The sequence below is a fragment of the Pristis pectinata genome, chromosome 10 (assembly GCF_009764475.1).
Source record: "Pristis pectinata isolate sPriPec2 chromosome 10, sPriPec2.1.pri, whole genome shotgun sequence".
NCBI lineage: Eukaryota > Metazoa > Chordata > Chondrichthyes > Rhinopristiformes > Pristidae > Pristis > Pristis pectinata.
The window spans coordinates 38,092,117-38,236,295 of NC_067414.1; the positions used below are offsets into that span (position 1 = coordinate 38,092,117).

Here is a 144,179-nt window from a genome sequence, read left to right on the forward strand (position 1 = left end):
TGGACAAGGTGCAAATTGAATACAGTGTATGTTGCAACTTTGAAAAAACACTGGTTAGATTGCACCTGGAGTAGTCTGTGCAGTTCTGGTTGTCATGCCATAGCAAGGATGTGCTTGTGCTGGAAAGATTGCAGAGAAGATTCATCAGGATAATACCTTGATTGGAGGACTTTAGTTATGGGAAGGGATTTGATAGGCTGAGTTTGTTTTCCCTGGAGTGAAGGAGACTGAGAGGTGACTTGATAGGTACATGAAATTATAGGAGCCATAGAATCTTTTCCCATAGTAGGGGTATCAAAAACAAGAGGGCAGAGGTTTAAGTTGAGAGGAAGGAGATTTAAAGGCGATCTTGTGGGAAAGGTTTTCTTTTTACACACACACACACACACACACACACACACACAGGTTGATATCTGGAATCGGCTGCCAGATGAGGCGGTGGTCATATGCAATCACTAGTTTTAAGAGCCATTAAGACAGGCACTTAAAAAGGCAAGGCATAGAAGGATATGGACCTAATGCAGGCATATGGGATTAGTGTAGATGAGCAAAAGGTTGGCATAGACATGGTGTACTGAAGAGCCCATTTCTGTGTTGTACAATTCTATGACTTGTTACTTTTGTGGAACACATCCCTCTGGATTTGTGTTGTAATTTTGTCCGAAGAGTTAAGGATATTAATCATGCAAGACTGCGTAACTGTGGTTTATTCCATAATCCTTAAAAATAACCCCAATAATTGGAAATAACAATGACACTAAAGTTTAACAGTTCTCACCCTTTTTGTTATTTTTTTTAAAACATGGACACCAAAGCAAGTTGTACTGAAGTGACCTGGCAGTCGGGCAAACATACACATAAGAATGCACACTGTGTTTTTGTAATTGCAGTGTACAAAGCAGCACTTTTTAAGATGCACAATTCCTAATTTAAAATAGTTATATGCTCTCTGAATGCAGTAAACATTGAAAGCAAAGGAAAACTCTATTTACAAGTGGATTACTGGGAACAAATAGTCACAAGAATAAATTCACAATAATTTGATTTATTGTTGCATGCAGGAATTTGAGATCTGCCTTTGAACTTTTTAAAACAGACACTGAATTTGCACATAACACTATTATGTGCATTAGTTGGTTATCCATCATTGCAGGAACTTCAGTGGAACTGAATTTTGGAGGCAAAATATTAGATGCTGCTGCAAATATCCAATGTATTTAACAGTACCAACATGTAACAACAAATTAAGCTTTTGTGGTCAGATGAAGTTTTCTAGCGCTTTGCATTACTTACTAAATATTATCTATTATCACCAGAGCCCTTTGGAAAGTTAATCCTCTGTTAGCAAGGAGCACAATGTACTATACATCCTATAATTAGTAGTTTATCTATTTACAACCTTGATCTAAGGGAACTTTCTTGTGCCAATTCAATTTGCTTTTATTTATTCATTGGGTGTACCTTCCAAAATTTACAACAGCACTGGACATCTAAATCACTGTGCAAAGGTGAAGGCAGCATTGAACTTCTGACAATTTAGCAAACTAGCACCAAAGAAGATGTCGACCGTTCTCCTACTTCCTTCACAGATTTACTTCTCCACCCCCACAAATGCCTCCCTTTCCTCCACAGATCCTCTGCCCACAGTCCAACAAACCCTTCCATTGTGCCCACACTCTAAGGGCAGGTAACTTGGTAGACTGAGCAACTCAGGTAATTTGTCTCTCTCAGTCTATTAAGTCACAGACTGACAAGGACAGTCAAAGACACAGAGAAATGTGCGAGTTTTTTTCATAACTCTAGAATTCAATTAAATATAAACTTTTGTTTGATGAATTTCATTTTCTTTAATGAAAATATATTTTTGTTGCTGTAGTATTAGGTAACATTTTAACTTCCCTTTACAAAACAGGATTCATAATTTCAGAAGCAATTTGTAGGTTGGTTTTCAGGGAATTTATGCTATGTTGATTCTACAATACACAACTCAAAAATACAGGTAAGTATTAGACAAGTTTATGTGTTAAAAGCAAACCGTTCATGACTTAGAAGCATAAAATGCTGGAAATAGATGCCAGACTGCATCTTTGGAAAGAGAATCAGCATTAATGTTTAAAGTTAATGACTTTATAATTTAACAAGTATTTTTATTCCAGATTTTCAACATCTGCATTTTTGTTTGCTATTTAAGATTATTTATGCAAACTGACACAAATCTTTTAAAAATATCACTGCTTTTTCCTAAATAAAAACAGAAAAGTACTGGAAGTGCTCAACAGGTGAGGCAGCCCCCATGGAGAAATGACTTGTGTTTTATAGTGGCCTATCATCAGAACTGGGAAAAGTTCTTCAGCATTTCAATACTTCTTTCAGCTAGAAAGCTATCACATTTTCTGTTTTTATTTCAAATTTCCAGCATTCACAACATTTTGCTTTTGGACACCTTTTTTCCTACCTACATTGGCTACTAACAGTTTATTTCAGCTTAACATGCATTTACACCATATGGACAAACAAGGACTGCTGGTATCTGACAGGGCGATTGGTAGAATGGTGTGTTTAAAAATTGCAGAGCATCAGACCTTGCATTTTATGAGAAAATCAGCCTGTTTCTGTGCAGGTTCTTGTACAATGGCACAGCAAAGATTTGGCAGCATTATCAGTCCCCATCATAATTATTTTTTGACCCATCATTAGAAATGTTTAACCAAGGTACAAAGCAGTTAGGAATAATTTCTCTTTCTATCTCAAATAAAAAGTCGAGAACATCCAAATAAATATGGCAGTCTGAACAGATTAGCAAGTGTTCATCTGAGCAGATTGGTAAAGTCTTACTCTTTTCTCTGTATCTGAAATATACTAGACAATGAAGAAAAATTACATTCTATCTCCAACCATTAAATGTCGATGTTACAATCCAAAATAGATAGGACTTGTAGGTCCAATAATTTTATTAAACTAATTGTTATTACCTATGTTATGAATTTAATCAAGATGATCTACGGCAGAACGTCAGTTTATCCTGTGACTAATATGCAAATGGTGTTTTTTAAATTTGTAATAATTACCATTCTTTAATGCATAAATTGATTGGTAAATTTAACCATTCCAGAAGATCTCATTTCACTCTTGTGAAATGTAATTTCACTCTTCTGTCACCGAAGTCTTTCTGGCTTTCAGCACAAGATCTTTGACAAACGGTGTTAATTCTTGCAGCTCCTTTCGAACTGCCTCTACATTACATTCTGCCTCTTTCTCAATATTGTTGCATTCTCCAGAGTCCTCATCTTCTTTGCCTTTTCTGTGTTGACCTACAAGTTGTTTCACCACTAGACCTTGATACTTCACTAGGAGTTTGTATTGATCCTGAGGAGAAAAAAAACAAAAGGCCTCACTTTTTTTGTTCCAGCTAATTTTCTGACTAAACCATCAAGGAATCTTATGATGTGTTTAGTGTTGTCAAGAATCTCAATGAACAAACTCTTTCTCATGTAAGAATTGTAACATACAACATTGTGGGGGACTATGAGTGACTGGGAAACACAAGCTTTAAAAAGTTTTTGCTTAAGTGCCAGTGTTCAGCCACCCCAGTGAAGTCCCAAATTTACACAGACCTGCTATAACTCAAATGAAGATATACCCATCCCCGTCCTTCATCAATGGATTCCACCGACTCCAAGAGTGGAGCCCAGTCACGCTGGAATTCCCAGCATTATGTTGGGGAATCCACCTCTCCAATCTTACATCAGCCAGGTGCTTTTTTTTAAAAAGGAATCTCAATAGTTTGTAAATGTCTCTGAATACAAGAAACACTTAAAAGCCTCCTAGATTTTGTGCGAGGTAAGGTGCCAACCTCAGCTTTGCCTCCTGTCAAAAGCTATCATTTCTGTGGTGGTATTGTCCCTCCACATTCAACGTGAATATGTGCAGGCAGGCAGCAAGTTGAATCAGGCTCCATTTATTGAAGGTTATGCCCTGGAAAAAATGATGTGATGTTGAAAACAAAACCTATACATTTTTGAGACAGATTAAGTATTTTTCTTTCTTTCTCTTGGGTGCCAATGGGACACTGTCCAAACCCGCTGCAGACTACAAGGCAAGCAGTCACAATAGAGTAGAATATGGCACAACCAAGGCTTTAATTTTAAGCAGTTATGCCCCAAAAATGAGAACACAAGAGTCATAACAGACCCAAGAAATCACTGAAGATCAATGACGCTCAGGCTTCACCTCCAAGACATTTGGTTATTTTATTTCTGCTGCTTTAACATTAATTCCTTGTCAGATTACAAAACAATTAAATGAGGAAAAAAAAACAAGATGCATGCTCTTTGGACCAGACATGTGAAAGTTACCCTGCTCATTCATTCTCGGGAGGGAAATCCTGCAAACTCACTGATAATTAAAGATTGTCTATTTTTCCAAATGTCTATACCTCCTCACATTGCCAATGTCCAGAGATTTGCACAAGAGCACTTGTGCAGCCCATTCAAGCCTCAAGCCTGATCCTCCATCCAATTCACAGCAAATCTATTTTCCTTAAAGTCCATTTTCTCCATAAATCTTGATTCCCTTATTGATAAGAAATCTATTTTTCTAAGCCTTAAATACAGACAAGGATTCTGATTTCACATCTCTGTGGGAAGGAATACCAAAGACTCAAAATCTTCACAGAAGAAATTCTCCTTTATATAATAGGAGCCCACCTAATCTGAGACAATGCTCTCTGGTTCTGGACTCTCCCATGAGAGAAAAATATCCTCTCAGTGTTTACTTTATCTAGCCTCCTAAGAGTCTTATTTGTTTTCAATAAAAACTGCCTCTCATTATTCCAGTAAGTAGAGTTCCAACCTGCTTAACCTTTCCTCCATACTTGGAGTCATCCTAGTGGGTGGTCTCTGAACGTCTTCCCATGAAATAATATCCTTTCTTAAATAGGGAGACCAAAATTGTTCACAGAACTCTCGGTGTGGTCTCACTTGTGCCTTGTACAGTTGTAATAACTGGCACCTCACTGGTCTCAGGTTGCCAGTCTGTAAATGACCCCTTATCCCTATTCATTGCTTCATGCCTGTTCTTCTATCTATTCCATATGTTATCTCGCAATCCATGGGCTCTTCTCTTGTGAGAAACCTTGTTGAACACCTTCTGGAAGTCCAAATAAATCTTCTAGTTCCCTTCTATCCAATCTGGTCAGGACTTCCTCAAAAAAAATCTCATAAATTTGTCAGACACAATTTCTCTTTCATGAAGCTGTTTGATTAGATTACAATTTTCCAAAAGTGTTGCTGTTATTTCTTTAATAAATGATTCTGACATTTTTTCCAATAATAGACATTAGACTTATTATCCTATCATTACCCACTTCTGCAATTTTCTTATTGAAGAAGGGTGTCACACTGGCAGTTTCTGATCCTCTGGCATACCTCCAGAATCTAATGATTTTTGGAAAATTACAACTAATGCATCCAGTAACTCAAAAGCCACTTCTTTTGGGATCCTAGGGGACTATCAGCCTTTAGCTCGTTTCTTTTTCCACAGCCCGAACTGCTAAGTGTTTCAAGAATTTTCTGTTTCAGCTTAAGGCCTATTAGCTTGGCTAATATTATTTCTTGTGATGTGACAGTATTTAATTCCTTGCTGTCATTAATCAGTTTTAAAATGGGAAATTCGCCTTATACTTAAACAAATTATATTCAACTCCTCTGCCATTTTCTCATTCCTCATAACTATTTCACTGGCCTCATTCTCTGTGGAGCTAATGTTCACGTGGACCCCTTCCTTTTTTCATACTCTTGTTGCATACTCTGATTCTCAAAAATATTACCAACTGAGCAGAAAATACTCTTGCAGCTCGCTGCTAAGAACCATGATAAAAATTAGCACAGGTTTGATGAAACTTGATTTACATTAACAACACTCAGATCCTGAAAATGAATAAATAAAAATAAATTAAATAGTACCATGCAATATGCAACTTTTATATATAATATATATATTCTAAAGCAGAACCAGCAATTTTAAAATATTCAACAGTTATGAGATTACCTCAGGAACCTTGCTGCTGAGGAAACTGATAATCTGTGGTACACATCTGCCAGGTGCATGAAGCATGTGGTGTGTTGAAAGTTGGAACAACAGAACTGACGTCAGATGCAGAACTAGTGCTGGGTCCTCAGTGGCTTTGACTTGTTCAAGTAATGCCTGCCTGTGTTGGAACAGGACTTGCCTAGGACAAGAGGGCATTTTGGATGCAAGTCAACTCAGGTTTCAAAGGTGTGTCAGCAGAGAATTCAGATCTGGAATTATTCTGCATTGATCTGATTTACATGCAACACAGCTCAAATCTAAAACTAAAATACTGTCTACATTTTCGATTTGACAAATTCCCAAAAGAACATTAGGAAATAATATTTGGAATAGCTGAGGAATTAGGAGACAAATAAATTGCCTTCCTGAAATAAATAATCTCAGTCCATTGCAAGGACATTTTTGAGAAGTTGGCTAGAAATTGAATTTTAGATATTTTTAAAATAATTCTGTGTACTGGTGAGAAGGAAGGACAAGGATGGCAAGGTAAGAGAACCTTGGATGTTGAGTGAGGTGGTGAATTGAGTCAAGAAGAACAAGGAAAAGTATGTAAAGCTTAGGAAGCTAGGATCAAACAGAACACTTAAGAATTATAAAGAAGCCAAAAAGGAACTCAAGAAGGGAATTAGAAAAGCCAGGAGGGCCATGAAAAGTCCTTGGCAAGTAGGATTAAAGAGAATCCCAAGGAATTCTATACATACATCGAAAGCAAGAGGATAACTAAGGAGAGGGTAGGACCACTGAAGGATAAAGGAGGGAACATATGCTTGGAAGCAGAGTATGTGGGTGAAGTCCTTAATGAGTACTTTGCATCAGTACTTACCAAAGAGAAGGACATGCAGTACAGAGAGATCAGTGCGGAGCATGCTAATATGCTAGGGCATTTTGAGATAAAGGAGGAGGTAATGTCAGCTCTTTAAGACCATTAAAATGGATGTCCCTAGGGCCTGATGGGATATACCCCAGGTTATTGAGAGAGGCAAGAGATGAGATTGCTGGGGCCTTGACCAATATCTTTGTGTCCTCTCTAGCCACAAGTGAGGTTCCAGAGGACTGGCGAGTAGCTAATGTTGTTCCATATTCAAATAGGGAAACAGGGATAATCCTGGTAACTATAGACCGGTGAGTCTCACGTCAGTGGTAGGGAAGTTACTGGAGAGGATTCTTGGGGATAGGATTTATGAGCATTTGGAAAACCATGGCCTAATTAGGGACAGTCAGCATGGCTTTGTGCAGGGCAAGTTGTGCCTTACTAACTTGATTGAGTTTTTTGATGAGGTGACGACAAGGGTGATTGATGAAGGTTTGATGAAGGATTGATGAAAGAAGATTGATGTTGCCTACATGGATTTTAGTAAGGTATTTGACAAGGTCCCTCATGGGAGGCTCATCCAGAAGATTAAGATGCATGGGATCCACGGTGAATTGGCTGTTTGGATTCAGAACTGGCTTGGCCCGTAGAAGACAGAAGGTAGTGGTCAATGGAACTTATTCTAGCTGGAGGTCTGTGACTAGTGGTGTTCCTCAGGGATCCATACTAGGACCTCTGCTGTTTGTGATGTATATGAATGACCTGGATGAAAATGTACGTGGGTGGGTTAGTAAATTTGCAGATGATACAAAGATTGGTGGTGTTATGAATAGTGCAGGAGACTGGCAAAGGATTAAGCAGGATATAGATCAGTTGCAGATATGGGTGGAGAAACGATAGATGGAGTTCAACCTGCGAAATGTGAAGTGTTGCACCTTGGGAGAGCAAATGTAAAAGAGACAGTACACTGTTAATGGCAAGACCCTTAACAGTGTTGATGAGCAGAGGGATCTTTGGGTCCAAGTTCACAGCTCTCTGAAAGTGGCTACACAGGTTGATAGGGTGGTAAAGGCGACATATGGCATGCTTGCCTTCATTAGTCAAGGCCTTGAGTTCAAGAGTCAGGAAGTTATGCTGCAGCTTTATAAAACCTTAATTAGGCCGCATCTGGAGTATTGCATCGAGTTCTGGTCACCCCATTATAGGAAGGATGTCGAGGCTTTGCAGAAGAGGTTTACCAAGATGCTGCCTGGATTAGAGGGCATGTGTTATGATGAGAGATTGGACAAACTTGGGTTGTTGTCTCTGGAGAGGCAGAGGCTGAGGAGAGATCTGATAGAGGTTTATAGATAGAGTAGACAGTCAGTATCTTTTCCTCAGGGTTGAAATGTCTAATACCAGAGGACATGCATTTAAGGTGATAGGAGGTAAGTTCAAAGGAGATGAGTGGGGCAATTTATTTTTTATACACAGAGAGTGGTGAGTGCCTGGAATGTGCTGCCTGGGGTGGTGGTGGAGGCAAATACAATAGGGGCGTTCAAGAAGCTCTTAGATAGGCACATGAATGTGAAGGGAATGGTAGCATATGGACATTGTGTAGGTCGAAGGGATTAGTTTAGTTGGGCATTTTATTACTAATGTAACAACATTGTGGGCCAAAGGGTCTGTTCCTGTGCTGTACTGTTCTATGTTCTACTGTGTTAGTGCTAAATTGGAAATAATAAAGAAGAAATAGTGAAGTTGGGACAGCCTTAGACTAAGAAATTTTTACTGTAACTTTCTCCCTTGAAGAGTATTAAAACATGACCTGTACCTTTCATTAATAGCAGTTGCTTACATCATCCACACATTGACCCATACAAGTGGCTTTTATAGAGGTCTTTCCATGCAATCCATGGAGATGATTAAAAATTGGTACGGGAGATAGGGAGAAAGTGGGGATGGGAGTGGGTAATTGTGAGCTGATTATAAATGTTGTTGGTTGTGGCCTTTTGACCTAATTTCTGTTGTTAATTTTGAAAGGAACACTGGGCACATTGAGGATATCATCCCGCAAGGGAAACATGAAGGACAAATGAAAGCTATGTCAGGGTGACTGACAGCTGGATGTGCCTGGTCCAATTTCCTGATGGGTGGGACTTTACTACAAATGGATGCAAACAGTTCAATACAGGAGAATATTGTATTTTAGGCACTGTTTACAAATAAAAAAAATGGTGCAAATGGGTTCAATTTCTAGGCAACTAATGTTGTTATTTATTGTTTTCTCTTAAAGGGACTACATTCAGATTTACCCAAGTAAAATTGCTTCAAATCACACTAATTTAACCTCTTTTAACTAGAAATTATATTTTCCAATATACAAATTTTTCTTTGAATTTTACCTTTCTTTCTTTTTCTCTCCCTTTTTCAGCATAATTCCACAAACATCTGTTACACCATCCAAAATGGAAAGAAACTCTTCAATGCACTGAATGGAAATAAAAGAAGTCAGTCAACCAAATGCCCTGATTAACTCAATCAGAAAATTTCCTCTAAAGGAGTTGGTTCTGTTTTAATGCTTCACTAAACCTTTTGATGAGTACTCACTGCTTCTGAATTTTGTTGCTTCACCACTTTCAAGTGCAGGCTAAATAGGATTGCTGAGCTGGAATTAACCGCTTTCTCCAGCTTCAACCTCAAATTTATACAGGTACAATCTTAAAATTAATAGCATTTAGTTTTCTCGATCTGCTATCAAAAGGTACAGAACACCTTTGTCACACCTTATTTTTCTCTATGGTCTAATTAATTCTTCAGTCATGAAAATCTCAATTAGAATAGATCCTGCATGGACAGCCTACAATATTAACATTACTCCCTTAATAAAAGACACTTTGAAATTGAGTACAGAAGTTTAGTTCAGTCTATACCCATCAATTCTCTGAAATAACTCGCTGGTACAACAGTTCTGAAGTAAAAAGCCCTCTGAAAATTTCATAAAATAAAAAAAAGGTCATAGGCAATTTAATTCCAACATCATGAGTAAGCTGATAAAATGTTGATATACATAGATATTCCTGTGTGTTAGACTCAGAATCGAATTGGACAATACCAGTGTCAAATTATGAGGGCAAAACTAGGAAATAAAACAACGCAAGAGTTTCATTATTAAGTAGACAGGCTGCCAGAATCAATAGCACAGCTGATTGCCGGCTTGCCTAATTCTTTTAAGTCAGCTACCACTTGAGTATACCTCTGGGATTGACAAGTGTCAATGAATGTTTTTCACAATTGCAGGCAAAGGATGTTACACAACAGTCCCATTCCCAGCCAAGATTTAGGGTCTACTTTCAAAGCACCGGGAGAGGAAGTCAACAGGATATGGAATGTCCTCTTCTTTTCACACAGGAGGAAGATCTCCAGACAAGTGAATGGCAGAAGGACAGGTGATGGTGAAGGTCAGCAATGGGTAACCTGGTTGTAATTTTGTAAGTACTTTCATGATTTGTCCAGGATTGTGAAGATTACCATCTTGGTCTCTTGATTCCTTCTTCAGTACTTCTACTTCACTCATAAGCTCTCCATTCCCCTACTACCTGGACTTTTGTCTCACTGTCTAGAGCACATCATTCTGTTGTTTACTCAGTCTGTTCTATATGTACCTCCAGACACACCATTATGGTCGACACATAACTGCCCCCTCAGTTAAGAAACAAATAGGGGTGGACAACAAATGCTGGCCTTGTCAGTGTTGTCGACATCTTGTGAATATATATACGAAAGACAACATGCCCCAACATCATCCCCCCCCTTGACAGGGTACATCATCAGAATCATGGAGATAATGCAAGGATGTGCAGGATCCAGGATTCTCGGATTATTTACACTCTTCATTGGAAATGAAATTTCACCCTCACACACTTGATGTGTGAAAGAATGTAACTGCAGTCGATGGACCACAGTCAATGTACAGTCAGTTTTTTCTGCTTACCCCTGACAATAAGTGCTAATTCTTACCCCCCTATTCTAATTGAGGTAAAGTTTAAAAAGAGCAGCAAGAAGACAAAGCACTGATGTAGAGACACTGACATCAGAATGTAACTCAACAAATAACAACTCAGATAACACCATCACACATTACAGGATAGCTAGATGATCTATTCTGGCAGTCACTGAGTGATCATCTGCAGGGGCATAAGCGGGTGAAGACAGGATAGCAATGGAAACAGCCTATTGGAGGGAGAGCTTGCAGGCTTGCCCTGGGAACAGAGGGAGATCTCAAAGGCACAATCTATGCAAAACCCTATATATTGAGACCTTCTAACCTAAGATTACACACAATGACACAGTATATACAGAAACAGCTGTAAAATCAAGGTTGAGGAAAAAGTACTTACTGAACAATAATGGAAGAATTAAAACTTACTTTGCCATTCAAAGAGTTATGAAGCTTCAAGAGAGGACCTCTAGTTTCCTCAGCTAGCTTTGCCAAAATTTTCAATCTGAGCTGGACATTAAAAAGGATACAACTTTAGCCTCAGCACATGCAAAGAGCAAGAATATTCAGATAAATTTCACACAATTGTTGATTTCTCATCACCTCAGAGGTTATTGATGTGTAGGTTTCCACTGCCATCATTAGGTCTCCAGCCACGAAGTTGAAAAGGAGGTTGCAAATGTCAGTGCAAATGGTCTTCAATAAATGCTTTTCTAGTTGAACTTGTGTGTCATCTAAAATATCCAAGAACATGATTAGTTTACATGGCATAACTAACATAGGGAGCACCATTATGGTAAATGAGATTAACAAGCTTATGTTGACTTTCAAATTCTCAATAAATGTCATGGTTGGTAAGCAACCACACTTCCTGGTCACTACAATAGTTCTTAGAAAATGTCTGCTGTACAAAGGATGTTCTAAGAGGTTTTTGATTATTGAAATATCAAATACACATACACGGTGATTACTAAATGCAATCATCCTACATTTAAAAATAATCATACACCACTCCTATTGTTTACTAAGCAAAATACTGTTGACAGCAGAAATCTGAAATTAAAGAAGAAAATGATGGTCGGATAACAACCATCTAGAAAGAAACAAAAATATTTCATGTCAATGACCTAACAGAAATGGATACTGTTGGAGTTGCAATTGGTTTCAGGCAAATACAAAAGACATATGAAAGGGAGAGGGAATTTGATGGAAATAGCAAGAGAGAGTGAATGTCAGAAGGGATGAATGTGCAAGGCAGAAGGGAGTAATTAGGACAATAACGTTTGTTTTCCGGTAATGATTCTGTTAATTGCAAATACACCTTGTCTAAACTTTGTCCAGAGGTTGACAGAGGGGTCAGGGGAAGCACTAGGGGAATGTTGATGGAAGAATTGAATGCGTAATGTTGTTGTAGGAGATTCAATGCTTAGCAGGATAGATGGCGAACAGTAAAGAGAATCCCATATGGTAAATTCCTTTCCTTTTGATAGGCTGAATAGAGTCACAGAGCACTAGAGCACTGAAACAGGTTCTTTGGCCCATCTAGTCCATGCCAACCTGATCTCCTGCCTAGTTGCATCTGCCTGCACCCGAACCATATCCCTCCGAACCCCTCCCATCCATGTACCTATTCAAACCTCTCTTAAATGTGGCAATTGAACCAGCATCTACCACTTCCACTGGCAGCTCATTCCACACTCGCACCACCCTCTGGGTGAAGAAGTTTCCCTTCAGATTCTCCTTATATATTGCACCTTTAACCCTAAACCTATGTCCTCTAGTTCTAGTCTCACCCAACTTGAGGGGAAAAAGTCTGCATGCATTCACCCTATCTATACCCCTCACAATTTTGTATACCTCTATAAGGTCTCCCCTCATTCTCCTGCGCTCCAGGAAATAAAGTCCTAACCTATTCAATCTTTCCCTAGAACTCAGGTCCTCAAGTCCCAGCAATATACTTGTAAGTTTTCTCTGCACTCTTTCAAGCTTACTGATATCTTTCTTGTAGGTAGGTGACCAGAACTGCACACAATGCTCGATAAATTCGGCCTCACCAACATCTTATACATCATCATAACATCCCAACCTCTGTACTCAGTGCCCTGATTTATGAAGACCAAAGTGCCAAAAGCTCTCTTTACAACCCTATCTACCTGTGACGCCACTTTCAAAGAACTATAGACTTGTATTCCCAGGTCACTCTGTTCTAACGTACACCTTAGAGCCTTACCATTCACTGTGTAAGCCCTACCCTGGCTTGTCCTCCCAAAATGTAATGTTAAACTACTTCATAAGATACTGGAAATAGTAAGGAAGGAGTTGAGTGTTGTGATTCATGGTGAAAACAAGAGTTTATACACATCAAAATAACAGGTCCTTTGGCCCAACTCGTCCATGCCAACCAAGGTGCCTTCCTGAGGTAGTCCCATATCCCTCTAAATCTTTCCCATCCATGACCCCGTCCAAATGTCTTTTGAATGCTGTAATTGTACACTCCTCTACTAATTCCTCTGGCAACTTGTCCCACATACCCACCACCTTCTGTGTGAAAAACCTACCCATCAAGTCCCCTTTAAATCTTTCCCCGCTCTGCCTTAAATATATGCCATCTAGTTCTAGAATCCTCTAGCCTGATCATCCACCTTATCTATGTCCCTCATTATTTTATAAACCTCTATAAAGGACAGCCCTCAGCTTCCTTTCCTCCAAGGAAAACAGTCCCAGCTGGTCCAGTCTCTTATAACTCAAACCCCCCAAGTGTCAGCAACATTCTTGTGAAACTTTTCTACACCTTTCCCAGCTTAATCATATCCTTCCTATTCAAGAGGAAAGAGAAAACAAGTGGTTCAGGGAGTATGCCAGGACTAAGAAACTAAGTTTAAAAAATAGACCTCAAGAGCTGTAATCAATAAATTATTACCCAAGATAATTGCTAATTGGTAAAGGGATAATGAGATTAGGAATAAGAGCAGGGGTTCCATTTTTCTGGGTCACTGGCATCAACACAAAAGGTTAAATAAACACAGAAAATGCTGGAGTAATTCAGCAGGTCAGGCAGCATCTGTGGAAAGAGAAAACAGGTTAGTTTTCATTAGTAGTGAAGATTGGGGTGGGATGGCTGGAACAGAGGCAACAGGGTGAGACCAAATGAAACATTACCTTTATTTTTCGAACCTGCTGTGTATTTGTAGCATTTTGAAAAAAAAACCCTGCAAATGCTGGAAATCGAAATAAATTAGAAATTGCTGAGACAATTAGTTGCACTGACTGTCGTCTTCTGAGAATCGATAGATTCTAGAACAGTTCCCACAGGATAGGTGGCGGCAAGTGTAAGCCTATTATTTAAGAAAATAAGGAGAGGGAAAAAGGGCAACTTCAGGCGAGTTAGCCTGACATCATCAGCAGCATGGAAAATGCTAGAATCTATTATTGAGGAACTAGTGCCAGAGAACTTCGAAAATAAACAAAAGGATTGGACATAATCAGCACATGGATGGGAATATCACATTTAACAAAGTTGTTAATTTTTTTGAGTTTGTTACAACAGAATAGATAGGAGGAACTATTTGGACATTCACATAACCTCTGATAAGATGTCACAGAAATATCACACAAACTCAGAGCACATTAAGGGGTTATGAATAATATCTCTGTTGAGGATTAGGTTAAAGGAGAGAACATAGAGAGTAGGAATAAATGGGTAATTTTAAGATTGAGAGGGTAGGACAAGTGGGGTCCAGTAGGGATGGGTGCTGTTCACAATCCATATAATGATTTGGATGTGGGGACCACATACAGTATATCCATGTTGGCTGATGGTACATATTTGGCTGGAGTGTGGGTTATCAGGAAGTGTAGAAATGCTCTGAGGGATAATAGACCAGCGAGGTGAATGGGGTGAGGAGGACACACCAGATGGAATAATGAGTAGCAATGTGAGGATGTTCACTTTGGTGGAAAAAAATAGAAAAATAAAGTATTTTTTAGTTAAGGGCAATTAACAGGTGTTAAGGTTCAGGGAGACCTGCAATGTACTTGTAGACAACTTTATGAGTGTTTAGATACAGCAGCCAATTAAGATGACAAATTATATGTTGACCTTTATTCATCCTTAGTATCCCACTAGTAAATCTCTGAATCCTCTCCAAGAAATTGATAGTGATCCTAAAATGCAGTGCTTTCTCACTCAATGTTGTCTTCATGTAGCCACTGTCCCTCTTCTCCCAGGGGCTTTAATTTTGCCAACTGGTTAATAGCTTGGTACATTGTCAACTATCGAAATTCCATTAACATCAACTGTATGATCTGCATCAACTATATATTGCTTCAAATTTGAAGGACGAAAGTACAGAGGCAGGAGTAATCCATATGGCACCCTGTGTTTACTACCCCATTCAATAAGATTATGGAGAGGATTCAGAGATTTACTAGTGGGATACTAAGGATGAATAAAGGTCAACATATAATTTGTCATCTTAATTGGCTGCTGTATCTAAACACTCATAAAGTTGTCTACAAGTACATCAGCGTCATGTTCCTGATTTAACCACATAGCCCATCCAAAAATTTATCAAGTTTATCAATCACATTACAAATGAGGCTTGCTAATAGCAATTGGGAGAACACCACCAAGAATTTTATGTTCCTTTGGCAGATACAGAGGTCAATTACTGTACCACTCCTATTGCAAGTTATCACTGTACATAAAACAAATGCTTAAAGTTCACTGAGCAAAAGTTTTATCCTCTTGATTTCTGGTTCATTTTTCAACAATGTAAATGTGGCTGATGGTCACCGACACTTCAGCTACTAGCAAGTTTTCTTACTATTTTCTGTTAAATTCACCGAATGTACGTCCACCCATTCCTACAGCTCGTCTATGTCCTCTAGAAGCCTACTGCTATCTTCCTCACTGTTCTCTACATTTCCATACTTTGCCAACTCTGGAAATTTAGAAACTATGGAGACATGGTCCCAATGCAGGGTCTTGACCTGAAATGTTGACCAACCCTTTGCCACCACATATGCTGCTTGACCCGCTAAGTTCTTGCAGTAATTTATTTTTTGCTCCTGAATTTCGAAACTGTGTTCTGTCCCTCCACATCTAAATCACTGGCTATCAAAAGTATTAGCGGTTCTCATACTGAACTTGGGGAACACCACAGTAAGCTGACTTCCCTCTACTCAAAAAATGCAAGGCATCGCTTTCTGTCTTTTAACCAGTTTTGTACCCATGCTGCTTCTGTCCCTAACATCAGTTTACTAACAACAGAGATAGAGACACAAAAAAGAGCTTTGAAGAGATTTGAACACAAGGTGAGATTTTTATATCTGAGACTGAGGTGACCACATACAAAAAAAAATCTGAGATGTAATTTGAAATGTTATCGATACAGTTAACATTCACCTTCCCTCAAGGGAGCTGGGATACAAAAGTGAGGAAATAATGTTTACCTTGTACACCATGAGTCTGACCGCATTTGGAATCTCATGTTTAGTTCTGGGCACTGCGCTACAGGAGTGAAATATTGACCTTGGCAAGTGGCGAGGGCACATGGCACAGTGGAATTATTGTGCAGATTTGCCATAACAATACTGGACCTAAAGGGTCAGTCACACTTTGACAAAAAGTTCTTAAGGAGAGCCTTTATTCCTTTACACTTAGATGTTGAAAGGGAGCTATTCAACATCTTTAAAATTGCAGTTTTGATAGGATAGATAATGGAGCAACTACTTTCTCTTGTGACTGGATCCAAAAAGGGGCATGATCTTAGACTTCAAGCCAGGCAATCTAAGAGTGAAATTAAAAATTATTTCAAAGAGTCACCTAAAAGCCCATGGATATAGGATCAAATGAATGTTTCAAGAATGACTGATAGATTAGTTAGATAATGGCATCATGGGATAGGGATCAATTGTGCAAAAATGGAGTTGATTTACAACATGCCATTCTTCATTGATATATTAGAATTCATTATAATTTTTTAAAAAATTATCTTCATGCTGTGTAGGTAGAAGACAATCCAGTTTTCACAGGCTAATACTGTGCTGGTGCATCATATGTCACTCACAAGACCTCAGTGGATTTTTGTATTATATAAGCCAGTTCAAGTAGATTTCCACAAATCCCTACTGATTCCTCAGGAACATATCATTGATTTCAGGGGAAGTACATTTCCTGCATAAATGCAGTGAGATTTTACCTGCAAAGAGCTTGGCTCCTTTCTCAAACAGCCTTATATTGTTATGGAACTGTGAGACCTCCTCCTGCAGTTCTTTCACAGTCTTTTTCCGACTAGCTCCTGAAGTAGAGGAGGCAGTGGATGTGAACACTGTATGTAACACTTCCTGATAGCTTTTATTTAAAGGTCTGTTAAAAGAAATGGAATGGTAAATCTCAAGTCTGCAAGAACAGAACATCTGTTTTTAAAATACGTATGTATTTTCATAAATAGTGCAATTACATTATTATTTAAACCAATATAGATAACATGTGTAATGAGGTTCTCAATACATTGACCAAAAGGTAGAACCAATGGTTAAAATCACTGATGTGACACTTCTATCATCCAGACATATAAAAACAGGCTCAAAGATCACAGGTAATTCTATGTGAGTAAACTGGAATTCAGTTTTTATTCCTTTATTATTATTATCCTTCTCCATCTCTCTTCTCTTTTAAGATGCTTCTTGAAACCAAGCATTTCACCACCCGTCTTGTCATTTCTTAATGGGGCTCAGTATCAAAGCTTTTCTGGTAACGCTGTGAAGCACTTTTGATGTATGAATCTAGCATCTTTAAATGTCGTAAAGCCAGTTGCAGAGAGAAAATGCAGATCTCCCACCCACTTTGTGACTTGCTGACTGCCTCTGAACATCCAGCTCACATTTGCCTTTGGCCCAGCAACTAGCCTTGGTGGGGCTGGATTTATTTCAAAGTGAGTCACAGAGTATTACAGCATAGAAATAGGTCCTTTCCCTCATTGTATCTCTGCTGGTCATCCTGTACCTATCTTGTAGTTTTATTTTCCACCATTCAGCCTATAGCCTTCCATGCCATGGCACTTCAAGTGCTCATCTAAATACTTCCTAAATGTTGTGAGAGTACTTACCTCTCACCACCCCCTCCAGTAGTATGATTCAGATTCCAACCACTCTCTGGATGAAAAAATCCTCATTAAATTTCCTACCCCTTACCTTAAACCTGTGTCCTCTGGTTTTACATCTATGCCACGAGGAAATGTTGCCCACTATCTGGAAAGCGTGGCGTCTTTGATGCTAAATTGCATTAAATGTTCAACACAAAGGTTAAGTTTTGATAACTATCGAAAGATTGTGAATAGTCTCTCAGCAACTGCCCACAGTCTTTTTATAATTTTGTATACCTCAATTCAGATCCCTGCCTGCTATCCATCCTCTAAGGAAAACAAACCCAGCCTTTCCAGTCTCTCCTGAATGGTTGACATACTTCATCCCAGGCAACACCCTGAGTTGGCCAAAGGCTTGTTATTATAGCCAGGAAGCTAATATCACTTGGACCTTCAAGGATGGCTTACTATTTGTCACCTAGACTGCTTTCCACTGCAGAGTTAAAATACTAACATCTATTTTGTATTTTTTCCACCTTTTTGAAATACATATCAAAATATACATCTTCTACCATGTAGTTCACTGAGAGAGCTGGGAGCAATAGTAAAGCAAGCTAAGGAGAAAATACTACATTGCCTGCAAAAGGACATTAAGGACATCCTAAGGTCATGAAAGGCACTATATCAATGCAGATTCTTTCTTTTAGCTGATACGCCAGGGCATTGGCTCCTTTTTCAGACCATGTTCAAAAAGACTGTGGGCACTTGCTGAGAGACTATACATTGATAGTTACCAAAACTCAACCTTTGTGGGGCAATTAAGCATCAAAGGCACCACAATTTCCATCTCAATTTCCAAGTGACACCAATTTCCTGTTCAGACTCCTAGTCTGTAATTCATTGCAACAATTATTGATCTAGCTTTCAAATTGTTTTTGAGCGTGAGTGGACAGTATGTACAGATTGCACTTCTCCACCTGTTGTGCATTTACCTGATCAAATGTTCTGCAAGTTCACTTATCAGTTCCTCTGGACACTCCGGATTGTGATTCTTCAAGATGCTTTCAATTTCTTCTTTTGGCATGAAAATTACTTCCTTTGGCTTGTGTTTACCTACAAAGTCAAGAACTAAAACATTAGTGCAAAGTTCAACATCTAATCATTGCTGTATTTTCAGTTTCCTTTACATAGTAAGTTAGGTTTCCAGGTCAATAAAAACTGCACTTCTCTGGGCTAAATTGAACTACTGTTACAGAATGCATTAGATTACATGCAGTAATAAAGCAATGCCTGGAAAGCCCTTGATGTTTACTTGGGTGTGCGAGTTCATCCTTACATAGCACTCCAGTGATCTATTTGGACCTGGGCCTGTTGATTAAATATCCAGAAGTGCATGTAGCCTGGCATTGGGCATTACTGAAAGGATATCACATGCTTCCTTTATGTGCTGCACCATGGCAAAGCATGCAAGTCCAAGAGTGCATAGGATCATGAAGAAGAGAAGTCAATCAGACAGGTTATAGACTGAGACCTAAAAGATTAAGAGGGATCGGAGCCTTTGGGCAAGAAAAAGGTGGGGAACAAAGAGGAGTCTAAAGATTAGGAGGGATTGGGTGCTGATGGCAAGGTCTGTGCTGCACTTAAATTACACAAAAAACACAGAAAACACTGAAAAACAGCAGGAACAGGCCACTTGGACCTTTAAGCCTGCTCTGCCATTCAGTACAATTACGGCTGATCCTCTATCTCAATACTTGATTCCCACTCTCCCCCTGCATCCCTTGATTCCTTCCGTGTCTAGAAATCCACTTATCTCCATCATATTCAAAGATTTGGCATTCAAAGCTTTCTGCAATACAGAAATGCATAGGATTCATTGCCCACTGAATGAATTCCTTCTTATCTCAGTCCACAATAGTTTACCCTGCAAGCTGAGATTGTGACCCTTGGTTCAAAACTCCCTCCTGCCAGGAAATACATCCTCCTTGCATCCAGTCCATTGAAACGTCGTATGTTTTAATGAGATCTCTCATTCTTCTAAACTTTAGTGAATACAGGCCTAATTGATTTCTTACTTCATACCACAGTCAACACCAAATAAAATCACCTTCAATCTACAATTTTAAAAGTAAACAATTTTCGTTTTCCATTCTTACCCAACAGGAAATCAACAGAAATTATAATTCTATTATCTTTATTACAGAAACATTTTCAAAATTCAATATGTCCAACTTGCTCCAGAGTCACCTTTGAGTTTCTGTAAAGTGGATTTTCATAAAAAAAAGTACAATAAATACTTGCAAATTAAACCCTAGGAAGCAACTAAAAGGGAACCAAATTACAGCAAACTGAAGTAAATATTAGAGATTTACAGTTTATAATTCACTGGATTAAAAATCGAAGAAGAATTGCAAATAATTAGTCACACATACCCGTGCTTGGCATCTCTTCATCACTATCCTCGTCTCTCTTTCCTTTTTTCTTGCTCTTTCTGGTCTTGATTTCTCTTGCGTTGCCACCACCTCCTGCTCGGGTACTTCCAGTGCCATCTGGTGGAGGACAATTGAAATGTAGACAATAAATCAGGACTGAATGAAGGATTGTTTTTTCTGTTTTATGAATAATATGAATTCAAGTGGCCTCAAACAACTCCTCCTATGTAAAGTTCCATATTATGACAGCATCCCCATGTTGATACAAATTGGAAATCTGTGGGCTGATTACATAGAAAAAGAGAACTTTGCTGCAACTGAACCTATTAGGTTTGAGGGACATGGGGCTGAGCAGGGTATCTAAGAACAAGTCAACACCACTTGTACATTGTCCTTAAATACCTGTGTGGTAGTTTGCTGAAAACAAGAACTGATAACAGTGCAGCACGGAAAACAAATTAAAGCCACCTTCTACTGATTAGCAATTGTAACTTTGAATGGATGAATTCAATGTCACAGAAAGATTAAGAAGAGGGAAAGGGAGATTTGACTAAGTGAAAACAGACAAATGAAAAGATAAACCTGAAACAAAATATTTCTACATTTTAAAAACCTCGAATAGAAAATCTTGAAAAATGAGTTAGTGTCAGAGAGGTGATTGGCAGCAATTGACACTCAGAATTTTAAAAGCGCGGAAAAAACCCATTGAATCTATGCTGGCTCCTAGTAGAGCAACCCTTGTCAGTTGCATTTCCATATTGTAACTCTCTTTGCATAAAGGGAGCTTTTCTCCATATTCCCCTTGTCTTTTTCATCCCAATTTTTTTAAATCTACATCCTTTGGCTTTTGAGTAAATCACTAACTGTAACAACTTCATGCTGTTTACCCAACCTCAACCAATCTTGTACACAATCAGACATCCTTCTTAACCTTCCTTGGTCCAAGAAGCAGCAGCATTTCAAAGCTGAACTCAACATTGCAATGCTTCTTGCATGAAGTTAAAGGTAATATTCTCAACCTCTAGCAGCAGCTTTAGGATAATCTTGTTTAACCACAATTCCGTCCCCTGCTCAAAGTTGCTCTATCACTTATACATAAATACACATCAATCCCCTTCATCTCAAGTATTTTGCCCAGAAAAATCTCTGCCAGTTTGGTAGCATGGGAGAAGTTTTGCATTGTAGCCAACCCTATTCCTGGTCCTCTAGGGATTTCTGATCCCTTCATCACTGCAAAGAATATTGTAATATTGGAAACCAAGGGAAAATTGGTTACCCATTAAAAAAACAAGTTTGTGACCTCCTTTAATATCTACAACAAAAATACTAAATTGCAGGCTTGAAACAAAAATAATTTTAATTTTGTTTTAAATGTCACGATTCAAATTTTGAAAGCCTTTAAGGAGAGTCAGTAAAAATATGTACACAAAATGAAATCTATGAACTTTGTTATTTATAAACCCACCAGATGATTTCTTTTTCCTGTCCTCTCGCTTGTCCCTTTTAACTGAAATCATACTTTCTGCAATAATAGCAGCTTGCTTCAGGTCCTCCTCTGTTAACACATGGGCATGATTGTTCTGCATCTCCTAATAGATGACAAATAGCCAATGATTAATGTAGCACGAGAAATAGGACATTTGAAAAAACACAACATTATGCTGTGTAAAGATTTCCCTCAAACAATGTACAAATTACAAAACCAAGGACATAGATGTCAACTAAATTCAACACCAGAAAAATGTATGAAAAACAGCAATTTCAAACAGCAGGCAATGGAGTTAAAACTGACTGCTTGGAGATATTCTTGAACCCTATTTGCTGCATTGGTGATGAGAATTTTTATTAACATAAAAGTCACTTCCACTTCACAACCCAAGATTCAAAAATTGGTCCTTTGGATCTAAAGAATTAGCTTGAAGGACATGCAGGCTAATGGGCTGGGATTAAACATAACTGGGATTACAGCCTGGTTTTGTACCACAGCTCTGAAATTTTGTCTACAGTCAGAATTTGTAAAAAGCATCTTAATATTTTCAATCCAATTTGTTTTATACACGTCCATGAGTAGGGATGGAGCTAATAAATATAGCTGAGCAATTTCAAATGGCTGAAAATCATCAGTGTGAAGGAGATAATGGTGATGCAAATCATCAGTGTGAAGGAGATAACCAAATTACCAGGAGGTGCTGATGACCTGGGTGGAGCTAAAAGGTCATTTGGCATCTTCAGTGGCCATGACATGTTTGACCTTTGTCTGTGGATTGAGGGATAAAGCTCAGCATATGGAAGAAAGTTTTGTACAGGGTTAAGGACTGCATGGGAAGACTTTAGGAAAGAGAATAGACTGAAGATTACACCAGCTATATCTGAGTGAATCGATAGATCAGGGGCTGTGAGCTACTCATCAACTGACGTCAGTTTTCAGTGTAGAATTTTGTACTTAATAAACAGATAATGTTCAACACAAGCTAACTGGTTGCTGTTCATTGTCCTGTCTCACACACTCTACTCCTACTGGTCAACCAGACTTAACTCCAGGGGCAGAGTACAATTTGCATAAGATACTAGAATTGATGTTTAAAAAAACTGCAAATGCTGGAAATCTGAAACAAAAACTGAATGTGCTGGAAAATTGAGGAGGTCAGATAACATCTGTGGAAAGAGAAACAGAATTAATGTTTCAGATCTAAGACCCTTCATCAGAACTGGAAGTTGGTTCTAAGTTGTAGAGAGGATTTTGGGGGTGGGGTGGGGGGTGCGGCGGAGTGATGGATAGGACAGAAGGAATATCCCTGGTAGGCTGAGGCCAAGGATACTCAGTCCACAGAGCCATCTGGTGAATAGAAATGCCCAGCAGATCAGGTAGTGCCTGTGAAGAGAGATAAAACTGAGTTAATGTTACAGATGGATGATCCTGCAACAACACCGTTCAGTTTGGATACAAACAGGAACATGGAGTTAGCTGAAATCGTTAAGTCCTGAGGTTGCAACATGTCCAGACAGAAGAGATGATGTTCCTCAAACTTATGTTGGGTTTCATTGGAACAGTGCAGGAGGCTACAGACAGATAGGTCAGATTGGGAATGGGATGAAGAATTAGAGTGACAGGAAACTGGAAGGTTAGTGTCACTCGTGAGGACTGCGTGAAGGTATTCAGCAAATTAATTACTCAATCTGGTTTTTCTAATGCAGAGGAGACCATATTGTGAGACAGAATGCAGTAAACAATACTGAAAGAAGTGCAGGTAAATCACTGTTTGGATCCCTGGGTAGTGGGAAGAGATGAGGTTAAAAAAATAGTTGTTTAATCTCCTGCAGTTGCATGGGAAAGCACCATGAGAAGGAGAATGATTGGTGGAAATAAAAGAACGAACTAGGGAACTGTGGAGAGAATGGTTCCTTCTGAAGGTTGAAAGGCAAGAGGAGGGGAAGATGTGTCTGGTGGCAAGATCTTATTGAAGGTGGCAGAAACTGTGAAGATGATCCCAGTGGGATTGAAGGCAAGGATGGAGAACCCAATCTTTGATCTGGGAGGAAGTAGTGGGAGCAAGGGCAGAAGGTACAACATTGCATGCCTGGTGCATACTACTGAGAAGAACACCCCCCCCCCCACCCCAAATTATTTTTTTCATTGCCTATTGAAAATGCAGGCAGGAGATTCCAGGATCAGTGATAGAACATCTCTCAGCATCAGAAAAGCTGAAAAATACCAGTTCAGGTTGAGAAACCAAATGTCTTGTGAGTGATTTTCAAAATGACTTGAGACTTGAGGATACAGGATTGATCCAGGAGTATTTTCTGAATTTTTATTTAGAATAAACTTAGGCGTGGAAACAAGGTTAATTTCAGACACAATTCATAAAAAAGATATTACAAATACACATTCTACTGATTTGGTTAGCAAGGTCTATGGGGGAGGGTTCAGGTATGGAAAGTGTAACTAGTATGGAGTGGGGGTAATTAAGTTGCAGAATGCTGTCAATTTATAGGCTGTGGTTCAAAAATCGTATGTACCAGTGGAAGTATGCAAACAGTTCCTACAATCAGTCCGCCAGTATAATTTGCCATTCATAGTGACAATAATTCTGTATTAACACCAGACAGCTGAACTCTCTGGTTGTAATTTACATTATGTAGAAAAAGATCTTTAGGTGCCTCAGAGGAAATGTGTACTTTGAACAGAAGCAAAAGAATGACATGCAAGTAAAATATGATGAAACAAATCATTCCAAGGAAGTCTTCGAAAGCAGGGAGAAGAAAAGTTGCGGTGGATGGGCTGAGGGTTGAAATTCCAGGCTAGGGGCAAAACCTCTGTTACTAAGTGTGAAATGGAGGGAGGAATGCTAACAATAAACATGTCTTGAGTTTCACTTCAAGTCATCATTGGAAAACAGAACTGGACTTTGTAATCTTTAAATCCACGATGCTGCTTTCTAATTATATTCTGCTGTCTGACAAAGGCCATTTTTAGGTTCTGAAGTTGAATATGATTTTTACCTTTTCAGCCTTGTGTTGCATCATCTGCTCAAAAAGTGCTGCGCAGCTGCTGATGAACTGTTCACTGACCACAATGGTATCAGCAAAGATCCTGGAAGCAGAATGTTTGTTCATTGTCCTCATCAACTGCTGGAGCAAAATGGAGGCATCTTCCACAGAGAACGAACTGGGCAATAAGGGCTGGACACAAAACAGCACACATTCAAACATTGCTGGTGGGGGTTGTAATATTTTTAGTGAGAAAAAAGGTAATAAACATTACATTTAATCTAATAATTTTGTCCTTTGATTATATTTACCTGGTCCACGAATGCAAAATATTGGCAAAGCTTTCTGACAACTGTTACAACAGTATTTCATGTATCATTGCTCTTAATAAACTTATGAACATTTGGAGCAAGAGTACTCTACTCAGCCCTTCAACCTTGCTCTATCATTCACTAAGGTCACCACTGCTCTGATTGTAACCTCAACTCCAAATTCCCACGTATCCCCAGTAATCCTTCACCAAGTATTTATTAAGAATTTAGCTATGTTTTCCTTCTTGGAATAAAGTCCCCTGAACAATCACAGAACCACATTTTTCTGGGAAGTGGAAAGTGAGGGAAACCGATGCTAGATGCCTGCTTGGGTACAAAACCTGGCCTGACCACAGCCAAGCCACACCTAGCCCTGGCCCAACTTCAGCCAATCTGGACCCAGCCTGACTGTGGCCAATCAGGAGCTTCAGTTCAATTATTCATAAAGAGCTACCAACCCAATTCTTCCCGTGCCTGAGTACATATTTTCTTTGATAGTGACCCAACCCTTGTCGAACAGATAGTCAGATCCTTTTGAGTGCAGGTCAGCTTATCTTAGCGTTTAAGATAAGGTTCTAACTTATCTTACCTGATAGAAAGCAGTTAACAACAAGTATTAACCATCTGCACACAATGTCTCTCAAGGAACCCCTCAAACTTAGGTGGTGGTCATTACTACAACAATGATAATTCATCTCAACCCTCAGTAAGGAAAACCCCCACGATTAATTTATTGCATCAGTTTCTTAATTGAAAACTTTAACTGAGACACTTGAAATTTTTCAACTCAGAAGAACAAAAAAAATCCACAACCTTCACTGCTTCAGGTACAATTATGTATGATGGCTTTATCAAGCAGTGGATATTCTGGCTTAACCCAAGAATAATAAATACAGTAAAACTCCGATAATCCAATATCCTATTGTTCAAAGAATTCTAGGTCAATGGAGCTGTGCCAATGTGCTGCCTCACTAAAGTCCTCAAGGATGCCCGAGTATTGGAGTTTTAATTGTTATTCCAAAGTCAGAAGCAGGGAGTAAACTCTCCACACATGAAAGGCTTTGGTATTGTGGAAGTGATGGGAGCCGGGTGGGGATTGGTGAAGGCAACAGTGATTTGAGATCTTGATTCATGTTTCCTACTGGGAACACAACTTCACTATGTCAGTATCAGTTTATGAACAAAGGACCAATAAATAGTAATCAAACACCAAGACTAGTATTTTCTCCAGGGTAAATCTGTTTATGAAAAGGCGAGTTCAAGAAGCTCAATAATTCCTAAAAGATGCTATATTTGCTATAAAATGTTCTTTGTTCCTTCATCTTCAGTTTGGTGGGTTTTAATGCACTATTATATTTTTGTGATCCAATTAGGTTCTCTCAGCTACACCATTTTCCTTGAAGTTTCAATTTCTTTTACCCATTCCTAATTTGGAAGAATGCCTAATGGCAGTGTGTTACAGAAACAGTACCTGTATATCCACCCAGGTACCAGATCGGATAGCCTCCTCCACTGAAGCTTCTACTTGATCCACAATAGTTTGGCCAACACACACTGCTTTCAATGTGGTCATTGATGCAGATTTATATCGCTTCTTTATATAATTTATTGGGTCTGGAATTCCCAGCCTGCACAGAGTATCAAATTCTAGAACAGAAGAGACAAAAAAATGATTTCCTTGAAAGAACAATATTGTATCCAAAAACAAACTCTCAATTTCATTATATGAGTGGGGGTTAACCAACAACAATATTCTCATACTCTAACAATAATTTCTCTGAATAGATATCAAGGTCAGCAGTATCATTCTTGAGAAATTTGGGTCTATCAAACTCAAGAGGGTTGCAACTAAGTATGTATTGACATTTATTGCAGGTTGGTTTTAAAAACCCTAGTCCATTTCAGATAAGCATCCTAGAACAAGAAATAAACCAACAACATGTCCATCGGGTACACTTGTTTTTAATCCACAAACTGGAATGGTTCTCTTCCTAGAAAAAAAATCTTCCACTTTGTCAAATTGAAAAATGCAGCAAAGTAGACCAAAGTGGTATAAAAATGAAATTCCAAAAGTGTTGCAATTTCACTCTCATCAATATCTATAAACATGTCAACAAAGCTACTGATATTGCAACTATTAATATCAAGGTGAATTGTAATTCATTCCAAGTTCAGGTAGTCCCCAGGTTACACAAGGGTTCCATTCCTGCGAACTGTCCATAAACTGATTTTTCCCCAAGTCAGAAACAAACAATTTCAATGAAGGACGATTGACGTGAACATTTATTTATCGTCTTCCTTTGTGTAGTTACAATGGTACAGAATCAAAATGTCCCACACAAGCTGAAATGCATGCAGTATCCAGCCAATGAACAATGTGGCTGGTAAGAACAGAAACATGTTATTTGTGAATCTGATTCCTACACGTGTTTTCAGGTACTTTCCAATGCAGACCTCTCCCCATTCTCTTTAGTGTGACCTTCTTAAAGCTATGCATGTGTATCCAGCATGTAATAATTATATAGTTAGATTTTTAAAACTGATCTTCGTGAATGTAGAGGCCAGCAAAAATTTCCAGCTCAGTATTTTATTAATTTCAAATGACAGATCTTCTGGTTGGAATTCTGCATGTTCAACTTTTTATGTTATCTAATAAAATATCTAGTATAAACGTTGGCAGCCCAACAAGAAACTCTCTACTAAAAACCTGTGAAGGGCCAAGGCAAAGGCAAGAACTTTCTCTTCCTAATAAAATTGCTGCTCACTTTTAACCAAAACAGCTTAACATATTATGGGAAAGTAATGAGGAGACCAAAAACTGTTCATCTCAAATTAATTGCCAGCTACTAATGATAGATTTACATTGGATTCTACAGCAAAGTTTAGTGGATGGTTTCCAGCTACAACTTTGATTAAGTATGCAAAGATATATAGTGTTATGATTTGGTTTATACACATACAATTAATGTTTCTGATTTTACAAAATGATAGGAACATCCTGGGTTTCAGCTGTTAGGGTTTTATTTGCTGACCTTCACAAATACACTGGTATGATTACATAACATAATTAAATGGCATAACTGAAAGATCAGAGTGGGACAATGAAGTGATGAACAGTTGGCAAATAATTTTTTTGAAGGACACAAGTCCCTGTGCATTGAATGCACTTGAAATGCCATCATTAATTGCTTAGCAATTTTGTAACAAATAGAATATAAAAACCTGAAAACTTTTCTTAAGAAATTTTAGAAAAATTCAAAATTTGAAATTAACAAGATTCATCTCTAGATAGGGAAAAACATGGCTAGATTGTCATTTCTGTTAACACTACAGCTCAAGGAGATAATGAGGTAGAAACTCACCATTGGTTGCATGCACTAATTATGTTATAATCCCATTGATTTTAAACAACAATTTTGCAAGGTAGGTTTTTAATGCATGGAATAGAGGGTAAAATTTTACCTTGTTGTGGGTATCTGGAGTTCGTCTTGTCAAATGGAGGAAAAGCACAATTCAGTGCAAGGACCGGAATTATTTAATCACTTCAAGTTTGGACCACTCTGAATCTGGTCCTAATTGATTTGAATTATACATCACAAATGACCATAAATAACTTCACAACCTTAGATATAAAAAGTTAATTAATAATGAAGCATTAAAACAGTTACCCAAATAGCCGTTTTGCTTGTAAAATGAATCCACCCAGTTATTTTGAGTTCTTGAATAGATATCAGGCACATATACAGCCTTATCCTGTCTGCCACCAATAACTGCTCCATTCAAACGACCATTGTTAATAAACTCCTCAAGAAAAGCTGTAAAAATAGTAATCCACACCAAAAGTGACGGAGAAAAATTAATAACGCTCCATGATTTCAGCTTTCAAAAGTATACAGCATACAGATGAACAAAACTGAAACCTCCTGCAATCTGGGTAATAACTTTGGGGTGTGTTTTATATGATGACCTTGTCAGTGGCACATATATTATTACAAATCAATTTAAAAAATTGAACCAATTTGGTCATCAAAATAAATATTTAATAAAACTTGAAATTAAGATAATGCACCAATAATTATATGAATATGTTTACTGCTAGTCAAATAAACATGCAAGATCCTTTTAATCTACATTAACTTTCAGGAACTTCAAACTTCCAGCTCTGGAACTTCCATTAACTTAGAACATTTCCCCATTTTTACACCAATTTGTGGTTAATGATATAAAATATGACTGTGCTACTGTTTCAGTGTTACTCAGATCTTTGTGCTTCCAACAAGGTACTTTGAGAGTTTACAAGGACACTATCCCACAAATTACTGCTCAAGAGCACAATTTAAGCTTAACGCATTCTGCCTGCATTGTGTTGTGTTGCCACAAAGTTGGGACAATTCAACAAATGCCAATGGAGCTCCTGAAAGAAGCCAGAAACTGACACATCTACCTTCTGTCCTCATTTCTGTCCCTGTGACCACAATCCTGGTGATGTTACGGCAATTTTAGGCATATATTTATAAAAAAAACAACTTGCTAAATGATAGTTGTTTAGTATTCTAGCCGTTTATATAAATCTGCTCGATTTTATTTACTTATCTCCGATATGAACAGATTCATATCAGAGAATCTGTTTCAAGCCTTCAGTGAGATTTTATAGACAGTAACAAAAGGAAAAGACTCATTTAATCTTTCTTTGTTCAACACCACAGTTACAAACTATGTATTTTACACTGCACTTAAATCATATGTATTTTACACTGCACTTAAATGATGAACCAGCAAAGTTTAACAAACATTGTGACCACATTACAGCTGCTTGTTCCTTCATATTGTCTCAGTTAAGTATTAATCAACCTTTGGCTTTGTGTGTGGCAGGTCATATTTAACTAATCTCAATAGAGTTTTTCAAGGAGGTTATGAAGAAGGTCAATGAGAGAAAGGCGGTGGACGCTGTCTACGTGGACTTCAGCAAGGCCTTTGACAAAGTCCAGCACGGGAGGCTGGTCCAGAAGGTTAAGTCGCTTGGCATTCAGGATGAAGTAGCCAATTGGGTGCAACATTGGCTTAGTGGAAGTAGCCAGAGAATGGTAGTAGATAGTTGTCTCTCTGACTGGAGGCCTGTGACTAGTGGTGTGCCACAGAGACCGGTGCTGGGGCCGTTGTTGTTTATCATCTATATTAATGATTTAGATGATAATATGGTAAACTGGAAAGTGGATCAGCAAATTTGCAGATGACACCAAGACTGGGGGTGCAGTGGACAGTGAGGAAGGCTATCAAAGCTTGTAGCATGACCTTGACCAGCTAGGAAAATGGGTTGAAAAATGGCAGATGGAATTTAATGCAGACAAGTGTGAGGTGTTGCATCTTGGGAAGACAAACCAGGGTAAGACTTGCACAGTGAATGGTAGGGCTCTGAGGTGTGCAGTAGAACAAAGGGACCTGGGAATATAGATCCATAAATCCTTGAAAGTGGCGTCACAGGTAGACACGGTCATAAGGAGAGCTTTTGGCACTTTGGCCTTCATAAATCAGCGCACTGAAGTTGTACAAGACATTTGTGAGGCCAAATTTAGAGTATTGTGTGTAGTTCTGGTCACCTACCTATAGGAATGATATTAGTAAGCTTGAAAGAGTGTAGAGGAAATGTTCCTGGGACTTGAGGACCTGAGTTATAGGGAAAGGTTGAATAGTTTAGGACTTTATTCCCTGGAGTGCAGGAGAATGAGGAGAGATCTTATTGAGGTATACAAAATTATGAGGGGTATAGATTGAATGAATGCATGATTGAATGAATGCATGCAGGCTTTTTCGCCCCAAGGTTGGGTGAGACTAGAACTAGAGGACATAGGTTTAGAGTGAGAGGTGAAATATATAAGGGGAATCTGAGGGAAAACCTCTTCACTCAGAGGGTGGTGCGAGTGTGGAATGAGCTGCCAGCAGAAGTGGTGGATGTGGGTTCAACTGTAACATTTAAGTGAGGTTTGGATAGGTATGTGGATAGGAGGGGTTTGGAGGGATATGGTCTGGGTAGGTGGGACTAGGCAGAAGATCAGGTTGGCATGGACTAGATGGGCCGAAGGGCCTGTTTCTGTGCTATAGTGCTCTATGACTCAATAAACATTGTAACTACGTTACAGCTTCATATTATCTCACAGTTAAGTTTTAGTTATCCATTTTCAGAAAACAAGGAGCAGAGGGCAGACGACTGAAATAAAAACATGGCTTTTAAAAGTGCCTCCTGGTCTGCTACTGTGTTACCTTTTTTTAAACTATATCATTACAAGTATTTAAAGCGGAGGTATATAAATTTTTGAAAGATCAGCGAATGAGGGCTACGGGGACCTGGCACAGAGGAGGCCTGGGGTAGATCAGCAATGATCATATTGAATGGTGGGCAGGCTTAAGTGGCCGGGTGGCCTACACTTGCTCCTATTTTCTTGTGTTAATTATCATTAATTATTTTTCATTTGTTATTTTTACTTCAGATTAGCAGCCCCTAAAATCTCTCTGAATGTAAGGATTTTAGTTTAGGTCATCAGATATTATTTGCTTAGCAGGAATGGGAATTGAAGTGAAAAGAAAAAGTATGTTCTTTGTCCTAACAGCATAAACTAGCAGCATTTTCAGCGCTGACATGCAGTATACATTTCCTACATGGATTCAAATTCCTACGTTTCCCAGACAAAATATGCTGTGGTTATACTACTTTACATAATGAAGGCTGGGGAGATAATGGGGAAGACAAGAACTGTAAAGCAATTTTTAATGTGTTTTTGTATTTTTAATTGATTGATTCTCTACTAATTTTAATTTTTATTCGATTAAAAACTATTAAAATCAACAACACAGCTGAAAGAAACCACGAGTTATGATGTTCAAGGTCCTGTTACTGGAATCTGAGATAAGGTAGGGCAGCAAGACAAACTCTCCACATCCAGCCCAGGTCAAGTGCAGGGTGCAGGTGGCGAGTGCTGATGAGGTGGGGGGGTGGGTTTGCAGGGCATTAATATGCCATTTGGATGTCAATGAGCAAGTCCAAATACTTCTGTTCCTTAACGCACAATATCCATGGAGAATCCAGAAGGAGAACTGCAGACTTTGCAGTAAGTGCCCAATTGCTGTACGTGATTAGAATTTATTCAGAAAACCATCAAATTTCTGATGAAATTTCAGTCACATGCAGCAACACAGGATTTTGTAATATCCAGAGGCTCTTTGTAAATCTGGGTTTCTAGTGGATTAGAGGTCCCTCTACTGACCAAAATCAGGTAGTGTAGCCTTTCAATTGCTTTCTGTGAAGCAATAATTTTCAGATGCTTCCTAAAGATGAGAGGCAACATGTGCTTTTTTTTTTGCAAAGATGAATTTTGTAGCATGAGGTGTGCAAGATGTCATGTGGAATTGAACATGCTCTGGCTGGTTAACATGTTCAAAGGTTCTTACTCTGCCAATATGGAGGAAAACAAATCTGCTGCCCGTCGGGTGGGAGAGAGGAGCATCAGGATTTCAAACACCGGTCCAGGACTCATGGGATGTTAAAGGAGGGATCGTAATCTATTTCAGGGAGGTGTTGGAGATGGTGGTGTATCACATAAGGGGATGTCTTGCTGACTTGAGAGAGTGTTCTTGAAAATGGTATGTTTTATTTTAGATTGTTTTAAATGTATTTTTAGCTTAAAGCTTGGCCCTAAAAGCTAGGCCTACTCAGACAAAAAAAGTCAATCAGTCACACCTAAACATGTGACAATATAATTATGGAAGTGGCATTCAGCTTGGCATTGCATGCTGTTGGACATCAATGAGTGAGTCCAAATGCTTCTGTTCCTTAACACATAACATGCATGGAGAATCCAGAAAGAAAACTGCAGACCTTGCAGTAGATACCCAATTGCTGTATGATATTAAAATTTCTTCAGAAAACCATCACATTTTACAGACATTGTTTTCTGCACCACAGAAATTCTCTGCACACACTTTACTACATGAAATTATTTTAGTGGAAGTGTCTTAACAGATTATTATACTACAAGTGCGATGTCTTTATCTGCACAGAATTACCCGAATATTACTTTCCAATAATTAAATTGAGCACAGATTTTCTATGCACTAAAGAGTATAATTCCATGGAAGACTTACAGTAAAGAAGATGTTCCTGAAATTTGTACTGAGATATCAAAGAGCTTATTGGTGTTGGCCTATTGAAAAACAGTAAACAATCCCATTTAAAAAAATTACTAAATACAACATTATTACACACCTTGTTCTCAATTTGAGCTTCCCAAAATGATTCAAAAACACTTTCCAGTTAGCATATTTTGCTTTCTAATCCAAAACATATTTTATTATCCCCAAAGTTTGAGCTATTTTACAAATAATTAGTAATAGCTTATAGAATAATCAAAAGAAAGATAGACCAAAATAAGTCTGAAGTGATGATCTTGTAAGTATCAAAGTTGTGAGATTAAGGGTAGAGAAATTATATTTTCAGTAAAATTAGATCTGCAAATGTCTAACGGAATATATTACAATTACAGGAAGAAAGTTTTAGTTTTGATATGGTTTGTAGTAACGTAGTGTATATATTTTTGTACAGTAATGTTACGAAGAGCTTACGAAGAGGAACCAGCAGATTCCTTTTATTATCAATTCTCAAGCCCCACAAAAGTAGCAACAGAAATTTATTTCAAGCCAAAATAAGTGTAAAGCAAACTTGTCACTATACCATCTTTTTCAAATGTAGCATTTTGGATGTACTTGCAGCTTATTCTGATAGCGCAAGAAGGAAATCAGCATAACATAACCCATGCTGATATTACTGGACAAAGTGAGTAACCATCAACTGGAAAGTACAGACTTTATCCACAATGATAGAGTTGGACTCATTGGTATTTAGGCTATGCATGTATATATAGGCACATCATATCCATACAAAAAACATGGGTAAACTAATCTGAAACTGCTGACAATTAAATACATATAGTTATGTCTGTATAGCATCTTACTCTAAGTGTTAACACGACTAACTCATTCCTTTGCAAAAAACAAGCTACTGGAAGAAGTCAGTGGGTCAGGCAGCATCTACGAAGGCAAAGGGACAGTTGACGTTTTGGGTCGAGACCCTTCATCAGGACTCTCTATTTATTTAAACTAACTTGATGGATAAATGAGTGTGATATCTTGATTGATACCTAGTTACTGCACTGAAAAGTCCACGAATCCGGGCCTTGTGTTGAGCAATGAAAGCTTCTGTGAAAATAACACCGCGATCATAGGTGTCCATCTGTCCATTTATAATTCTGCCGAGGCGCCGTGACAATTCCTTTAAAAGTTTAGACAGACAAAAATGAACATGTGCATACAAAAGTGGAAATAAAAGTTTCTATCAAAAATTATGACTTCTTAAAAATATTTGTTGGAAAGTGATAGATTTCAGGACTTAGTTATTTTACTGAATCTGCCTTTAGATTTTATAACAATGAGAACAGTTAAAAGTAAACTGCAGTGAAATTTACTTCATAAAGAGCAAGTGTATGTTCTGTTACCATTTAGTCATTCAGGGGATTTGGCAGGGAATTATTGTTCCTTCTTAACTGCCTTCAAGACTTGATTGCTTGCCAGACTATTTAAGGGGACACACTGACCACATTGTTGAGAGCCGAGGGTCATGTATAGGCCAGATCAAGGAAAGTTGGCAGATTTCCTTCCCTGAAGGACATTAGTCACCATGTGGGCTTTTACGAAGATCTGGTCATGCCACACTCACCATTAGTGATAGTAACATTATGCCTTTTTATCCTTGCCTCATCCTCCAGCTTATTGTATGGCTGTAAAAAAAGGATTCTCATGGTGGTAAGCTTGTGCCACATACAGTAGAATGCAACAAACTTTGACACCCATTCAAAGTACCCTAGTGATCCAGGTAACAAGAGTGTTATTTCAGAACCTCGATGGCCTGTTCTGTCAAAATTTGTTAGCAGTGTGCCATCTTCTGTATGCATTTTGGGCATGTATACATGCATTATGCACCAGAGACAAAAGCCATGTAGTCCACAAGTAGCTCTGGTCACCCAACGGCCATCCTTTAATTTCCTGAGGTGGCTCAGAGGCAGGTGGGACAATGAAGTGTCGCAAAATTAAGGCACATGATTCTGGCTGTTGTCTTTCATTGTTTTCTGAATATACTCACACATCAAATGCACATTAATTAAATAGAATTTCCTTTGGTTGCAAGAACCAACATGCAGTGCATACCAAGTGGCCTGCATACAGCTAAAGGCATCTGCCATTGTGTTGAGAAATAGCCTGTGATGAGAGTAGGAATGAAAGTAATGCATTCAGCTCTCTTTGAATGAGATTTATGCAACTGTAGATAGCAAATTGAAATACTATTTCCAGCTCCAACCTGGAAGAAGCCTGAAGCATATACAGGTGTATATATATAAAAATCAGGGCAATAGTCAGCTTCACTGGTCCTTGCATCGCTCTGCTGATATTGTGGCTGCAGCAAGCGACTATTCAGTGAGTACATCCCTTATACAGGATGGAGACACAAGAGACCGCAAATGATGGAATCTGGAGCAACAAACAGTCTGCTGGAGGATCTCAGCAGTTTGACCAGCATCACGTGTCTCTTATTCAGTTGCAATTCAGATGAAACTGGTCCCCAAATACTCGGGGTGCACAAAGCCTCCTGCTGAGTGCCCTGCTCCCCACTCCTCCTCGGGTATCTTGCCTTGTTTTATGCATCCTTTGTTTGCCCTTCCAACGTGTGCTGTATTTCCAAGAAGAATGTCAACTAATGCAACTTGACTGCTGTTGCTCCGTCCGCCACAACAGCCAGGACCTCCCGGTGGCCACTCACTTCAATTCCACATCCCACTCCCATACCGACATGTCTATCCATGGCCTCCTCTACTGCCATTTTGAGGCCAGATGCAGGTTGGAGGAACAACACCTCATATTCTGCCTTGAAAGTCTCCAACCTGATGGCCTCAACATTGATTTTCCTAATTTCCAGTAACCCCACCTCTTCTTTTTCTTCCCCCCAACTCCTTTGTCTTCCCTTATTCCTGTGGCTCCCTCCCCCCACCTTGATGACCTGCCCATCTCCTCTCCCCCCCCCCCCACATCCTTTATTCCATGGTCCACTGCCCTCTCCTACCGGATTCCTTCTTCTTCAGCCCTTTGTCTCTTCTACCTATCACCTCTCAGCTTATTACATCTTCTCCCCCTCCCCCACCTACCTTCCCCCTCTCACCTAGTCTCACCTTTCCCCTGCCTGTGTGTGCTCCTCCCCCTCCCCCCACCTTCTTATTTCTGGCTTCTACCCTTTCAGGACTGCCTTTCCAGTCCTGATGAAGGGTCTCAGCCGAAAACGTTGACTGTTTATTTCCCTCCATAGATGCTGCCTGACCTGCTGAATTCTTCCAGCACTTTTTTTTGTATTGCTCCAGATTCTGGCATCTGCAGAATTTCCTGTGTCTCTAACTAATGCACGCATGTCTGGAATAACTAGATAGTGCAGAAGCCTTAAATTAGGACAAGGCCCTTCAGTGCCTTCCACACCACACCTTGTGGAGTCGAAATAAAACTCTGAAATCTACACAGTATTGATAGCCAGAAGAAATCAATCAAACCAAAGATGAATCTCTCAAACAGTGGCAGCAAGTGGTTCTTCCTGCTTCTGAACACATATTTAGCTGTGCAAGGCAAGAGAAGTCTGAATGTGACTCTTTGCATGGGCTTTAGGGGCTAAGAGTGCCTTAAGTGTTTCAAAATGACATCTGATGTGTGTGCACACACTTTGCAGTTGCTGCATTGGGCAAATTATGGATAAAGTCATTAACTGAACACTGAGCTCAAAAATGTCACTGCTGGTTTCAATTCAACTGGTCATAATCTGCCTACTCTGCATATTTCTGATCAGTGTTTTTATTTTATTCAGATTACTGTCCTCACCCATAAAGCACATACTGCATCATGTGCTACAAAAGCCCATGCATGCATCAGGTGCCATTTTCTAATTGAATTAGCATCTGTAGTATTTAAAGAAAACATGCTATTGAGCTAGTCTTAAAATCCTATAACAGCACCATCTACAGTCAAACTGGTAGCTCCTGGGAGATGTGAACACTTCCAAAAAAAAGATTTTTCACACCAAAAATAATCGTAACAATAACAGTAAGTAATGTCTATATTCAAAGGTATGGAGACAAGTGAGTACTTGAAAACTAAAAGGTTACCACACTACGCAAAATCAATCTAGTCTTCACATTTTGTATCCTGGTCATGCACAACAGCCACAGGTTTATTACATAATTTCAATTTTATAGAACTAATTATTCCATCATAAGTCTTAGGATTTGCTTGCTTTTATCAAATTAATCTTCTGGCTTTAAAAGGTAGGCCAGATAATTCATTAAGCATTGAATGAGTGACAACAGTGCCAATAATGTAATTTAGTCTCTTTGCCTTTCCATTGTGTCCCTTTTGTTCCCTCTTCCCCTTTCCAGAATCTTAAAACTGGTTTTCTCCTTAAAATCTGATGAAAGGCTGTCAACCTGAAACAAAAATCTTGTTTCTCTCTTTGCAGAGTCAATCTGAATTACTTCCACAGTATTGTGTTTTTATTTTATTCTGTTTTCTTATCGCAGATAACATTTTCCATTTATAACTCAAATAAATTGTTCAGATACTGGAAATCTGAAATAAAAACAGAAAATGCTGAAAATATTCAGCACCTTTTGATGGCCCAGGGCATCATGCAGCAGAGTACAAAGCATGCCAAGCAGACTGATTTCAAGTTTAATGTTCCATTTTCATAATGTTCTTTGATATGTGCTCATGCTAATTTTTGTAGCATTTACTGTTTTTATTCCATTTGTTATTGATTGCTCAAAACTACAGAATCCTTAGTAACACATGCTGTCAGTTTTTTCAGCTAGAAAACCTGGTGGTGTTTCAACCAATTTCACAAGGAACTATCAGTAAATCTTTTACAACCTTACTGCTGTATATCAGCTGTTGTGATGTTTTACCTATCATGGAATATTAACCACTCACCTCTGTTAGAAAGTCAGCTGGAAGGTCATACAATTTACAGAGCTCTGCTATTGTCACATGTCCAGCTTCTTGCAGTCGGTCATTTACCTCTTCTGCCATCTGATCCAGGTAGGCTCTGGTTTAAAAGCAACAATGTTACCTTGTCTTCTAAGATCTTTTAAAATTTAAAATACCCACTTGACTTTAATACAAGTGTAGACATCTGCTGTATTAAGTTACTTTTGAGCAAATACATGTAACATAATAAAATAAAAATTCAAATACTGTTATTATTTGCCTGTTTTCACATTCATAGTTAAAAACTGTTTGCTCATAATGTTTAATTTCTTGAGGTAAAATGTGGGAGGAAACATAAAAACCTATTAGGTTATTTTACTTAGTATGGATGGTAACAGTAGCTATTGAACTGAAGCCAGTTTTGCATCTTGCTTAATTTCCTCTTCCATTGAAGCAAACATTGACAAGAATGATGTTGTCGTCTTTGGGACTTACCACAAACTATAAAACTTTGACTAAGTTTAATCCTCATACTCAACAACTTTAAGGTTAAATTGTTTAATAGCTCTATGTCCAGGCTGTGCTTCTAATCCTAAATTATCTCCATTACGAACATTTACTTGACCTCAGTAACATCACCCATCTCCATCCCTACTGTGACTCATCTGCCATGAAACTGTGAATATGTCTTTGACACCTCCAGACATTTGATTCAGCATTGTCATAGCCTGTCTGCCATCCTTAACACTCAATAAACTTCATTTAACACAAAATTCTACTGGTCTTACCTAATTCTACATTACGCACCATTTTATCATCACACTATCTTTATAACTGACATTAACTCCTTGTAACACAAACTTAAAATTTTTGCCCTTCTGCTTAAATCCTTCTACGGCCTTGCCATAAAACAAAACTCCCTCATTCTGTAAACTCTTCCCTCTGCTTTCTTTGATACTTGCCTTGTGCATGCCTCCCTCCCATGGCCTCCTCCCCTAACATTTGTACACTTTCAATAAGTCCGCCCGTGAACTCAAATCTTCTACTTTCTCTTCAAAATCCACATTATCGACTAAGTATTTGACCTGTGGTTGGAACACCCATCTTTCCCCTAACCCTATGTTGAGGGAGCTATATAAACTAGTTTTCACAGAAATGGACCACGCACGTGTGGAATGATAAACCACTGGGATCGACGTTGGCCAAGATATTCAGGTAGACCCAGGCAGGCGTACCAGATGCATACTGCAGCAGAGCCTGTTGTACCAGACAGGTACTGATGACTTTTTAGTGCAATTGAATGGATGCTGCAAATTTTCCAAACAAAAGAGCATGGCTAGAAGTCTGCTCAAAGGCTGGGCTTAGGAAGAGGAGTTTGAAGAGAGCTTGGGGCTGATGATCAGGAAGGAGGGCTCGGGATTGGGCAGATAGTTGGGGAGTTTTCATGTTCAGATGGTCCAGGGATCAAGATGGAGGCCTGGGCATCGACCCAGGGGTGGGAATGACCGCAGATTCCCTTTCTTGCTCTGCATTGGCAAAACCTTGTTGTCCCAGAAGTGTCCAACAACAAGAGATCAACTTCGTTCAATGCTCCAAAAAGACAGGGGTTGCTATTATATTGTGGACTCTGACACAAAAAAAATCACAACAATGATTCATTCCAGGAAGTGCATGGTTGAATTTCAAGAGCAATACAAAAAGATCTGGCAATAGTTGTTATTGCATTTCATTCCAGAGAAAAATGTTGATTTCCAACTGCAAATGCTGAGGGGGAAAAATATCATTATGCAATTAAATTCTTAGGCCGTGGTACTCTGATGCAACAGATGCAAAAGGAACCAAGGGAATGGTGTCATGCATATGAATGGCAGAGGAGAAAGTGGATGAACCACACTAAAAGTGGCAGTGAGAAGAAATCTGAATGATGTCTACAGTACAAGGACATTGCATGTACGTTTGGAGTACATTGATGGAGTAAGAATTCAAAGTGTACATCAGAGATGCAAATATTTTGGGAGGATACTCGGAGCCAAGATGTTCCAAACCTTCAGAAAGAGAAGGTCAGATACATGGCCATTATTGAGGAAAAGGGTTACCTTGAGGAAAGATTTACAAGGGCAGGAGAGTCAGTGCTGGGGGTAAAGAACAAATTAATGTTGGTAGCAACATTTAATTAGAGTAGAAAAATGCATGGTCAGGAGGCTGTGTACTTGCAGATTTGGAGGGAACAGTGGGCTTGGGGGCAAAATTAAATTTAAAGGCTAAAGGAGGTGATGAGGGGTAAAGTCCCAAGCATGGACTTGGGAAATGGCTAGAGGGGTGGTTTGAGAAGTCATCGAGAGACACAGCACGGAAACAGGCCCTTCAGCCAACGAGTCTGCACTGATCACCAACCACCTACACATGGGTGGCAATCTACAGTGGCCAACTGACTGACCAACCCACACAACTTTGGGATGCAGGAGGAAACTGGAGCACCCGGAGAGAAACCACTTGGTCACAGCGAGAACATGCAAACTTCACAAAGACAGCACCCCAAGGTCAGGCCTGAACACAGGTCTCTGATGATGTGAGACAACAGCTATACTAGTTGTGCCACTGTGCCTGACTAGAGGTGAATGAAGCAGAAGCTAATGTGCTTTTGAAATCCAATTAATTTTAATTCAAGAAAACCTTTGGCTGTTTTTGGTAAATGATAGATGTTAGGACTAAAAAATTGTCAATACTCACTCATCAATCAGCTGACCTAACACAAGTTGAATATCTCGGTTTGATTTAACAATGTCACTTGCTCTGCTTTCGATATATGTTAGATCCACATTAAGAATCTAAGAAAATATTGAAGAAGATAATTTTAACATTGTTTAAGACTACGTAAACTATTAAAATAACATATGGAAAAAATACATAACTTCAGACAGAACCAATCTGAATTTTGAGAGATAAATTGAGAGATAAATAAATAAAACTAACTGACTATGGTGGTGCTAGTGCATGATGGGAAGAAGATGCTAACTGAACTGATGGATACCCTGAAGAACAACGCCAAAGGAATGAACTGAAGTGCAGAGGGGTGCAGATTGAGCATTGGGTAGACGTCTAATCATCACAAGAGCTAATGAAATATGTTTCAACATTAACAGACCCATAAAGATGCGAATCCTAACAAGACAACCTAATCATCCATTAGCAAACTCTCAGTAACTCTTTGGGCAAATAGCCAAGGAAGGTATAAAGTGGGATTGCTCAAGAGTTTTTGTGCATTCACTGCAGAAAATTGTTGAATGAGACAATCAGATGAGATTTTCAAAAAAAATCAACAAGTCAATTTTTATAGAAATTACTCACTTAACTGCAAATTGATTTATCGTTACAAGTCTACACTACATTGTGGGAGACAGTTGTAGCAGTGACTGTTTATATTCAATAAGTACATGTTTTGTCAAAAACAACCCCACAGGGACTTGGCCATTTGTTTTCTCTCCAACACCCATGAGATAGAGGGTATCCATTTCATGCAGAGTTCAAGCATTTCACTGACCAACTTTGGCACTCAAAAACACAGACCTGATTCAATTTATAGAACTAAATAAGCATTATAAAGGGTATGGAAAAAACAGGTATTGAAATTCTATGTAAGGAAATTCCCCTTAACAGGTTACATCAAAATTATATTAGACAGAAAGTGTCCCATCTTAGAAGCAGATTCCTGGATGCAAAGATCCATGTGTAAGCCAGGATAGCAAAAGGCCAAACAGTGACTGAATACAGAAGACAGGATGAAGTACATAAAATGTTGTCAAGGTAAACACAGAGGAGATAAAGAATTTAAAGGGAACAAATGAAGGGAAGGATGCAGTATTACACAGGTTTTTGAAGGAATTGTTAAGGTGAAAGGTGAATGCTAGTAAAAGAGTCGAGAACAGTTGGCAGACTGAGGAATTTTTGGAATGTCTGTGTGTGACTATCCATAATTAATGAAGTATTCAATTATGTGGGGTTCAGGAAAAATGTACTCTTGCAGATGAGGCTGAGAGGGCAAATCTAGACCCAAATGCAACCTATTGCAACCAAATGCACGGTAGTGTAGCGGTTAGTGTAATGCTTTACATCGCCAGTGACCCGGGTTCAATTCCGGCCACTGCCTGTAAGGAGTTTGTACGTTCTCCCCGTGTCTGCGTGGGTTTCCTCCGGGTGCTCCGGTTTCCTCCCGCATTCCAAAGACGTACGGGGTAGGAAGTTGTGGACATGTTATGTTGGCGCCGGAAGTGTGGCAACGCCTGCGGGCTGCCCCCAGAACACTACGCAAAAAGATGCATTTCACTGTGTGTTTCGATGTACATGTGACCAATAAAGAAATCTTATCTTATGTAACTCCAAAAGCAGATTGTGGATGGAGTCATTGCAAAAAGAGAAGTAAAAGGGTTGGAAAATAAATTGCTAGTATGGAAGGGGATAGCATGTGCTATGATGCCTACAGGATACCAGAGGTCAAGTGGATCGGGAAGATAGACTGGGAGTCAACCATAACCCAAAACAGTGGGAAGAATGAAGAGAAGACTGGAAGGAACATTTGAAATCGGAGCAGTGAGAGTTTTTTTGGCACTTCCAATATACTCCATCTTTCATTAAGATCACAGTTGATCCTCTACCTCAATGCTATTTACCTGCACTATCCCCATGTCGCTTGATTTCCTTAATGTACAGAATGTTTTCCATCTCTGCCTAGAATAAACTCAATGACTGAGCCTCCACAGCCCTGGGGGGTACAGAATTTCAAATATTCACCACCCTTTTCATGAAGATATTTCTCCTCTCAGTCTTAAAAGGAACTGAATAATAACACCCCCCCCCAAAAAAAAAATGAAGTGTTACCTCTATTCTTAAGAATATTGATGTGGTCATCCAAGCCACACCAAACCCAGCGCATCTGCTAGCCTCTTCTTTGACTCAGCAAAAGGAAAGCGAGGTGACACAGAAAAAGTTTGTGAGGGACTGATGAGAAGATTTGAAAGCTATCCTAATTTGCCTTTGTAGGACATTGGAATGGACAATATATTCTTAGAACTGTATTATCTTTCGCTTATTGGTATTTGTTCAAGCAATCATTGTATTCTCTCAGCTGATTCAGACATATCAACTCCAGAGATCAGAAGAAACCAAAAGGAGAAAAAGAAAATAAAGCATCTTCCATTGTAAGGATCCTTAGCAGGGAGGATCTACAGTTATAAAGGTAGATGCTGCAAGATGAAGTCAAATGACCTATGCTACCATTAATGCAATGCAGGATAATGATACCAACTTAACTGATGGAATGGTCTGAAGAATAACTATATGAATGAATTGAAGTGCAGAGAGATACATATTTAGCCTTGCATAGATTGCTAAATCATTTCTTAGCATGTCACAAGGGTCTTAAATTTTGTAAAATATGAAACCAACCAAGATAACCTAACCATTTATCACTAAACTTTCAGTAATATGGCAAATATTTCAGTAATAACGCCAATGGCAAAGGCAAAAATAATAAAAAGTTGGAACAGCTTAGGACCTCCAGTATGTTTGCCGTAGATGATTGCTGGATGGGATGATCATTCATACAGAATTATCTCATAGTAAGCTGATCATTTGACTGCAAATTACATTGTGGATGCATCTAATGCAATGTTGCAGGAATTATCATTGTAACACAATTGTTTGAGTTTAATGAATACACACTTTGTCGAAAACAGTGTGGACTCAACTGCTTGATTTCTCTCACTTACACGGGATATAGGGTACCCATTCAGTTAGGAGAATTAATCATTTCATTGCCCCAAGTACAATGTGGACAATTTACAAATTATTACAACCAATGGGCTAAAGTTAGTTTTCTCATAGAGGCTGTCTTGAGCCCTTCATCATACAGCACAAAAGTAGGCGCTTTAGTCCACCATCTCCATGCCAACCATCAAGTATCTATCTTTACTAATCCCATTTATCAGCACTTGGTCTGTAGCCGAGATTTATTAAGCATTTTTAGAATCCTAAATCAATCTTTAGCATTTAAAGTGTACTGTTATTGTGGGAGAGATTTTTTTAACCTTATGATTCTGTCCAAATTAGTTTCTTTCAGGATTTTATATCACAGCCAGGTCCTGTCTGTATAGTCAAATTGGCACCAACAATACCTTTACTGTTTTACTTTGGTCACTGTTAAAAGACTGCATACATCTGTACCTCAAATTAAATTAAAACTAGACATTCAATGTGTATAATTAAAAAAATTAAGATTTTAAATAAAATATTTACTCACATGCTGAAGATCCACAATATTTATCCTGCCTGAAAAGGGAAATATACAAATAGGTAACTTACAATTTGTATAATTATTGAATTAAAAAAAATCATATAAACACTTCAATTCTCTTTAATAAAAAAAGTCATCCAAATATAGTTTTTGAAATTTTTCCTTTCTCTAAATTATTTTTTGAAAATTATCTATACATAAATTGCCAGAAATCTACGGAACAGATCACAAAAACAGGACCGGAGGATTAAACAGTATTAGAATGCACAATGGACAGAAACATCAAGTTCAAGCTTATTCAAGAAAACACAGGCCTTTAAATAAAATTTTTTTAAAAAGCGATTAATACATACAATTACTAATTAAATAGATATATTTAATGTTGTTCCTGTGCAATGTGCAAGGTTTAAATTTATTGCTTCAATCCTAATTTTTGACCACAGAAATTTCAATTACTGTGGAAAAATATGGCATTAAAATTTAGCAGAAATCAACTGGGTAAAGGTAGATACAAGCACACAAAGTCAATCACAGAATAATTTTGTGAATGTTATGTGACATGTACTTTTTACAATAGGCAAAATTGATCTTTAATACTGACGTTCCTATCATCACCAACTACAGATGTGCAGCAAAATATGAGTGCTTTTTACAAAGTAATTTTCTTGAGATGGATTTTGACAACAGTGTTTCAGTGGAATGTATTTAATTCATTATATTGTTTATATCAGTAAAGTCATTAGATACATTTAGCTAGCTATTTAATTTCAATGAATCATAAAAGGCTTAAAATGGGTAATGAACAAGTTTTATAAAGAGAAATGTACCCATGATAACCATAACTCATTAATTCTGGACCGTACCTATCAATATTGCTTAGTTATGGTCTTCACATTAAATTCACATTGCTTTTATTCAGACTCCTTAAAATTTAACCTAGTGATCCAGTAAAGTTGAAACTGATAAATGCTTTAAGGAAAAAAAAGATCAAAGGGATGGAACTAACTGGTTTGTTCTTTGAAAGAAGATAGAAAATCATTGGGCTGAATATCCTACTTCTTTGCTATATTATTCTGATTTAACTGAATTCCAGTTATCAAATTATACACAACTTGCAAACTCACCTCCATGAACATACAGCTCATCCCGTATCTCTTTTGCAACTTGAGCTGGAGTGATATACTCCTTACCATCCAATGTGTGTATCACATCCAATTGTTTGTCTGCTATCAGTTTAGCAACAATTTCAATACAGTTTCGTTCAGACAACCTACATAAATGAGATTGTAAATGCAAGTTTAGATAAATATAATCTAAATTGTTCATTTTTAAAATACATCTTTATGTATGGACAGAAGTTAGCAATTGGAAAATACTATTCTGAGAAAGCATTAGACTTCCAAATAAATCAGAGATTCATGTCACTGCAGTTTATATAATATATTCATATTTCACATGACACAGGAGACCTCTCACTGCCTCAGTAAGCAGCCAGCATAATCAAAGACCCCATATTCTCTCTTCTTCCCTCTCCCATTGGGCAGAAGATACGAAGCACATACCACCAGGCTCAAGGACAGCTTCTATCCTGCTGATATAAGACTATTGAATGGTTCTCTAGTACAATAAAATGGACTCTTGACCTCACAATCTACCTCGTTCTGACCTTGCACCTTATTGTCTACCTGCACTGCACTTTCTCTGTAACTGTCACACCTTATTCTGCATTGTTATTGTTTTACTTTGCACTGCCTCAATGCACTGTGTAATGAATTGATCTGTATGAATGGTATGCAAAACAAGTTTTTCACTGTACCTCAATATGTGACAATGACAAACCGATTTACAATTTACATTCTGCCCATCGAGTCTATGCCAGGTCTCAGAACAATCCCATCAATCCTATTCCCCCAATTATTTTCCAGTAAACTGGTCCCTCTCACTTGCTCATCAACTCCCCTGGATTCTCCTGTGACTCACCTACCATAACGATAATTTACAGTAGCCAATTGACCTGACAATCAACACATCTTTGGGATTGAGGAAAATGGAGCACCTAGGGTAAACCAAAGCAGTCATGTGGAAAATATGCAAACTCCACAAACAGAGCACTCAAGACAGGTCAAACGCAGATCCCTGGAGCTATGAGGCTGCAACTCTAATAGCAAAGCAATCCTCATACATGATGCACAAATGAGACAATTTTAAATACATAGAAACATTTTCTATTCATTGCTGACATTTGTGCCTGGGTTTGTCTTATCTGGAGAAGTTTGCTTTATTGGTTGGATTATTGCAAAACAGTAAAGGAAAAGTGGACAAGAATCTTCAAAAGCAGCATGCCTGCCTGGCAGTATTGAAAACAAAACCTAGATTATCCTCCCAAATTAAGGCTCCATACATTTGTAAATTAGGTCTTTAGATGCCAATGTAGAACACTGTCTTCTTAAATTTACATGGCCCATCTCTCCCCTTCCATTCATTTAAACGGTCACATTCTTTTACAGGTTTGTTTCCTGTTTACTATCTGGGTTTGTTTGTCATCAAATCTGGATGCATTATATTTCAGTCTGTCATTCAAATCATGAATCCTTCATGGTGTCTCACTGGTGTTAGGTATTTGCATGATGATTTAGAGCATCGAAACTTTAAAATTTTCTTAACTACAGACACATACAGTATGGGTTCAGGTATATGCTAATGAGATTGAGTGACTAGAGTACCACAGCACAGAAACATGCCCTTCAGCCCATCTAGTCCATGCTGACCTGATCTTCTGCCTAGTCCCATCTACCTGCACCCGGACTATATCCCTCCAAACCCCTTCCATCCATGTACCTATCCAAACCTCTCTTAAATGTTACAATTGAATCCACATCTACCACTTCCGCTGGCAGCTCATTTCCACACTCGCACCACCCTCTGAGTGAAGAAGTTTGCCCTCAGATTCCCCTTATATATTTCACCTTTCACCCTAAACCTATGTCTTCTAGTTCTAGTCTCAACCAACCTGAGGGGAAAAAGCCTGCATGCATTCACCCCATCTATACCCCTCATAATTTTGTATACCTCTGTAATATCTCCCCTCATTCTCCTGCGCTCCAGGGAATAAAGTCCTAACCTATTCAATCTTTTCTTATAACACAGGTTCTCAAGTCCCAGCAACATCTTTGTAAATTTTCTCTCCACTCTTTCCAGCTTATTGACATAACTCCTGTAGGTAGGTGACCAGAACTGCACACAATACTCTAAATTCGGCCTCACCAACATCTTGTACAACTTCAACATAACATCCCAACTCCTGTACTCAATGCCCTGATTTATGAAGGCCAAAGTGCCAAAAGCTCTCTTTATGACCCTATCTACCTGTGATGCCATTTTCAAGGATTTATGGATCTGTATTCCCAGGTCCCTTTGTTCTACCGCACACCTCAGAGCTCTATCATTCACTGTTTGTCTTACCCTGGTTTGTCCTCCCAAAATGCAACATCTCACATTTGTCCAGATTAAATTCCATCTGCCATTTTTCAACCCATTTTCCTAGCTGGTTAAGATCACACTGCAAGCTTTGATAGCCTTCCTCGCTGACCACTATGCCCCCAATCCCGGTGTCATCCGTAAATTTGCTGATCCAGTTTACCACATCATCATCTAAATCATTAATATAGATGATAAGCAGCAAAAGACCCAGCACCGATCGCTGCGGCACACCACTAGTCACAGGCATCCAGTTAGAGAGATAATCATCTACTACCACTCTTTGGCTTCTCCCACTAGTACAATTTTGAATCCAATTGACTATTGCATCCTGAATGCCAAGCAACTTAACCTTCTGGACCAGCCTCCCATGCATGACTTTGTCAAAGGCCTTGCTAAAGTCCACGTAGACAATGTTCACTGCCTTTTCTTTATCAACTTTCTTGGTAACCTCCTTGAAAATTGGTTAGACAGGACCTACCATGCACAAAGCCATGTTGGCTATCCCTAATACAGGCCCCTGTAGAAAGCAGAGGGTTGTGGTGGATGAAGTGCATTTGCATTGGAGGGCTGTGACTAGTGGTGTCCCACAGAGATCGGTTCTGGGACCTCTACTTTTTGTGATATTTATTAATGACTTAGATGAGGGGGTGCAAGGGTGGGTTAGCAAGTTTGCAGATGACACAAAGATCGGTGGTGTTGTGGATAGTGTGGAGGGCTGTCGAAGCTTACAGAGGGATATTGATAGGATGCAGATCTGGGCTGACAAGTGGCAGATGGAGTTCAATCTGGAGAAGTGTGAGGTGGTACTCTTTGGAATGACACACTCCAAGGCGGAGTACAAGGTAAATGGCAGGATTCTGGGCAGTGTAGAGGAGCAGAGGGATCTGGGGGTTCATATCCACAGATCCCTGAAAGTTGCCACACAGGTGGATAGGGTAGTTAAGAAAGCTTATGGGATGTTAGCTTTCATAAGTCATGGGATCAAGTTTAAGAGCTGCAAAGTAACGATGCAGCTTTACAAACCTCTGGTTAGACCATACTTAGAGTACTGTGTCCAGTTCTGGTCGCCCCATTACAGGAAGGATGTGGAGGCATTGGAGAGGGTGCAGAGGAGATTTATCAGGATGCTGCCTGGATTAGAGAGTATAGATTATGAGGAGAGACTAAGGGAGCTAGGGCTTTACTCATTGGAGAGAAGGAGGATGAGGGGAGACATGATAGAGGTATACAAAATATTAAGAAGAATAGACAGAGTGGACAGCCAGAGCCCCTTTCCCAGGGCACCAATGCTCAATACAAGGGGGTATGGCTTTAAGGTAATGGGTGGGGAGTTCAAGGGAGATGTCAGAGGGAGGTTTTTCACCCAGAGAGTGGTTGGTGCATGGAATGCGCTGCCTGGGGTGGTGGTGGAGGCTGATACGTTGGTCAAGTTCAAGAGATTGTTAGGTAAGCATATGGAGGAATTTAAGATAGAGGGATATGTGGGAGGAAGGGGTTAGATAGTCTTAGGTGTGATTTGAAGGTCGGCACAACATGGTGGGCCTAAGGGCCTGTATTGTGCTGTATTGTTCTATGGTATCCAAATACTTATATATTCTGTCCCTTAGAATACCTTCCACTAATTTACCCACAACTGACATCAGGCTCACTGGCCTATAATTTCCCAGTTTATTCTTAAGAGCCTTTCTTGAACAATGGAACAACATGAGCTATCCTCCAGTCCTCTGGCACCTCACTCGTGGCTAAGGCCGTTTTAAGTAACTCTGCAAGGGGCCCTGCAATTTCTGCACTAGCCTCCCACAAGGTCCGAGGAGACACCTTGTCAGGCTCTGGGGATTTACTCACTTTAATTCACCTTAAGACAGCCAGCACCTCCTCTTCCGTAATCCGGATACGGTCCATGACCTCACTACTCTCTGCCTCAGTTCTATAGTCTCTGTGTCTCTCTCCAGAGTAAACACATGCAAAAAATTCATTTAAGATCTCCCCATCTCGTTCAGCTCCATGCATAGATGAGCACACTGATCTTCAAGAGAACCAATTTTATCCCTTGCTACCCTATTGCTTTTAATATAGCTATAGAAACCTTTGGGATTCTCTTTCACCTTGTCTGCCACAGCAACCTCATATCCTCTTTTTGCCCTCCTGATTTCTCTCTTAAGTGTACTCTTGCATTTCTTATACTCCTCAAGCGCCTCATTTGATCCTAACTGCCTATACCTGATATACGCCACCTTCTTCTTTACCAGGGCCTCAATATCCCTCAATAACCAAGGTTCCCCAAACCTGCTAGCCTTGCCTTTTATTCTAACAGGAACATACAGATTCTGTACTCTCAATATTTCACTTTTGAAAGCCTCCCATTCACTAAGCATCTCTTTGCTGGAAAACAGCCTATACTAATCCATGCCTGCCAGATCCCTTCTGATGCCATCAAAATTGGTCTTATTCCAATTGAGAATCTCCTGGAAGCGTGACGACACTTGCGGGCTGCCACCCAGAACACTATGCAAAAAATGCATTTCACTGTGTGTTTCGATGTACATGTGACTAATAAAGATCTTATCGTATCAACCCAAGGACCAGTCCTATCCTTTTCCATGATTATCTTGAAACTAATGGAATTATAATCTCTAGATCCAAAATATTCCCCTACACACACTTCTGCCACCTGCCCTGTCTCGTTCCCTAAGAGGAGATCCAGTATCGTGCTCTCTCTAATTGAGACCTTTCCATACTGATTAAGGAAACTTTCCTGAACACATTTAACAAACTCTGTCCCATCCAATCCCTTTACAATATGGGAGTTCCAGTCAATATGTGGAAAATTAAAATCACGTACTATCACAACCTTATATCTCTTGCAACTGTGTGTTATCTCTCTACAAATTTGTTCCTCTAAATCCCACTGACTATTGGGAGGTCTATAATATAGTCCCATTAATGTGGTCATCCCTTTTTTATTCCTCAGTTCCACCCATATTGCCTCAGTAGATGAGCCCTCCAGTATGTCCTCTCTGAGCACTGCCGTGACATTTTCCCCGATGAGTAATGCCACCCCTCCCCTTTAATGCCTCCCTCTCTATCATGTCTAAAACATCGGAACCCCGGAACATTGAGCTGCCAGTCCTGCCCCTCCTGCAACCAAGTCTCACTAATGGCTACATCATCATAATTCCACATGCCGATCCATGTTCTAAGTTCACCTGCCTTTCGTACAATACTCCTTGCATTGAAATAGACGCATCTCAGAACATTAGTCCCACCATGCTCATCAACCAGTCGATTTCCGTCCCTGCTTGTAGGCTTAACATCTGCTTTTCCCAAAGCTACTCCACTTGTTGCCCTGTCACTGATTCCTGATTCCCACCCCCTGCAACTCTAGTTTAAACCGCCCACCTGCCCGCAACCCCCCCCCCCCCCATCAGCAGTACTAGCAAACTAGCAAGGATATTGGTCCCCCTCCAGTTCAGGTGCAAACTGTCCCATTTGTACAGGTCTCACCTGCGCTGGAAGAGAGCCCAATGATCCAAAAATCTGAAGCTCTCTCCCTCCTTAGCCGTGCGTTAAACTGCACTATCTTCCTATTTCTTGCCTCACTAGCATTTGTCACGGGTAACAATCCTGAGATCACCACCCTGGAGGTCCTGTCTTTTAACTTAGCACCTAACTCCCTGAACTCACTTTGCAGAACCTCATCAGCCTTCCTGCCTATGTCACTGGCACCAACGTGGACTATGACTTCTGGCTGCTCTCCCTTAAGGATGCTGTGGACTCGATCTGAGACGTCTCTGACCCTGGCACCTGGGAGACAACATACCATCCAGGAGTCTCATTCTCGTCCACAGAATCTCCTGTCTATTCCCTTAACCAATGAATCCCCTATCACTACTGCACTCCTCTTCCCCCCCTTCCCTTCTGAGCCACAGAGCCAGACTCAGTGCCAGAGACCTGGCCGCTGTGGCTTTCCCCTGGTAGGTTGTGCCCCCACAACAGTATCCAAAGCAGTATACTTGATATTGAGGGGCATGTCCACAGGGGCACTCTGCACTGACTGCCTATCACCTTTCCCTCGCCTGACAGTCACCCAGCTACCTGCACCCTGCAACCTGCAACCTAGGTGTGACTGCCTCCCTGTAACTCTTGTCTACGTACCCCTCAGCCTCCTGAATGATCAAGAGTTCATCCAGCTCCAGTTCCCTAACGCAGTCTGTAAGGAGCTGCAGCTGGATGCACTTCTTGCAGGTGTAGTCATCAGGGACCCTGGAGGACTCCCTGACTTCCCACATCTTGCAAGAGCAGCATACTACTGCCCTGTCATTCCCACTGCTCTAACTGTGAAATAACAAAGAAAGAAAGAAAAAGTTACCAGAACCTCACTTTAGAATACTTGGGCAAAACAAATTGACAAAATAGGGACAACATCGGGAGCTATTGGATTTAATTTTCCCAGATGCATTTTAAGTTACTTAAGGACACAATCTGAATAAAACAATTAAATTTACTATTTAAGATAGCTTGGGGAGATTTATATAGAATGTATTTTGGTTCTATAGGTGAAAGTTGGAAATTACAAGTTAAAGGTTTTACGTGAACTTTTACGTGAACGTGCACAAGAACTTTGCATTCCCTAAACATATGGAGGCAACTACAGTCTCCAAATTGAGGTAACGTTTCCAAAATCATTCACTCACTTCGCATATATGTTTTACTTGAGATGGAAAAGTTTAATACAATATCTTATGTTAACGTAGTTGATAATATTGATTTTCAGCGATGCAGTCACGTTCATTTTATTCTTAATGGCCAATAAAGCTACTCAGCGTTAAAGGACAGCGATTAGGGTCCGTCTAAGGCCAATTACCACTAAATAGGAAAAGGGGGTTGACACAAGAGTTGAACTAAACCATCTCCGTCCCTGAAACCACGCACCCTGGTGCTAGTGAGGCCTTCAGTACAGGATGCACGGCTGTTTAGACGCGTTTCAAGACTCCATGGGTGACGTCGCCAGTGAGTGCAGTCCTTACAAAAAGTGACTCCGGGCTGGCGATGGAGTATTTATCCAGGCCTGAGCTGTGAAACAGCTGGCCTAAACAGGAGACCGTCTACAAGGACTCGTACTGTGCACCCCCCATCCCCCCCAATCTCTCTACCTCTGCACAGTGCTGGCAAACTGCGCTCGCTGGAAGTCGGCCGCCAGCCGCCGGATTTCAGCCCAGTCTGCAGCCATTGCCGCCTGCCTGTCAGTCAGTCAGTCCGCTTGTCGTTCGCGCTCCGGGCCACGGCCCAGCGTCGATCGCCCCCGGAATGGACGCGCTGCTCGCTGCCGGCTGACGTCCCTCGCCCTCTGCAAACCACACGTCAACACTCTACACTGGCGGCTACGGGCACACAGCGCACACAAACTCCCTCCTGGGGAAATCGGCAGGCGTTTTTGTGTTGCGACATTCACTCAAGGATATGTTGCGATTTTTTTTTCTTTGAATATTTGAATACTCGAACCAAACTGCACATCAGTCTTTATTTTGGAAATGTGCTTGTGCCCGCTTATCGATGCCGGGTAAAAATCCTGAAACTCCCCGTCTTTCAGTATTGTGGGTGCACGTTCGAAAAGGCAGCTGCCCACCAGTTAGTCATTGAAGTAGTGGCCTTGCCAGTGTTACCCACATCATGCGTAATAGTTTTTAAAAAATCGGGAGACGCATTCAAAGAGGAGCTGACTGCATAAGAAAGTGAGGGAGAAGGATGGAAGATTATATTGATAGGATAAAATAAAAAGGGTGGGAGGATATTTTTGGGAAGGATAAGTGGCGATTTCACAACTGAATGATCTTTCAATGCTGTAGTTTGTTCGTAATAAGTACCCTTCCAATATATAAAAAAACAGTCTGGATTATGCTGCAAATTCCACAGTGAACTGCCAACATTTCTCAACGTGCCACTGAATTTCGGGACTCCTGTGCAGCTACTCGAACTAGCTCTGCTGGTTATTTTGCAGTAGTGCTCCACCGCTGGATTTCCCATTTATGTGGGGGAATATGCTCTGAGATCCCTTGTCAGATTAGACCGGGCACATAAAAGGTATACTGCTGAACTGGTAGGTGATAGATGCAAACATTAGAGAAAAATATAGGCAGGCAGAGCCAGGTGTGGAAGGGAGATGGGGAAGGGTGGAGACAGAGGCTGGTAGGTGAAGGTGGAACCAGATAAAGGAGGAATATTGGGCAGATAGAGCTGGGTGAGGAAGGGGCAAGGAAAGGTGAATTCAAATACATAGGCATGTGGCTGATGGGCAGATGGAACCAGGTGTGGGATGGTGATGAATCCAGGTAACAAGGGGGAGGAGTCAAAAAGGTAAGCAAAGGGACAGATACCATGGTTGAAGTGGAACAGGAACCCAGGGTGAATGGGTTACCTAAAATTGGAAAATTCAATGTACAAAGCATTGGGCTGTAGGTTACCCAAGTGGAATATGAGATGCTTTTCTTCTAGTTTGCATTTGGCCTCACCATGGCAATGGAGAAGGCTGAGGACAGACAGGTCACTATGGGAATGGGAAGGGGAGATGAAGTGACATGCAACCGGAAGCTTGGGATGGCCGTTGTGGACACAGTGTAGGTGTCTACAAAATGGTCGACTAGTCAAGGCTTGATCTCTCTAATGTAGAGGAGGCCATATTGCAAGCACTGAGTGCAATAGACCAGGATGAAGCAGGTGTTAAGATCCACAAACAGGACTGCCCTGTTATCCCACCGAAGTTATCTCTTTATACCTTGACTCTACCCTGTCTCCCCTTGTCCAGCCCCTTCCCACCTCCAGCTGAGACATTTCTCATGCCCTCCACCATTTTGGCAACTATCAATTCCCTGGTCCTGACAGCCTCATCTTTCCCATGGTCGTCCAGTCTCTACACACCGCCATCCCCCATCATGTAGATGTTGGAGCCCTCCACTTCTGTCTGGAACAAAAACATGACCAGTTCCTCTCCACCAACACTCTTATCTGCCTGGCAGAACTTGTTCTTACCCTGAACAACATAGAACATAGAACACTACAGCACAGTACAGGCCCTTTGGCCCACAATGTTGTGCCGACATTTTATCCTGCTCTAAGATCTATCTAACCCTTACCTCCCACATCGCCCCCCCACCCCTCCCATTTCACTATCATTCATTGATAGTTTCTTAAATGTCCCTAATGTATCTGTCCCCACAACCTCTGCAGGCTGTGCATTCCATGCACCCACCACTATCTGTGTAAAAAAACTTACCCCTGACATCCGCCTTATACCTTCCACCAATCACCTTAAAATTATGTCCCCTCGTGTTAGCCATTGTCGCACTGGGAAAAAGTCTCTGACTGTCCACTCGATCTATGCCTCTAATCATCTTCTATACCTCTATCAAGTCACCTCTCATCCTCCTTGTCTCCAAAGAGAAAAGCCCTAGCTCACTCAACCTATCCTCATAAGACATGCTTTCCAATCCAGGCAACGTCCTAGTAAATCCTCTTTGCACCCTCTCTAAAGCTTCCACATCCTTCCTATAATGAGGCGACCAGAATATCTCTTTAGATTCCTCCCATTTTCTACAAATCACAGTTGTAACCACGGGCACTCTCAAATATATGTGGGTTGGTAAGTCAACTGGCCACTGTAAATTGCCCCTGATTTGGGGGTGGGAGTTGATATGAATGTGGGGAAAATAAAGTAGGCAGGGTAGGTTTAGTGTGAAAATGGGTGCTTGATGGTCACCACAGATTCGGTGGACTGAAGGGGCTGTTTCTAGGCTGTATCTCTCTATGCCTCTATGATATCCATGGGGTGATTAGAATATGAAATTCAGTTATTGGTTGTTTCCTATCCCTCTCAAATTTTGAGCTCTATTGATCCCTGGGAAAACCCAGCATGGATCCTCTGCCTTTCTCCTCTCTTGCTATTAAGCCAGGCTTGATTAACCTCATAAATAAGCCTCTCACAATTTTCTTTGCATTCCCTGGAGGATCAGTAAGTCTGCTATAGTTACCTTCAACTTCAACTACTGGAGCAGCCAGCGGGAAGTTAAGAATTTATTTTCCTTGTTGATTTTTGCAGAAATGTCAACCTTTAGCGTGTAAATTGAAATACTTTGTGAAAGAATGATGTCAATTACATGGCCATCCAACACATTGATAGGTAATGGGCACTCAACAAAAGGCAGCTAGGGTCTGGTGTGAGGGAGAAAGCCAATTTGAGAGCAGTAAGCCTTCCCAGAGTGAAGTCATGTCTTCTCACCAGAAAGAAGGGATACAGTCTGCATCTTCTCCTACTGAGTTAGCTTGGCGTTTTTGACTGATTATCAATAGTGATAGCACTAGATTGGACTCTGCTTCTCCAGAATTTGCTTATGATCAAGTTTTTTTTCCAGCCGCCATAAGGGATCTTCCTTAGGACTTGTTTTACTTTGTCAATGGTCAAAGTTTTCTTGAGCATCAATTATAGTTACAATAATAACCTCATTGATTTCAAATAGAAGAATATTGTTCTTAAAAGAGGGTCAGTTAAAGTTTTTACAATAAGTGCATGACAAAAGTTATTAATTGCTAAAAAATCTGATAACAGCACAATAAAGTCTCATTCAATTGGATTGCTGCCTCTAGCTAATATTTATTCATTGTCAGCAGAAAATTACAAAAATGGATCAAAAGAGACAAATTTTGTTTGAATATTGCTACGGGTATAAATATTGCTTGAGTAACTCTTAGAATGTACTGTAAGACCAAGGCTGTGAGCTGTGAATTTCAGTAAGAGAGATATACTTTACCTGTGACTGACAATTGGAACAAAGGCTGCAGATGAAATGCAAAAAACAATTCCACAGACTTTAAAGTGTGAGCTCTGCTTTCATCTACTTGATCAAGGATATTTGGAACTGATGTAGCAGCTTTATTATATAGAATTGATTCTCCCTCTTATTAATGTATTCCAAGAATTATTCTTATATATTCTCTCCACAAGAGCCACTTAGAGTAATAGAGAGTCATAGAGCAACATAGCAGGGACACAGGCCCTGCGGCATAACGAGTCCATGCCGACCACGGTGCCCACCCAGCTAGTCCCAATTTTCTGTGTTTGGCTCATGTCCCTCTGAGCCCCGCCCCTGCATGTACCTATCCAAGTGCTTCTTAAATGATGTTATTGCACCTGCCTCAACCACTTCCTTTGGCAGCTCGTTCCAAATACACACCACCCTCTACATGAAAAAGTTGCCCCTCAGGTTCCTTTTAAATCTTTCCCCTCTGACCCTAAACCTATGCTCCCTAGTCTTGAACTCCCTTGCCCTGGGGATAAGACCGTTACCATCCACCATATCTATGTCTCTCATAATTTTAAACATGTCTATAAGGTCGTCCCTCATTCTCCTACATTCCAAGGAATAAAGACCTAGCCTGGCCAACCTCTCCCTATAACTCAGGCCCTCTAGTCCTGGCAACTCCTTGTAAATCTTTCCTGCACTCTTTCCAGCTTAACCACATCTTTCCTATAACAGGGTCACCTAAACTGTACACAGTACTCCAAGTGCGGCCTCACCAACGATTTATATTGCAACATAATGTCCCAACTTCTATATTCAATGCCCTGATTGATGAAGGCCAGCATGCTAAACAGTGTGCTTTCACCACCCCATCTACCTGTGATGCCGCCTTCAATGAACTATGCACTTGTATTCCTAGGTCCCTCTGTTCCATTACATTCCCTTGTGCCCTACCATTCATATTATAAGTCCTATGCTGGTTTGACTTTCAACAATCTAAGTGGCAACAAAAATCTCTGTAGCTTTAATTGAGCAAACTTAAATTACTCATTGATTTCTATGGTGTCTGATCTACAATGATTAGCTTACAATTGTTTTCGGTGCAGAAAAGGCATTTCACTGAAATATCATTAGAAGCAACAATTTAACAGAAAGTAAACATTTTCAACTTTATATATAGAGTTGCGTTACAAAAATGTGCAAATTTACAAAAAATATGGTGGGCCGAAGGGCCTGTTTTGTGCTGTATGGTTCTAAAAATATAGAACAATACAAGGTAATATTTACATAGGAAGTCATTATCAAAAGTGCATTAAAATCAAGTGATTAGGTTAAAACATTACTCGAGTTTCTATGATCTACAATAAAATGTGATTACTACAAATTATAGCCAGGTATTACTGATTAGTTATATTAGCTAGTAAGTGCAAACAATATAAGTAACATTGTGAAATATAGGAATGGTGTGAGGAATGGATTGAGTCATTGTTCCTAAAAATGGTGATGGTTTGCATCAGAACTACCCAATTATTTTGGTGTAATTTTTTAGTAAATTCTTTGGTAGATCTTTTAAGATACTAGTAAGGATATTGGCTCTATTGACTTCAATGGAATTGAATGAGCAGAGATAAATATAACCAGTAGCTGATGCTTCCAATCATGTTTGTATCTATTTAGAGATGCCCAAAATTATTTTTCATTTTCAGGAAGAAAAGAGCTTTCATATCTGTGTACAAAATCTTGCAGTACACAAAGAAACCAAATCTTTGAAAGGGCCGTCCAATTAGTCCTATACCCAAGTATTTATGCAATTACCTTTTTTTTAAGATAATACTGAACTATTCACCAGAACACAAGAAAATAGGAGCAGGAGTAGGCCACCAGGCCCCACAAATTTATCCCACCATTCAATATGATAGTGGCTGTTCTATGCTGGCCTCAACTCCTCTTCTGTGCCAGTTCCTCATAACTCTCAAATCCTTGATCTTTCAAATATTTATCTATATCCACCTTAAATATATCTAATGATCTGGCCTCTACCACCCTTGGAAGTTGAAAGTTCCAGAGATCCACTACCCTTTGAGAGAAGAAATTTCTACACACCTCAGTTTTAAATGGCCAGCCCCCTTATTTTGCACCATATCCCCTTGTTCATGACTCTACCACTGGTAAAAACATCTCAAAATCTACCCTGTCAAGCTTTTGTATGATCTTATCTGATTGAATAAAGTCACCCCTCATTCTTCTTAACTCCAAGGAATACAGACCCAAACTGTCTAGCCTCTCTTGATAGGTCAACACTCTCATCTCAGGAATTAGCCTGGTGAATCTCTTTTGAACTGCCTCCAGTGCTACTATATTCTTCTTTACGTAAGGGAACCGAAACTGTGCACAGTATTCCATGTGTGGCCTTACTAACACCCTGCACAACTTTAACAAAATCTCTCAATTCTTAAAGACCAATTCTTTCACAATAAAGACCATCATGCTGTTTGCCTTCTTAACTACTTGTTGGACTTGCCTTATAATATTTTGTGATTCATGCACTAGAGCACGTAGATCCCTCTGAACTTCACTCATTTTCAGTCCCTCTCCATGTAAATAATAATCTGTCTTTTGATTTCTCTTACCAAAATGCATGACCTCACACTTCCCTACATTAAACTCCATTTGCCAGGTTTTTGTCCAATCACTCAATCTAGCGGTTAGAGGTTAGCGTAACATTATTACAGTGCCAGTGACCTGGGTTCAATTCTGGCCACTGTCTGTAAGGAGTTTGTACATTCTCCCTGTGTCTGCGTGGGTTTCCTCCGGGTGCTCCGGTTTCTTCCCAAGTTCCAAATATGTATGGGTTAGGAAGTTGTGGGCATGCTATATGGGTGCCAGAAGTGTGGCGACACTTGTGGGCTGACCCCAGAACACTCTACGCAAAAGGTGCATTTCACTGTGTGTCTTGATGTACATGTGACTAATAATGATATCTATATTCTGTTGCAGAATCACAATGTCCTCATTGTAACATGCTCTTCTGCCTATTTTTGTATTATTAGCAAACTTGAAAACCTTATAGTTCATTCAGTCCTCCAGGTTATTAATGTAAATAGCAAACAGTTGATGGCCATGAACCAATCCCTGGGGTAATCCATTAAGTTACATCACTCCAGCCTGAAAAAGACCCAATTCTTTGTTTTCTTTGTGACAGCCAGTTTTCAATCCATGCTAACATACTGTACCTTCTGCAATACCTTGGGCTCTTAATTTATGTACCAGCCTCTTATGTTGCACCTTGTCAAATGCCCTTTGGAAATTTAAATAGGCTATATCTATAGGTTCCCCTCTGTCAACTTCTCATATTTGACAAATTCGCTCAAATTTGTCAAATACGATTTACCTTTCATAAGACCGTGTTGGCTACATTTGATTATGTTCTCTTATCCTAAATGATTAGTTATTTCCTCTTTGATTATTGAATCCAGCATCTTGCCAGCAATAGATGTTAAACTAACTGGCCTATGGTTCCCCACTCTCTGCCTTCCTTTCTTTTTGAACAAGGGAGTCACATTGACTATTTTCCAATTTTCAGGAACCTCCTGGAATTTAATGAGTTTTGTGTGGCGACTCACCGTCTAGTCGGGCGAACCGGCTCGGCAGTCGGGTCGCGCGGCGTCGGAGCGACGAGGCCCAAAATGGCGGCGGGCCTCGTCTTTCCGAGCGACGGGGAGAACCCGCGCGCGGGAAAGTCCTGATGACGTAGGACTTACGTCATTGCCGGTTTTTTGGGCGGGAGTTTCTCTCCCTTAAAGGGCCCGCACAAGGCGGGAAAATAAACCAGTTCTGTTTGGCAATCCTCCGAGTCGAGTCTTGTTTTATTCCGCGGTAGCAACCGCTACATTGGTGACCCCGACGGTCCAAACGGCTTTTGGACCCGCGAAATGGACGACAGCGCAGCAGCCAACGCAGTGGCCCTCAAGCTGCCCGCCTTTTGGACACTTCGGCCCAGCGTCTGGTTTGACCAGGCCGAAGCGCAATTCCACCTTCGGCAGATCACCTCCGACTCCACGAAGTACTACCATGTGGTTAGCTCTGTGGACCAGGAGACAGCCGCCCAGGTTGGAGACTTCATCCAGTCGCCTCCGGAGGAAGATAGGTACCCGGCTTTCAAAGATCTTTTGATCCGGACCTTCGGCCTCTCCCGTCGTGAGCGCGCCGCCCGCCTGCTTCATCTGGATGGCCTGGGGGACAGATCCCCATCCGCCCTAATGAATGAGATGCTGGCATTGGCCGAGGGACACAAGCCATGCCTGATGTTCGAACAGGCCTTCCTCGAACAGCTCCCCACTGACATCCACTTGTTGTTAGCTGATGCCGACCTCAGCAACCCCCGTGAGGTGGCCGCCCGGGCAGATGTCCTGTGGAGGGCCAAGCGCGAGAGCGGTTCGTCCGTCAGTCAAATCACCAGGCCGCGAGCCCAACGCCTGCCTCGCCCGGCCCCAGCAACCGAGCAGCCACGCCCCAGGAACACAGACGACGACACGGGTGACCAGCTGTGCTTCTACCATCAGAGGTGGGGTGCGGAGGCCCGTCGATGCCGCCCACCCTGCAAGTCAGGGAAACGCCAGGGTCAGCCGCCGCTGATGGCTACGGCAGCTGGCCGCCGACAGAGCCTCCTCTTCGTTCAGGACAAGAAATCTGGACGGCGTTTCCTCGTTGATACTGGAGCGGAGGTCAGTATTTTGCCCCCGACAGGCCGCGACACTCGTGACAGGCCACCAGGTCCTCTACTCAATGCCGCCAATGGTACAACGATACGGTCTTTCGGCACCCGTACGCTTCAATTACACTTTGGCGGCAGCCGTTTTACCTGGACCTTTACCCTTGCCACCGTCGCCCGACCACTCCTAGGCGCCGATTTCCTTCGGGCCCACAACCTGTTAGTCGACCTGCGAAGGAAGCGGTTAGTCCACTCTAGCACTCTCCGGACCTATCCCCTGGGAGAAATCAGCCCACCAGCCCCGCGCCTGGACTCCATTACCCTTTCTGGCGACGATTTCGCCAGGCTCCTAGCCGAATTCCCATCGATTTTGGCACCTTCGTTTACAAATTCCCGGCCCACACATGGGGTACGACACCACATCATTACCACAGGGCCACCCCTTCATGCCCGAGCACGACGATTACCTCCAGACAAGCTCCGCCTGGCAAAGGAAGAGTTCCATCACATGGAGGAGCTGGGGATTGTTCGCAGGTCAGACAGCCCCTGGGCCTCCCCCCTGCACATGGTCCCCAAAGCCACCGGAGGGTGGAGGCCCTGCGGCGACTACCGCAGGCTGAATGACGCCACCACCCCGGACCGCTATCCCATCCCTCACATCCAGGACTTCGCAGCGAACTTACACGGGGCCCGCATCTTTTCCAAAGTGGACCTCGTTAGGGGATACCACCAAATCCCGGTCCATCCGGATGACGTCCCCAAAACTGCGATTATCACCCCATTCGGCCTGTTCGAATTCCTTCGGATGCCGTTCGGCCTTAAGAACGCCGCGCAGACCTTCCAGCGGCTGATGGACGCGGTAGGCCGAGGCCTGGACTTCGTGTTCATTTACTTGGACGACATACTGATCGCCAGCCGTAACCGCCAGGAACACCTTTCCCACCTTCCTGCCAGCCCAAGGAACTACGGGACTGTAAGTTTGTTTTCGTTCGCAGGGGCACACCTCGGGCGCCATTGCAACGACCATATGAGGGACCGTTCCGAGTCATACGGAATAACGGATCCACTTTTATTTTGGACATTGGAGGCAGGGAACAGGTTTTCACGGCGGACCGCCTCAAACCGGCCCATTTGGATCTGCAACAGCCTGTCGAGGTTGCCACGCCACGACGCAGAGGCCGCCCCCCTAAGCGGCAGCTGGCACAGCCCACGGACCTTGGGGACTGTCTCGCCGGTTCTGGGGGGGGTTGTGTGGCGACTCACCGTCTAGTCGGGCGAACCGGCTCGGCAGTCGGGTCGCGCGGCGTCGGAGCGACGAGGCCCAAGATGGCGGCGGGCCTCGTCTTTCCGAGCGACGGGGAGAACCCGCGCGCGGGAAAGTCCTGATGACGTAGGACTTACGTCATTGCCGGTTTTTTGGGCGGGAGTTTCTCTCCCTTAAAGGGCCCGCACAAGGCGGGAAAATAAACCAGTTCTGTTTGGCAATCCTCCGAGTCGAGTCTTGTTTTATTCCGCGGTAGCAACCGCTACATTTGAATGATTTCAACCAATGGGTCCGCTACTCTGTGCAGCATGTTCCAGATCATCATAACTTACTGCAACAGCAATGAAGTCTCTTCACATTATCACCAGCTCTTTTGCCAATTATCTTAATGTATATCATCTGTTTAGCAGGACTTCAGTCAGTGAAAATAGTTTTAACTTCCGTATTCTATTTGAGATTTTGACTGCCTCTGTTACATTTCTGTTTAACCTTACCTTTTGAATAACAATTCCACTTTCTCTAATCTGTCAACCTAACTGAAACCCACCATCCATGAAACAATTCTAGTAAATCACCTCTGCTCCTTATGCACCCTGCCATTTCTAAGGCATTGATATCCTTTCTAAAATGTATTGCCCATACCCTACTCCATTTTGGGATTATCAGTGTTTTAGGAAGGTTTCTTGATTTTTACTCTTCCCATTTATGAAGTCCAGGCTCTAAGTATTTCGGCATCTTTGATAACATGTCCAGCCAGCTTTGCAGATTTATACATATATATAAACCTCCAGATTACTGTGTTCTGACACCACCTTAAAATTGCACCATTTAGTTCTCATACCTCTTGTTTTTCCCACAAAATTGCATCACTTTCTGGTTTGTTGTGTTAAATTTCAAGTGTACGAGTTTGCCCATCTTGTCATTTTATCAGTATCTTGCTGAAGTACGCATCTATCTTCATTGTAATTTAATATTCTACCAAGTTTCACGTTATTTGAAAACTTGCAAATGTATGTCCAAGTCCAGCTCCTGAGTATCTTGATAATCCCAAGGGGACAGCACTAACTACCTCCTTATCTGGAAAACAATTATTCCTCATTTCTAGCAGCTTTTGTTCTTCAGCCAATTTCATATCCATGCATCCAGTGCCACTTTTTCCTCTGGGCTTCAATTCATCTAATAATTTTATCACGTGGTTCTAGTGTCTTTTGAAAACAGAAATACCAAATCAACCATTTTACCCTTTTTCAGACCTCAAGATACATAGGAAACCACAATTTTTCTTTACAGTACAAGATCCAGGAGCAGAGCTAGGCCAGTTGGCCTCTCACTTTTGGTAAATTGGTTATTTATTGTCAGATGTACCAAGGTACAGTGAAAAACTTGTCTTGGATACCGTCTACACAGATCAATTTATTACAACAGGACATTGCGGTAGTACAAGGTAAAACAATAACAGAATGCAGAATAAAGTGTTACAGTTACAGAGAAAGTGCAGTGCAGGTAGACAATAAGGTGGGGAACTGTTCTATAGTCTTATAACAGTGGGGTAGGAGGTGTCTTTGACCCTGGTGCTTTCAGGCTTTTGTATCTTCTGCCCGATGGGAGGGGGAAGGAGAGAATGTGTTGGGTGGGTGGGGCCTTTGATTATGCTGGCTGCTTTACTGAGGCAGTGAGAAGTGTAGACAGAGTCCATGGAGAGGAGGTTAGTTTCCTTCATTAAATAACATCATGACTGTCCTGGTCTTTTCCTGCCCCATAGTCCTTCATTCCCCTGTAGGGAAAAAAGTTCTGTGTCCACTTTGTATAAACTTGATAGCTCAACATACACAGCTCTCTGAAGTAGAGAATGCCACAGATTTACAATCATCTGAGAGAAGAAACTACTCTTCATGTTTAAATGGTCAGTCATCTTATGACCCCTGTTTCTATATTCCACCCAGTGGAAACTTACTCTCAGCACTTATCTTGTAAAACTCTCTCAAAACCTATATGCTTCAATGAGATCATTTCCCACTCTTTGAGGCCATGGACCCATTCTCTTCACTTTTTGCTTGTAAGAAAACGGTAGGCAGGTAGCATAGCAGTTAGCAAAACGCTATTACAGCACCATCGATTGGGGTTCAATTCCTGCCGCTGTCTGTAAGGAGTTTGTACGTTCTCCCAGTGACTGCATGGGTTTCCTCTAGGTGCCCTGGTTTCTTCCCACATTTCAAGGACGTACGGGTTAGTAGATTAACATGGGTGTAATTGGGCGGTGTGGGCTCGTTGGGCCAGAAGGGCCTGTTACCATGCTGTATAAATAAAGTTTTAAAAAACCGTCATTCCAAGACACAAATTCATTATGTCTGGCATTGGTTAGTCCATGTTCTTCCAATGCTGATCAATTTCACCGTAGATTATCTCGGGATTGCTGCCAGTGCCACGCGATAGTGAAGGTAGGAATAGGAGGAGATGGCAAATAAATGCGTGGCTGAGAAGTTGGTGCAGGAGGGAAGGTTTTAGATTTTTGGATCATTGGGATCTCTACTGGGGAAGGTGGGACCTCTACAGAGAGGACGGGTTACACCTGACCCTGAGGGGGCCAATATCCTTGCAGCCAGGTTTACTAGGGTGGTTCGGGAGGGTTTAAACTAGTTTGTGAGGGGGATGGGAACCGGAGGAGTAGGTCAGAGGAAGAAGGGGATGGGGAAAAGTCAGATCTAACAGGTAGAGAGGCTTTGAGGAAGGAGAAGCAGAGTACAGGCCATAAAAGTAGCAAGGTGGATGGGCTAAAGTGCATTACTTAAATGCGAGGAGCATCAGGAATAAGGGAGATGAACTGAGAGCTTGGATAAGTACATGGGACTATGATATTGTGGCTATTACAGAGACATGGCTGACATCGGTGCAGGAATGGATATTGGATATTCCTGGTTTTCAGTGTTTTAAAAGGGATAGGGAGGGGGGGAGATACTGGTCAGGGACACTATTGCAGCTGCAGAAAGGGTGGATAATGTAGAAGGATCCTCTCTAGAGTCAATATTGGTGGAAGTTAGGAACAAGAAAGGAGCAGTTACTCTACTGGGAGTATTCTGTAGGCCCCCCGGTAGCAGTAGGGATACTGAGGAGCAGATTGGGAGGCAGATTTTGGAAAGATGCAAAAATAATAGGGTTATTATTGTGAGAGACTTCAACTTCCCAAATATTGATTGGCATCAGCTTAGTGCCAAAGGTTTAGATGGGGTGGAGTTTGTTAAGTGTGTCCAGGGCGTATTTCTGTCACAGAGGGAATGCCATATTAGATCTAGTTTTAGGTAATGAACTGGGTCAGGTGACAGATCTATCGGTGGGTGAGCATTTGGGGGACAGTGACCACCGCTCCCTAACCTTTAGCATTGTCATAGACAAGGATAGGAGCAAAGAGGACCAGAAGATATTTAATTGGGGAAGGGCAAATTATGAAGTTATAAGGCTAGAACTTGCGAGTGTGAATTGGGATGACATTTTTGAAGGGAAATGTACTATGGAGATGCTGTCGTTGTTCAGGGATCTCTTGCAGGAGATAAATTTGTCCCAGTGAGGCAGAGAAGGAATGGCAGGGTGAAGGAACCATGGGTGACAAGAGAGATGGAACAACTAATTAGAAAGAAGGCAGCATCCATAAGGTTTAGGAAGCAAGGATCAGATAGGGCTCGTGAGGAATATAGAGTAGCAAGGAAGGAACTTAAGAAGGGGCTGAGGAGAGCGAGAAGGGGACATGAAAAGGCTTTGGTGAGTAGGGTTAAGGAGAATCCCAAGGCTTTTTTCTCGTACGTGAAGAGCAGAAGGATGGCTAGAGAAAAGGTAGGTCCGATTAAAGACAAAGGTGGGAAGATGTGCCTGGAAGCTGTGGAAGTGGGTGAGGTTCTCAATGAATACTTCTCTTCAGTATTCACCAAGGAGAGAGGTCTTGATGACGCTGAGGACAGTGTTGGTAAGGGTAATGTTCGAGAGTATGTAGGTATCAAGAGAGAGGATGTGTTGGAGCTGTTAGAAAATATTAGGGCAAATAAGTCCCCGGGGCCTGATAGAATATTCCCCAGGCTGCTTTGTGAGGTGAGGGAGGAGATTGCTGAACCATTGGCTAGGATCTTTGAGTCCTCGTTGTCCACGGGAATGGTACCGGAGGATTGGAGGGTGGTGAATGTTGTCCCCTTATTTAAAAAAGATAGTAGGGATAGTCCAGAGAATTACAGACCAGTGAGCCTTACGTCTGTGGTGGGTAAGCTGTTAGAAAAGATACAAAGAGATAGGATCTATGAGCATTTAGAGAATCATGGACTGATTAGGGACAGCCAGCATGGCTTTGTGAGGGGAAGATCCTGCCTCACAAGCCTGATAGGTTCTTTGAGGAGTTGACCGGGAAGATTGACGAGGGTAGTGCAGTAGATGTGGTCCACATGGATTTTAGTAAGGCGTTTGACAAGGTTCTGCATGGTAGGCTTCTTCAGAAGGTCAGAGGCCAAGGGATCCAGGGGGGCTTGGCCATGTGGATTCAGAATTGCCTTGCTTGTAGAAAGCAGAGGGTTGTGGTGGAGGGAGTACATTCGGATTGGAGGGCTGTGACTAGTGGTGTCCCACAGGGATCGGTTCTGGGACCTCTACTTATTGTGATAATTATTAATGACTTAGATGAGGGGGTGGAAGGGTGGGTTAACAAGTTTGCAGATGACACAAAGATCGGTGGTGTTGTGGATAGTGTGGAGGGCTGTCGAAGCTTACAGAGGGATATTGATAGGATGCAGAGCTGGGCTGACAAGTGGCAGATGGAGTACAATCTGGAGAAGTGTGAGGTGGTACACTTTGGAAGGACTAACTCCAAGGCGGAGTACAAGGTAAATGGCAGGATTCTGGGCAGTGTGGAGGAGCAGAGGGATCTGGGGGTTCATATCCACAGATCCCTGAAAGTTGCCTCACAGGTGGATAGGGTAGTTAAGAAATCTTACGGGATGTTAGCTTTCGTAAGTCGTGGGATCGAGTTTAAGAGCCATGAAGTAATGATGCAGCTTTACAAAACTCTGGTTAGACCACACTTAGAGTACTGTGTCCAGTTCTGGTCGCCTCATTATAGGAAGGATGTGGAGGCATTGGAAAGGGTGCAGAGGAGATTTACCAGGATGCTGCCTGGATTACTGAGTATGGATTATGAGGAGAGACTAAAGGAGCTAGGGCTTTACTCATTGGAGTGAAGGACGATGAGGGGAGACATGATAGAGGTATACAAAATATTAAGAGGAATAGATAGAGTGGACAGCCAGCACCTCTTTCCCAGGGCACCAATGCTCAATACAAGAGGGCGTGGCTTTAAGGTAATGGGTGGGAAGTTCAAGGGAGATGTCAGAGGGAGGTTTTTCACCCAGAGAGTGGTTGGTGCATGGAATGCGCTGCCTGGGGTGGTGGTGGAGGCTGATACGTTGGTCAAGTTCAAGAGATTGTTAGATAAGCATATGGAGGAATTTAAGATAGAGGGATATGTGGGAGGAAGGGGTTAGATAGTCTTAGGAGTGGTTTGAAGGGTGGCACAACATGGTGGGCTGAAGGGCCTGTATTGTGCTGTATTGTTCTATGGTTCTATGGTTCTATTATTGCGATTATCTAACATTGAGATTAGTTTGTATGGAATGCAGTAATTCAGTGCAGCTCTTGTCTTCTTTTTACTATGGGTATAATATTTACAACTATTCTGTCCTCTGGTACACTCCCAGATATAAGGACTGGAAGGGTGTAGCTGGGTCCTTTGATGTTTTCACCCTAATTTCCTTGACCAATTTAAAGTGCATTCCATCCAGACTAAATGACTTTTCAAAGAGGACGACCAATCTATCTACTTTTATCCTATTTATTTTCTGTGCTACTTTCTTCATTATTGCATCATCAACAACACCCTCTTGTGAACGTATTTGCAAAATACTTTTTCACTATTCCCTCTGCCTCAATAAGATTTCCTCTTTTGACTCTAATCAATTCCTGTGAAGTACTTGTACGATTCTTTTATACATTAATGTTTCCTTTTATGTTCCCCTCTAATCTACTCTCATACATGGGATGTAAATAAATGTTGATGTGTAGAAGCTAAATCTATTATTAAATCTATTATTAAATAGATTTCCCATACACACGGATCATTGAAAGAGTAAATTCCTTTGTGTAGTTATCATGTTTAAAAATTACAATGAGTTTTACTTGAGTGGATGATTACTTAATGTTTAGAAACTTGATACCTTAAACTTAACCGGTAGGGAAATACATTGAGTGCAAAGAAATACAAAAAGGGGTGAAATGGGCAACATAAATGTCAGGTTAGTCACTGATAATAACATGTGAGCTCCAAGTAGGTACACAAGGGAACATTTCACATGTGGAGCAGATTCAGATATCTGATTTGACAAAGATAAACAAAAAAATTGAATTAAATTGATTTATTACATCAAATTATTGCTGAATAACCAACAGAAACTGTTTGATATACTCTATTGATTCCACAGTTCTCTCCGATTGAAAAGGGTTTGAAATGTTGTCAAACCTAGGTGGGATCTGGGGCAAACATAATTGTCTATTTAGATTAACTCAGTCAGCTGTTCGATAAACAATTTCTATTTCATACAAGGTGTTCAACAGGTTTTGGAGTCTACTTCTCCAACAGCTCTCTGGAGAGGTAGAGCTGGCTGTCAGCAACATTTAGGTGTAAGATGAACCTGAGACTGATGATGATATTTGTTAAGTAGGTAACAAGAAGGCGAGGCAGAAGACGTAACTATGAATAAGAATTGTCAATCACAGAACCACATTGATCTTAGAGGTCTAGAATTGGATCCATGGTCAGCTCATTAACTTTGTAATCATAGCAGCAAAGGTAAGACCTCAAATATCAATTCAGATATCAAGTATTAAAGAAAGCATTGCTACTCAAAATGGATGAATGAAAATTTACTATGTTTTAAAATCATTTAAAGCTCTTTAGATTATGGTAAAATGTGAATAACGTTGTTCCAGCAGAAAGATCAGTCATTCAGTTTATTGAAGTACACCTTAATTTCTGGTAAAGTTTGTATTTTCCAATTATTTTACTACAAACAGCAATGACATCAGAAGATGATGTAAAGTTCCTTTAAAATTAGAATGTTCAACTTGAAAGGCCATTTCATAGTCTAGCTGAAGTCTGTTTAAAATGTGAATTTCATACTTAGGATTCCACTGTCAAATGCACAATAAATTCCAAAATAATGTTCGTGAGATAGAATTTGTTTAGTTTGGGCATGTTGATATCAAGAAAGAAGAGGTGATGGGCTCTTGAAGAACATTGAGGTGGATGAGTCCCCAGGGTGTGATGAAATCTATGCCATGTTATTGGGAGAGGCAAGAGAGGAAATTGCTGGAGCCTTGACAAAAATCTTTGTATCTTTAGTTACAGGCAATGTCCCAGAGGAATGGAGAACAGCCAATGTTGTTTCTTTGTTTAAGAAGGGCAACAGAGCCCAACCAGAAAGTTATAGGCTGGTGAGCTTTACATCAGTGGTAGGGAAATTATTGGAAAAGATTCTTAGGGATTGCATCTACTTGTATCTGGAAAAGCATAGACTTATTAGGGATAGTCAGCATGGCTTTGTGCGGGGGAGACCATGTCTTACAAACTTGATTGAGCTTTTTGAGAACGTGACGAAGATAATCGATGGGGGTAGGGCCTTGGATATTGAATACATGGACTTCAGTAAAGCTTTTGACAAAAGCTTTACTAAATGGTAAACTGATCCAAAAAATTAAGGCATGTGGGATCCATGGAGACTTGGTAGCTTGGATTCAAAATTGGCTTGGTCATAGAAGACGGAGGGTAGCGTTGGAGGGGTGTTATTCTGACAGGAGGTCTGTGACCAGTGAAGTTCTGCAAGGATCAGTGCTGGGCCCTCTATTGTTTGCAATGTATTTAAATGATTTGGATGGAAATATAACTAGGCCGATTAGTAAGTTTGCAGATGACACAAGAATTGGCAGAGTTGTAGATAGTGAGGAAGGCCGCCAAAAGATTCGGCAGGATATAGACCAGTCGGAAATATGGGCAGAGAAATGTGGATGGAGTTTAATCTGGACAAGTGTGAGGTGTTGTATTTTGGGAGATCAAATGTAAGGGGAGTATATAAGGTAATTGGCAGGTCCCTTTTGATGTACAGAGGGGTCTTGGGGTGCAAGTCCATAGCTCCCTGAAAGTGGCAACACAAGTAGATAGGATGGTAAAGAAGGCATTGAGCATACTTGCCTCCATCGGTTGGATGCTGAGTATAAAAGTCAGAAAGTCATGTTGCAGTTGTATAACTTCAGTTAGGCCACATTTGGAGTAATGTGTGCAGTTCTTGTTGACACATTACAGGGAGGATATGGAGGCTTTGGAGAGGGTGAAGAAGAGCTTCACCAGGATGTTACCTGGATTAGAGAGTATTAGCCATAAGGAAAACTTGTTTTCTCTGGAGCATCCGAGCCTGAGGGATAACCTGATAGAAGTATATAAAATTATGAGAGGCATAGATAGAATAGATAGAGCCTTTTTCCCATGGTGGAAATGTCAAATACTAGAGGGCATAGCTTTAAAGTGAGAGGAGGAAAGTTTAAGGAAGTTTTAAGGGGCAATTGTTTTTACATAGAGAGTGGTAGCAGCTTAGAATGCGCTGCCAGCGGAGGTAGTGGAAGCAGATATGATGGTAACGTTTAAGAGGCATTTAGAGAGGGACATGAACAGGCAGGGGATTGAGGGATATAGACCATGTCCAGGCAGATGGAATTAGTTTGAACTGGCATCATGGTTGCCACAGACACAGTGGGTCAAAGAGCCTGCTCCTGTGCTGTACTGTTCTGTGTTCTTTAAACAAGAAAATTCAATCTTTTAATCAAAAAAATACTTGTACTAAGGAAAGAGCAATTAAATTCCATAGATACTGACATTTACTGGAGACATACTTCAGAATTCAATTCCAAAACCATTTCTCCAAACTGGAGAGGGATTTATCTTCTTTATGTTGCTGAATATTTTCACAGACAGAGCATGCATGTTCATCCCAGAAACGAGTCATCTTCACTTCATAGTATTTTCTCCATTTGAAGTAGCTCATGTACAAATCTTCATTATCATCCAGCATGTGAAGGTAATCGGCAAGCTCTTTCGGTGAGAGAAAGTCATCCACGTGAATGAAGGAATCAGCTGGAATGTAATTTTCATAGTTTTCCCTGGATGGACCCAGGACCACCGGGACGCTACCCGCAAGTAGAGCATTGTAGAGTTTTTCAGTTATGTAATCTTTATGTATCGAGTTTTCAAAGGCAAGGTAGAACTTGCATCTAGATATCGTTGGAATCAAATCATCATCACTTAGGCGATGCCAGAGGAATCGACCATAAATTGCGACTTTCACATATTTGCGGAGCATATAGTAATACTTCACTCTGGCATGTTCGGAGTCCCAATTGCTTATAATCCAACATACCAGGACATTTTTACTTGGCAATTTAAAATCTAATGGAACTTTGCTCCTTGTTAAAGATCCATAAGGCATTTGGATATCTGAATCCCGTCGATATGTTAAGGTCAAGTTGAAGAGTTGGTCGAGGCCATACTTCTTTGGAGTGTGAGTAGGTGACTCCAGATTCATCCAAACCCATTTTTGGAAAGCTGGCCGAGGTTGTAAGGGGAGGTTGGCCAAGTCCCTTCTGATGTCCCAGTGGTGAAACAGGACAGCATGAGATTTGTTATACAGTTTCCTATCTGCAGTTAAATAACAATTATTGATGTTAAAATCTAATTTGCAAGTATTGAGTTCAAATGCCTGACCATAAGGCCACAGCCAAATAAGCACAATGGTTTTATTCTTTGAGGGAATAAAAAGGGTCTTTATGTTGAGATCTTCTGTGGGTCCATATTTCCAGCTGTGAAATGGTTTCAGATACAGCATAACCAAGGTTAAAAAGCAGCCCAAAATAATGATGGAACGTAAAAAGATGTGCAACATTCCTTTCTTCGGTGCTGTTATCATATTGTGTCCTGTAAAATAAAAAAAAGATAAACATGTTCAGAATTACATCCATAGCTTCTTGTCTTTCAGATAATAACAAGACCCTCAGCTCCCGCAAAGAATCATCTATTCAATTTATTCTCAGGATGTGGGCATCGCCAGCAAGGCAAAAATTGATTGCATGACCTATTGGTTCTGAGACGATGACAATTAAATGGATTACTAGATGATTTGTGGGGGCAGTTAGCTTACAAATGCAGTGTTGCAAGCTGGGATAATGTGTTGTTAACTTAGGTAAGACCATTAAAGAAACCGGTAACTTGCCCACTGCACCTCTATCCTTCCTATAGCATCAGTAACCTGGAACATTGAGCTGCTAGTCCTGTACTTCCCTTAGCCATGTTTCTGTACTAGCTACAATATCCTAGTTCCATGTACCCATCCATGCCCTGAGTTCATCTGCCTTACCTGTCAGGCCCCTTGCTTTGAAATAAATCACTTTAATCCATCAGTCTTCCCTTGATCCCTGTCATGCTACTGGACTACCTCTCATTAACTTCTGTATTTGCCCAACCTTCTCAGCTGCCTCACTACCTTCTTGGATTCCAACCGCGCCCCCCTCCCCCCCTCCCCCCCTACCAGACTAGATTAAACCCTCCGAAGTAGCTCTAGCAAATCTCTCCACCAGGATAATGGTTCCCCCTCCAGTTCAGATGCAACTCATCCCTCATGTACAGATCACCTCTGCCCAGAAATACCCCAATGATCCAAAAATCTGAAACCCTGCCCCCTACACCAGGATCTCAGCCATGCATTCATCTGCCCTATCCTCCTATTCCTACTCTCAGTAGTACATGGCACCATGAGTAATCCAGAGATTACTAACTTTGAAGTCCTGCTTTTTAACTTTCATCCCTATATTCATTCTTCAAGACCTCATTCCTTTATCTATCTATGTCATTGGTACCAATATGTACAACAACCTCTGGCTGATCACCCTCCCCCTTGAGGATGTCCTGTAACCATTCAGAGACATCCTCGAAACTGGTACCAGGGAGGCAACATACCATCCTGGTATCTTGTTTGCAGCCACAGGATCTCCTGTCTGTCCCCCTAACTATCGAGTCTCCTACCACTATAGCTCTCTCTGTGTCCACCCTCCGTTTCTGTACATCAGAGCCAGCTGTGGTGCCACAAACCTGGCTGCTGCTGCTGCTCTCCTCTGGAAGACCATCTCCCCGACATCCAAATTTGTACGTGTGTTATTGAGAGGAATGGCCATAGGGTGCCTACACCCACTACCTCTTTTGGTGATAACCTGCCTTCCCCTTAAGTGTGACCATCTCACTACAGCTCTTCTCTATGATATTCTCAGTATCAGGGATGCTCCTGAGCAAGTCCAACTGCAGCTTCAGCTGCTGGATGCAGTCAGTCAGGAGCTGCAGCTGGACACTCTTCCCACAGGTATAGTCACAAGGGATACTGGAAGTCTCCCTGATTTTCCACATCCTGCAAGAAGAGCATATGACTGACCTGACTGCCATCCTGACTGCAATAAGGCTAAAGTTGAAAGTTTTAAAAAAAGACTTCACCTTATCTTACCTTACCCCTGTTCAGCCTCCTTGCTGAAGCCTCCTGAGACAAAGTCTTAGCGCTCCATCCTCAAACACAGCACTTGGAACTCAAACACAGCCACTTCCAAAATGCTGGCTCTGCTAGAGCCTGCCTCCCTTTTATTTCATTCTAGGGGCTTTGACTTAATGGTTACTTTTAAAATCTCCTGAGATTCACCTCATTACAGCTCTGCAGTTGTTTTTGAAACAGACAAGCCCTTACCTCAACGGTTACTTTTAAAATCTCCTGATTTCCACCTCCTTATAACTCCACAGTCGCTTTTGGAACAGAGTAATTGGAGCACTCAATGGCATGTGTGCATTGAAAGTTAATGATATGTTTCTAGGCCTGAGCCCTTTCTGTCTTGTTTCCAACAAGATTTACAAATCGACACAAAGGTAATAATCATGGACAAGCTCGGATTTTTGCCAACATCCTTTGAAAGTGTTACACCTTAGAGTTATCACAGGAGTAAAACAAATTCACCAACCTTTCAGAACACAGTTAATCTCAGAAAACCTATATGTTGTGATAGTTGTTGAACATCAAACATTTCTGTCATGACAATAGATCAGTTCAGTAAATTAACTGATTCTTGCACCTACACAAACAAACAGTTAAAAGACAGTATGATCAATGCAGGAATCAATGAGATTGTGAGACTGTCACAGATAATCTCCAAATATGATCTCAGTGAAAGAATGGCTAGAATTCCCTACCAGGAACAGGTCATACAACTTGGTCAATAGTGCACATGTTAAATACAAGCTTACATTTGCCGATTTGCCTTTGCCATTTTGTTCTAGTATCACCCAACCCTCAATGGCAAGGCTATTACACGCATGAATTCCAGTAAGTAGAATGGAAAAGGGTTACAGAATAGCCCTGCTCTTGTAACAACTTTAAAAAAAAGCCTTGACAGTCAGTTTAGCAATGCTCCATGGCTTAGGCAGCTATCAAACACTGTCTCCACTTACCTGAAAAATGCAGCCTGCATCATAACATCATTCTAAAATGAAGAATAATGAAATGCCTTTTAATTTCACAGAAGCTCCCTAAGCCACAGCAATGACGAGAAGTGGAAGATTAATTACCTTGGTGCACTGACATATGCATGAGACAAAGCAAATTGTAATCTGTTTGCAGAAGTGTATCCTAACCATGAAGATTATACAAAATATTGGGGATATGCCAGAAACGTAGCAATTGTTGGCAATGAAAGAGGAATAAATATTGTGCAAACAAAAACAAACAAGAAGACACTCAAAAGTAAGTTGTAAGAAGCAAGCAGCAATAGCTAAACCATAAGCTCCTGTGAAGACTTCTGTGCTGTATGAGGAAGCCAACAATAACAAAAGGCTGAAATGTGGAGTCTGACATGCAGAGGCAGAAACAGCATTGCAGTGATGAAGCTGACCCAAAGGATAAGATAAGATAATATAAGATACCTTTATTAGTCACATGTACATCGAAACACACAGTGAAATGCATGCTTTGCGTAGAGTGTTCTGGGGGCAGCCCGCAAGTGTCGCCACGCTTCCGGCGTTAACATAGCATGCCCACAACTTCCTAACCCGTACGTCTTTGGAATGTGGGAGGAAACCGGAGCACCCGGAGGAAACCCACGCAATCATGGGGAGAACATACAAACCCCTTACAGACAGCGGCGGGAATTGAAACCGGGTCGCTGGCGCCGTCAAGCGTTATGCTAACCGCTACACTGCCGTGCCTGCTGTGCTGTGCCTGACTGTCTGCACAGGTGGATGAAAAGGAATGGCAGGACTATTTGAAATTAGGTCTCGAACCAAAACAAAACTGGCAGAAAGGTTTGTTTGCCACTTGAGGATCATCCAAGACTTCCAAAACCCATAAGTACATGTTCACACAAGCATCTGTGCTGTTCTAAGTGTCTGGGTCACTCTCAAGCCAACAAACCTTGCTTCAGGATCCTTGCAGTCTGTCCTGCTGTGATTTGCCACGTGCAGTACTTTGCTACTCACTGCTGCAGAAGGCAACGAAACACCCAGGGAAAGTGGAAAACCTTCCATTTCTGATCAATGTGACATTTGTGTTCATACCTGCAAGGAGCATTAGGCTGCAGTACGGGTCTCCTAAAGTGGCAGGAATTCACAGAAAACTTGGCGATTCCCTGCTATAAGTGCCCTTTGCACAAGGAAGATGCCTCCTGCTCACACTGCTCTACAAACGCCTGTGGAGGTTTCTCAGCCTCTCAGGATGACTCTGCCACCCCTCCTCTCATCTCATTTCATTTCTTGCCAACATTCAATATCTAAAAGCATGCTGGTTGCATTGTGATGTGGCCCTTTTTTATGGACTACACCTGAGGCCAGAGCTGTGAGGAAAGGTTCTAATGTGGGGAATTTGGACCTGGAGGTAATGAATTCCATGATTTCGTTTTCTAAAGAGCTTTATGAAACAGTATTCAGAAGTGGTTCTGATAATGGTCTATTTCTCCGTCCTTCAGCCACCCCAGTTCACCCACAAGGGTTGACATGGTCTCTGCTTCAGTCACAAGCTCCTGTAGTGCATTCCAAAGCCTCACACCATTCTTTGACTGGATTATTTCCCTTACATCTTTCTTTTAAGGTTCACCTGAGTTCTTCCTGTATTGAAAATCAGTCCAATGTATCTTTACTCTTTCAGTATATGACTCAGCACATTGCCACAGCTAGACCCAAATCATATAGCCTCTGGATCTCAAACAGCTGTGTGATAATGACCATCGAATTGGTTGTGTGATGCTGATTCAGAAATGGATCATTGTAAATTTGCTCTGTTCATTCAGTCATGGTCACACAATTGCAACACAACTCATAATACTTGTCACATAGAATTACATTATGTGTATTTATGTCCACCTGACTTGGGGAAGGAGATTCTCCCGGATCCAACCTCTGCTCTTTTAGGCAGGAAGATCTCTGACAGCCTTCCACTATTCAGGGATATACGTTTTATACAGTTGCAACATGACCTCCAGACCTTTGTTCTCAATGCCCTGACAAATGAAGGCAAGCATGCCGTATGCCTTCTTTACCACCCTATCCATTTCTGTTGCCACTGGCAAGGAGCTATGGACTGGCACCTGAAGATCCCTCTGTACATCAATGCTAAAAGGGTCCAGCTATTTACTGTATATTTTCCACTTGCATTTGACCTCCCAAAATGCAATACCTCCCACTTGTTTGGATTAAACTCCATCTGACAGATCTCTGCCCACATTTCTAACTGATCTATCCTGCTGAATCCTTTGACAATTTCTTCACTATCCACAGCTCAAACAATTTTTGTGTTGTCTGCAAACTTACTAATCAGACCACTTATATATATCACAAACAACACAGGTCCCAGCATGAATCCTTGTGGAACATCACTGGTCAAGAACACCAGTCAGGGAAACATCTCTCCACTTCTACCCTCTGTTTTCTTTGACCAAGCCAATTTTATTTCCAGTTTAGCAACTCACCATGGATCCTACCTGATTGACACTTAATCTTCTGGACCAACCTACCATGAGGGACATCGTCAAAAGCTTTACTAAAGTCCATGTAGACAAGATATACCCTCATCAACCATCTTCATCACTTCCTCAAAAAACTCAATAAGTTTTGCTAGGCAGGACCTCCCCCACTCAAGGCCATGCTGACTGTCCCTAATGCTTCTTCCATATGCAAGTAAATCCAGTCCCTAAGAATCTTGCCCAATAATTTACCTACCCCTGATGCAAGGCCATAATATCCTGGTTTGTCCCTGTTCCCTTTCTTAAACAAAGGAATTTCTCTATAAGATGAAATAATGTGGCAGTTAAAGGTCAGATAAGATCAGAACAAGATTATTTGTGCAATGTGTTGCTAATGTTCTGTAGTCTGTGGTTATGTTTTATAGTGTTGCCTGTTGGGACATGCCCAGGAGGCAAGACAATACAAGAAAAAGTCAAAGAAAAAAAAGACCCTGGGCAAAAATGGCCAGTACTCCTACAACCAGAAAGAAAACATGTTATCTAACTGGAGGATTCGATATTGAATCCTGCAAACTGCAACATGCTTTGACAGAAGTGTTGTCCTCGAGTTTGCTTTGAGCCTCAGTGAAACAGTGCAGGAGGTCATAGATGGGAAGGTCAGATTGGGATGGTGAATTAAAATGGCAGGGAACTGGAAGCTCAGAGTCATTCTTGTGGACTGAGCACAGATGCTCCACAAAGTGATCATATACACTGCATTTGGTTTGTCCAATGTGGAGAAGGCTATATTGTGAACACCGAATGTAGTATTCTAGATTGGAAGAAGTGCAAATGAAATTGCTACTTTACTGGAAGGACTGTTTGGGTCTTGGGATGGTGGGTAGGGAGGAGGTGGAAGGACAGGTGTTTCATCTCCTGCGAATGAATGCGGAAGTGTCGTATGACAGGAAGTGCGAGGCAGGAATGGCAGAGTGGTCCAGGGAGTTGTGAAAAGAGAAATTGAAGGGAGAGAGAGTAAAATGTGTCTGGTGGTGCAATCTGCTTGGAGCTGGTGAAAATAGCAATGGATGATCCGTTGAATGTGGAGGCTGGGGAGTGAAAGAACTCTGTTCTTGCTCTGACCAGGAGGAGAAGGGTTGAGAGCAGAGGTGCAGGAAATAGATGAGATGTGGTCAAGGACTCTCTCTACTATGGTAGAGGGAAAGCCATGTTTAAGGTAGAAAGAAGACATTTCAGAGGCACTTGTGCAGAGGGACTCATTATCAGATCAAGTTCCATGGCAAAGGAGGGACTGAAAAAAAGGAATGGAGTCCTTGCAGGAGACAAAGTGGGAGAAAGTATAATCAAGGTAGCTCTGAAAGTGTGTGGAGGCTTGTAATGGATGTTGCTGACCAGCTAATCCCTTGAGATGGTGATGGAGAGGTCCAGAAAGGGAAGAGTCAGAGATGGACCATGTGAACGTGAGTGTAGCATGGAAATTGGCAGCAAAAATGATGAAATTTTCTGCATGAGTACAGAAAACAGCACCAATGCAGTCGTTGGTGTACCGTAAGAAGACTTGTGTTATTATCTTGTGCGCCACAGCCAAGCATGAACTGTCATTTCCAAGCCAAAACCTTGCAACAAGCATAAATATTACCTGTATGGTTCAGTTGAAAGAAGGACTCTTAAATGAACATTTTGTAAATAATCACAGAGCAGAGCATAAATTACCATTACAACAGTCTAGCCTAGCTGACAATTATTTTAAACAGCTGAATACCTTGTATCGTGGAAAGAGAACAAAACAACTGATGTATTAATCATTTGTAGGCTGTATTTGTAGGAAAGTATTGTCGAGGAGCTGAAAGTTTTAGAGACATAGAGTTGTGCAGCATGCAAAACAGGCCCTTTAGCCCAACTTATCCATGCTGACCAAGGTTCTTAACTAAGCTGGTCTTTGCCTGCATTTGGCCCATATTCCTTTGACACTCACCAACTTTTATCAATGCATCATAGAAAGCATCCTATCTCAATGCATCACAGTTTGGTATGGCAACCGCTCTGCCTGGGACCGCAAGTAACTACAGAGAGTTGTGGACACAGCCGGTTAGCGTAACGCTATTACAGCGCCAGCGACCCGGGTTCAATTCCCGCCGCTGTCTGTAAGGAGCTTGTGCATTCTTCCCGTGTGTCTGTGTGGGTTTCTTCTGGGTGCTCCGGTTTCCTCCCACATTCCAAAGACGTACAGGTTAGGAGCTGTGGGCATGCTATGTTGGCACCGGAAGCATATTCTCAGTAACGCAAAAAGATGCATTTCACTGTGTGTTTTGACGTAGATGTGACTAATAAATAAATATCAAAAATACCACATCATGGAAACCAGCCTGCCCTCCATGGACTCTGTTTATATCTCTCACTGCCTCAGTACGGCAGCCGAAATAATCAAAGACCCCACCCACCCAGGTCATTCTCTCTCTTCTCCCCGCTCTGATCAGGACACATACCACCAGGATCAAGGACATCTTCTATCCCACTGTGATAAGACTATTGTGATAAGACCCTTATACAATGAGATGGACTCTTAACCCCACAATCTACCTTGTTATGACCTTGCATCTTATTGTCTACCTGCAATGCACTTCACTGTAGCCATGACACTTTACTCTGTATTCTGTTATTGTTTGTACCCTGTACTATCTCAGTGCACTGTGTAATCAATTGATCTGTACGAACAGTATGCAAGACAAGTTTTTCACTGCACCTCGGTACAAGTGACAATAATAAACCAATACCAATACCAATATACCTCTGAACCTTTCCTAGCCATGTACCCCTCAATATCACTTCCTCTGGAAGCTTGTTTCATATACCTACCACCTTCTGTGTGAGAAGCAGAACCCCTTTGTGGATTGCTTTTTTCTGGGCTACCTGTGTCACTCTCTGATATATTTTGATGACCTTCTGCCCCTCAGGATCCTGTTGTGTGGTTTCAGGACTGTATGGAAAGCAAGATCAGCCTTCCACATTCAGTTCAGACAAGGCCAGGGAATGAGAAGCACAGTTGGTGACCGAGGTTGGTGGAACTCATTCTGTAAAACCAGGGCCTTTATATTGTCCTAAAATCTTTCCACGTGTGAGTGGTCTATTAGAGCTTCCTCAGGGAATTGAACATGATAGGAAGAATTAAGAGAGGCCATGCAGAGTAGGATAACCTGCTGGAAGAGTCAAAAGATGAAGGGAACAAAGTAGTCTCAGGAAACACCATCACACTGCGACCTCAGTGGCATGAAATGCCTTTTTCTCACAAAAGAGAAAGTAAATGAAATGTGCTCAAAACAGGACAAAGGCAGCATTACCTGAGGCTGTCAATGTGATTAGAAACATAGAAACACAGAAAAACTACAGCACAATTCAGGCTCTTCGGCCCACAAAGCTGTGCCGAACATGTCCCTACCCAAGAGGTTACTTGGCTTACCCACAGCCCTCTATTTTTCTCAGCTCCATGTACCTATCCAACAGTCTTTTAAAAGACCCTATCGTATCCGCCTCCACCACCGTTGCTGGCAGCCCATTCCACGCAGTCACCACTCTCTGAGTAAAAAACTCACCCCTGACATCTCCTCTATACCTACTCCCCAGCACCTTAAATCTATGTCCTCTTGTGGCCACCATTTCAGCCCTGGGGAAAAGCCTCTATCTACCCGATCAATACCTCCCATCATCTTATATACCTCTATCAGGTCCCCCCCATCCTCCGTCGCTCCAAGGAGAAAAGGCTGAGTTCCCTCAACCTGCTTTCATAAGGCATGCTCCGCACCCTTTCTATGGCTTCCACATCCTTCCTGTATTGAGGTGACCAGAACTGAGCACAGTACTCCGAGTGGGGTCTGACCAGGGACCTATACAGCTGCAACAATACCTCCCAGCTCCTAAATTCAATTCCCCGATTGATGAAGGACAATACATCATATACCTTCTTAACCACAGAGTCAACCTGCGCAGCTGTTTTGAGCATCCTATGGACTCGGACCCCAAGATCCCTCTGATCCTCCACACTGCCAAGAGTCCTACCATTAATACTATATTCTGCCATCATATTTGACCTACCAAAATGAACCACTTCACACTTATCTGGGTTGAACTGCATCTGCCACTTCTCAGCCCAACTTTGCATCCTATCTATGTCCCTCTGTAACCTCTGACAGCCCTCCAAACTGTCCACAATGCCCCCAACCTTCATGTCATCCGCAACCTTACTAACCCACCCCTCCACTTCCTTATCCGGGTTGTTTATAAAAATCACGAAGAGCAAGGGTCCCAGTACAGATCCCTGAGGTACACCACTGGTCACCAACCTCCACAAAGAATATGACCCTTCAACAACCACTCTTTGCCTTCTGTGGGCCAGCCAGTTCTGGATCCACACTGCAATGTCCCCTTGGATCCCATGCCTCCTTACTTTCTCAGTAAGCCTCGCATGGGGTACCTTATCAAATGCCTTGCTGAAATCCATATACACTACATCTACTACTCTCCCTTCAACGATGTGTTTAGTCACATCCTCAAAAAATTCAATCAGGCTCGTAAGGCAGGACTTGCCCTTGACAAAGCCATGCTGACTATTCCTAATCATATTATACCTCTCCAAATGTTCATAAATCCTGCCTCTCAGGATCTTCTCCATTAGCTTACTAACCACAGAGGTAAGACTCAATGGTCTATAATTCCCTGGGCTATCCCTACTCCCTTTCTCGAATAAGGGAACAACATCCGCAACCGTCCAATCTTCTGGAACCTCTCCTGTCTCCATCGACGATGCAAAGATCATCGTCAGAGGCTCCACAATCTCTTCCCTCACCTCCCACAGCAGCCTGGGGTACATCTCATCTGGTCCTGGCGACTTACCCAACTTGATGCTTTCCAAAAGTTTCAGCAACTCCTCTTTCCTAATATCTACATGCTCAAGCTTTTCAGGCTGCTGCAAGTCCCCACTACAATCCCCCAGATCTTCTTCCGTGGTGAATACTGACATAAAGTATTCATTAAGTACCGCTGCTATTTCTTCTGGATCATTACACACTTTCCCAGTGCTGCACTTGATAGGCCCTATTCTTTCGCATCTTATCCTCTTGCTCTTCACATACTTGTAGAATGCCTTGGGGTTTTCCTTAGTCCTGCTTGCCAAGGCCTTCTCATGTCCTCTTCTGGCTCTCCTAATCTCCTTCTTAAGCTCCTTCCTATTAGCCTTATACTTTTCCAGATCTCTAACATTACCTAGCTCTCTGTACCTTTTGTAAGCTTTTCTTTTTCTTTTGACTAGATTTATTATAGCCTTTGTACACCATGGTTCCTGTATCCTCTCGTGACTCCCCTGTCTCATTGGAACATGCCCATGCAGAACTCCACACAAATATCCGCTGAATATTTGCCACCTTTCTTCCGTACTTTTCCCTGAGAACATCTGTTCCCAATTTAATCTTCCAACTTCCTGCCTGAGAGCCTCACAATTCCCTTTACTCCAAGTAAACACCTTTCTAGTCTGTCTGTTCCTATCTCTCTCCAGTGCTAACGTAAAGGAGATAGAATTATGATCATTATCACCAAAATGTTCACCCACTGAGAGATCTGACAGCTGACCAGGTTCATTTCCCAATATCAAATCAAGCACAGCCTCTCCTCTTGTAGGCCTATCTACATATTGTGTCAAGAATCCTTCCTGAACACACTTAACAAACTCCACCCCATCTAAACCCCTCACTGTCTGGAGATGCCAATCGATGTTTTGGAAGTTAAAATCCCCCATCACAACAACTCTGTTATTCTCACACCTTTCTAGGATCTGCTTCCCTATCTGCTCCTCAATATCCCTGTTACTATTGGGCGGCCTATAAAATACACCCAGTAAAGTTATTGACCCCTTCTTGTTCCTAACCTCCACCCACAGAGACTCCGTAGTCAGTCCCTCCACGACGTCCACCTTTTCCGCAGCCGTGACACTATCTCGGATTGTGGTTTGTAAGTTTTCATGACATCTCCTTTCTGAGTTTAGAAGAATGAGAGGAGATTTTGTAGAAACTCACTAAAGGGCTTGGCAGGCTAGATGCAGGGAGGATGTTTCCCCCTAACTCAGGAATCTAGGAGCATAGGGCATAGTGTCAGGGTAAGGGGTAGGACTGAGATGAGGAGAAATGAGGTAAACCTTTGGAGTACTTAGTTGTGGACTTTTAAAGCAGAGATTGATACATTTCTGGACATTAAAGGAATCAAGGGGTATGGAGATAGAGTGGAAAAGATCAGCCATGATCTTATTCAATATCAGAGCAGGCTCAAAGGATTAGATGGCCTAGTCCTGCTCACTGAGGATTCCCACACCAGGAGGAGATACATCCTACCTAGAGAGACACATTCACTTCATTACCTTTTTTTCCTGAAAATAAGGAATGAGCACAAGGCTTTGCATGCACTCAAGGCTTTTATGTGGTATTGGGTGCCATTGCTTGCCTGCATTTTATCTTAACGTAGCAATTTTAATTTGCTGAATGTACTTCCATTCCTTCAATTGTTAATAGATACAGCAAATATTTGGGCTGCCTACATTGATTAATATGGTGTTCCAGTAGTCACATCTTGTATGTCTTACATAATTTCTGCTTCCTACTGCTCAGTCAATCTCCTGATCAGATTAAATAACTTGGCTCCAATTCAATGAGCTTCAAGTTTACTTAACAATCTCCTGTAAGGGATTTTATTGAATATCTTCTGTGAGTCCAAATACATAAAATATCTAAGATCTTCCCCTGTGTTCTATGTTAGTTACCTTGTCAAAGGTTTGATCAGATTCACAGGTATCATCTATTCTTCATAAATCCGTGCTTCTTCGGCTGATATCTGAAAATTTTCAACATGTTTAGTTGTATTGACCTTATTTGTGCATACTTATCATTTCCCGACAACAGTCATTTAGAATTCCTAGGATTCTTTCATCTGTCTGAAGAGCGAAATGATGTGCAATTTTCCAATCTAAAGGAATAATAACTGGATTGAGGGAATTTTGGAAGATCATTGCTAGGGCATCTGCAATGTCCTCCACTACTAACTTTAAACCTTAAAATAGAAACCATCTGGTCCTGGGTATCTGTCATTCTTTCATCCAATAACTTTCTTCATGCTGTATGTATGCTGTTGTTAATTTTGTTGACAATTCAGTATCAGTATATTCAAGACAGAGACTGATAGACTTTTAGATATTAAGGGAATCAAGGTCGATGGGGATACATGAAAGTTGTGCTGAAGTAAAAGATAAGATCTTATGGAACTGTGGAGTAGACACAAGGGTTTTAGTAGTCTACTCCTGCATCTGTTTCTTATACTCTTATGTTATAGTTTCTTTTGAATCTCCAGCATGCTGGTTATACAAGTTTAAAAATAAGTTAAAATAATAAGGCATTTCTTTATTTCCATTCAAAATATTGACATCATCAATTTTCAACTGTCCCACATTGCTCTTAACTACAATCTTTCTCCTTCAGTAATCAAAAGGATTTTTCTGTTGATCTTTTTATCCTTTGTGAGTTTCTTTTCATACTCCATTTCTGTAGCTCAAAAGTTTTATCATTCTCCCTTTCTCCAGGAACAAAGGATCAGGAGCACAGCTCTAACTAATATTTTTCTGCTTTATTCTGTTATTGCTCTTTTATTTGGCTTATGGCTGGTACTTATTTTACTATTTTTGTCACCTTTTTCTGTTCCCTAAATCTCTCTCAGACTTTCAGTATTTCAAAAGCTCTTTCACGTTAGTTTAACAATGCCCCTTGTCTCTTTCATATCCACGCTGGTTGTGTTAGGCAAATAGAATTCTTTTCCCTTAGAAGTTACAACCTGGTCCTGTATCATACCTTGTTCTTTTAATGAATAGACCCCACCATTGCAAAGAGTGGGGATCATGAAGGAAGTGAGTTGGGGTTGTAGTGGTAAGTGGCAGAGGGATGACTGGGGCAGATAGCTGGAAGGGTTTGGCTGATAATCTGTCATAATAGAACATAGAACAGTACAGCACAGGAACAGGCCCTTCGGCCCACAATGTTGTGCTGAACTAATTAAACTAGTAATTAAACACCTAACTAAACTAATCCCTTCTATGTAACAATATCCATATCCCTCCATTCTCTGAATATTCATGTGCCTATCGAAGAGCCTCTTAAACACCTTGATCATATTTGCCTCCACTACTACCCCAGCAGTGCATTCCAGGCACCCAGCACTCTCTGTGTAAAAAAAAATTACCCCGAACATCTCCTTTGAACTTATCTCCTCTCACCTTAAAGGCATGGTCTCTAGTGTTAGATATTTCAACCCTGGGAAAAAGATTCCCTCTCTACTCTATCTATGCCTCTCATAATCTTATAAACTTCTATCAGGAGCTTCTTAGTAGTATTAATCCATTAGTAAGGATTAATTCAGCTCTTTGTTTAAAATGCTTCACACAGTTCAATACAGTTCCTTTGGCTTTAATATTTTCTATTTTTTTCCTTGAAATCACTTCTATCATTTATGTTTTATCACTGATTTTAATATGCTGTCCTTTCCAAAGGCACTTTGTTTAAATTTACACAAATTGCTACTTTGCACTTGAGCCTTGACTTTTCTTTTACAGCTTTAGAATGTAATATTTCCTGAATCTTCCTGTTCCATGACCTCATTAGTTTAAAACTCCATCAATTGTCTAGTCATTTGATTTGTTGTAAGAAGAGCCTATCACTGTGGATCAGCTCCCTGTTTCTCCAGAACTGGAACCGGTACCCTACAATCAAAAACCTGTCTTCTACACCTCTCTTTCACCATTCATTTTTGCCATTTAACCTAATTTAATTTGTATGTCCTTTTGCCTATTTAAGCATTGCTCAGGTAATGATCCAAAAGTTATAAGTAGTGGGATGAAAAAAGAAAATCCTTGAAATACTCAGCAGGTCATGCAACACGGACAGAGATAACTCTTTCTCTCTCTTCATAGATACTGCCTGACTTACTGAACATTTCCAGCACTTTGTTTCTATTTCATATTTTCAGTTCCTGCAGTTTTTTTGTTAATAATTAGTGGGGTTTCTTTGATTAAGTGGAAAATGCTGGGAATACTCAGAAGTTCATGTATAAATCTGAAGAGAGAAACAGAGCTAACATTTCAAGTTGATGACCTTGAATCAGAACCATCCCTGACAAGGCTCTGAACCTGACCCAAAATCTGAGGTAATTAATGAGAGTCACCAGTATTCCAGGACTTCCAGATGAATTCAGGGTCGGGTGTTCTCTTTGTATTCTCTCAGTTTTTTTGTCTCTTCTCTCACAGGCAGAGAGAACCCTGAACAATGTCTTCAGTGAATGGCAGCTGGCACACTGCCTGCTTTAAAATAGGCAATGTACAAGCCACCCAACAGCGAGGACCCAGATGCATGAGAAGCAGGAGGAAAAGAGATTTGCTGTGTGTATCTCCTACGTATTTGGCAAGGCTGCATTTAAACGTATTTCTTTAATCGTTTGTGCATTTTATGAAGGAAAGACGGGTTAAGAATGAATTTGCTTCAATTAAGGCTGTGATGTGGATTGAAAAGAAAATGTTCCCATTAGGCCCATTTGACCCTGCACAGTTTACTTTTTGGGAGAGATACAGTATGAATGTTAAAGAACATGTTCAGGGAAAAATTCCCACCTTGGTTACATCTGTGAGAACATTGCGTGCCAGTTGTACTCAATTCTTTTTTGGCTTTATTGGGTAGTGGGTATTAACACAAGTCTCCCCCAAGTTTCCAAAGCTTAATAGGATTTGTCCTGAGTGGAAACAAGGTTCAACTGCTTGTGTGTGTGTTTGTGTATATGAAAAAGTGTGAGTGAGTGAATGTGTGAGAGAGAGAGTGTGTGAGTATGAGAGAGTGTGTGTGAGTGCGTTTGTGAGTGTGTGACAGAAAGAAAGTGTGTGAAGCCTGCCCTGCCATTCATTATGATCTTGGCTGATCTATGCTGGCCTCCTCTTCCATGCTAGTAAGTTCAGCCAAGGGGAAAGTATGGGCACTGGGCCAGATTGAGCATGATCGGAGCCTTTATTTACTAAGTCTCACTTTCCACGGTATCACAGAATTTTCCCTATGCTCTTTACTCTCTCCTTATCCTGCTTCTGGATTTCCCTAAAAATTATAAAATTTTTAACTTCTCAGTTCTGCTAAAAGACCAATGATTATTAACTATGTTTCCCTCTCTGTAGATGTAGCAGTGGATACCATAGCAATAGGATTGTAACTAGGCTGATCCCAGGTCATTTTGAACACCTGCACAACTTTTGCTGTGGAAACTGAGGGTAAGCAAGTCAAATGTCAATCGATCGTGCGCTGTGTTTTTAGGAACCTATTGACAACTACTGCAATTCCCTTTCTCCATCTCTGAAGTGAGATTTTCAGTGAAAAAAAAACTTATCTTAAAGCAATGCAGCATTGAGAATAAAAAAGAGACACAACTCCACTTCAGGAGCAGAAAACTGGCTATAGTTTCCTGCTGGTGCCACCTCACCTAGTATTTTCCTGACCAGCTGCTATTTAACACTTTGATGCCAAGGTAGGCTTATAGCTTGCCTGTGAAGCAGGTGACTGGCTGCACTATGTTATGCTACAATGCTGTTGATCAGAACACTTCAAATCCTCTCCTCAGCTTTGAGCCAACCATTTGTATATGGCTCCATTGTTATTTCATCAACAGCTTATCCCCATGACAACCCTAACAACGCCCCTAATCAAGAGATTCCCTTTGTCCTATCCAACCCTTCCCCACCCTCTCTGCAACTTAAAACTAACTGGTTCTCTTTCTTTCCCAGTGTTTGATCTGAAACATTGATGCTGCCTGACCTGCTGAGTGTTCCAGCAGTTTTTGTTTGTATTAGTATATAGCCTTCATAATGGGGTTAGGCTTAGGAGGATATTTACTAGGGTGGGATTTTTATCATGGTGTGGAATTCTAACTCCACAACATCTGTCTGTTTATTTTGAACAAAATTTTCTTCCTAAGCCAGGCAAATTGATCAGCTTGATTTATTTGAATCAATAAAGCAGCACAGGAGCAAGGATGTGGACTATTCAGAGACTGTAACTTTGATCTGGAGTGTTGGTGTGGCAGAGTAGCTTGCAGGATCGGGTGGTGATTATATGGTGATTCAAAAGCATATTGGTGTCAGAGGGTGGATGATGATTGTAGAGTCATAGAGCTGCACAGCATGGATGCTAAAAGGATTCCTGTGGAGGATTAGCTTGGTGATTGTGGTGGGGTGAGGAGAGGAGTCTGAATCTTGGTTGGGGAAGGTGGGAAACAGTGTGGGGGTCTAATCATGGTCATGCTGTCTAATACTAAGTGTTATTTGTGTTGATAAGTAAAAACAATTCCAAGAAAAGACTGGTTAATGCATACACAAGCCACGAAATAATGTGACCTCATGAACCTCCAACCAAATCACAGTCATTGTTAAATTGGATAGAGAAATCATCAATTCTTCTTCTGCTGGGTTCCTGATAGATGCTCCCTGTATTTGCTGATCTCCATTAGGGCTGCAGATAATGTCTTTACCACCAGGAGGAGCTAATTAGCACAGTAAAGTGTATTCACTTCACCTTGAATGGAGACTCACATTGAACCACTGCAGCATTTATTTTACTTCTAGTGAAGTGGCATGGAAATAGAGTGCCACACTAACTCTGCATTTAGTCCATAGAATTAGTTAAAGGTTATCTAAGATTACAACAGGTTCTTGATCAACCGAGAAAGTGGGCCAAGGAATGGCAGAAGGAATTTAACTCGGACAAGTGTGAAGTGTTGCATTTTGGGAAGTTTAACCAGGGCAAGATTTATACAGTAAATGAGAGTGTTGTAGAACAGAGAGACCTAGGGGTACAAGTACATAGTTGGGACATCATATTACAGCTATGCAAGACGTTGGTGAGACCGCTTTTGGAGTATTGCATGCATTTCTGACCACCCAGCTATAGGAAGGATGTCATTGATCTAGAAAGAGTACAGAAAAGATTCACAAGGATGTTATTGTGACTGGAGGGCTTGAGTTATAAGGAGAGGCTGGATAGGCTGGGGCTTTTTTCCCTGGAGCATAGGAGGCTGAAGGGTGACTTTATAGAAGTATATAAAATCATGAGGGGTATAAGGTGAATGGTCACAGTCTTTCTCGCAGGTTAAGAGAGTCAAAAACTAGGGGGCAAAGGTTTAAGATGAGAGGGGAAAGATTTAAAGGGGTCCTGAGGGGCAACTTTCCACACAGAGGGCAGTGGGTATATGGAACGAGCTGCCAGGGGAAGTGGTAGAGGTGGGTACAATTACAACGTTTAATAGACATTTAGACAGGTTCCTGGACAGGAAAGGTTTAGAGGGGCATGGGCCAAATGCAGGCAAGTGAGACTAGCTCAGGCAGGCAACTTGGTCAACATGGACAAGATGGACCAAAGGGCCTGTTTCCATGTTGTATAACTCCATGATTCTATGACTTTATGTGCTCTTATCAGAGGGACCACAACCATCTTCTCAGGGCTTATGATGATGGGCAATAAATATTGGTCATATCCCCAAAAATGAATAAATAAAAAAGCAGGGCATGTTTAAAAAAAACTATTGAAGTTAAAGTGATTAAAAGAAATATCTTAAATGTAAAAATATTAAGTTAATTAAAAACTCTGAAGCACACAAATAATTAAAATATTAAATCAAAGCAAAATGTTTTCATAAAAACCTTTCCCTTGGCTTCCTCATTGATGTAAAATGTGCCGTTAATACTTGCTATGCCCTCTATATTCGTAAAGGAGATCTACTCTTTGAGGCAGATGACATGTCTGAGGTACTAAATGATTACTTTACATCTGTGTTTATCAAGGAAGAAAGTGCACTGGAGTCTCGGCAAAGGTGAATCTGGTTGAGATCCTGGACTGAAAGCTGATAAATAGGAGATACTGGAAAGACTAGCAGGGCTTAAAGTGGAGAAATCCCCTGGGCCAAATGGGTTCTAGGTTGCAGAGGTGAGTAAGAATGGAACTTGCGGAGGTTGTAGCTATACTTTTCCAAACATCTTTAGATATGGGATAGTGCCTAAGGACTGGAAACTAAGAAGCTGGTGTGGATAAACCCAAAAACTAAGGCCAGTCAGTTTAACCTCGGTGATGAAGAAACTTCTAAAAATGATAATCAGGGACAAAATTAGCAGCCACTTGGACAAGTGTGAGTTGAGTAGGGAAGGTCAAATGGATTTATTGAAGGCAGATTATGTTTAACTATATTGATAATGCCTAATTTTGAAGTGAAAAGGATACATAAAGACAAAATGTTTTATTTGGTGCTTAGACACTTTCAAAAAATGTTTGACAAAGTGAAACTTAATAGCATTGATCAGAACTGAAGTTCATGGAGTAGAGGGTGCAGTAGCATCATGGATAGAGCTTTAGTATACTGCATTCCAGTGGCAAACAAACAGTGTGCTCTTGATGGGCTTTATTAAGCATTCAAGGAGAACAATTGTATAGAACATTGCTTTGCCAGATCTAATCTGACCATGGACCACTGCATGAATACCCTAACATTTATCATCTTTAATTTGGACAACTTAAGTGCAATTACTTGTCCCATTTCTTTCTTTTCTCTGAGCACCATGCTGGAGTTGTATTTTGTCCCTGTGCCATCATACTTAGAAATAAAGTGTTGGAAAAATCACAGGCATTGGCAGCTTACATTTCAGGAAGACTTCCTGGCAGTTAGGAATACACTTAATTGATGTTTAGTATTTCTAGCATCTTCAGCAAGGCAAAACAACATCAGATATTTGTATGTTTGCCTTTGATAAAATTGGTCACCATCTAGATATTGGCATTGTACAGTGAAACCTTGTGTGTTTGGCAAAGTGTCTTGTGATGTTTCTTTTTCAAATGTGCAATTGCATACCAGCTGTGTGTTGAGGTAGCTGTTCTGCTTGGTACTGGGACAGACTCATCTCTTTGTTATTTTGGTACTATTAATACCATGTTATAAAATGTCACAGCTGTCACTGATTGCAGATGGCAATATCTTGGCCATGTACCCTCACTGCCTTGTCACTTTACTTTTCCAGTTACATCTCAGTATCCTGTATTGAGGCTTTCTGCATTGTTGCATTCAGTTTTTTTCTGAAGCTCCGAGTTTTTGAGTTGCCCTGAATGTTCCTCATTGTGAATATAGATGACTTATTTGACTCCTTTTCTCACTGGTGATCATATTTGATATGAGTCTTTTACTAATTCTCCCTGATTGTCACTCATAAACCTACACAAAATCTGGACTGGTATGGAGACTCCAATGCACAGGATTGTAAGAGGCTGCAGAGCATTGTAGGCTCAGGCAGCTCTATCACGGGCAGAACCCTCCCCACCATTGAGGACACCTTCAAGAGGCGGTGCCTCAAGAAGGTGGCATCCGTCACTAAGAACCCTCACCATCCAGGACATGCCCTCTTCTCGTTACTACCATCGGGGAGGAGGTACAGGAGCCTGAAGACCCACACTCAATGATTCAGAAACAGCTTCTTCCCCTCCACTATCGGATTTCTGAACTATCCATGAACCCATAAACACTACCTCATTATTCTTTTTTTTGTACTATTTATTTATTTTGTAATTTATAGTAATTTTATGTCTTTGCACTGTACTGCTGCCGTAAAACAACAAATTTCACGTCGTATGTCAGTGATAATAATTCTGATTTTGATTCTGATAAAAAAAGAGGGCGGCACAGGTACACAGATAGTGAAGCCAGTGCCTCACAGCTCAGGTGACATAGGTTCAATCCTGACCTCTGGTACTTAGCGTGGAGTATGCACGCTCTCCCTATGGCTGTATGGGCTTCTCAGGGTGCTCTGGCTTCCTTTCATGTCCCAAAAAAAGGAAGATGTGGGTTGGTAAATTGCCACTGTAAATTGCCACTAATGTATAGGTGAGTGGTGGAACCTGGGAGGAATTGTTGGAAATATGGGGAGAATAAAATGGATTAGGATAAGATTAATGTAAAAGTGTGTGCTTGATGGTTGGTGTGGATACTGTGGGATAAAGAGCCTGATTCTGTGCTGTATTGCTCTATGACTTGGACAAGAAATGTGATTATATCTTGAGAAGATTAAAAGCAGATCTATAGGCATCTGGTGACAAAGTCCAACAAAGAAACAGATGGCCTAAAGGGTGATAATGGGTGAACTGATTGTAACCTCAATTTCCTGTTCCTGCCTTCCCTGATAATATTTCATCTCCTTCACTGACAAGCATCAACTACCTTTTCCTTAAAGATATTCATAGACTCTGCCTCCACCAATCTTTGAGAAAAGGTGTTCCAAAGACTCATGACCCTCTAAGAAAAAAAACCTTTGCCTTATCTCTTTCTTAAATAAGTAATCCATTATTTTCAAACAATGACTCTTAGTCCTAGATTCTCCATAAGAGGAAAGCTTCTCTCCACATCCTACAGAATCTTATATAGTTCAATCAAAGCCCTTCTTATTCTTTTAAATTCCAGCTTAGATTGTTCAGCCTTTCTTCACAAGACAACCTGCCTATTCCAGCTATCAGCCTACTTAGAGTGCACTTGCGTCTTTCCTTAAACAAGGTGATCAATGCTATACAAAATATTTCATTCTTAAAATCTCCTTGCAAAAAGGTAACATCGCACTGACTTATGGGAATCCCTGGCCCTGACTGCTCAAAATGGAGAAGGAGATGAGCACCCTTGAGTCTCTACGATAAGAGCATGCAGAAACAATGAAACAATCGTACAATATCCCAAGCAATCCACCTAGCTGTCCTTACAAATACCATCTGCCACTTGTTGTAACATCTCTGGATTCAACCTAAGATTCTTAAGTAACATTAGAATTGACTGTACAAGAGAGGAAGCAAAGGGACTGCCAAAGAATGTGTGGGTATGATTGTAGGAAGATTGGCATGGGTGTGTGTGTGTGTGTGTGTGTGTGTGGGTGTGTGTGTGTGTGTGTGGGTGTGTGTGTGTCTAAGTATGAGCATAAGTATGCATGTGTGCAAGTGTGTGCGTGTGCATGCGCGAGTGTGCGCAAGTGTGTGTGTGCGAGTGTGTGTGTGTGTGTGCGTGCATGTGTTTGCCCAGCTCTTGCTCCATAGCCTTGCTGCTACTTTTTAAATGTGGTGAAGATCTCTGCCTCCTCCACCATTTCAGGAAGTGAGTTCCAGACCCCCATGACTCATTGCAGTACTTTTTCTTAATCCCACCCCTCTTAGGGAGTACCAGCTAATTACATTCATTAATACAAGTGTGACATCCATCAAGGCTAAGGAACAATTGATGAAGTTCTGGGCATTAGAAACAGGCATTAGAAGTGAGACATCCTGAGGTTTGCACCCATGTGTATTTTTGTCTTCCCTTATTCCTATGTTCCTATGGCTCCTTTCGCCCACCTTGATGACCTGCCCATCTCCTCTCTTCCCCTCCCCCTCCTTTATTCCATGGTCCACTGCCCCCTCCTACTGGATTCCTTCTTCTTCAGCCCTTTCCCTCTTCTACCTATCACCTTTCAGCTTATTACGCCTTCTCCCCCTCCCCCACCCACTACCTTCCCCCTCTCACCTGGACTCTTCTATCACCTGAACTCACCTATCCGCTGCCTGCGTGTGCTCCTCCCCCTCCCCCCATCTTCCTATTTCTGGCTTCTGCCCTCTTCCTTTCCAGTCCTGATGAAGGAGTCCCGGCCCGAAACGTCGACTGTTATTTCCCTCCATGGATGCTGCCTGACCTGCTGAGTTCCTCCAGCACTTTTTGTGTATTACTTTTGGGAACCATTTGTCTACATCCAAAAAATTGAGTTAAACATGAAATAATATTCTATACTTAAATTATGAAATATTTCCTTAAATGACTGCCTTTGCTAGCTTACCATTTTACCTTTTAATCTATTTTCAGTCCACTTTAGCCAACTCTGCTTTCATGCCATTGTAATTGTCTTTATTTAAATCTTGGACCATGGGTTCTCACTTTCAAACTGAATATGAAGTTCTGTCATGTTATGATCACTCTTCCCTTGAGGATCTTTTATAGTAAGATTATTAATTGTTCTATCTCTTTACATGTGCCTAGATCTAAAATAATCTGTTCTGTAGTTTCTTCCACAATGCGTTGTTCTTGGCATCTCTTCCAAATACTCCACAAACTCTTCCTATCAAAGCCAATTATATATATTCGATTTATATCAGGATTAAACTAGCCCTTGATAATTGCAGTATCTTTCTCATGAGCTCCTATTATTTTTGAATGTATACTCTACCCTTCAGGGTAGCCATTTTTAGATGGTCCCACCAATAGCTTCATTCCCTTGTTTTTTCTCATCTCCACTATAATTCTTGATCTGGAGTCAAGATAACTTCTCAGTATTGTACTAGTCTTATCATTTTTTCAACAGAGCTACAACTCCTTTTCCTTTCTGCCTATCTTTTCAAAATTTCAGGTACTTTGAAATATTCAGTGCCCAACCCTGGAAATCTTGCAACCTTGTTTCTGTAATGACTATTAGATTGTACCCATTTATTTCCCTATGTGCTATCAGTTCATCTGTCTTGTTATGAATCATACACGTGTTCAGATAGAGGACATTTCATTTGGACTTTTCAATGACATTCCCAACTGACTTTATTTGCAGGTGCACTCGTATGCATGTACAGTCTGTCCCCTCCCGTCACACTCCAGTTATTATAACCCAAGTTACTACCCTGAACTGTCATCTTGTCCTTTTTTTTAGAAACTTTCTAAATTTTCCCTCATCTGAATTCTCCTCTATTTAATTTAAAGAATCAACACCAGCCCTAGTTGTTCAATTCACCAGGGCACCAGTCCCAACACAGTTGAAGTGAATCACATCCTAATTGCAACTCCATCTTTCCCCAGAGAGATTGAAGAATAGGAGGGGGGGGGGGGGGGGGGGAGAGAGAGAGAGAGAGGGAGAGAGAGAGAGAGAGAGAGAGAGAGAGAGAGAGAGAGAGAGAGAGTGCACGTGTACGCAGTTGTGTAGTTGTGAATATGAGTGAGTATTTAAGAAAGCGTGTGTGGGTGCACATGTGTTGGGGATAGATTATCACAGAATATGTGTATGGATAAGGAGAAAGAGTGCAGGGGAGGAATCAAAAATATGTGCATGTCTGTGTGCCTGCAAATGTGCTTGCTTGTGTATGCTTGAGAGTGTATATATGAGTGAGTGTATCAGATGCAGGTGCATGAGGGAGATTGTGTGTTATTGACTGATAATAGCGTGTGTGTCTTTGTGTATTTAACAGAGTGTCTATCTGGAAATGTACGCAAGTACGTAAGAGGGTGTGTGTAAGTATGTGTGTAGGTATGTGTGTAATATGGGAATGTATCAGGGAATGTATGTATTTGATGACAAAGTGTATGGGTCAATGTATCAGGGAGTATGTGTGTTTCTATTTCTTTTATCACAATACCTGCAGGAAGAGTGGCTGAGTGTACCTACATTCAAAAAGCTGGAAGGCTGAGCCAGCACTGATAGTGACACATTCCAGGAGTTGGCTGAAAGATCATTGTTCCCCTTCCTGTCAGACTTTGAGAGAACTAAGCCAGGGTGAGGCCAAATGCAAACTAGAAGAATGGCATCTCATGTTCCACCTGCGTAGTCTACAACTCAATGGTATAAACACTGAATTTTCCAACTTCAGGTAACGCTGTGCTTCTTCCACTCTCCTTCTAGTCCCCCTCTCCCCCAACCCCATCACCCAGTTTCATTGCCCTCTCCCACCTGGTTCCATCTACCTATCACGCACATACTACATGTGCTGGTTCTCCTCTCTCCTCCCCCAAATGTTTCCATCTGCCCATCACCCCTCCCTTATCTGGTTCCACATCAGATTCTGCATCTGCAGCCTTTTGTTTCCACATCACCTTCCAGCCTTGTCTCTACCTCCACCCTCCCCTCCCCCACCAGGTTCCATCTGTCCATTGTCTAGAGACTGGGCAGACTGGGGCTTTTTGCCTTCGTGCATAGAGGGGTGACCTTACAGAGGTTTATAAAATCATGAGTGTCATAGATAAGGTTAATGGTCACAGTCTTTTTCCCGGGTAGGAGAGTCTAAAACTAGACAGCATACATTTAAGGTGAGAGGGGAAAGATATATAGGGGACATGAGGAGCAAGTTTTTCACACAGAGGGTGGTGAGCGGCCAGAGGAAGTGGTAGATGTGGATACAAATACAATGTTTGAAAAACATTTGAATAGGTACTTGGATAAGAAAGATTTAGAGTGATATGGGCCAAACCCAGGCAATTGGGAATAGCTCAAGTAAGTAACTTGGTTGACATAGATGAGTTGGGCCAAATGGCCTGTTTCTGTGCTATATAACTCTATGACTCTACATGTGACCATCTCCCTTCTCACCTGGTTCCACCCGTTGCCTGCCAGTCCCTGTCTCACCGTTTCATCTAACCTCTTTGCACTGGCTATCTCCCACCTACACTCAGCAAAAGTGTAACCTATCCTTCTTTTAACCAATCATCAGAGAATGTGCTAATCATTGAGGATCCCTTTAAATATTGCTGTTATTGAGTGGACTTGCTGTTGCTCAGTGCTGGATCCCCCTTTAATGATTAACATGTGATGTTACCTGGATCAGCACTCAAATTTGGCAGTGCTGGCAAAAATATATTCTGGATGACGAGTGACATGACTTACTCTGCAATACTTCAAGCATGCATGATTGAAGCTTGCACTATCATGGAAACTATTTAGCTGTTCAAATCAAGCTGAAAATGTGCATTTGTGATTCGCAAAAAAAACCCTGAAAACTAATTGGCAAATGTAGTACGAACATATTCATTGTAACAGAGCTTAATTTCATGGATCCCATATTATTTGTGTATTTTTCTTCATTACCTTACTGCATAAATTTTCATGTGAAGAGACTATTAAGTTCAAAGGAATTCACATGGAACTAGAAAACATAATTTCCCAATTTATAGCCTAAATTCACTTTGTACCTTTCTGCTCCCACATCAAACTTTGCAATTTTGGTGAATGCTTAGTTAGTTAAACTTTAGACTCTGGGATCCAACTTAGAAAGACTAATGGATGTGTGCAGCACCTTTTTTCATTGCTCAGTTTCTTTATAATTCAACATGCATCCAATTTTGAAGGAATTTATAATTGTGGAGGGACGGTATAAAAGAAGATAAGAACGCAGAGAAATACATCTTATTTATTTTAATATGTCTGTTCTGTTATGTACAAAATCATGTGCAGTTTTCATAATTTTCAGGTAGATACTAGAAATGACTGTACTGCAAAGCACATTTAACAAAATATGATGAAATATTCAACAAACGAGTCAACTTACAAAGTTACTCAGGACAAGTCATCACCTTGAATACAGTTATCACAATATAATTTTATGGCCATATAAAAACCACGGAAAGTCACTAATTTGGCAATGTCTAGTTCCTTGCTGGTGTGAATGGCCTACAGTTTATTATTGTCCAGGGCTTAGTGTAGAGATCTGAAACATGCAACAATGATGGAGAGACATATAAATACAATTTTTTTTGCACAAGCAGCAAGGCGAAGTCCTTATATTGGAGACAGCTTTGCAAAATGTTAGATGGAACTATTTTAGCCCCTTCAAAACAAATTTTTATCTTTCTTATTGATTACTGCTGCTTTTTTTCCTATTTATGTTTGAATATAAAACCTCAAACTGTTTCATCTGTTTTTAAAAGAAAGAATTGCATTAACTGAGAAAACCCATGTGAAATGGTAACAGTCAAAGAGACTTTAGTGACAGAACAAGGTCAGCTTTCAAATTCTTACAAATTAAGATCAAATAAACACAAAAATACAATAAAGTTCCTTTCTATAATGCGAGAATTCTAAATTAAGAACTACTTAAGTTTGGCATTTCTAACCTGGAAGGAGTAAAGATATATCAAGTCATTGGGTTTGGTTTGATATGAGAAGTTGAATTTATCTCAATTGTTAATCTGAATCACACAAACCTTAATATCAGGATCAAAATATTTATTACAAACTCTGTTTTCACATAAATAGACCACGAATTGAAAGACTTCATGGGTGTTTACATGAAAACTAGTGACCATACAGCATAACACTACTTACTAATATTTTATATTTAATATATGGAATATTTTTTATGTACATCAAATAGGATCATCTCTTCTACAGCAATAACATTAGGATGCTATGGAGTTGTATTTAACTTATATTTGGCTTAAACTAATACAAATACAAGCAAATACATTCATGCAGAATTTTGGAATAGGCAGATTTGTGAAATGGGTGAATTGTCTGGTTCTAAGCTTGTCCTTGCTTGGCAAATCTTTTTTGTTCCTGTGTGTAAATTATAATGAAAAACACTTTATAAAGCATAACCTATGTATGACTCAATTTTCAATACATGATTGTGTTTCTATATAGATTTAATTGAATATTTTTCACCCAGAACAGGTTGGATTGTCAAAAATGTCAGATTAATCACTTGGTCAGTTTTGAAGCTTTCAGTTTACCAAGATTTTATTTAAATTAGCTTGGCCAAAAGAGGGCATATTTAACCAGGAAGCAGAACAACAGTTGAATTTGATAACTGAGAAAGTTCCTAATACTTAATGATCTTCAGAAGTGGAATGAAATTAGTTAGTTAATGTTTAGAATTAAACCTTGCATTTGAATCTTTATCATTTTTCTTCACCACCCCTGCCCCCCCCAGACATACTGATGAGAATAATCTGCTGAGTTTGTAATTAGTCTTTTTTTGCCTTTTCTAGTTTCAAGAGTATCTCAACATAATAATCTCTTGGCAGAAGATATAGTTTTATGCTGGATTTGTTAAAATTATTATGATTTGTTCAGCGATACTTTAAAACTTTATTTATACAGCACGGTAACAGGCCCTCCTGGCCCAATGAGCCCAGGCCGCCCAATTACACCCATGTTAACCTACCTACCCGTACGTCTTTGGAATGTGGGAGGAAACCCACGCAGTCACGGGGAGAACGTACAAACTCCTTACAGACAGTAGTGGGAATTGAACCCCGATTGCTGGCGCTGTAATAGTGTTACGCTAACCGCTATGCTACTGTGCCGCCCAAATCAGTAGAATTTTTATAACCAATAAGTTTAGATGCCAAATTCGGAGCTTGTATCAGGAGCAGGCATCAATCATTTGGGTACAGAATTCACTGATCTAGGCAGGTTCTTCTGCTTACACTAAATCTAGTTCTAATCATTACTTAAAGTTACAGATCTTCAATGAATGAACTAAAGTGTAGGTTGTTTAGTAGAGCTAGCTATCATGGAGACTAGCTGTGAAAGTGCTCCTTCTATGTAATTCTTATTTATCAGAAATGTGGTTCAGAATCCACCATCAGCTCCACTCAGCACCCTTGTGCAATGTCTGAAGTAGAGTTTATATTTTTGCTATCTACAAAGAGGAGGCATAACTAAGAGCCTTGTTAGTTATAGATTTGTTATATTAACTGCCAAGTGGAAAATGTGATTGCAACTGGTGAACTAATAAGCAAACTGCACCATGCTGGAACCTGTATTTTAGTCAACATACATATAATTATATTTGTTTCAACACATTCTTAAATTATTAATATATATTATTCACATTTAAGGAGAATGGATTTTTTCCTCTCACAGATCATTCAAAAACAGTAAGTTCCATTATGCAGTTATCAAACCTTTGTAGCGGTTGCTACCGCGGAATAAAACAAGACTCTACTCGGAGGATTGCCAAACAGAACTGGTTTATTTTCCCGCCTTGCGCGGGCCCTTTAAGGGAGAATGTTCCCGCCCAAAACAACCGGCAATGACGTAAGTCCTACGTCATCAGGACTTTCCCGCGCGCGGGTTCTCCCCGTCGCTCGGAAAGACGAGGCCCGCCGCCATCTTGGGCCTCGTCGCTCCGACGCCGCGCGACCCGACTGCCGAGCCGGTTCGCCCGACTAGACGGTGGGTCGCCACACCTTTTACATTTACAAAGATTTCATTCAACTCAAACAGCTGATTATTTCAGTATATAGAAACTTGGTACTTAAAATTTTCATGATATGAAAAAAATAGATCTATTGAAAAAAGTACAAAACGTGTGAAATTGGCAACATAAAAGTCAAATAGTTAAAAATTTTTTCTCTCTAACTTTCAGATGAAAGGTCAACATTAACTTTGTTTCTTGCTCTGTGGATGCTGTTGACCTGCTCAGTATTTTCAACTTTTATAACACAAAAGTCATGCTGATGAAAAGAAAACATTTCCTGTCGGCCGGGAAATTCCCACAAAGCTTATGAATCATGAAATACTTCAAAATCGGAATGTATTCAGATAATGACTTCAAATGAATAAATAAACACATTAAACTTAATCAACATAACATCACTTCAATACCATAGTTACTTTCTAACTAAAGTACTAAAAAGAGCTGAAAAGATGATATGTGATTACCTGTTGTTTATAATTGAGACGAAGGTCAAGCATGATGGCTTTATTGTCTACTTTGTCCAGCAGACCCAGTGCAATTCATTACTGATTTTTAATTGTATAAAACACTTTGGATAAAATCATATTTGAACTGACCCAATACTTGAAATGCACGGGCATCACACAATCCATAAACACTCACCAGAAGGGAGAATTTTGCATGTCATTTGTAATGGCTGCCCTAACAGACAAATGTTTGACCAGTGAGAATGAAAGCTGAACAGACACTAGTCTAAGAAAAGGACTAAAAACATCTGATGAGGAATGGTATTTGTAGGTTTCCAAGGCAGCATTTGATTAGGAAGAGCCAATGTTTCTAATTGTATTGCGCCTCAAATGTAAATTGAAAGCACATTTGAGGCTTTATACATAAATTAAACAGCTTAACGTCATTCATTGAAGTATAAGAAAGAATAAACATGCAGAGTTGAAATTGTGAAGTAAAGAGAGTGTGATTAAAGCCTTACAGGACTTAAAAGAAAGAAATTGCAAAGTCAGAGAAGTTGGGGCTAGGAAAGGAATAGCAGAGCGTTGGGCCCAATGGCTGGCCACCAAAGGTGATATTGGGAATAAAAGTCACATGTATAAAGAGGTGGGAAGGTGGGTGCAGCATTCCAAATGGTTATAGGGGTGAGTCAGTGTAAGGCGTTAAACTCAAATATGAGAAATTTAAATATGAGTAATTGGGAGAGCAGAGTCAATGGAGACAGAAGCTTTGGAATGAACAGGACTTCATGTGGGCTGAAGAAAATGGTCTGTTTTCACAAGATCCCTCTAAAAGAAAATGTATCTCATCCAAGATGTATATTGAGGCAAATAGTCTGATGACATGGAGGAATCATGATAGTGGTAAAGATAGAATTAACTGTTATCAGCTGATTTCAAGGCAGGTGTTGAAATTTCAAAAGACCAATGGGATGATAACTTTGGGTACTCCTGAGCTGATGTGGGACTGCTTAGAGAGACATGCAGCATGACAAAATGTGCTTCAGATTGTCTTCCTGGACAGTTCCAAACAACAGTTTTTTTTAATAGAGCAGGGGTTTTATCATTGAAGATTATTTTGTCACCTCACATTAATTCAATACAGCAATATGTAACATGGCAATTAGGTATTAAGATTAATGACTAACTTTGGATTCAGTATTTAATTGTGCAGTGATAAAATATGGTTCAATTAGTCAATTGATAATGGGTATCAATAATCAGAACAACAGCCTCTCAGAAAGTAATTGAACCATTGTCTAAAACTGTAATGAAAAATTTAAGTGCTAATTTAAGGAATAACAGTGATAGAAATGCACAGCTCAGAAGGAGTCCATTTGTCTCTTTGCCCATAACTTTAACTCCCAATGCAAGTGACAGATCTACTGGGAGTTGCAGCAGATAGGGTTGGCAATTTTAAAACACAATGCGAAACTGCTACATGGTAATTGAATTTTGTTGGCAGTGGTCACTGCTCAGGACCCACAGAAATGGGTCCCAATGTGTTAAGTGCTTCAGGAAGAAGGTCTGAGTCAGACTTATCCCTGGGGTCCCTGGATAACCATGAATTCAAATTCTGTTCCTCTTGAACCTTTCCACAAATAAACCAAAAAACCTTAAAATGTATTTTGTTGGCATCTACCGACTGTGGAAACTACTGGTGGCAGGTTTTTTCAGACATAGTAGTTACCATTGCTGACTACTTAAAATGTGCTTTCCTGCTCTTATGATATCAACCTAGCCTAATGTGCATTTTTAAGAAGGACCCCACCAGTTTGGGTCAAGTGTCCCAGTCATCTAAAATTTAAAACTGCATTTGGCCAAATTGGATTGGGAAAGGAAGTAGTTTTTCCTTCCATTCTAACTGCTCCTCTGCTTGGTTTCTGTCAGAAGGAACAAGCCAAAATTAATGCCATTGTATCTGTGGGGGCTACTTGCCAAATTATTTGGAGTCCAACATGCCCGTGAAGAATGGTTATTATTTTGTTCATTCCCAACTGATTGTTGAGTTCTACCTGTAGTCAAGTCATGGAATAACGTTGCTGTTTGAGGCCACAGAGACTGGTCCTCAGGGCTGCTTGTTATACATAAAATAATCACAACTTAATGGAAAAAGAACTGCAGATGCTGATTTTCATTAACTGTTGAAGTCACTGCCGCTTCTCTTTCAGTATTGCCCACCTTGAAGATATACTCCATTCTCCAACAGGAACTCCGTCTGAGCCTTTTGCCTGTTCACCCTCTGTGGCTTCTGTTTTCCTTCTTGTTTTCGATAAGGTGTTGACCAAATCTCACTTTCATAGCAATGCCTCTTTTCTTAGGAAATGTCTCCACTCCAACTCATCTCACGTGGATTCTACCCTTCCCAATTTGGATCCACTCTGGATCATAGGTATGCTCATAATTGTTGCATCCTGAGATCCATTCTTAATGCCATGCCAAATCTCATGCATGCTCTTGATCTCTCTCGCTGGAGTTATGCTGCTTCACTCTTTCTCTAAGCTGTTGTGGGCTGCAGTTCCAGTTAATACATTGACAGATTTGATGCTGCAACAGTTGAATATTTTCCTTCTTTTCAGATGTCAAAGATCACAATCTTCAACAGCTCTTGAGTTCTAATATCCTTCCAGATCCGTCTTCTTATTCATTTTCCTCTGACCCTATCTCTCCCCTTCCTCCACCTCCTGTCTTGTTCTATCACTTCCGATCTTTCACACTGATTCTTTTTGTCTCTGCATTAGCACAGCCTGACATGCTGACCATGTCCCACAGCCCAGCATTTCACAGCTTTTATGTTCCTTTGTTTGTATTCTCACTAACTCATTTCACAGTTTTTGTTCATTTCTCTCCAAATGTCCCCAGTTATCCATCAATCGAATTACCTCTATAATTTATCCACATGGCAAAAGCTATTCATTTATTCCATACATCCCTCCCTCACTCTCCCTGAAACTTAAAACTAATGTGTTTTATTTCTTCTGCAGTTCTGATAAAGGGTTTTGAACCTGAAACATTAACTCTTTTTTCCCTTTCCGCAGACCTGCTGAGCATTTCCAATGTTTTCTATTTTTATTTCTTGACTGGGAGTCAGTGTACGTTGAGAATTTGACCATGAACAATCCTTCGCTCTGCACTGAATTCTTGTGTAATAGAATAAAAACAATTATTTTGTTAAATTAGAGAATTAATTTAAAATATGTTCTTTTGGAGATAAAAGCCAATTGAATATAATAGATGATGCTGCTGATTGACATTATTTACATATTTTAGAGTTCAATCCCAAAACCATTTCTCCAAACTGGAGAGGGATTTGTATTCTTTATGTTGCCTAATATTTTCACAGACAGAGCATGCATGTTCATCCCAGAAATGAGTCATCCTCACTTTATAATATTTTCTCCATTTGAAGTAGCTCATGTACAAATATTCATTGCCATCCAGCATGTGAAGGTAATCAGCAAGCTCTTTAGGTGAGAGAAAGTCATCCACATGAATGAAGGAATTGGCTGGAATATAATTTTCATAGTTTTCCCTGGATGGGCCCAGGACCACAGGGACACTACCCGCAAGTAGAGCATTGTAGAGTTTTTCAGTTATGTAATCTTCATGTATTGAGTTTTCAAAGGAAAGGTAGAACTTACATTGAGATATCGTCGGGATAAAATCAATATTGCTCAGATATTCTCCAAAAGCTTGACCATATGTGTTAATTTCAACATATTTGTAGAGTTCATTGTAATACTTTACTCTGGCGTGATCAGAGTTCCAGTTGCTTACAACCCAACACACTAGACTGCTTTTACTTGGCAATTCAAAGGCTGATGGGACTTTATTTATTGTTAGTGATCCATAAGGCACAGGGATATCTGAGTCCCTTCGATATGTCAAGGTCAGATTGAAGAGTCGGTCAAGCTCTGTTTTTTTTGGAGTGTGAGTAGGTGACTCCAGATTCATCCAAACCCATTTCTGAAAAATTGGTCGAGGCTGTGAGGGCAGGTTGGACAAGTCCCCACTGATATCCCTATGATGGATAAGGACAGCGTGGGATTTGTTATACATGTTCTTATCCACAGTCAAATGACAGTCACGGATGTTAAACTCAGATTCACAAGAATTGAGCTCAAATGTCTGACCAAAAGGCCACAGCCAAATAAGCACAATAGTCTCATTGTCTTCTTGCTGTGAAGCAAAGATGTTTCTCATTCGTAGAACTGAGGTGGCAGATTCCATGGGAGCATATATCCAGCTGTTTGATGGCTTAACATAGAGCAACAACAAGGTTAAAAGGCAGCCCAAAATGATGATGAAAATTAACAAGGTGTGTAAAATTCCTTTATTAGATGAAGTCATAATGTGTCCTGTAAAAGAAAAGAATGAAGACCATTAGGATCATAGGAACAGAATTCATTTACTTAAACTGCAGCAATAGCTAGGAACTTGTCTGAAGTTCCTCCTATACAACTGAGGAATATTTGTACAGGTGATATAAAAAGATATCACCAAATAGATTTAAAATAAATACAATTAAATTTTTGCTGAACTTACAATATTCAAAGGAAAAAATGGATAGAAATGAGATGAAATACCTTTATTCAGTGTCATTCAAAACCTTAGGAAATTCCAAATTATATAAAAGCATTCAGCACTACTTTTGATATGTTGTGAAAAAGACATTCAATTCACATTCAGCGAGATCATACAAATATCAATGTGCAATTATGACCAAATTTTCTGCAGAGATAGTGGAATCATTGGTTAAAGTTTTTCAAAAACCACCATGTTCCTGAAGGGTATAGGTAGATTGGAAAAACACAGATGTGACTCCATTGTTCAAGAAGGGAGGAAGATGAAATAAGCGCAACTGTAGATCTGTTAGGTTAACATCTGTTGTTGGCAGGATGTTGAAGTCTATAATCAAGGAAGAAATAGCTAGTCATTTAGAGAAGCTGAATGTGATCAAACCATGTCAACGTGATTTTATGAAAGGAAAATTCTGTTTCATAACTTTGCTGGAGTTCTTTGGGGATGTAACAAGCAGAGTTGATAGAGGGAAATTTGGATAGAGTTGATAGACAGAGTTGATAGAATGTATTTGGATTTTTGGAAGTCATTTGGCAAGGTGCCATATAAATGCCTGGTGCACAAGGTAAGACCACGCAGTATTAGTGGAAGTGCACCAGCATGGATTGAAGATTGGCTATTGCCATGAAGACAGAGAGTGTATTGTGGAGGGCTGGGGCTGTCATGTGACAGTACTGCCCAGTACCTGGTAGAAAGACACACTACTGTCAACTAAGGCCTGGCTCCACCCCACCCATCAATGGTCTGTTTATTGGCCTCTTTAAGCACCCTTGTACTTGGCCTCGGGCCATTGGCCTCCTGTGATCAAGTAGTCCTTGCTGGCACCAGGCCATTGGCCCTTTTGAACTACCTGGGCTGGATCCCCCCAGCACTATAAAGAGTGCCACATGTGCCGGGTCCACTCTCTTTGTTTGCTCTGAGGAATCGTGAAACGACACTGGAGAGACCGCTGATAAGGTGTGCACTTCGACAAGGTTAGAAGCGTCCTAAGTTAGTATTCCCGGTGGCTTGGAGCTGTACCTGTACTGAGTCAAGGGGTGGCAGGTAGCGTATTGCTTTTCCTTGATTGTTTGTACCCAGTTCATTGTGTGTGCATGTGTGTATTTTACCCTTGTTGCGATTTTCCCACGCTCACTATCACTGGTGCGCGTGTGTATGTGTTGCCCCATTACCTTTCCCCCGCGTTTGTCTTTGTAACTAAATCATTTAACTCTAAGACTGTGTTCAGAGTCCTTGTCCTTCGAGACCTCAAACTTGTTTCACAACAGAGAGTCGAAATAAATGGGTTTTTATCAGGCTGGAAGGATGTAACTACTGGAATGTCCCAAGGACCAGCTCTTGGCTTCAATTATTTATGATTTGTATTAATGACCTGGTGGATGGGACAGAGTGTAAGGTATCCAAATTTTCCAAAGACACAAAAATAGATGGGAGGGGATGTTGTGAAGAGGCTATTAGGCATCTACAACTGAGTGAATGAACAAAAATTTGGCAAATGATGTTTAATGTGGGAAAGGCTGAGGTTGTGCACTTTGGTAGGAGGAAGCTGAAAACAAACTACTATTTAAATGGAGGAAGATGAGCAAAGTACAGAAGACTCTTGTGCAGGGATTATGAAAAGTTAGCAAGCAGCTGCAGCAAGTGGTTAGGAAGGCAAGTGGTACATTGTAGAATTTAAGACAAGATATACTGGCATTGGAGGCAGTCCAAAAGAAATTCACTCACTAATTTCTGAGATGAGAGGGTTGTCCTATCACAAGTGGTTAAAGAAATTAGATTTTGGAGCTTAGAAGAATGAGGGAAGATCTTACTGAAACATATAAGATCCTGAGGGGGCAGGACAGGGTAGATGTTGAGATGTTTCTAGCAGTGGAAGAATCTTGAACAAAGAGATATAGTTACAAGACTGGGGGGGGGGGGCAATCATTTAAAACTAAGGCGCATTGGAACAACTCCTCGCAGAGGGGGGTGAATTGCTGAAATTCTTTAACTCATAGGGTTATGGAGGTTAGAGATATGGGGGTATGAAAAGAGGAGGTAAATAAATTTTTGAAAGATCACAAATTGGGGGTGAAGAACAACTGTCACAGAAGAGGATGTGAGTCCTGAGGCAGATCAGCCATGATCATATTGAATGGCAGAGCAGACTTGCGGGTCCAAGTAGCCTACTCTTGCTCCTATTTTCTTCTAATCTTATGAGGAGAAACTCTTTCACTCAAAGGATGGTAGGTGGGAGAATTTGAGCAAACAGCTTCAATAATCATTGAAACATTTTTGATGGTACATTTGACTAAACTTAACCAAATACCCAATTTTTCCCCAAAACCATCTGTAGCAGATCGGAAGTGATGTATTTAACCCAAAGGACTTTTTGGTTATTTTAGATTTCTAAAGCTCACTCTTAAAACTAAACTGCTTCAACGATAATGAGATCAATACAACAGACAAACAACACTTCAATCATCAGTTCTTAAGCAAATTCTACAAAAAGCCATTATTATTGTTTCATTCCTGACACATTGGCAAAAGATTTGCCCATTAATTCTCAACCTTGGGCATTGGATGAGACAGATAAATGAAACAAAGTCATCAAATGGTCCGTAGATCTGGGTCATGGATTTCTTTGCAATAATGAATAGGATTACCAAGAATACTGAAAGGATATCAATTTCTCAAATAGCCTGAACTTACTGTTGTGGTTCTTATAGAGTAAACATTTATGAGTTTATTGTTGTTCAGTCAAGAAAATGTTCAAATGGCAGTTTTACAGGATAATATTTTCTTTGAAGATTATTATTGAAGAATATTATTTTCTTAATATTTTCTCTGATAAAGATAATCTGAATTATCTTTCCAACAACAGGGAATACCTCATTAGGTGCTATGTTATACTGGTCTACAAAGCACAGCAGGGAGAATGATAAACCACTAATGGAATTGGAGGGCTCATCCACCGAGTCTACAGTATATGGGTAGAACTCAAAAATAAGAAAGATGCAATCACTCTGATGAGATCATACTACAGACCTCCCAATATCCACTGGGGCATTTAGGATATGCAGGCAGATTAGGGAAAGGTGTAAAAACAAAAGGGTTGTTGTCATGGGTGACTTCAACTTCCCTAATATAGACTGGGACCTCCTCAATGCAAGAGGTTTAGATGGGGCAGAATTTATTAGGTGCACCCAAGAGGGTTTCTTAAATCAGTATGTAGATAGTCCAATAAGAGGAGGGGCCATACTGGACCTGGTGTTGGGAAATGAACCTGGCCAGGTGACTGAACTTTCAGTGGGGGAACAGTTCAGGAACAGTGACCACAAGTTCTTATGCTTTAACATAGCTATAGATAAGGATAAGCATGGATCTTGCGAGAGTGTATTAAATTGGAGCAGGGCAAGAGTATTAGGCAGGAACTAGGGAGAGTTAATTGGGAACAGTGGGCAAGTCCACATCTAACATGTGGAGGGTGTTTAAAGACCAACTGCACAGAGTACAGGACAGATATGTTCCAGTAAGAAGAAAGGGCAAGGATGGCAAGCTAAGGCAACCTTGTATGTCGAGAGAGGTGGTGAATTTATTCAAGAAGAAATAGAAAGCGTATGTAAGGTTTAGGAAACTAAAATTGAACGGAGCCCTTGGGGTTATAAAGAAGCTAGAAAAGAACTCTAGAAGGGAATTAGGAGAGCAAGGAGGGGCCATGAAAAGTCCTTGGGAATTAGGATTAAAGAGAATCCTAAAGCATTTTGTACATACATCAAGAGCAAGAGAGTGGGTAGGACCACTCAAGGATAAAGGAGGGAACATGTGCTTGGAGGTGGAGGATGGGGGAGAGGTCCTAAGTCAGTATTTTGCATCAGTATTTACCAAGGAGAAGGACATGGAGGATAGGGAAATCAGTGTGGAGCATGCTAATATGCTAGGGCATTTCAAGATAAAGTAGGAGGTAGTGTTGGATCTCTTAAAGAATATGTGGATAAACCCCTAGGACCAGATAGGATATACAGTACCCCAGATTGTTGACAGAGGCAAAAGGTGAGATTTCTGGAGCCTTGACCAAGATCTTGGTGTCCTCTCTAGCCACACGCGTGGTCCCGGAGGACTGGCGAGTAGCTAATGTTATTCCATTATTCAAGAAGGGAAACAGGGATAATCCTGGAAACTATAGACTGGTGAGTCTCACTTCAGTAGTGGGGAAGCTACTGGAGAGGATTCTTAGGGATAGGATTTATGAGCATTAGGAAAACCATGGCTTAATTAGGGACAGTCAGCATGGCTTTGCGCAGGACAAATCATGTCTTGCTAAATTGATTGAGCTTTTCAAGGAGGTGATGAAGGTGATTGGTGAAGGTAGAACTGTGGAAGTTGTCTACACGGATTTTAGCAATGCGTTTGACAAGGTCCCTCTTAGGAAGCTCATCCAGAAGATTAAGATGCATGGGATCCATGGTGAATTGGCCATTTGGATTCAGAATTGGCTTGCCCATAGAAGACAGAAAGCAGTGGTCGATGGGAATTATTCTGGCTGGAGGTCTGTGACTAGTGGTGTTCTGCAGGGATCCTTACTGGAATCTCTGCTGTTTGTGATGCATATAAATGTCCTGGATGAAATTGTAAATGGGCGGGTTAGTAAGTTTGCAGATGATACAAAGATTGGTGGTGTTATGGATAGTGTAGAAGACTGGCAAAGGATACAGCAGGATATAGATCAGTTTCAGATATAGTTGGAGAAATGGCAGATAGAGTTTAATCTGGCCAAATGTGAGGTGTTGCACTTTGGGAGACCTAATGTGGAGGGACAGTACACTGTTAATGGCAAGACCCTTAACGGTGTTGATGAGCTGAGGGATCTTGAGGCCCAAGTCCATAGCTCCCTGAAAGTAGCTGTACAGGTTGATAGGGTGGTAAAGAAGGCATATGGCATGCTTACCTTTATTAGTCGAGGCATTGAGTTCAAGAGTTGGGAAGTTATATTGCAGCTTTATAAAACTGTAGTTTGGCAACATTTGGAGTATTGCATTCAATTCTGGTCGCCCTATTTGAGGAAGAATGTGGAGGGTTTGGAGAAGGTGGGAAAGAGGTTTAGCAGGATTCTGCCCGGATTAGAGGCCATATACTAAAAGCAGAGGTTAGACAAACTTGGGTTGTTTTCTCTGGAGCGGCAGAGACTGACGGGAGATCTGACAGAGGTTTATAAGGTTATGAGAGGCAATAGAGTTGACAGCTGGTATCTTTTTCCCAGGGTCAATATGTCTAATACAGGAGGCCATTCATTTAAGGTGAGGGGGGTAAGTTCAAAGGAGATGTGTGGGGCAAGTGTTTTACACAGAGAGTAGTGGGTGCCTGGAATGCATTGCCAGCGGTGGTGGTGCAGGCAAATACGAATGGGGCATTCAAGAGGCTCTTAAATAGACACATGAATGTGCAGAGAATGGAGGGGTATGGACATTGTGTAGGCAGAAGGGATTAGTTTAGGCATTTAATTACTAGTTTAATTAATCTGACACAACATCATGGGCCGAAGGGCCTGTTCCTGTGCTGTACTGTTCTATGTTCTATATACTGTAAAATTATTGAAATTAGATATATGTTGGTTTGGGGACAACTTTCATTTACTGGTTTAGACCTGCCAATTCTCTCCATCTTCTAACTCTCTTCCCAATACCCATTCCCCAGGCTCCCCCTAAATTCCAATGTTTCTGACCTCATCCCCCGGTCCTCCACTCTCCACAGCTCAGCCCCCATTCTTGGTTCCTGCTCTCCTCCATCTCCTGACTCCATTTCTAGCAACCCTCTGCCATCCAAAACCCCTTGACTTCTGATATGTCCTGACACACCAGCTTGCTTCCATGAGACAGCAACAGCTGGTGGTGTCACATGGTAGGGCAAAAAACATCGTAGACTGCTACTGTAGGAAATCTAAAATACAAAAATAAACACTTGAGATGTAAGCAGCAGTGTTTGGGGGAATTATTGCACTGTGGTAGACTGCCAATAGACATTTTATGGAGATCATTGTGTCTGAGTCAGTTTGAAAATAACCTGTGACATATTAGTAACAGCTAAATCTGTTCAGTTAATCAATATCTAATTTCTTTCTTGCTTATCAATATAGCATGGGTACAATTGCTGAGCCTTAAGTTGTAGGTAATTCTATAGGGAGTATTATTTGACAGATAAAAGACTTTGTGACAGCTGTAAGAGCAAACAGTGAATGAGAATAAGGGGCTCTCTGAAGGGAGACTGAAGCGAGCATAATGATCTACCGAGCTATTAACAGTGTTTCTCAGTCTCCAGGTTTTCTGTATGTCTTAAATCACACTTTTATTGAACTTCATTTTCTTCCCTGGTAAAGCAAAAAGAATCAATTGAAATACCACAGAGTTGTGTTTAAAGAGAAATCTCAAGCTCTCTAAATTAAAATATTCTCTGCTGATCATGAGATATGAAGATACAAATTCTAACCAGGAGTAGGCTACTGTGTCCCTCAGTTGGTAGGCAAGCTGCTATCATGACCCAGGAGCTAGTGAGACGTGGCATACACATCATTCTTCTAAGTAAAGCCCACACTTTTGGGGAGATACAGTGGAGGGAGGTCAGTGTTTTGGGAAAGGGAAATCAGGTTGTGATCTCTGATGCACAGATCTATTTTTGTCATCAGCAAGAAAAATACTGTTGCGCTTGCTGAACTCTACTTGGGTGTTAACAATCCAATGATAGGATCAGGAACAGGTTTGACCATGGTCTGGACAACATTCTTACCTCCATCCCTAGGAATCAGATGCCATTCTTCAGGATAACTTCAATGCTCAGGATGGATATGACCACAAAATCTGGAATGGTACTATTGTATAGGAAAGCCAATGCCGATGTCATCTTGCTGTTGACCAAATGTGCCCAACATGGTCTGATCAAGATGAACACGGTCTTCCATCAGAAAGATTGGCTCAAGACTACATGAGACATCGCAGGTCAAGACGCCGTTGTCTCCTGGACTATATCACAATCCGTGGCAGAGCCCTGAGTAATGTGCTCATCAAAAGATATGTCAGGGGAATCGGAGGACTGCTGGGCGGACTGACTGGGAAACACAGAAATCTACCCAGGACTGACGAAACACTGTAGCCTTAAATGATCCAGAATGTCAAGTCGTGCTTTTAGAGATGAACTTTTTAAGAGTTTTTTGAAGAGGTAACCAAAAAGATAGATAAGGGTAGGGCAGTGGATGTTGTCTATTTGGACTTTAGAAAGGCCTTTGACAAGGTCCCGCATGGTAAGCTGGTCTGGAAGATTAGGTCCCATAGAATCTAGGAAGACCTAGTTAGGTGGATTCAAAATTGGCCCGGAGGGAGGAAGCAGAGGGTGGTGGTTGAAGGTTGTTTCTCGGAATGGAGGCCGGTGGCTAGTAGTTTGTTGCGGGGTGCTATTTGTTATTTATATAAATGACTTGGATGTGAATGCATAAGGCTTGATCATTAAGCTTGCAGATGACACAAAATTAGAAGGTGTTGTTGATAGTGAAGAAGGGTATCGTAGATTACAGGGGGATCTTGATCAGTTAGGGAAGTGGGCTGAGGAATGGCCTCATGTGCCTTAATCTTCTGATTCAGCCTACCATGAAAGCCCTTGTTGAATGCTTTATTAGAGCCCAAGTTGACAACATCCACTGCCCTACCCTCATCAATCATCTTTGTCACTAGATTGCTTCATAATAAGAGACTTTCCTTGAACACCGTGAAGACAAAGGTCCTCCATTAGCTTCCCCCAAGTCAGCTGAACATCTCTCATGCCCTCCACATAGATGGTTTGGTTTTGGAGGACGTGGAGCACTTTTGTTATTTCGGCAGGTGCCTCTCCCAAAGATCTACCACCAGGTCAACAATACCAGTGCTGCTTTCTTCAAGATCTACCACCAGGTCAACAATACCAGTGCTGCTTTCTTCAAGTTGAGACCATGTGTGTTCAAAAACAGAACTTTTGGAAATTATTTATGAGTCATGAAATCATAGAGTAAATGGCACGGAAATAGTGCCATCTGCCTACCGTGTCCATGCTGAACATTGAATACCCATCAATAATAAACCAATTTTCCAGCACTTGGCCTGTAACCTCCCTTCTTTTACATTCAATGTCCCAGCTAATGAAAGCAAGTATCCCCCTTGCCCTCTTCACCACCTTATCTACTTGTACTGCCAACTTCAGGGATCCTTGGACCTGTACACCAAGGTCCTCACCACTCCCTTTGGCCTTACCATTTACTGTGTATGTCTTATTAGTCCTCCCGAACTGCATCGCCTTACACTTATTAGGATAAAGATCTGCCATTACTCTGCCCATCTTACCATCTGATCAATATCATCTGTAGCCTAGAACTATTCTGTTCACTATCATTAGCACCACAATTTTCATGTCATCTGCAAACTTACTAAGCGTACTTCCTACATCCCAATCGTTAATGCATTTAACAACAAGCACCAATTCTTCTGGTGAACTACAGGTCACAGGCTTTCAATCACAGAAACAATGCTCCACCTGTCTGTAAGGACCCCCATTATTTTTTTTCTTTTTATGTATCTACAGATGCCTTTACAGTCTGTTTTTATATATAGATTAATGTCTGTCTTGATCATTGCATCACTCCTGTTACATGCATCTCTAATTTCCTGATTTATACAGTGCCCTGCATTCTTGGCCTGTCTAGGTGATCAAAATTTCAGTGAGAGAGCATTTTGGAAACAGTGATCATAATTCTTTTAAGTCTTAAGTTCGTTATGGATAAGAATAAGACTGGTCCTCATTTGAAAGTGCTGAATTGGGGGAAGGCTAATTACAACAGTATTAGGCAGCAACTGGGGAAAGTAGATTGATAGCAGATATTTGGGGGTATATCCACATCTGACATGTGGAAGCCTTTTAAAGGCCAATTGATCAGACCCCTCTCATCCCTCCCACGACCGACTTGTCCCACTGCCATCTGACAAGTGGTACCGGAGCACTTGGGCCAGAACTACTAGACTGTACAAAGATTTTTTCCCCAGGCCATCAGGCTCCTGAATACCCTGGAGGCAGTCTCAGACAAATGCCACATCAAAAGTCTTGTTTTGCACAATGGCGCATAAGAACTTTGGCTGCTACTGAACATGTTTATACATGTTGTGCAATACACTGAGTTCTGTATTTTCTTTGTCCAATTCAGTTTTGCACTAACCTTGCACTAATTTTGTATCCTGTATATGCCATTTTTTGCACTATTTGTGCTTGCACAATTTTTCTGTCTGCGTTTGTTGCATGTTCTCTGTTCTATGTATGTCCTCTGTTGTGAGAGTCTGGGGGAAACGGCATTTTGTTCCTCCATGTGTTTTATAGCATATGGGTGAATGACAATAAAGTATAACTTGAACTTCAAGATCTACACGTTCCCTTGAGAATGAAAGATAAGGATGGCAAGATTCAGGAAGCTTGGATGACAAGAGATATTATAAATTTAGTCAAAAGGAAAAAGGAAGCATATGTGAGGTTTAGGAAGCTGAAATCAGACTAGTCCCTTGAGGAATATAAAGGAACCAAGAAAGAACTCAAACAAGGAATTAGGAGGGCCTAAAAGGACCATTAAATGTCCTTAGCAAGTAGGATTAAGGCAAATCCCAAGGCATTTTATACGTACATTGAAAACAAGACAGTAGCTAGGGAAAGAGTAGGTTCCCTTAAGGAAAAAGGAGGGAATTTATGCATGGAGGCAAAGGAAGTAAGCATGTGACAACTTTGCATTGGTACTTAGCAAGGAGAAGGACATGGATGAGGGTGCGTTCATGGAAGAGTATGTTGCTATTCTAGGGTATGTCGATATTAAGAAGGATGATGTGTTGGATGTCTTGAAAAACATTATGGTGGATAAGTTCCCAGGACCTGATGGGTTCTATCCCAAGGATACTGAGGGAGGCAAGAAAGGAGATAGCTGCAGCCTTGACAGAGATACTTGTATCCTCTTTAGCCATAGGCAAGGTGCCAGAAAACTGGAGAACAACCAGTGTTGTTCCTTTGTTTAAGAGCAGCAACAGAGATAATCCAGGAAATTATAGGATAGTAATCCTTACAACTATAGTAGGGAATTTATTGGAGAAGATTCCTGGGGACAAGATTTACTCCCATTTGGATTTATTAGGGGGGTAGTCAGCATGGCTTTGTACAGGGGTAGGCCTTGTCTCACAAATTTGATAACATTTTTTGAGGAGGGGAAGACGATTGATGAGTGTAGGATAGTGGATGTTGTCCACATGGACTTTAGTAAGGCATTTGACAGGACTTCTCATGGTAGGCTGGATCAGACGATTAAATCACATGGAATTCATGGGTGCATTGGTAAGTTGGATACAAAATTGGCTTGGCCAGAGATGACAGAGGATAGTGGTGGAGTGATGTTTTCTGATTGGAGGATGTTTCTTTGGAGGTTTGTTCTGTAAAGATCAGTGTTACATGTAATATATGTAAATGATTTAGAGGAAAATGCAGGTTGTCTGATTAGTAAGTTTGCGGAAAACACACAAATTAATGGAGTTGTGGATAATGAAGGAAAAAGGAGGGAATTTATGCATGGAGGCAAAGGAAGTAAGCAAGTGACTATTTTGCATTGGTACTTACCAAGGAGAAGGACATGGATGAGGGTAAGGTCAGGGAAGGATATGTTGATACTCTAGGGCATGTTGCTATTAAGAGGGAAGAGGTGTTGGATGTCTTGAAAAACATTATGGTAGATAATGAAGAAAGTTGTCAAAGGATGCAGCAGAATACAGACCAGTTGGAAATATGGGTGGAGAAATGGCAGATGGAGTTTAATCCAGACGAGTGTGAGGTAATACATTTTGGGAAGTCAGATGAAAGAGGAAAGTATACAGTAAATGGCAGGAGCCTTAGGAGCACTGATGTACAGGGATCTTGGGGTGCAAATCCATAGCTCCCTGTAAGTGGCAACACAAGTGGATAGGGTGGTAAAGGTGTATGGCATACTTGTCTTCATTGGTGGGGTTGCTGAGTATAAAAGTTGGCAAGTCATGGTGCAGCTGTACAAAACTTTGGTTAGGCCACATTTGAAGGATTGTGTGCAGTTCTATTTGCCATACTATAGGAAGGATGTGGGCTTTGGAGAGGGTGCAAAATAAGTTCACCAGGATATTGCTAATACATTCCAATCAAGGCAACAAGAGGTTGGACAAACTTGGGTTGTTTTCTCTGGAGCATCGGAGGCTGAGAAGCAACCTGATAGAATTGTATAAAACTATGAGTGCATTGATAAGGTAAGTAGTCAGAGTCTTTTTCCCAGGGTGGAAATGTCAAATACAAGAGGGCATAGCTTTAAGGTGAGAGGGGAAGTTTAAAGGAGATTTATGAGGTAAACTTTTTTTTTAAAAAACACAGAGTTGTAGGTGCCTGGAACATGCTGCCAGGGGAGGTGGTGGAAGTAGATACAAAAACCACATTTAAGCAGCATTTAGACACATGAACAGGCAGGGAACAGAGCAATACAGACAATGTGCAGGCAGATGGGATTAGTTAGATTGGCATCATGGTCACTGCAGACATAGTAGGCATGTTTCTGTCCTGTACTGTTCTGTCTTCTATATTCTGCAATACTATTATTGTTTTGGGGTCTATATTAAACTCCGCCACTGTTTCCTTCTCCTTGTTGTTACATAGCTCCACCCACACTGATTCTACATCTTAATTTTCTGAGCTAAGATCCTTCACCTTTACTGCCTTTATCCCATTCATCAATATCAGGGTTACTTCATCTCCTTTGGTTTTCTTCCAAAAGTTAAATATCTTGGAATAGTTAATTCTCAATTGTAATTACTTTGCAACCACATCGCTCTTGGCTATTAGATTGTTCCCATTTATTTCTATTTGACTGAATTCACCTATCTTGTTGTGAATGTTGCAGTTGTACAAGACGTTGGTGAAACTGGAGGGTATTTCTTACCATCAGTCAAACAAGATCTTGGTGCTTGTAAGTTCTACTAATGAGGCATTGTGCCAAATGAATTTGAAAGTCTGCTTGGGGAACCAAGTGACAGAATCCACCAGCATCTTTTGTCACAGGGCCCTGGAGGACAAGTCTTGCTCTTGTTGTCTACACAGACTCCATACAGGAGAGCATGTTCATTATGTATGGGTATGATACTCAAAGGCCTTCTTCTGGTCCAAGCTGATCAGGCAAGCACCCATACCCTCATCCAGCACATAGGCAATTCCCATTTGGTCTCATCTTTGGGAAGACCATCAAATCTTCCTGCCTAAAATAACAGGTCAGATAGAGAAGAATCTCTCTTCCCAAGTCAGGTGAACATTATACACATACACTATTTGACAAGAAATGTGAGGAATGTTGCAATTGTGTGACTGTGATTAAATGATCAGAGCAAATTTACAATAGTCCATTTCTGAATCAGCATCACACAACCAATTGGATGGTCACTGCCTAATGTTCAAAGCCATCAAGTATGGGCCTATTCCAAATGCCATGTCCAACATATAACAGGATTCAGTGCTGTTTGTCTCCCTTTTGGTTTGGAAGGTTCAACATTTGCAGCTTCCATTGAACTTATGGATCATTGTTCATATTTTGAGGGTGTTCCAGAACAACCTGCAGATATTTTCAATGCACCAAATGGTAACAAACTGCAATGTGATAAACAAATCAGTTAGTTGTTTTTCTCAGGATGAATGTTGGCCAAGACATCAAGAGCCCAACCCACACTGCTTTCCTTCAAATCCTTTACCTTGAACCAAATAGATTGAACTTTTATTTTAACAACTTATTTGGAAAAAAAAGGTACTTGCAATAATATAGTACTCCTTTGGTAAAATGTGCTGAATTTTCTGTTTGATAACAGTTTAAATAGTCAATTATATACTTTGGTTCCAGTTAAACATTTTTAAGTATGAAGTCACAAATCAAACAGTCTCTCACCTCAAATAGCCAGGTGAATAACAATGAGAACTGGAGGCTCTGTGGTTAGGGTCCAGCTGTGTCAATGTATTGAGTCATACAATGAAACAGTAAAGATTCATTGGACTGATTTGCAATACAGGAAGAACTCAAGTGAACCTCAAGATGCAAGGGAAATAATCGAGGTGAAGAATAATATGGGGCTTGGAATGTACTACAGGAACTTGTGACCAATACAGAGACCATGTCAACCCTTGTGATTGAGCTGGGTAGGTTGAAGGAAGGGGAGATAGACCATTATAAGAGCAAAAGTGCATGGGTTTGAGTCTTCTGCTGGTGTGAAGAACAAACACCAGCAAAGGCTGATTTACCAGAATATCCAGTTTCCTGCTTGCCTTGGCCTTCAACTTGGTCTGTGCCATACTTCCCCTGCACTAAAGAGCATTAGCCATCTTCCTAATGTTATTTTGAAATACTCTTTAAAAAACAATGAAATTCATTGGCTCCAGTTCCAAAGTAGACATTTGGTGTCAGATTTCCCACATTAGTCTTTCCTCACAGCTCTGGCCTCAGGGTGTAGTCCGTAAAAAGGGCCACATCACAATGCAAACAGCATGCTTTAGATACTGAATATTGACAAGAAATGAGATGAGAGGAGGGGTGGCAGAGTCATCCTGAGAGGCTGAGAAACCTCCACAGGCATTTGTAGAGCAGTGTGAGCAGGAGGCAGCTTCCTTGTGCAAAGGGCACTTGTAGCAGGCAATTGCCAATGAGGGGTCTTTGAGGGCAGGAGTGTTTTCTGTGAATTCTTGCCAGTTTAGGAGACCTGTACTGCAGCCTAATGCTCCTTGCAGGTATGAACACAAATGTCACATTGATCAGAAGTGGAAGGTTTTCCACTTTCCCTGAGTGTTTTGTTGCCTTCTGCAGCAGTGAGCAGTAAAGTACCACACATGGCAAATCTCAGGAGGACAGCCTGCAAGGATCCTGAAGCAAGGTTTGTTGGCTTGAGAGTGACCCAGACATTTAGAACAGCACAGATGCTCGTGTGAACATGTACTTGTGGGTTTTGGAAGTCTTGGACAATCCTCAAGTGGCAAACAAGCCTTCCTGCCAGTTTTGTTTTGGTTCAAGACCTAATTTCAAATAGTTCTGCCACCCCTTTTCATCCACCAGTGCAGACAGTCCTTTGGGTTAGCTTCATCACTGCAATGCTGCTTCTCCTCCTGCATGAGACTTGTTATTGTTGGCTTCCTCATACAGCACAGAAGTCTTTACAGGAGCTTATGGTTTAGCTATTGCTGCTTGCTTCTTACAATTTACTTTTGAGTGTCATCTTGTTTCTTTTTGTTTGCACAATAATTATTCCTCTCTTTGCCAACAATTGCCAGGTTTCTGGCATATCCCCAATATTTTGTACAATCTTCATGGTTAGGATACACTTCTGCGAATAGATTACAATTTGCTTTGTCTCATGCATGTGTCAGTGCACCAAGGTAATTAATCTTCCACTTCTCATCACTACTGTGGCTTCAAGAGCTGCTGTGAAACGAAGTCATTAAGTTATACTTTAATTTAGAAAGATGTTATGATTTAGGCTGCATTCCAGGTAAGTGGAGACAGTGTTTGATAGCTGCCTAAGCCATGCAGCATTGCTAACCTGACCATCAAAGTTTTGTTTATAGTTGTTGCATAAGCAGGGTTCATTCTGCAACCCTAATCCATTGCTCTTACTCAAATTTATGCATGCCGTGGTCTTTTCATTGAGGATTGGGTCTGACTGGGAGAACAAAATGACAAAAGCAAATCAGCAAAAACAAGCTTGTATTTAACATGTGGACTATTGACTAAGTTGGGTGCCCTTTTTCTGGCAGGGAATTCTGGGCCATTCTTTCACAGATCATTTGGAAATAGATTCCCTCAGAAGCTAATAAAGTAAGTACTTCAAAGACTGTACATGAGATACAGCATTCAGAGTCTACAAAATAAAAATGAGTGAAAAACATTAAAATAAATGAAGACTGTGCTGATAAGAGATATATAGATGGAAACAAAGTAAAACAAAAGCCTCTGGCAGATTTCAGGTAAAGGAGGTTAAGTGTCTGAAAGAAGATCTTGTTGATGCCATACTGAGAAGGAAAAACAGCATGCAATTGAGAGCTGAACAATCTCACAACCATTGGATCAGATCAAAGCTCTGCAGACCTGCCACATCCAGCCACGAATGGAGGAGGACAATTAAGCCGCTAATGAGAAGGATCAAGAACATCCTCACCCCCAGTGACAGCAGATCCCAGCACACAAGTGCTAAAGACAAGGCTGAAACCTTTGTAAGAGGTTCAGCCTGATGCACAAATGGATGATTCATCTTGGTTTCCTCTGCAGATTTCGACCATCACAGAAATCAGGCCCCAGCTGATTTAAATTTGCTCCACATGATAGAACCACAGAATACTACAGTACAGAAAACAAGCCATTTGGCCCTTCTAGTCTGTGTCAAAACTTTAATCCACTGACCTGCACCCAGTCCATAACCCTCCAGACCTCTCCCATCCACATATCCATCCGATTTATTCTTAAAACTTAGGAGTGAGCCCACATTTACCATGTCAGATGGCAGCTTGTTCCACACTCCCACCACTGAGTGAAGTTCCCCCTAAACCTTTCCCCTTTCACCCTAAAGCCATGTCCTCTTGTACTTCTCTCCTAATCCAAGTGGAAAGAGCCTACTCACATTTACTGTCTATACCCCTCAATTTTGTAAACCTCTCAAATCTCCCCTCATTCTTCTACACTCCAAGGAATAAAGTCCTAACCTGTTCAATCTTTCCCTGTAACAACTCCTGAAGACCCAGAAACATACCAGTAAATCTTCTCTGCACTCTTTCAATCTTGCTGATATCCTTCCTATAGTTAGGGGACCAGAACTGCACACAATACTCCAAATTTGGCCTCACCAATGTCTTATACAACCTCACCATAACATCCCAACTCCTATACTCAATACTTTGATTTATGAATGCCAGGATGCCAAAAGCCTTCTTTACAACCCTGTCTACCTGCAACACTTTCAGGGAATTATGTATCTGAACTCCCAGATCCCTTTGTTCCTCTGCACTCCTCAGTGCCCTACCATTTATTGTGTATGTCCTCCCTTGATTTGTCCTTCCAAAATGCAACACCTCACACTTGTCTGCATTAAATTCCATCTGCCATTTTCTGGACCATTTTTCCAGTTTGTCCAGATCCCTCTGCAAGCTTTGAAAGCCTTCCTTGCTGTCCACAACACTTTCTAGACTTGCTGATCCAATTTACCGTATTATCATCTAGATCATTGATATAGACAACAAACAACAATGGTCCCAGCACAGATCCCTGAGGCACACCACTAGTCACAGGCCTCCAGTCTGAGAAACAATCATCCACTACCTGTCTTCTCCCACACAGCCAATTTCAAATCCAGTTTACAACCTCTCCACGGATACCTAGTGTCTGAACTAACCTCCCATATGGGACCTTGTCAAAGGCCTTACTAAAGTCCATGTAGACAACATCCACAGCCTTTCCTTCATCCACTTTCTTGGTAACCTCCTCCAAAAGACTCTAACAAGATTCATTAAACACGATCTACCACGCACAAAGCTATGCTGACTATTCTTAATCAGCCCTTGACTGTCCAAATACTTGTATATCCGATCTCTCAGAACACCTTCCAATAATTTACCCACTACTGATGCCAGGCTCACTGGTCTGTAATTACCTGGTTTAAAAAAGGTTCTAAAAGTAAACAGAACAACATGAACTACCCTCCAGTATCACATCCGTGGCCAAGGACATTTTAAATATCTGCCAGGGCCCCTGCAATTTTTTTTTTATATAAACACAAGTTTCCATCAAAGCCCAAGGAAATATCATGTCAGGCCTGGGGGATTTATCTACCTTTATTCACCGTAAGGCAGCAAGCACCTCCTCCTCTTTAATCTCTATATGTTCCATGACACTACTGCTCATTTCCTTTCCTTCCATATACACTATGCCAGTTTCCTTAGTAAATACTGATGCAAAAAAAGCTGTTTTAAGATCTCCCCCATCTCCTGAGGCTCCACACAGATGACCACTCTGATCTAGGGGACCAATTTTGTCCCTTACTATCCTCTCCATATACTTGTAGAAACCCCTTGGGTTTACCTTCACATTATCTGCCAAAGCAACCTCATGTCTTCTTTTTGCCTTCCTGATTTTTTTTTAAAGAAAAGTATTTTCTTATTTTTTCTACACTCTTCAAGTACCTCATTTGTTCCTAGTTGCCTATACCTGCTATACACCTCTTTTCCTTAACCAGATTGCCAATATCCCTTGAAAACCAAGGTTCCCTATGCCTGTTAACTTTGCCTTTAATCCTGACAGGAACATGTGAACTCTGCACTCTCAAGATTTTGCCTTTGAAGGCCTTCCACTTACTGAACACATCCTTGCCAGAAAACAACTTATCCCAATCCACTCTTCTGAGATCCTTCCTCATTTCCACAAAATTGGCCTTTCTCCAATTTAGAAACTCAACTCAAGGACCAGACCTGTTCTTATCCATAAGGAACTTGAAACTAGTGACATTATGGTCACTGGACCCAAAATGTTCACCTACACATACCTGTCACCTGATCTGTCTGGTTCCCTAATAGGAGATCAAGTATTGCATTCTCTCTCATTGGTACCTCTATATATTGATTTAGAAAACTTTCCTGAACACATTTGACAAACTCCAAGCCATCCAGCCCTTTCAGTGTGGGAGTCCCAGTCAATGTGGAAAGTTAAAAATCCCCTATGATTACAACTTTCTTTCATTGGTCTGCTATCTCTCTACAGGTTTGCTCCTCCAATTTCTGACTATTGGGTGGTCTATAATACAGCCCTATTAGTGTGGTCACACCTTTCCTGTTCCTCAGCTCCACCCATATGGCCTCTGTAGATGAGCCCTCTGAGCTGTCTCGTCTACTCACAGCTGTGATATTTTCCCTGACTAGTAATGCCACTCCTCCCCCTCTATCATATCTGAAACAACGGAAGCCCGGAACTTTAAACTGCCAGTCCTGCCCCTCCCACAACCAAGTCTTACTAATAGCAATAATATCATAATCCCACGTGCCAATCCACACCCTAAGCTCATCTGCCTTACCTACAATACTCCTTGCATTGAAATAGATGCACCTGAGAACATTTCTATCATGTACGAACCTTTGATTTCTGTCTATACATGCAGTCCTCACATGACCTTTATCCTCCTCCACCTCACTATCTGCTCTAACACTCTGGTTCCCCTCCCCCTGCAAATCTAGTTTAAACCGTCCCCTGAGCAGCACCAGTAAACCTACCCACAAGTAGGTTAGCCCCCCCTCCAGTTCAGGTGCAAACCATCCCATCAGTACAGGTCCCACCTTCCCTGGTGGAAAGCCCAATTGTCCAGAAACATGAAGCCCTCCCTCCTACACCATCTCCTTAGCCACATATTTAGCTGCATTACCTCCCTATTTCTTGCCTCACGAGCATGTGGCACAGGTAGCAATCCTGAGACTGCAACCCTGGATGTCCTGTCCTTCAACTTTGCACCTAGCTCTCTAAACTCTTTGCAGGACCTCCTGCTCCTTCCTATCCACATCATTGGTCCATACATGGACCATGACATCTGGCTGCTCACCCTCCCACCTGAGAATACCAAGAACTCGATCCAGGATATCGCAGACCTTGGCACCAGGGAGGCAACAGACCATCCAGGATTCTCGATCTCTTCGACAAAACCTCTTCTGTCCCCCCCCCCCCAACTATCAAATCCCCTATCATTACTGCTTTCCTCTTTTCCCTCCTTCCTTTCTGAGCTGAGGGTCCAGTCTCAGTGCCAGAGACACAACCACTACAACTTGTCCCTGGTAGGTTATCCCCACCAAGTATCCAAAACAGTATACTTATTGTTGATGGGAACAGCCACAGGGGTGATCTGCTCTTTCTGTCTATACACCTTCCCTATCCTGACATTCACCCAGCTACCTGCTTCATGACTTTTAGAGGTGACTATCTCCCTGAAACACCTGTCTATTTCTGCCTCACAAATGCTCCAAAGTTCATCCAGCTCCAGTTCCCTAACTCAGTTTGTCAGGAGCTGCAGCTGGATGCACTTTTACAGGTGTAGTCATCAGGGAGAAGTATGCTGTCCATGACTTCCCACATATTGCAGACAGAGCACTTGACTGCCCTTACTGCTGCCTTCATTACCTACTCCTAAGTTAATTAACGGGCTCAAGGCTCAGGGCTCCACTCCTACCCTGAGCCACTCACACACTAGCCACTCTGCTTCAGTTACCCCTCCTTATATTTGTCCCTGCACACACACCTCAGCTCCTTCCCAGCAATCAGCGCTCTCCTGAGCCCCTCGCTCCTTCTCCTGCTAGAATGGTCCTGTGATCACACTGATATCAAGAAATGGGGGAGAGCACTGAATAAAACAAAGACTATGAGATAAAACAACATCCTGACTCTAGCACTGAAGACCTGTGATCTAAAACTTATCTCACTTCTAGCCAAGCTGTACTAACACACTTTCAACACCTAGGCATCTATTCAACAATGTGGAAATTTGCTCAGGTATGTCCAGTTAACAAAAACCTGGATAAATCCAATCTGACTGATTAACACTCAATCAATCCACTCTCATTTATCAGCAAAGTGACAGAAGCAGTGTGACTCACCCCTTGACACCCTCAAGTCTTTTCAACATTTACAAGGCACAATTCAGGAGTATAAGATAATATTTTCCACTTTCCTGTATGAGTAGAACTCCATCAATCCTCACACCACAGAGAATATGGTCACTGGAGATTCTTTATTCAGGAAAATGGATGGCAGAGTGGGGTTCGTGGTGATGATCTATGTTGGGGTAAATGGCAGGATGTTTAAACACAACATAACTGGTCAATAGACAAAAAAGCAAATAATATTGCCCTTTGTTAGACTTCCATAATTTTGGGAAAATGCAATCCCAAAAGGATAGGGAAAGGAGGTAATTGGGTGGTTATTGTCAAAATGTAAGCAATGCAAAATAATGCTGTCTTCATAAGTAGCTGGGAATAATTCAGGATTTATAATGATATGTATAGGAGGCAAGTTACATTTAAACCAAAATGAGAGGCAAAGAGACTTAAGAAAACATAGAAGCAGCAGTTGAAGAAAAGATAGGTTCAGGATAGTGACGGGAGAATTGAACTAAACAACTGAACATCACTTGCTCACTTAAAAAGAAAGCCCAACATCATTTTGATCATTTTTTGTAACTTTATGTTTTGGGGGAATTTATGGATCAAAGCGCTAAAATCCATTCACTTTTCCACACATCTTGCCATTACGAAAATATTCCAATTTTTCTTCTTGGATCCAAAGTTGCTGGCTGCGCACTTGCCCACATTGATTTTATTTTTGCAAAAGTTCTTACCCACCTAGTTAATCCAATGTTCCTCTTTAACTTCTTGTCCCCATCACTACAATTTACTGGGGCTCTATGCTTGGATCCAAGAAGCCCTGTTTGTAACTATTTGCATCTGCAACTATTCTGGTCTTGTTTACAATTAATTGCTAATGTTGCTGTAATAAAAGGTGAGCCATATGTAGATAAAGAATGAGGAAGAGATAAGACCAGATGCTGGAAACATCTAACCAGGCCGTACAGGTCTGCAGCAAAAGTGACCTAAGCTTTCCAGTGCCAGTAGGTAGCTTTCTACTGTGGCATGAGGGAAGTTAAACTGTGAAAAACATCTTTTTTTCCCCTGAATCCTCTTCCCTATCAGACATGAAATTCATTGCAGGTGGTGTTCTCTTGCACCTGTTGCTTTTGTCTTTCAAGGTAAATGGGTGAGAGCACTGAATAAAGCAGATGATCAGATAAAACAATGAGAGTTATGTACATGTACTTATCATTGCAATGCACTTACAAAGTAGCCTGAAGGTGAAATAAAATGAATAAACTGACTTAGGAATTCATTAATAACTTACAACAGTGCAATGTGACTTGACTGCATGATATTAGAAAACAGGCAATAATAAATTGCCCGTCTTTGACCTGAAGCCTCAGCAGGTAGTCCTGGCATATTTGCAACATTTGGTTGCAGATGACTTTTTGCACTGGAAGACCAGCAAGTTTCAAACAGACCAGAGGGAGCCTTACACCAGGTTGATTATCTTCTAGAAGCAGATGGTGTTTGTTTCAGTGTCCCAGGAAGAGTCTGCAGAGCACAGTCATAGACTCCTAGAGTCGAAAAGCTCAGGCACAGGCCCTTTGGACCATTAGATCCATGCTGACCATCAAGCACATATCTACACCAATCGCATTCAAAGGCATTTGGTTCTTAACTTTTCTCTGTTTTGCCAATTCAAGTGCTCGTCTAGATATTTCTTAAACATTGTGAGAGTAAACCTCCACCACAAACTTAGGCAGTGTATTCTAGATTCAGATAAGACCTTTACAAAAATACCTTGCACCCATGGTATACTAACTTTAGCAGACTTCATAGGCAGTTACGTGGTCTTCCATACCCTGCACCAAGATATCAAATCCAAATCGCTATCATTGACATGAATCCTGGAAAATCAATCCCGCTCATTTGCCAGATAAATGTCCTTCTCCCTGGGAGAACAGTGCTCTTGATTATCAATAGTGGCCTACAGCATTACTATGGTCTCAGGTACTGCATTCATCATCTTCTTGGTTGCACATTAAGGTTAAATGAAATATCATTTACTTACCTACCTACAGCAAGCTCCTGAAGGCAAGGTACTGTAGCGGTTACTGCAACGCTATTACAGTGCCAGCGACCTGGGTTCAATTCCTGCCACTGTCTGTAAGGAGTTTGTACGTTCTCCCCGTGACTGCATGGGTTTCCTCCCACATTCCAAAGACACATGGGCTAGGAAGTTGTGGGCATGCTATGTTGGCACCAGAAGTGTGGCGGCACTTGTGGGCTGCCTCCAGAACACTCAACGCAAAGATGCATTTCACTGTGTGTTTTGATGTACATGTGACTAATAAAGACATCTATCTTAAATCCCTTTCAAGACTACTGCTCCTGACATTGGATAATTACAAAAGATTAGCCTGTGGTTGTACAATGCAGAATATAGGGGAAAAAATCAGAAAAAAGTACTACAGATGCTGGAAACACTAGAGACTGCAGGTGCTGGAATCTGGAGCAAAAAACCATATTGCTGGAGGATAGGGAGCATCTATGGAGGCAGAAGCATGGTCGACGTTTTGGTTCAAGACCCTCTGCTTCTACAGGTACTGCCTGACCCAATGAATTCCTCTGACAATTTGTTTTTGTTTTGCTGCAGATGCTGGAAGTCTGAAATAAAAACAGAAAATGCTGGACTTCAAAGTGTCTCATTTGCATACACCTGTTTAAGGATTATTCCAGAGATGCTTGAAAATTATTGAAGCCAGTGAGGTGTTGGGTGAATTTCAAACAGGCTTGGAAACATTATGTGGTAATAGGGAACTCTCGTCCCATTTCAGACACAGAATGTGGCCTAAACAAGGTCATAGCTTTTTCTTAAATTTTTTGAATTCAGAGCTTTCTCTCAGTGACCAGGCTTCTGTTCCACTTCTACTCTAGTCCACCCTTAGATGCAATATCTAGAATTCTCGGGAACTGACCCTGAATTCCCATTGAGCTATAAAGTTTAATGGAGCAATAGAGACTCCTGGTGCACTCCAAGTCATGTGTCCTTCAAGCTTTCATTATCTCCCAGGCTGAAAGGTCTCCTGCTTCCCTCCAGCCCTCCTTCATCAACACCCCCAACCACCTCCCTAGCATTTCCCACCATCCACCTACCTACCAACCATCTCCCTGCTCTTCCCCATGCACTTCTGGGCTTGTTCACTACCTGTAATAATTAATCAGTAAGGACTCTGAATACTTTGGAAGGAGGGGCAGGAGATCTTTGGCATGTTATCTTTGAAAAATTTAAAAAATGTTTATAAATGTTTTATTGTTAATGCATTTTCCTTATGACTGAATTTTATACTTAAACTCTCAAAAGATAATTAAATTTAGATACATGATTTTGTCTTATACTTGATGCAAAACTCGATGTTTATCATATAGTAATAAAACTGACAAGGTCAGCATTTATCCCTCATTGCCCTTGAGAATTTGGTGGTGAGCTGTCTTTTAGAACCACTATAGTCCTTCTGGTGAGGTTAACTCAAGGTGCTGTTGGGGAGAGAGCTTCAGGATTTATACCCAGTTACTAGTAATATAGTTAAATAAAAAGAACTGGCAATATAGTTCCAGTGAGAATAGTGTGCAACTTAGTGGGGATCTTTGAGTGGTGGTGTTCTGTGTTCTTGCAGCCTTTGTCCTCATCAGTTGTAGAGGTGGTGGATATAGGAGGTATTGTTGGAATAGCCCAGGCAAGTGAAGTACATCTTATACATGGTTCACACAGCAGCAACTGAGCATTGATGGTGGAGGGAATGAATGTTTAGGGAGTGGATGGGATACTAATTAAGTGGGCAGCTTTGGATAGTGTTGAACCTCTTGAGAGTTGTTGCCATCGAGGCAAGTGAAAAGTATTCCATCACACTCCTGACTTGTGTCTTGTAAATGGGGGAAAGGCTTTGGGGTGTCGGGAGATGACTCATCGACTGCAGGATACGCAGCCTCTGGCCTGCTCTTGTAGCCACTGTATTTGTGTGACTGGTACCAATGAGTTTCCAGTCAATGGCTACCCTTAGGATGTTGATGTTGGGGACTTGGCAATGGTGATGCCATTAAATGCTAAAGATAGTTGGAGGGCATTTTGGGAACAGTGAGCACAACTCCTTAAGTTTTAACATAAGGATAAATCTGGACTTTGGGGAACAGTGCTAAATTGGGGGAAGGTTAATTACAACATCATTAGGCAGGAGCTGGGAAGGGTAGATTGGGAGCAGCTCTTCTTGGCTAAGTCTACACCTGACATGTGGGAGCTGTTTTAAGTCTAGCTGACAGAATTCAGGACCAGCATGTTCCAATGAGGAAGGAAGAACTACGATATCAAGGTTTGGGAACCTTGGATGATGAGAGATGTTGTCAAAAAAGAAAAAAGGAAGCATATGTAAGGTTTAGGAAGCTGAAATCAGGGCCCTTAAGAAATATAAAGAAATCAGGAAAGAACTCAAACAAGAAATTAGGAAGGCAAAAAGAGGACATGAAATGTCCTTGGCAAGTAGGATTAAGGAAAATCCCAAGGCATTTTATACATACATTAAAAATAAGAAGGTAGCTAGGGAGAAAGTAAGACCACTCAAGGACAAATTTATGCCTGGAGCCAGAGGAAATGGAAGAGTTACTGAATGAGTACTTTGCATTGTTATTCACCAAGGAAATCGACTTGGAGGACAGTGAGAATAGTGTGGAGTATGCCAAGGCATGATGTTATCTAATAGGAGGAGGTGTTGGGTCTCTTGAAGAACATTATGCTGGACCTGATGGGATCTATCCCAGGTCATTGAGAGAGGCAGGAGAGGAGATTGCTGGGGCCTTGTCAGGGATTTTTGTATTCTTTTTAGCCACAGACAAGCTCCTAGAGAGTAGCCAGTGTTGTTCCTTTGTTTAAGAAGGGCAATATGAATAATACAGCAAATTATAGGCTGGTGAGCCTTACATTATTGGTAGGGAAGCATTTGGAGAGGATTCTTAGGGATAGGATTTACTCACATATGGAAAAGCATGGGCATATTAGGGACAGTCACCATGGCTTTTTCCGGGGCAGGTCAGGTCTTAAGAATTTGACTGAGCTTTTTGAGGAGGTGATAAAGATGATTGATAAGGGCAAGGCAGTGGATGTTGCCTACGTGAATTTTAGTAATATATTTCACAAGGTCCTTCATTGTACGGTGATTCAGCAAATTATGATGCATGGAATCTACAGTGACTTGGTAGATTGGATTCAAAATTAGCTTGATCATAGAAGACAGGGGGTAGTGGTAGAGAGGTGTTTCACTGGAAATCTGTGACTAGTGCTGTTATGCAGGGATCACTACTGGGAGCTCTGTTTGTGATGATTTGGATGAAAATATAGATGAGCTGATTTGTCAGGTTGTACATTGCACAAAAATTGGTGGAGTTGTGAATAGTGAAGAAGGTTGTTAAAGGATACAGCAGGATACAGATCAGTTAGAGATATAGGCTGAGAAATGGCAAATGAAGTTTAATCTGGACAAGTGTGAAGTGTTGCACTTTGGGAGGTTAAATGTAAGAGGAAAGTATACAGTAAATGCCAAGGCCCTTGGGAGCATTGATGTACAGAGGGATCTTGGGGTGCAAGTCCATAGCTCCCCAAAAATGGCAACACAAGTAGATAGGGTGGTAAAGAAGATGTATGGCGCGCTTACCTTTATTGGTTGGGGCATTGACTATAAAAGTCAGGAAGTCATGCTGGAATATTGTGTGCAGTCTAATTACCAAGATGGAGGCTATGGAGAGGGTGCAGAAGAGGTTCATCAGGATATTGCCTGGATTAGAGATTATTAGCCATATAGAGAGGTTGGAGCAACTTGGATTTTTTTTCTCTGGAGCGTCTCTGGGGTGACCAGACAGAAGTATGTAAAATTATGAGAGGCATAGTTAGGGTAGATAGAATCTTTTTCTGAGGGTAGAAATATCAAACATGAGAGGGCATAGTTTGACGGTGAGAGGCAGAAAGTTTAAAGGAGATGTGCGAGGCAAGTCTTTTTACGTAGAGAATGGTACGTGCCTGGAAGGTACTGCTGGTGGGTGCATTGGGGAGGAGGGGGATTGGAGGAAGCAGATATGATAGTGATGTTTAAGAGGCAAGCAGACAGGCACATAAACATGCAGGGAATGGAGCATATAGATCATATGCAGGCAGATGGGATTAGTTTAATTTGGCATCATGGTCAGCACAGACATTGTGGGCCGAAGGGCCTGTTTCTCAGCTGTACTGTTCTTTGTTCCATATTCTATGTAGGTTGTTTGATTCTCTTGTTGGTGTTGTTCATTGGTTGGCACTTTTGTGGCCCCAATAGTGCCTGACAATTATCAGCCCATGCCTGAACATCATCCAGGTCCTGCCGCATGCAGGCATGGACTTCTTCATTTGCTGAGTAGTTGCAAATGGAATTGTGTATTGTGCAGTCACCAGTAAACATCCTCCTAACCTTTTGATGGAAGGAAAATTATTGATCAAGCACCTGAGGATGACTGGGCCCAAAATATTATCCTAAAAAACTCACATAATGAAGTCCTGGAGCTGGGATGATTGATCTTCCAAAACCATAATGATCTCTTTTTGTGCTAGGTAAGGCTCCGTCCATTGGAGTGTTTTCCCTTTGCTGCCCATTGACTTCAGTTTTACCAGGGCAGCTTGGTGCCACACTCAGTCAAACACCGCCTTGATGCCAAGGGCAGTCACTCACACTTCATGTCAAGGATTCACCTCTTTGGCCCATGTTTGGACCAAGGCTGTGGTGATGTCAGGAGCTGATTGGTCTTGGATAAACCCAGACTTGGCACTGGTGAGCAGGTTATTGGTAAATAGGTGGCACTTGACAGCTCTTTTGTTGTCACCTTCCATCATGTTATTGATATTTCCGATAGACTGATTGATGACAGTTTGCTGGATTGCATTTGTCCAGCATTTTGTGAATAGCATATACCTGGCCAGTTTTCCACATTGTTGGATTGATGCCAGTGTCGCAACTGTACTGGAATAGCTTGATGACAGCTTGACCTGGACAATAACTTAGAGGTTATACATTTTTAAGAATATTTAAAAAAATGTGAAATAGAAAATGCATCAATTTAAATAAACTGGAATGTGCAGAAATCAGTACAACTCACACTGGCAGCCAAACCCAGATTTTTCCCATACTAAATGAAAATCAAAAAAATCAAAAAACTAATTTTGCTTCTACCTAGACTAACTCATTTCTCTGTTACTTAGGTCTGATGAAGGGTCCCTCATCTGTAACAGCTGGACAGCTCGTACATACTAATAGCAATCATTATCATAGTGAAAATTATGATAGTGCATGTAGACAGAATGTTTCCACTTGTGGGAAAGAGCGTAACCAGAGGCCTTCAAAACAAAATAGTCACCAGAAAGTCAAAAAGAGAGTTCAGAAGAAACTCCTTTACCCAGAGAGTGATGAGAATGTGGAACTTGTTACCACAGGCAGTGGCTGAGGCATAGTCAAGGTGCATAGAAACGGAAACTGGACATGCTTCTGAGAGAGAACAAAGAGAGACTTGTGCTGAAAGATTTAGATGAGCAAAGACAGGAGGAGGTTCAAGGAGAATATAAACATCAGCATGGACAGGAAGGGCAGGATGGACTGTTTTTGCACCATGCATTCTATGTAAACTCTGTGTTACTCTTACTGAAGTAAAAAAAATCTATGCAGAAAATCAGCTGTGGTCTTGAATTTGACTTGAACATAAACCTTTAAACTCACTTACTTCAACTATCTGTAATAATGACGGACTTTAAAACAAAAGCTCTAATGCCAATTCCTCCCTTCCACCCCCAACCCCACTGTAAACCCTTTCACCCCTACCCCCTGACACAATCCACTCCTCTTTAGTAGAACTTTGAAGAGTAAATCCTCCTTCTTAGTTTAGTTAACAAATATTTAGCACCCTGTGAATCAGATCTATCTGAATATCAAACTATTATGTCCAATTATTTGACAGAAAATGAAGCCACTGTAAAACAGTATCAGCGATATCAGACAACCCATTTTTAAAAAAAAAGTTTTATCAAAATGTCCTTTGATGAAATCATAGTTACATTAACTGCAGAATGTCAGAATCCTATGGAGATAAATAACATTATTCCATGTTTCGGTCACAAATATAAAGATGGAAAGACAGGGATTGGATTATGCTCTTTCAGTTGGCATGTGTTCCTTCAATTTTTATTTTTTTCTTAGTTTCTTGGTTATTCATAAGCCATTTTTGAAGTGCTCGTACCCCCTGTGCCTGCAGCTTTTGTTACTTTGGATGAAAGCCAATTTCTCAGTGGCGGGATTCTTATTTTCTACACAGCCTTGTTTCAGAAATCATGAAAAGAGAGTTTTTGTCAAGGCAGTCACTGGATTAGAACATCATTAACCTCTCATTGTGATGCCTTTCCTCCCCAACAGATTAAAAATTGATCTGACATCTGTATTATTTTGGACTTTTTCCAGTGTTCGGAAACATTTTCTAACAAAACTTCTTTGATTTTTAATTAAAATATTAATTTTTAAATTCAAAACGTAGGATTGTGAAATGCAAATGAATTCTTGAATACTGTTGGGAATTAACATTTAAAGCCAAATTATTGGTTTTAACTTCAATTTTTTGATGAATCTGAAGAATCAAAAATAACTCATGTTTATTCAAATACTCAATATATTAAAAAAACATTTTTGGGATCTTGGCATTGCTGGCAATGTTAGCATTTATTGTTCATCCTTAATTTCCCTTGAGAAGTACTGGTGAGCTGCCTTCTTAAAGAGCTGCAGTCTTTCTGGTGAAGGAAATCCCAGTGTTATGTAGGGAAGTTCCAGGATTTAGACCCAGTGACAATGAAGGATCAGCTCTATACTTCCAAGTCAGGAAGCTGTGCGAGTTGGAGGGAACTCCAAAGGTGATGGTTTTCTCATCCACCTGTGGCCTTTTCCCTACTTGGGGACAAAGTTCATGGGTTGGGAAGATGCTACTAGAGTAGCCTGGGTGAGTAATTGCACCTGGGCAGTAGAGGTGTACACAGCAGGCATGATGCATTGGCAGGGGAGGGAATGAATGTTTAGGATTGGGAAAGCAAGATCTGGGAAGAAAAACATATCAAGATTGCTTCCCTTGGCATCATTTGTCCTAAACACTGACTATCTTCCACCATACTTCTGCAAGCTAAACAGCACCATTAATATTTCTAGAACCCAATCCAATTTATAATCAAAATTCACTATGCATTATGTTAATGTGTCATTTGAGCTTGTCAACTAATTTCTCTGGAGATTACAAGAGCCAGAGAGTCATAGATTTGTACAGCAGAAAAATGGGCCCTTTGGCCCATCATATCCATGCCAACATTTGCTCATCTACACAAATCCATTTTCCCGCACTAGTCTGTATCCTTCTATGCGTTAAGTGCCTGTCTAACTGTTTATTAAATGTAATGATTGTATTTCCTCCTCTGGCAATGAGTTCAGAGATCAACCACTCTCTACATAAAAAAAACACTTTACCCTCAAATCTTCTTTAACCTCTGTCCTCTCACCTTAAATGCATGTCCTCTTGTTTTTGATACCTATACCATGGGAAAAAGATTCTGATTATCTATTCTATCTATGCCCCTTATAATTTTATATACCTCTATCAGGTTACCTGTCAGCCTCCTTTGCTCCAGGGAAAACAAATCCAACTCAACCAAAAATCTGCTGGAGAAACTCAGCAGGTCAGGCAACATCTGTGGAGGCAAAGGGATGATTGCCGTTTCAGGTCAAGACCCTGCATCAGGACTGAGGATGTAGAAGGGAAATGAAATGGGGGTGGGGTGGGGAGGTGGGGATGTGAGGCAGGGATTGACAGGTAATAGGTAGAGCCAGGTGAGGAGCAGGATTATGGGCAGATGAAACTAGATGGGGGAGAGGTGGAGTTGGGACACAGCGGCTGGTGCGTGATAGGTAGAAGCAGATAAGAAGAGAGGAAGAAAGGGGGCAGATGGAGCCAGGTTGGGAGAGGGGAAGGTGGAGGTAGGACTGGAAGATGATAAGTGGAACAAGATAAGGGAAGGGTGATTGATAGAGAGAACCAGGTGGGGGAAGGGAATGAAACTGGGTAGGAGGGGGTTCGAGGGAGATTTGGAAAAGGGTGGGGGGCGGTGAGGGAGAACCTGGGTGGATCAGAAGGAAAGAAAAAAGAACACAAGGGGTAAGAGTTACATGAAATTGGAAAATTCAGTGTTTATGCCATTGGGTTGTAGACTACCCAGGCAGAATATGAGGTGTTGTTCCTCTAGTTTGTGTTTGGCCTCACCCTGGCCTGACAGGTCAGTGTGGGAATGGGAAGAGAAGTTGAAATGGCATGTAACCAGGAGCTCAGAATGGCCATTGCAGACAGAGTGCAGGCCTGCAAAACAGCCACTGAATCTATGCTTGGTCTCGCTGATATAGAGGAGGCCACACCGAGAGCATCAAATGCAGTAGACGAGGTTGGAAGAGGTGTGAATCTTTGCCCCACCTGGAAGGGTTGTTTGGGTCCCTGGAAGGTGATGAAGGAGGTGGTATAGGGACAGATGTTGCACCTTCAGTGGTTGTGGTGAAAGTGCCAGGGGACAAAAAGCGTCAGCTGGATAGGGATGAGTGAACCAGGGAGTCATGGAGAGAGTCGTCCCTGCAGAAAACAGAAAGGGAATGGGGAGGGGAAATTGTGACTGGTGGTGGAATCCCGTTGCATCTGGCAGAAATGACAAAGGACGACGTGCTGGATGCGGAGGCTGGTAGGATGAAAGGTGAGGACCAAGGGAACTCTATATTTGTTCTATCTGGCAGGAGGCGGGGTGAGAGAAGACGTACAGGTAATGGAGGAAATGCAAGTGAGGGCTCCATCAACCAGAGTAGAGGGGAAGACATGTTTCCTAAAAAAGGACATTTCAGATGTCATGAAATAGAAAGCCTCATCTTGAGAACAGATGCAATCTCTCTCCATGACTAAAACTCTCCAATCCAGGCAATATCCTGGTGAATCTCTTGTGCACTTTCTCCAGCATAACCACATCCTTCCCATAGTGTGATGACCAGAACTGCACACAATACTCCGTGTGGTCTAACCAGTGTTTCGTAAAGTTGCAAAATAATGTCCCAACTTTTATATTCTATGCCCTGACCTAAGAAGGCAAGTGTGATATATGCCTTCTTCACCACCCTATCTACCTGTGTTGCTACTTTCAGTGAACTAAGGACTTGAACCCTAAGATCCCACTATTCATCAACATTCCCTAGTGCCTTACTATTTACTATATGCCCCACCCCTCTTTGACTTTCCAAAATGCATTGGGATTAAATTTCATCTGCCAATGCTCTGCTCAATTTAGGCAACCTTCCTCACTATACACACCAACTTTTGTGTCATCTGCAAACTTACTAATCATACCTCCTACATTCACATCCAAGTTGTTCAGATATATCACAAGCAACAAGGGTCCCAGCACCGATCTCTGTGGCACAGACTTCCAATCAGAAAAACATCCTTCCACCATATCCTCTGCCTCCATCACTGAGCCAATATGGGATCCAATTAGCCAGGTCACCTTGGATCTCATGTGCCTTAACCTTCTGGACCAAGCTACCCTGTGAGACCTTGTCAAATGCCTTACTAGAGTCCATATGGACAACCTCTATCACCCTGCCTTCATCAATCTTCTTGGTTACCTCCTCAAAAAACTCCATCAAATCAGTGAGGCAATTTCTGCCTAAGTAGGTGAGAAAATGTTAATTTTGCTTTAGCCTTGCAAGTTCTGCAAATGTGGTGTGCTATCTCATGCATATTATTAACTTAACTAACTTACCATAACATTATCTGTATCTTTCATTATTTTGAAGAACTGCATCTTTTAATCTTTTCTCCAATTAAATCACATAAATCACTTGAGCCCATATTTCAGATTAACACACTTGAGACTGAACGTTCTGCCATTTTTCTCTGTAAAATTTTTAAACCAGGATGACCTGAAATGCAAGTCGTATTCTAGGTTGGGTCTCATCATTGATTTATATATTGCCTACAGGTTGTAATCTAATGAGTAAAAGGTTCTGTTGAGAGCTGTAATAGTTACTGTCAGCTCTACCTCACCCCCACATCACTGAGCAGACTGCTTCTCTGACAGCCAGCACCAGATGCCCAGATATTTCCTTCAAATAAATGTTGTGAAGACCAAGACATTGTTTTTAGTCCCTGCCAGAAACTGACATCTCCCTGGAAACTCTGAGATTGAACAGACTATTAACAACCTTAATGACATATTTGACCAGAGGATGAACTTCCAGCCACATGCCCATGCCATCTTTAAGAATGCCTATTTCCACTTCTGGAATATTCCTCTACCACCGCCCCCCACCCCCACTGGCCCCATGTTAGTTTAGTTAATGCTGAAACCGTCATCCATGCCTTTGTTATCTCTAGGTTCGATAGCTGTAATATATTTCTGGTCGGCTTCCTGATTCAACCCTTCATAAACTTGAAATCATCCTAAAAACCACTATATATGTCCTAACTCACACCATCTCCCTGGTATTTCTTGAGAAACATCAACAACTTATTTAGCAATGCCTCAATTTTGAAATGCTTGTCCTTTTATTTTTGTATCATTCCATGGCTTTGTCTCTCTTTTACTTTTATCCCATCCTTAAGAGATACAAGAAAGACTACAGATGCTGGAAATCTGGAGCAACACACAAAATGCTGGAGGAACTCAGCAGATAGGGCAGCATCTCTGGAAGGAAATGGACAGTCGACGTTTCGGATCGAGACGCTTCATCAGGACTCTATGATGAAGGGTCTCAATCTGAAACATCGACTGTCGATTACCCTCCATAGATGCTGCCCTATCTGCTGAGTTCTTCCAGCATTGTGTGTACTACCCCTTTAGAGTTATCTGAGTTTATCCTATTTCTGTCCTCTTGCCTATTATAAGACCTCAAGGACAGAAATTCCCTCTGTAAAACCTTCTGCCTTGTTATCTCTCTTCCCTCCTTCTAGATGCTCCTTAAAATCTCTCTTGATGGATGCAGTATATGTAGCATTGGCTGTGAAGAGTGGTTGCTACTTTACGACAGTTAACTCTTTTTGGGACCAGTTACTTTCTGGGTTGCAACAATGATTTGTAGAACTTCCAGAGGGACAATCTATAAAGATCACTTCACATACACACGCACGCATGCACGCACGCACGCAAATGTAAACTTAGTTTCATGTCTCACATTTGAATATTTTGGAATGGAGTTTGTTAGAGATCACTGAAGATATGATCTCATGCTGGTGGTAAGGATGGTGAAGAATCATAGTCAATAAGTCTGACAAAGTCACTGAAGGCATTGAGTGACGACATGACTGCATTAGTAGGGTTCATCAATTAATTGTGACAAATCTAAGGTGCAGAATGTGAGGGAAATAATGAAAGTGCCTGCAAAATTGAGTGCAGATACAATTCACGTTTCATAAGCAACAAATATTCATAGTCAATGTTATCCAATTTATCCAGCGTTAGCAAACTTACTTGTAGGACAATTAATGTCCCATTTAATAAATTAGTAGAGACGTTACAAAATTATTTCAACTCTGTGCCATCTGAGATTGTGGAAGGTTAAAAGTTTAGAAGCTAAAACCAGAGTTCAGATTGGAAAACTCGTAAGGTTGCTATAAGAGATCTGCTAACATTTGTAACTTTGGATCTGTAATTCTGGTGCATTTCTGTATCATGAACAGAGATATAATTTTGCCGTGAACTAATAAGTCCAAGTTATTTAACACCCAAGATTGAACAGCCAAATGGGCATGCAAGATAGCAATATCAGATAGCTATATCCAGCAAAATTGTCTCTAAAATTGAAAAGTGATTTCACCGGAACAAAACATATGTGTAAATGTGACATATGGACAAATAGCAGCAGTGAGGGCAGGAATCCTAGCCTAAACCCTGGGTCATATAAGCCAAAGTAGCACAAAAAGCTGGTCTGTTGGAAAACCCTACTGCCATTGCTATGACAAGCTACCACTGAAGGAGACTGAAAGGGAGAAATATTTCTAATTATCATCAATCATATGCTACAGCAATAACAAAATACCTGAGTACCTTTATACCTGAATAACCCACAGCATTTTCACAGAAACTTTATCAGACAAAATTTTACATCAAACCACACAAAGGCTAATGACCAAAGACCGCTATCTCACTGTCCCATGTCTTCACATTCAACTGGCCAGGAAGTCTCAGAACACAATGCCAATGAAAATCAATTAAAAAATGGAGCAACATCACACTTCTGGATCTTTCTTGACTCTCCATTTGGTGAAGTGAACTCTCTTTACTCTCTGTTTCTCATTCCTGCATGTTAGGCATAGATGTGGGAAAGCAAGTAAGGAAGGGGAACCAAGAATCGAGCCATTCGGTTTGTCCAAGTGTGCTGATTCAGAGCTGCCTGACGTTTCAGTTGAGAAAATAATCACACAAAGCTGCTGTATGCTAAACAGTGGCAGTCAGCCTTCATCTCAAAGTTAGAAAAAAAACGCAAAAGGAAGATTTATGTATCAATGAAGAGACAAGCTTAGTTTAAGTTGCATATATCACCACAAATGATGATAAAAAGAAAAAAAAATCAAAATAAGGGTGAAGATTAATAATAAAGTCATTGATATGAATATTGACACAACTGCAAACTACTTCATTATGGGAAAGTACATGGATAACCAGAAGTTGAATAGACAGTTATTAGCCAGGAGCACATTAAAACTGAGAACATTCTGCGACAAGACCTTGAGAATAATAGGACAAATCAAAGAGACAGACTGAAAGTTGAGAAGGCATAGGAAAAATTTCAACATGAATACATCACAACTATGCTCAAGCAAGCTTCGGGACCATTCTGAGAGCTCATATAAAATTGAATGCTGCGTCAATCTACTGTAAATCCATGCTAGTTCCCACATTCTTATAAATTCACTTCAGATTCTATCATTTATCTGCACACCAGGGGAAATTTACAGTGACCAATTAAGCTAACAACCTACACAGCTTTGGGGTGTGGGAGGAAACCCATGCAGTCACAGGGAAACCATGCAAACTCCACTCGTCAGCGTTGAACCTGGGTTCCTGATGCTGTAAGGTGGTGGATCTACTAGCTGCTCCATTGTGTGGCCCAATATTGCTGAAATATCAATGAACAAAGGTTCAGAATGCAGTCAAGTCTCATCTCATCTAATTTGGAAGGGAAAGTGGAGGACAGGGAATTAAAATAGGGAAAGCATCATAACAAAAGCTGTATGGATAAGATGTTCAGCCTACATGGGAGGGTTTATGTTCTGAGACCACCTGGCAAGTTGAAAGTGAGGAAATGGGACATTGGTCATGAGCCTTTATGTGGTTTGATGTAAAATTTTGTTTGATAGAGTTTCTGTGAAATGCTGTGGTTTATTCAGGTGTAAAGGTGCTCGGGTTTTGAGGTCTGTAGCATATGATTGATGATATTTAGAAATATTTCTCCCTTTCAGCCTCTATCAGTGGTAGCCTGTCATGAACAGATAAATTACTGCTACTTGCTTCTCTGTGCATTGTCCTACATTTAAATCTAATTGGCTGCTTCTCCTCTAAACAAGTGATCCACACAACTTGTTATCCCCTCTCTGAAGGTAGGTATTTTATACTTTCTGCCTTCTCATCTTCTGAGAAATCTTCCTATGTTTATCATTTGCCATATAAAATATTTACAGCTGAACTGGATACTCTTTCCCTTCTCATATATTGGAACCCCTATCCCTTAGTTCTCAAGTTTGTGGCAATCTTATACATGTTATTGGGAGTTAATGAATTTATTTCCTGAAGGATCCTTACTCATATATCTACCCTCTCTCAACAGCTTAGGAAGCTTTGAAAACAACTCATTCTTTCTTATTCTTGCTTAATTGCCCTGTTATTGATCATGCTAATAAAAATCAATTTAAAAACTGAGCAATATCACACTTCTGGATCTTTCTTCACTCTCCACTGGGTGAAGGGACCCCTGCTTTTCTCTATTTCCCATTCCTGCAAGCGTGGCATAGATGTGGGAAAGCAAGAAAGGAAGGGGAATTGAGAATCAAGCTAATCACTTCTCTATGTACAATGCTTTTCACATTAGAAGCAATTCAAAGGTGGGACAAATCTATTACAGAACATTGGTATCACTGTTGAGGTGCCAGATCTGCTGGGTGTAAGCAAAATGATACCCTGACCATTCAAACATAATGTTCTGGGACAGACAGCTGTACAATAAGAAATTTTCTTTTGTGTGCCACGGTAACATATAACGATGTGATGTACGAGGATCAATTTGGCTCAAATGCCAATGCTCTTAAAGTGACTCTGACTTCCCTACACTTTCTCCCCATCCATTCAAATTTTCCCCCTTCAAGTTTTTCTTTGATTCCTATTTGAAAGTTGGTAAATCTACTTCCGCCAGCCTTTCTGGCTGAGCAATCTAAAGTATTGTAATTTCCTATGATTTTTTTCCTTCATGATACCTCTGGTTGTCTTACCTTAACTCTGCACCCACTTCTTATCAATCATTTGTCACTGATACAAAAATTGCCTTCATGGTTTTTGATCATCTTAAATCAAATCTCCCTATGGCCCTCTCTGCTGTAAGGTGCTTTTGTCCCCTTTCAATGTCCTTATTTGTGGTACTTTCCAGTGGCTCACCTTCACACCCTCTTCAAGACCTTTACACCATACTCCAATGATGTGGTACTGACCAGGGGTCGGGGGCAAAGTTTACAGGAGGTCCTTGAAGCTTTAATAATATTGAACTGAGTGAGAAAGTTCATATAAAAGTAATAATATGAATATATTTAGCACACAAACTGCCCTAGTCATTGGGCTTATAGCAGTCCCCACGATTTCCTGGGATCACCTCAGCTCATTGAAAAGGAAGAGTTGTTGATGTCACCAGGTTTTTATAGGGTGCTCACTGTGTGTGAGCACATGGTGCTTTCATTTAAAAAGGTTGGGAATTGGTGCTCAAATATACATACGTACTTAAACTCTTATGGCTTTCTGTGAACAATCAACGTCCCATATGGCTTCTAAACAGCCATTCCAAATTTTCCTGACACCTCTGATGATCTCTGCATGTACACCCTTAGTTTTCTCCATTATTACATCCAATTAAAGTTGCAACATCTAGTTTTGCAGTTACTGCCTTACCACAAAGATACCTCAATCCATCGGCCTACGTCCCTTTGACATTCATTACTATCCCCCTTGTCACTTACTACATTTGAGTTTCATGTTACCTGTAAATTCTGAAAAGCTGACCTGTACATCCAAGTCCAGACTATTAATATGTCAAAGGCAACAATGTCGCAACAGCAGCTTCCTAGGAGTTAAGGGGAGGTGCAGAGATGAAGGGGAAATAGCCATGCATTTCACTTCAATTTAAAAAAAAACTATTCCTCACAACTGCCTGCATTAATCCATGAAGAAAGCTCACCATGGCCTTTTCATGGAAATTAAGGATGGAAATAAAAGCTGGCCATGCCAATGACACCCCTATCCTGTAAATCAATAAATATAAAGTCATCAATACTGTCTACTTGTTTCAGGGCTTCAAAAAATATCAGCTGGGTGACCATGTTTGACTTAAAACATGACTTGAGCACTCTCCCTATAACTTTGCAGTCTCATACCTTAATTGGCTGCAACATCGTTTTTCAGAATAGTTTTCTGAAAAAAAGGATTTTTTTTTCTACAACTTGAGTTACACATTATGAGGGGTTTTAAGAGTCTCTGAACCACAGTTATTTAAAACAAATAAGGAAAAAAGAGTGTAAGATTGTTTAAGTTGGTGTATTATTTAAAATTGGCGAAATAAAATTAAAGCAAGAGATTGGGAAATATGAAAATCCAAGAGAAGGAAGAAATGAGAAAGTAGGAGTAAATTTTAGGTGTTAAATGGTAGGTACTTCAACATTATGTAACTAATATTACAATGATAAAGTTGCTCCAAGTAGCATATATTGAAAAGTTTAAAAAATGTGAGAAACCTGAATCTGCAAGTTGTTTAGGATTTAACAAAGGTACCAGTTTATGTTGAACTTCCTCTCATCACATGAGGGTCAATTTCAGAAAATCTCAAATTAGAATAGAAGTGAAGAATCTGTGGCACAAAGTATGTATATTAGAATGGTGGGTTGAAAAGTGACCTTTGTTCTTCTTGGAGACCACCTAATTCCAATTACACTTTGTATTCCCATGTCTTTATTCATGCTATAATTAACACCGTATGTCATTTTCTATTGATTAGTTTCAGTGCCAACTACATAAACCAATCTACATGATCCTTTCATTTTCCTCTTTTTCAAACAAAAAAAACGAAAAAAAACTTTCTCTCCTTCCATGATTGGATACTTAGTTCTTTAAACTACCCAGCTCTCGTGTTTTTG

General features: G+C 40.9%; 3 protein-coding genes across 3 annotated transcripts in view; all 3 read right to left on the reverse strand.

The window, feature by feature from the left end:
• Positions 1–763: 763 nt before the first annotated feature.
• On the reverse strand, positions 764–53,428 carry ufl1 (UFM1-specific ligase 1). Its single transcript, XM_052025163.1, has 19 exons — positions 53,181–53,428; positions 45,672–45,817; positions 44,554–44,582; positions 40,989–41,086; positions 38,262–38,376; positions 34,388–34,518; positions 33,336–33,394; positions 28,868–29,014; positions 26,671–26,846; positions 24,901–25,080; positions 21,866–21,989; positions 20,401–20,517; positions 18,961–19,081; positions 17,084–17,250; positions 11,484–11,614; positions 11,310–11,390; positions 9,286–9,371; positions 6,049–6,229; positions 764–3,366 (listed from the first exon to the last, which is right to left on the reverse strand). The coding sequence occupies exons 1-19, from the start codon at positions 53,255–53,257 to the stop codon at positions 3,145–3,147; spliced, it is 2,388 nt and encodes a 795-aa protein (XP_051881123.1). The 5' UTR covers positions 53,258–53,428; the 3' UTR covers positions 764–3,144.
• An 18,341-nt stretch (positions 53,429–71,769) lies between these two features.
• LOC127575192 (4-galactosyl-N-acetylglucosaminide 3-alpha-L-fucosyltransferase 9-like) lies at positions 71,770–74,318 on the reverse strand. The gene is made up of 2 exons (XM_052024895.1): positions 74,159–74,318; positions 71,770–72,839 (listed from the first exon to the last, which is right to left on the reverse strand). The coding sequence occupies exons 1-2, from the start codon at positions 74,316–74,318 to the stop codon at positions 71,770–71,772; spliced, it is 1,230 nt and encodes a 409-aa protein (XP_051880855.1).
• A 23,844-nt stretch (positions 74,319–98,162) lies between these two features.
• The window catches only part of LOC127575352 (4-galactosyl-N-acetylglucosaminide 3-alpha-L-fucosyltransferase 9-like), a 48,211-nt gene continuing 2,194 nt past the window's right edge, over positions 98,163–144,179 (reverse strand). The window contains exon 2 of the mRNA XM_052025167.1: positions 98,163–105,793. Coding sequence (XP_051881127.1) covers positions 104,709–105,785 — 1,077 coding nt within the window. The 5' untranslated portion in view covers positions 105,786–105,793 and the 3' untranslated portion in view covers positions 98,163–104,708. The remainder of the gene's footprint in view (positions 105,794–144,179) is intronic.

What these genes read in the sequence shown, in the direction of transcription:
- ufl1 (XM_052025163.1), bottom strand. Translation starts at nt 53,257, where the DNA reads ATGGCTGCAGACTGGGCTGAAATCCGGCGGCTGGCGGCCGACTTCCAG. An exon ending in ATATTGTGGATCTTCAGCAT is followed by an intron (nt 41,087 to 44,553) that starts GTGAGTAAATAT and finishes ATATTTTCTTAG; the next exon opens with ATTCTTAATGTGGATCTAAC. An exon ending in CAAGCAAAACGGCTATTTGG is followed by an intron (nt 26,847 to 28,867) that starts GTAACTGTTTTA and finishes CTTCTGTTCTAG; the next exon opens with AATTTGATACTCTGTGCAGG.
- LOC127575192 (XM_052024895.1), bottom strand. Translation starts at nt 74,318, where the DNA reads ATGTGGAAAATCAGGGAGACTTCCAGTATCCCTTGTGACTATACCTGT. An exon ending in TATCATAGAGAAGAGCTGTA is followed by an intron (nt 72,840 to 74,158) that starts GTGAGATGGTCA and finishes TTTATTTTACAG; the next exon opens with GACACAATATGATAACAGCA.